The sequence below is a fragment of the Carassius carassius genome, chromosome 34 (assembly GCF_963082965.1).
Source record: "Carassius carassius chromosome 34, fCarCar2.1, whole genome shotgun sequence".
NCBI classification, from domain to species: domain Eukaryota; kingdom Metazoa; phylum Chordata; class Actinopteri; order Cypriniformes; family Cyprinidae; genus Carassius; species Carassius carassius.
The window spans coordinates 25,618,208-25,762,386 of record NC_081788.1 but is presented as its reverse complement, the minus strand read 5'-3'; the positions used below and the strand labels follow the sequence as shown (position 1 = coordinate 25,762,386).

Below are 144,179 nucleotides of genomic sequence, written 5' to 3'. Positions count from 1 at the left end.
CTAGCCATACAAGAAACTTCCAGGCAGGTGTGTTGAGGCAAGTTGGAGCTAAACTCTGCAGGACAATCGGCCCTCCAGGACTGAGTTTGGGCACCCCTGGTCTTAATATAGTGACTATGTTTATGCAACTGAACCAGACCTTAAGAAAGGTTTTTAGTAATTGATGATCTGCTAAATGCAAATCTGGCCTAAAAAGCTACATCAAAAATTGGATAGCAGTAAATTTAAGAAGTGCTAAGATGGTTCAAACACGTCACCATGAGTGCTTGAGAAATCATCTAGCAGCTTCTGTCTGTCGCCGCTCCACATTTGGAGCAAGACCCCAAATCCAGCACTCTCCCGGCTTCGATCATAATGACACAGTGTTTTGTTAAGAAGTCGACGGTCGACGCTCCTGCAGTGCAGACCGGCCCGAGATACAACGCATCCCTCCCCGCCTCGATCCGTGACAGCAGATTTACAGCAAACAGATTTAGCCATGATCAAATGAGGCTGAGGGCAGAGCCGTTCATAAATCAGCCTCCCGGCCATTTCACGCCCGTGTCCCACTCTTCTGCTGATTTACGCCACTAAATTAGCTCCAATTTCCAGCCCAATCACACTTGGATTTGAATAGAGCAAAAATTAGGCACAAAATGGTCAATGGAGTGGTCAGTTCTGACAGGTCTTTAAGGTTTGCTCCATTTTGGCTGCTTTCTGAAGCCTCCATCCTCTCAAGACAAAAATGCTAACATGGCGAAATATAAAAGCTGGGGGAAAAAAGGCAGGTGATGATGAAGAAGAAATTAAAATACTTGCAGCTCATGCATGATTATGAGGATTAGAGTGACTCAGTTGATGGTGCTCACACGAAAAATGCCGTTATTATGTGAGCCGCGCGGCACACGGTTGCGGTGAAGCACAGGGATTTGACGCTTTTTAAAAGGCATTAATCAATTTGAACACTGCGACAGGGACACTAATCTGCCGTATTCAATATGTCTAAGACTGGGTGTAGAATGAGAATTTTCACCCTGGCGTATTTATCTTTATAAAACATAAACATGATCACACCATATCATAGGTGGCATGTGTAATAGGATACGTTTCTTCATTTAAAAACTGCACAATTGCATTTGCAATAGAGCATACTACTATTAATATAATATATCCCATACATGCATATGGGATGTTTCTGTATGCATTGAAAACCAGGATGACCTGCTACATTTGCAAAAATGTGCAGTGCGGAAAATACTGCAATGCGCTTGACCTGACCTTCTATTTCAAGTGATGACAACCCTGGTGTCATGTAAGATCCTAACCAAACACAATCCCATTTGCTTTACTAACAAAACTTTTATAGCTACTCTATATTCAGTGTCTGATTGGAAATCACTGAAAAATTACATATCACATTTTAGTAGTGATGCATAAATTGGTGCAATTGATCATGTTCCTTTGTCCTTTCAGTTAGCAAGTTAACAGCTTAAAGTGCTAGCTGGTTGGGAAACTGACAGAATCCTCTAAAAATATAATAATAATTAATATCAACCAATGATTTGAGTGAATTATTCAGTAATTCCAGGGAAGACTTTTAACATGCATTTTCCAGGTATAAATGTGATTTTTATCTGGTTTTGTGCATGTTTTCTTATCAAATGAAAAAATATATAATTTGATGAAATGTGGTGCGTTTGTGAAATTGTAAAGGTTTTTTTCTTAATTTGCAATAGAAATGCACGGATGGAAACCCAGCTCATGTGGGATACATAGCATGGTCTGAAATGTTTGCAGAACAATAATGCCTTCGGTTTTCACTTGTTTTTGATAAACAGCAGGTAGTATTCAGTATAAATAGAGCTAGTATTGCATTCCAAACACAGCCAATGACTTCCTCTTTTTGTGAATACAGGAAACACAAGGTCGGGAGGATGAGAGGTCAGCACAGGATGGGCCATATTGATGATATACTACAGCTACCTTGAGATCCTTTTAGCCGCTAAATAGACCGTACAATAAACCAACATAAAAGCACCTGATTAAGGATTCAATGGCAGACTCGTACATCTATTTGTGCACGTAACACAATGATATACATGCACACGTTCGCCCACATTGCCGGCAAAATGTGTTCCATAAAAAAAATATATATATATATATCCCTGACAACCTTGGGTTTATTTCCCAGCGGTCAGATTATCTCCTGGCCGTTTCTGCTAAGGTTGAGACTGCAGAATCCTCCGGCAGCCCCGCGGCTCTGTGAACAGCACAGGTGCAGGGGAAAATATCTGGCTGTATTTATTTTCATTTGCCTTTGCACTTGCTGCTAAATATCTAAGCCGACCGGAATTGGTGCCAGGCTACTGGTTTAAACGTTCGCTTGTAAAAGTACATCAGGAGGGAGAGAATTCCTGCTACACCAGACATGGATTACTGAAATCGAAGCCACAGGCACAAATACTGCATGGTGTTTTGCACAAACGGGATGTAAAACTAGATCTTTACATTTTAAGGAAAAACATGATTGCTTGTGTGTAAGACTTGCTGCCATGATACTAGACAGTTATAACTATGGTTAGAAATTAAGAGATGCCCAGAGGCAAAAATAACACAGAAAGTCACCATTAAAATTAACAACTGCCAATGAATTACACAAAAGAATTTATATAAAAAAAGTAGAAAAATGCCCTTGCATAAGTTCCTGTTTTTTAATTATTAAATGTAACTGGTAATAGCAACAACGCGAGAATGTGTGTTAATAAAGTGATTATAATGAAATATTTTACATAAAATGGATACAATATGGTTAAATAAATAAATACCCCTTAAATTAAAAAAATTGGGGCAGGGGAAATACAAAAACAAAAAAATAAAAATAGCTAAAAATATTATAAAAAATACATAAAAATAGATGTTACTGTATATATTTATATTGTTAGAAAATCAATGCATACATGACCCTAATTTATTTAAGACAAATAAATGCCCCTAAATAAGTGTCAGTATTTTTAAAATGATTAAATATTACTGGTAACTGATACAGTGTATATATCTATTCCATCAGGTGAAAACACTTAGAAAATATGAAGCTAACTCGCCTCAGAAAGACAAACAATCTGAGGTATAATTCATGTCTGTAGCACAAACAGAGGCACTTTAAGAGACAAAATTTAGCATTACTAAGCATTAGCAAATCAAATAGGCAATTAAAGCTATGGTAAAAAAAAAAGCTCTTCTTTTACAAGCAGAATGATTCAGTGAAACTAGAATGTAACAAAACTCCAGAATTTTGACTCCAGGAGTCCAAACGACTGACTCGACTTGCAGCCAACTAGGGACAGGATACACTAAAGACTCATGGGTGATTTCCATACAGCTTGAGAAAAGCGGTTTGCCGTCTCTTTTCTCCTGCCAAAACAAACAAGCCATTGGGAGGGGAGATATGGAGCAATTACCCAGCCTCCTCCTGTATTCTCTACACCACATTACAGCAGGTAGACCAACACTCTGAAAACCACCAAAACAGGCCTTTCAGAGACCATTTACAGAGAGCTAACCCTAACCTGAATATTTAATAATAGAAAGACTTATTACTTCGACACCAATTCAGCATATTAGAATGATTTCTGAAGGATCGTGGAGACTGTGGTAACGATACTGAAAATTCAGCTTTGCATCACAAGAATAAATGATATTTTAAAACATATTTAAATACTAAAAAGTTAAATTATAATAATATTTCACAATATTACTGAGTAAAGTGTTAACTTATAAAATCCTACCAACCCTAAATATTTGAGTGCACTAGTTAATAGCTTTCAAACACACACACACACACACACACACACACACACACAAAACATTTAAATAAATAAATAATTACTACTCTAAAATCCAGAGAATATTATATATTTTATAAATACAAAACTATATTTGATATATTACTAATTAATAAAAGTACATGTTAAATTCTAAGTCTTGTTTTGATGTCAGTTATCAAGTTTTTGCTCTACATTTTTGGTCAGGGTTAAAAATGTAATTGGTTGAGCAGCATGTTTTAAAACTAATACTTTTAATTCCTTATATGAAATCTATTCACTTGATTAAATGATGCAAACTGTAATCCAGACAGATCTTAAACTTCCGGCTGTGTTTGGCTGTCTAACTCTGATGAGGAAATTTCATTTTTCCCTGGAACATGAGCTAAAGTCATTCACGCTTCCTCCAAATCTCCTGTTTATGCAGGAACAAACAGTACATATATGAAACCATAACAGCCTTCTGTCAGAGTCTCTGTCTAATGCCGACTAGATTCGAACACAACCCATTTAGCATTTCATCCTGACACAATGTTTGCGAGAAAACAAACATTAGGATTTCCCCACATCTCTGTTTATTGTGATCTTTGGTCAATATGAAGGCATACGGATGAGGGAGTGTTTCTGTAACATCGTATAATCTCCAACAACAAACAGAGCTGCTTATTATCAGCACGACCACAAGCGCCGTATTCTGTTTATTAACAGCAGACAATCGTAAGATTATCAGCCAAGAACTTGAATTCAATCTCCGGAGGTATCCCTGTTTCCAAACAGTTTGATCTGGAGCGGGGCTTTGAGAGGTATATCAGGATATGTTTAGACACGAACTCCCGTAAACAATTCAAAACAGGACAGCTCCCACAGGGCTGACCCCTGCTCCCTCATTCCGATAGGAGAATGGATGCAATCGCGTTCATATTCTCCAGCTGGGTGCTGGAACGGCGAACGCACACAAAACTGTAGCATATTTTCCTCCCCATCTACCTCATTTTAATTATGATGTCTGCTGAGAAAGAGCCAAGTCAGCTTCTCAGAGCGATTTCATCGGCCTCACGTCTAATGTAATTCCTTTAATTCTCTCAATGAACAGTGACTTAAAACCGTCATCAATAAAAGTTCCCCACGATGACCTAATACAGGGCACATATCTCGCTCTCTCTTTTCATACACAGCTTGAACTATTTACAACCGGCTGAAAAATGACTCCACCCTTTCACTTTGGCTCCCTTGAGAATCAATGTTCATATATGGGCCGAAATGCTAGCTATGAAAGAGTCAAGCTGTTGAGAAAAAAAAAACTAAGTAACTTCTGTGCAGAACCATCATAAACTCACCAGTGGGCATATTATTCTTTAAACATCCCCAGCTGTCGCCTGTTCCGGTCTGGATGGTGACAAGGTGGTGCTTTTATTAGGGCTTTGGTGGTGGTTTGTGTATGTGTTGGAATAAAGGGGAAATGCCCTTTCGTTAGGCTGCAGTGCATATGCAAAACATCATACTTTTGAGATCCAGTTAAACAGCTAATTGGTTAATTCAAGATAATATATTTAGGCTCACTACAGGTTCATCGGACCCCATTCAGACTTGTATTAAGAAATACTGGGTTCAAAAACAGCCAGTAGAAGCGCAACAGTCTGTAGCAGAATGCAGGGGTCTAGAGATGGGAGTTAAAAATGTATTATTAACTTAACACGCAGCCTAAAAAACATAACGCTCATGGCGGGACACTTTTAAAAAACAACTGTGAGAGTCAACACAGGAGTCAAAGACGTCAGTCTGAATATGAAGGGCTGTAAAACCAAACTCAATCTCAGCATCTTAATTAGATTAAAACTATAAACCAAAATGTGTGTTTGTGTGTGTGTGTGTTAGGCTTGCTGCAATAGTCAGTGTTACCGGTGTTAAAAAAAATCTAAACGCAACACCGGTTACTTCACTTGCCCCACCCACTTTTTTAATAGGGATGTAACAATGCACCGTGAGTCTGTTGAAAATCAATACAAATATGCTGTGATGATACAAGTCGGTTGAGATATTAAATGAATAGCGATACATTTGTGGGTAGGAGTTTTTAGAAAAGTTTAGATGACATTTTCTTTTCATCTTACCACTGTACAATGCATATTAAAGCAGAAAAGAAATGCTGTATCGCTGCTGTTCCATAAGCGCCACCTGCTGTCAGAGAGTGATTTTGCGTCCTCATTCAGCCCATCTGCTGTTTTTGTCTAGTTCAGATGTTTTATGTAGCATAATTTCACAAAGTTTTAAATTATACAATTTAATTTAGATTAGAAACTGCTCATGCTGCATGTATGCAGGATCTTTGTTTAGCCTCTAACTGAATGGAAAGAGTACAAGCAAAGCCTTAGTTTGTTTAAATATGAAGAGATTTTTTTCATTTGGATTATTTATTTATTTGATTTGGGTCATATTTCAATGTCACAGAAATCTTCAGCATTTTGTCCAAGCAATCATTGATAACAAGAATCTGATCAAGAATTTGATAACAGATTAGTCAGTCAGTGTACCTCAATTATAAACAAACTCACTTGTCAACATCATCAACATATCACTATGACTTCCCAATCAACCAACATCAAGAACAAACCAAAAGTCCAGCCAGTGACAAGATCTCCATAAAAGTCAGCGGTGGAAATACACACACAGATTGGTTAGTTCTTACCTTTTTCAGGTGGCCACTGCGAGTCCCCACGAACACCACTGAATGACCTCCGTAAGTGTACGCGGCCACGGACGCCATACCGTCAGTCCGGTCATCAAACAGAGGAGTGCCTTCAATGACCCTCAGTCCTCCGAGAGGCTGGTTCAGAACAAGGCCACAGAAATCATCGCCAATCTGCTTGGGCTATAGGATGAAACGAGAAACAATGAAGCAAGTCAAGTAACCTTTACTTATATAGTGCTTTATATAATACAGATTGTGTCAGAGCAGCTTTACAGTGTTAAAAAGGAAAACAGTGTGTCAATAATGCAAGAGGACAATAACAAATAGTCAACCCTGTTGAAAAAACCAGCATATGCTGGTTAGGTATGTTTTAAAGCTGGGATGCTGGTTTGAGCTGGTTTAAGCTGGTCCTTTGTTGGTTTAAGCTGGTCCTTTGCTGGTTTAAGATGGTCCTTTGCTGGTTTAAGATGGTCCTTTGCTGGTTTAAGATGGTCCTTTGCTGGTTTATGCTGGTCCTTTGCTGGTTTAAGCTGGTCCTTTGCTGGTTTAAGCTGGTCCTTTGCTGGTTTAAGCTGGTCCTTTGCTGGTTTAAGCTGGTCCTTTGCTGGTCCAAACAAATACCCTGAAGACCTAACAATAGCTTTCTCCAGCTGTTGTCAATTCACAGCATCTCAGACAGGAAGTTCCAGCTAATAGATCAGACAGGGAAGAACCACCCAAACAGAGACTGCGAAAGTGAGCCCATGGGGATCATACCAGAAGCCAATGCGCACCGACCGGTGAGACATGACATCATCCTGCAATCTACCTCACTGTCAGTGCTTTATCTCTTTAGATGTGCTCTCTCTCTAAAGAGGCACCATTTACCCTCTGAGCGTCTCTGAAAAGCATTATTTCAGCCGATTTTAATAGCTGTCCACTGACACAAAGGAGGAAAAAAATACAAGAAAATCATGTCATTTCTCCTCAAGGAAATGTCCGAAGAGTTATTCAAAAATCAATTGCGCTAACTAACATCTGCAACATATCAACCGGCCGAGTGATGATGTCATCGAGTACCAAACCTAGTCCCCCAGGTTCATCCTGGAGGTGAACTATTGACTCATTACCAAGTTCTCGGAGCTCGACAGAAACCACAAAGCTATTTAATCTCACTTGGATGAATGAAATCAGCTCAAACATCAAGACGTTTCACGGTGGTAATGACGAACATGAAGGTGCAACAGCAACAGCTGACTTTTTTGGCACCTTCCACCCAAATTCTTCGAGGCAATGGGCGTCTTGAGAGTGTGCCACTGAATGATGATTGAGATGGTGATGTTGGCTGGTGGAACGGCTTGTTTTTGTACATGCATATGAAGACTAAATGTATTAAACGAAGCACGAGCACGCAGCAGACATGCATTATAAAGACGGAGGGACGTTGCTGTGCATGAGAAAGAGCTAATAATATCCCACCAGCCACGGCGCTGGAATCAGGAGCAGATTTGCATCAGTCATGGGGAACCCTGTTGTTGCTCATAAAAACAACCACAGCCACTCCCCCCAAAGGAACGAGGTCATCGGCACTCTACATCTTCACCCCATCTGCTCTAGTTGGGCCGCGAGGTGTTGTGCTATTGTTCCCAGCACAATTACAGCCACGGACACAAATTGTCCTCTCGTCTGGTTGTTCTCCAGGCAAGTAAGAAGGAAAAACAAACACTCCTGGTTTGCTAATACTTTGTTATTTTTTGAGGGAGAAAATTGAGGGGGAAAACATTGCTACTGTAGCATGATGTGAGCTTAAGTTTACAAGCACAGAGTCATTAAATAACTACCAGACAACTAGCATATCAAACGACATGCAGCAAAATGATTCAATATGTATGCTAGGGTTGGTTCTAAACCAAAATTTTGGCTTCAGTACCTCAGTATAAGCTGTTGAATATGCATGAAACAACAACAGCATTCATAAAACAATTACTTAATAATTAAAATACATTCACATTAAATATGTCATGTTATGCAGATAACATATGTGACCCTGGACCACAAAACCAGTCTTAAATCGCTGGGGAATATTTGTTGCAATATCCAAAAATACAATGTATGGGGCAGAATAACAAATTTTTTTTTTATGCCAAAAATTATTAGGATATTAACTAAAGATCATGTTCCATGAAGATATTTAGTAAATTTCCTACTTTAAATATATTAAAACTTAATTTTCAATTAGTAATGTGCATTGCTAAGAACTTCATTTGGACAAGTTTAAAGGTGATTTTCTCAGTATTTAGATTTTTTGCACCCTCATATTCCAGATTTTCAAATAGTCAAATACTATCCTAACAAACCATACATCAATGGAAACATATTTATTCAGCTTTCGGATGACGTATAAATCAAAATTTTGATAAATTGACCTTTATGACTGGTTTTGTGGTCCAGGGTCCCATATATTTAAATGATCAACTAGCTACCTATAAATGCCTTAGAGAACTTAAGTCTTTTCCAATAGATTAAAAATAATTTCTTTAAATATTACAGTGCATAAGCATTATACATTATAATTTAGCAAGAAAATATCAACAATTAACTTGATTTGCTCAAATAGGCTAACCCGAACATGAATAATGACACTAAACCCCAAATTTATAAACATTATAAACTTTCTTAAATGCCCCCATTTTCCTCCGTCATGCATGCTCAGCATGTGCATCTGTGTTGACCTTTGTAACACACTGAATATTTATAGAAATAATAATCTATTAAAATTCATAATCAAAATTGCATTCTCATTTTACATTCCTAATTTTTTGTTTCTACGTAAATATACTGTTTTTGTACAATGGTACTTTTTGTCAAACTCTACTGTATGCTAATTAGCTACACAATTAAAGCTTACTTAACCCCTAAGAAATGAATAATACCTAACCCTTGGACAGAGTTGATGTTAACACACTTTTTAAAGTTTTTGCAAATTTGCAAGCCTATAACTAGCTTCAAGGCAGATAAATAACATAAAATCATGAGTGTGATTTGTCACTGCACACTAAATTACAGGAGACAAATATTAAAGATTCATAAATAAAGCATCAAGGGTTTCCAGAGGCAGACCAAGTATAGTACACTTGACTGGTTCAGAGGCGTATTGATTTTGATGTCTAGCCATCACCTTCTTCATCTCTCACATAATAAGCTATTGCTTCCCACCCTGTCTGGTTTGAATAGATTTTTCATCAAAGATACATTACATCAGATTAAGATGTGTAATCATGTTAGACAGTTTCCCCTACACAGGCATTCCTGAAGTCTGCAACATGTCACAATTAGGTCAATGGGAATCATGTACAGTATAGCATCCACAAATTAGTTTTTCAGAAACAACAACAAAAAAAACAGAAAGCAGACTGATTTAAAAAAGGAGGACATGTTCCTGGATAAACATCACAATCAACCAATAAGATGAAGTTAAGAGCTTTAAAAGCTCTTGGATAGGTTTAAGCTCATAGGTAGAGTGTAGAGATGCACAAATGTTAGAAATCAGACAAGATAATTAAGTTGAATATTATTTTAATGTTATGACTGATAACCAATAAATGGCCAATATTGTGAATCTATACTTCTTTGTCAGGGAAAAAAGAAAATAATTTTTTAAAAGTAAAGAATGACTTCATATTCTATTTTATATGCAAAAATATTTCAGCTGAAAATCCACTATAAAAAAAGCATACTGTTTAAATTAGACACCGACATGAACTCAAGAGATGGTGCACTCAAAAGTAAAATCTTTTCCATTATCTATCGATGTTCCTTTAAAGGGGTCATGAACTGCCTTTTTTATTATTTTGCAGTTTTCTGATGTCCACTTATAATAATCATCATATAATGTTTGGTTTCTGCGTAGAGCAGTATTTGCATCACTCGTTATTTACACTTAACACGGAATCGTTGGGCGGGGCTAAAGCTTAAGCAGTGATATAGAAGCAGGTGTTGATATTCTTCTGCAGAGGCGGTATTTAGCCACTCTATTACATCCTAAAGAGGCACATTCCACAACCTTCCGTTTCAACAGATTGGCTTCAATATAGGCCTTTTTTTTAGTACAAAGACCTCTTATACTTCAAAAGATCAAGGGAAATTTGAATTCTCAGTACATGACATGACATCCTTTTCCAAGTTGATCCTATTTCAAGATAAACTTAATTTGTTGATGCTGAAATAACATTAATGTCAAGTAAACATAGCCCTACTAACATACCCCTAACTCAACCCCAAAAACCAGAGGGAAATAATAAGTTAAATGAGAATAATAACTGCTGTGGTTTATGCCAACCCCAACACAAACCTTAACGCAACCCTGAGCCTACACCTAAAATGTGGTTGGTAGATCAAGGATTTTAACCTACTTGACAAAATCATGATCACAAATGCTTGAAATAAAACAGATTCAGAGTGCAAATTTATTCAAAGACTCACCGTATTAATACATCGCAGTTCCTTGTTGAGCAACCATGGCAGAGACAGCTTTCCTTCCCCACGGTAACACGACTTGATCCTCTCTCTCATGGCCAGGTTGATTTGGTGCAGCGTGAAGAGGCACAGCACTGTTTCTCTCGGTGGGTTAGCCCTGTTCTTCTGACCCTGGGAAAATATCACAAACAGGACATCCTCATCCTCAGAAAGGCCAAGAGCCTGGGCCAGAATCTTCCCAGGACGGTGCTTGTAGGCAGCTTGGACAAGTCGGTATTCCACTCCATTCTTGGTGCACCCAAGTGGGAACTCAACGTAGGAGTAGAACTCGGTGTCGTTGGAGCACATGCGGACGATTTTTGAAGTGAAGAACTTTTCACCCGTCGCATCCACCTGGGTGAGCTGGGTATCCAGTTGCAAAGTGAGAAAATAGATGTACGTGCGGCTGGAGAACCCGTAAACGTAGTAGATGTCAAATGCGGGATATTGAGACAGGGTGTCTGAAGGTATCTTGATTTGAGAGGACACAAACTCATCTTGGTAAACCAAGCTGAACATTTCCATTTTCTCCTCATCGGCCACCAGTTTACGGCTGGAAAGGGTTGGGAAATACTCGGATTTGCCATCAATGGCTGCACCGATGAAAAGGCGGCTGTCACCTTTCTTTTTCTTCAAGTCTCCTTCATCATCGCCCACCACAACTCCAGCCATTCCATCTGGCTCTTTGGCTCCCGAGAGGTAGTGTTCTTTACGGTGATGTGGCTCACCCAGCTTGAAGAGATCTTCCAGCCGCAGGAACTGGCACACACCCTGCCAGATGCTTCCACAAGCCACCAGACGATTGCCAGCATAATCAACCAGCAGCAATTTGTTGACGTTGTCTATGGATTCCAGTTTCTGTGTGCATGGTCGTACACTGGGTGGTGGGTAGCACTTGGCGTTGTCCTCCACGGGACCCGTCTGGTGCGAGCGCAGTTCGGTCAGATTGGTGGAGAGCTTGTAGACTCGGTTTATTGCACCGACAAACACCTCGCCAGTCTTGCGGTGCACAGTGAGGTGTGTGAGGCTCGTGTCTTTAACCCTGAAGCTACCAGAGACTTCAGGGGGTTCAGTAGGTGTCATAGGAAATGCCATGTTGGTCCCGGTCAAAACAGAGACGGAAAATACCAGCAGCCACAGGGACCTCATGATTCCAGACCTTCTAAATTGGATGGGGAATGAGACGATGCTCTTCCCTAAAGCGTATTCCAGGCTTTTTCTTCTTTTGCGGTCTCAGTGGTTCATGTCTACAATGAAAGAGAGAGAAAAAAGGAAAAAATTAGTTCATCTGAAAATGGATTATGCAAGCAAAGTAATGTATTATCTTTAAAAGTTTAATTGCATTAAATGGGTCATTATACCTATACCTACTATACTTTTCAACGCTCCCTCCATCCAAAGCAATGCATTTTGCGAAGAAAAACAGTCATAATTTAGTTTCTTGGCCCACACACCATTATAATCCAACAGCCCATTTCTTGCCAGTTTGTAATATAGTTTTCACTGCCTCATCCTTCAATAACAAACTCTTTCTAATTCTGCAATACTTATCAGAATCACAAACCCATCAAGAAACTGTTGATCATGCATCTAGTAGCAATACTACTTGTTTGCAATGCTGAGATTCTTAAGAAAGATATGCTAAGCAGCGAGTGCCATATAAAGCCACGGACAAGTTTTACTGAGGATCCCTGAAGCTCAAACAATAAAGGGCCAACAGTGCCAAGATCATGGTTTTGATTCCCTGGGAATGCATAAACTTAAAAATCTTAAAATAAAATAAAACGCATACCTTATCTGTCATAAAATACCTCCAGCTTCCTCTGTATTACCTTAATGTGATTAATCAAGCCAAGATTCTGAACACTGAACGAACGTTGTTGGTGTGTAAATGTTGATAGCTAAGTGTTGCATGTATTTATCCGTCTTGTACACATGCACAAAAGGAACTTTTGCAGATTCTTATCGGAATTGAAGCTTTGAGTTATGGTACAATGAACTTTGACGATAAGAGAGTTTAAAACCCAACAATCAGAATTTCAGCACTTCTGCCTGAGACTCAATCCATCCCTGCCTGCTCTCCATTTGGAGGCATTAGTGACTCAGAGTGGACTGTGAGCCAGTGCGTGACAGCTGGGTGAGGGGATTTTGGGGGTATGTATTGATCGAGTGGCTTCTGCTGGTGCCAAGCCTTGTCACTCCCACTCCTTTCACTCAATGGATTGCTATTAAACCTTTATGGTCATTGCAAGCACTAATCCCAAGCACACTTGTTAATTAGGAAGCAGCCCTTAACCAGACAGCAAGAACAGGGATGGGAATCGTAAGGAATTTAACGATACTGATTCAAGTGATTCTGTATTTTTTAACAATTCTTTGTGATTTGGAGAAGACAAGGACAGACAATAGAAACTATTCCACTGCCCTCAAAGGCCTGTTTTCTAATGATGATTATTTTATATTACTAAACAATAATGCAGGGTTCCCAAACTTTGTGACAAATATTTCCATGACCTTTTCGTGAACTTTCCAAATAATATTCTGATTACGGAATAAGAATATATAAAACCTATTCAAAGTCAGATCAATTCAATTTGGGAACAGGTTTAACCAATTAATTGAATCAAACCAAATTTTGTGGTTAAGATGAGACTGTGGCTTGAAAGTCAATTTTCCGCAATTAATAATATATATTAGAACATAACTAGAACAACTTTCAATCATTTTAGAAACTCCATAACTTTTCCAGGCCGCCAAAAATGGAAGTTGAAATTTCCTGATATAACCAGGTTTTCCTTGAATAACAGCAAAGAAAAAATAAATGGCATACAAGTACTTAATAAATGCATTCAAAGAAATGTTATAAATTTTAAAAAATCTAAATAAATAAAAACACATCATGAAATGGTGCACTTTTCCAGACTGCAAGAAATTCTTAATCTCTCACACTCCTTCCAGAGCTTTTAACCGAAATGCCACGAAAATCAATCATAAGAACCTCTCTCAATCTTTAAACCAGAGCAAGATGCAAGATCACAGAGTGAAGACAGAAAAGAACACAAAAAATGCAGCGAGAGGTTATAGCACCATTTCATTCGCTCTTGGAAAATTTAACACAAGCGGTTTGCAGATCAAACACATCAGTCGTTTGTTCAATCACTGCTTCCCCCCACTGGGCACAACAGCAGGAATGAAAGAGGTCTGCATGGCTCCTGTAGGCTGTCTCCCTTTCTTTCTGTCTTTCTCTCTTTCCAAAGAGAAGGGAAGGGAAGGGTCGGGAAGGGCCACATTAAGCACACACGGGCGGAATAAGGCTTCACTTAAACCACAACCTAAGCACTACAGTTTTTCTGCATCTAGAAGGACTAAGGAGTCGTGCTTCAATTTGTCTCTGGAAACAAATGTGCCCAAACTACTGACACAACATTTGTATTCAATAATACATCACAATATTCAATTAACTCTGTGCTGTACAGCTACTTTAGATATTTGTATCAGTACTTTGACTATATCTGTGTGTTCAGTTAATGAAAAAGCAGGTTTTAAATAACATCCTTCACAAATTTAAATCACATAAATGATATATTTTTAAACAAAAACAATGTGTCGGCAGGCTTCAAACCTAAAAACTAATTTAAAAAGTGCACACAAATCACATTTTCAGGAACGTAATTAAATAGTGCACATGAAAACGAAGTATTTACAACACAACCACTCATTAATTCATCCGAAATCTACATGAAAAAAGAAGAGAAGAAAAAAAGATGTAATTTACTCAGAAGCACACCTCTGACAGATTCCTGTAATTAAACGTTGCGAACAACCTGGAAAAAAAAAATCACTGCAGACTTCAGGTTCCTAATATCTGAAATCCTTCCTGATTGTATTATAATACCGTATCGTAATACATTCCCTGATTTGCAGGAGAATCTATTGAACAGCAATCACAGTAATTTCATTAGCACAGTAGAAGCCGGCTGGTCCCAGTGAAAAAGCTGAATGCATAAGCAGAACGTTTTAACCCAGGAAAGACAGAAAGAGATGGTCACACAAGCGTCAGGGGGAATCTGTTCAGATCTAAGCATTACTGTACTTGTCAATAGCAAATTAGGCTGATCTGACCGTTTTTATAGTGTTTCCATAATGTTTTCCAAAATAATAGTGTTTCTAGCTGTTTTCATAATGGTAAACACACGATGGGTGGCCACGGAGCTCTGCAAACGCTAAATAATATGCAGAAATTAAATAATTTGCATAAGCGGAGATAAAGCATACACATACAAGTCGACAAAAGCATTAGCATCCATCGGTACACTAAAGTGTCTATGTGCTGGCATAATTGGCAAATCTGCAACAACCCAAAACAAATATTCATTCGAGAAGGTGACAGACAGTTTGGGCATTGTGAAATTTTTCAAGCTCATCGATATTTCTGACAAATGCCCCCTGTGACCTTTCTGCCAATCCTCAACTGTAAACAAGAAGCTGAGTTGAATCCTGATGAGACAAGTAGTGCTGAGCCCATAAAACCAACCACATCACATTCCAGTACGTTTGTGTGCATGTGTGTGTGTGTTTTAAAGCATCTAGGTGAAATGGACTCATCTATTAGCCTTGTTTTTCAACTAAATTTAGCTCACTGCTGCCTCTCTTCATCACTGGTGAATTAACACATCAATCAGTTTGGTCACTTGCTGGAAAAATAATGTACAGTTTCAGATTGAGCCCTCGAGTCCAACGGCATGGTTAAAACTCACGAGGTCACGATGGTTTTGTGCGATATGAGAGCTCGTGGTTTGTGGTTCAGGAAAAAGTGAATGACACAATCATCTGACACGCTACAGTCGGGGTGAATCAAGTGCCGTGAACTATCAATAACACAGAAAAGGTTCATTTACTTCCCTTCGCTGGGGAAAAAACTGAAACAAAATAAGCTCTGAACTGAAGCCTGTCTTCTGTGCTTTGACACATTCGCTAAATGATTTTAAACGACACAGGCAGGTAATAACCCATACAAATATTTACCATGGAAATCTCAGTCTCTGTCAAAACAACTTAAAAAATTACCAACGGACAGAAAATATATTCATGCAAGAATCTAAAGCTTTTTTTAAACACAATAAGAGTCACGGGACCCCAGAAAGATGCTGGGGGTCTGTGAAAAAAACTATTAAAAATAAATAATAATAATAATAAAAGCATAGCAAAAAAAGGACATATATATACATATATACATACACACACACACATAGGCCGATAGACGATGCCATTGTCCATCGTCGATGGCTGATAGTGACCCCACACCTTTTTAAATGCACGATCACTTTTTAGTTTCACTATCACTTTCGAGATTCGCGATCACACATACTCAATTTATACTATGGAGCGGCAGTACTTACCACACATTTTACAAGATTATATGTTTGTCAGTGGTATAGGATCTGCAACTTTGCACCATTGCACCATTGTCCTATCAGTCATCTCTCCTTACAGATTGTCTACACTGGATGTGACAGTTGTCATGTGGCACTGCACCGTATCAGCTAAAGACTTCTACACTGGACATAGTCTTAGCCTCAAACGTCACGCCCACGGAGCATTGGCTAAACATCTGATGCAAATGGGACACAAAAGTGGAAACACTTCAGGAGTGTCGAAGTCGTCATGGGACTGGTTGAATTCTACAGGATTTCCGGGAGACGTTTGTGTTGCGTTCTTTAACGTTCCTTCTGGAAACAAAGATACCATGGCACCAAAACCCTTCATGAAAGAAGAAAGCGGTAGTGTTTACAATTGTGACGACAATCGCTTATTAGGATCAACTAAACGCTGGAGTTTCAAAACTATGTGAAATATTTAAAGTTCGCGGCACAGAATCTTTCGAATACGTCCGACAGTTTTACTCACCGGTCTGTTATTGTGGCAACATTTCCACGCCCGGAATGTGATGCTGAACGAAACAAACTGTGATTGGTTTTTTGACATGTCAGTCAAACGGCCCTGGCCAATGAAAGCTGCCATGAATTCCAGATCTCAGCCATCAGTCTATGCGAGACTACACTGGACATGACAAAGCGACAATTGAAAATTATTTGAAATTTGTGTCAGCACGTCAGAAATAGAACGCGGCAGCCGTTTACTGTCAGGAATTTGTGGGGTCACGCATCCAGTATAGACAGTATCACTGATTATACTGAGTTCTATTAACTGATCTATATATAATGAATCTCTATTACAGACCAGTAGTTCTATAGTATTTTGTCGCTTCACACTGTGCCACGACCACTCGCATCCAGAATAGACACGTTGTTAGGAATCGTTAGCTGTTTTACCTTTTAAGAATTCATGCTTCGGGCACACCCCCTAACTCCACCCCCACAAAAAAAACACAACCCCCTCCGCTCGCCCCCACCGCCTCTGATCTCATTGTCCATCCCGATGTTTCACTGTAGACTTCATCTGAAGCCAAATTTGTAGATATCGCCCAACCCTATTATAGCTGTTGTTTTTACTACGCTTTTACAGTAGCAGCAATTGACTATGCTACTTTAGTGGAAAACATGTTCACCATGGTAAATCTTTGTATGGGAGAAAATGGACAAACTTACCAAAAATGATTAAACACAGAGAGAGAGAAATAAATCACGAGTCCATCTAATCAAGGACTCACAACAGCATCCTCTTCTCACTCCTGTAATGAGGGTCAACAGCTCTTGATTAGAATGAAGACGATGGGCTGGAGGGGGGGGGGGTTGTCAAAATTGCTCTTTTCACACGATTGGACTCATGATATCACACATGGATGAATCCACACTGAGACCCATCAGGCCGACAGGATGCGTAAATACCTCAAATAAACTTCATAATGCTGCTGCCTCATCCGATTTAATCATCGTGACTGTGGTAATCAGGGGTGTCTGCTGGATCATAAACGCATAAACAAATCTGTTATTCTTCCATCTCCATTTTCCATGAAAAAGAACACGCCGAGAACAACCCAGTGATTTAAACATAGGATGCGCACGAGAAAATGCACATGTATACCACGATCTGTAAACCTATACATTAAACAATAATTAATTTAAGTTTAAGTAATAATACATTTTATTTTAATAAACTCAACTGCAAAACAAAACACTGTGGACTCTATATAAGATTTATATGCAATGATATAGAAATAATGAATATATTAATTTCTAAATCCACTTTTTGCTTTCATCTGCCAAAGCAACAATGTCTTTGAATGATCTTCATTTAGAGGGCTTTTCTCAGCAAATATTGATAAATGTGATTAATCGTGATTTAATTTGACAAATTAACTGGCTTATCGTGTAATTCGCTCAATTAGGGTTTTTAATTGATTGAAAACCCAAATATAAAACAAAACCATTGTCAGAAATGGTTTCATACTGATGCAAACTGTTTAAACATTCTTCCCATGCCTCTTTTTCTCTACAAAAAATATTGTTTCAAATGAAAAAAGAGGGAAGTAAAATAAAACCCAAAAGTCATTTGAAATAACTGACAGAGGCAAATATCATCTTCTGTATCTCTTGGCAAGACGCTGCTTTGGCCATAAGTGGCTCTGTCCTCGAGTGACCACAATATTGAGTCAACAAAGGGCCGAACCCTCCATACATTCAATCCCCAAAATAATTCAGCATCACATATATAGTGCGCTTCTCTTCCGAGGGTCATGACCCTGAGCTTTATGAGCTCTCAGGGTAACAAAAAGTGGCTGAGGAACCTCTGCATGGCCTCAGATTCTTTCCTCTTTTTGTTGTTTTAGTTTTGAGTCTCTTCCCCTCTCTTTCACTCCTAAATGATTGCAGGAAGAAAAAAGAATAGCAAACACATAATGAAATAAATTTGATGTAGAATATTTCACAAATAATTACAAAGAAATTAGTCTGACAATCTCTGCAACAATCTCTAAAACATTTTTACAGTGTGTTTGTAGCACTAATGATATGGTGAAAGTGCAATAGTAACTAGAACTAAAAAGATTTACTGACTTACTAACCAAAGTCAAACCGCTCAACCTCAAATTTCTATGATATTATGGTCCCTAAATATGACTCGGGTCACTCATTTGACTGCCAGGCACAAAACATAGATACAAAAAGTTATAGACATGATCAAGTGTAGGAAATAGTACATTTTGAATGAAAAAAAGGCTGTGATAGACAGGATGTTCAATAGTCTTTGCCATATGTAATAATTTAAGACATTTTTTTACAAATTTTGTGTCACTAGGAAAGTCACATTTAAAAATAAAAAACAACAACAACAACATTCAGGTACACAACAATAAAACCCATTTAAACAAGTCTCAGCCTCATTTTCCTTTACAAAATATTACATATGGCATCTAGTATGACTAAGCAGACTGTAAAAAATGTGCACCTAATTGAACTTAAAATCTTAAATTTGTAAGTATAATAAAACAGGTTGGTCAACTTCAGTTATATCAAACCGACTTTAAAAAAAATTAGTAGGCATTGGTTAAATTTGATGAGCTGAAGTAACTGAAACCCCTGCTTCCATGACTTATTGACTAAATAATTTTTACACTAACAAAACTTGAACCGCTGACTAGTCACCCAACACAAAAACATTTTGAATCTGACATAAATTATTCATATTTAGAAGTAAATTGCTACTCACATCAACCGTACAATCAAAAATCCATATTAAACAATAATTTAGTTCTTCCTGTGGTCACCACAAGCTAATACGATCTCTACACCACTACTTATCAAAGACCAGAACGTTTACACTGTCTTTAGCATTTTGAATTAGACATTTAAACCTTAATCCAATATTACAAGACAAATCCACCAGCCTAAACCACTGGGAAGGTAGCAGGCAGAGAGGCAGAGAGAGAGAGAGAGAGAGAGAGAGGGTTTGGGAACAGACAGTAGCTATTGTTCAGTGATTAGCACCAGCCCTGACTCCACATGGCAGTTGTACTCATGGCTTACTCACAGGATAAGAGCACAACGCTGCCGTTTTATTCCACACTCAAGGATATACGAAGCCGTTCGTTGACATCACAAGGCCAGAGTACGCAGGACAGTAACCTTGCTCTGAGGCGAGCGAATCACAGTGCAAATTTACAGTTGAGATTTATCCTCAGGTGCTCGGCCGGCGGTAATCTAACAGACAACTAAATAGCATGTGCCCTGATGAAAGGGGTCAGGGGGCGACGGCGGCTGAATTGATATAGAGATGATCACAGCCGGCACAAGGTCAGCAGAACTGTGCTTCAATTGATGAGAACGGGTTATTCATAAACCAGCCCTGATCTCATCAACACAACATCGTCTAATGATGCAGCAAGAAAAAAAGACTAGTAGGCTGAAACACATTCAGTAGACTTGCTTTGTATTCAATGGGCATTCGTTTCAGTCCAGAGGGGTGAAACATGTGACCTATAATTCATCTACACATCTACGTGACCAGAAAAGCCAGGTAACTTGTGATGCCTCTCGGTTCTACATACTAGAGCCATAAAAGCAGACAGTTGACTCTGTGCTTCCAAACTATTTCCCTTTTTTACATCAGTGGCCAATTTGTCGGTTAAAGCACTGATCAAATTTATTTATGGAGGTATTTCCAGACCAAATCAATCCATCCAGGTTCGCTACACTGCAGTTACATGTGTCCTAAAGAAAATTTCATTTCACATAGGAGCCAATCGAACCAAACACACAGAATCTATATGGAATCTCTATTATTGTTCAGTTTCCAAACAATCAGATTACAAAATAAAATACAAAACTACTGGAAATACATAAATATTGACTGATTATGTGTATATCTATCTATATAATACTGTATAAATAGAGAGAGAGTCATAAATGTATACATAAAAATTATATATTTGTACATATAAACTATATCTATCTATCTATATACACACACAAATATGTTATATATAAATAGATGAAAATATTGATATATATTAATTATATATACTAATTATATATATATATATATACGCATTATAAAATAAATTTCATAATATACATTTTTTTATACGAAAATATAATAATAAATTAATAATAAATATAATAATAATGCATGTGTGTAATATTATTTACAATTTTACATCTTAAATTCCATATTAAAATTATGTTTTATGTTTAGCATTGGATGCAATTATATGCATTTTATTTTCCCATTAAGATTATAATTTCCCCCAAAGCATATACTGAGATATATATAGAGAGTTAGAGAGAGATGGAGAGAGATTGGAGATTTAGAGATTTGTTTTCGGTTTTAGGTATAAAAAGCGTTTTGCTCGGTTCCCTCCTTCACGGCACCGAACATCTTCCAGCGGAGCTCGGACTAATCTCAGACCGGGTGAGAGCATCCCTGAACCGGCTTCTGCAGGCAGCCACAGCCCCTCTTCTCTCCACCCAGACACGGATCAAACTGGCACCCAAGGATTTGAATTATCAGATCTTGTCCAAACAAACCTATCAACTGCATCTTATCGCGGGGATCTCAAGGCATCAATTACGCATACAAGGAAATAAACGAAATCAATGAGCAAATTAAGCAATACATTTCATTTTAGTTTATGCTTTAATGGGTGGAACAACATTTGGGTAATTTGGGAAACAATATTTTTTAGTCATGTGACTTACAGATGTGACAGACAAACAGATTGATTGCCTGATTTCACATTTTTCCATGTATCTACTCAATCGGCTTGTCTTAATGAACTAAAACAATGCTAATTTCTTGAATTATGATCCCTGATTGTAGTCTGTGCTGTTTATCCAAAGCAACTTTTTATCTGAAATGTCAATATGCATGTGTTAGATCCATGCACAACCACCAACAGTAAAGACCGGAATAATTATCCATTGTGTATGGACTGCTAAAAACAGTCAAGTCATTTCAATGCATTTTTTAAAGCACAACACCAAAGCACGGATATTTTACACCCTTTTCGCTAAACACAGATTTTAATGCCCCCTTTGTTCTTGCTGGCTTTATTGACCACATCCATCAAGATCATTTACACACAGCAGTTTAACCATCTATCCTCTCATCTACGAGATCGTGTAGTTTTTATTTATTTATTTTTTGTAAAAGAAGCATGCGTTACATCTCCAGATCATGCATTCACGTATTTCGCTACAATAAAGCCATGCATCAGAATGAATCATTCGCGCGAGTATTTGTGTATCACTCGTACCTGTGTTCGAGGTGCAACAGTTACATCCACAGTTGGATTTTGTAGAGTCTCTCGGTGCTTATGGCGGACGGATTCGGGGTTATCGCTTTATTTTCCTGTGCAAAACGCCCGTATGAAGCCGTAAATGCTCTCAACGCGTCGATGGCATGGTATTCTCCAGTCCGTACCTCAAGAAAGCGTTGCGCTTTACTATAGAAGCGTGGACTCACAGCTATCGCTTTAAAATGGAGCGTACCATTCTGTACCACTGTAGGGGAGCGGCGAGAAGAGAATGTAACGCGTATGTGTTTTGAAGGGACTTAGTATAACTCAGTCACACAATGATTGAGTTTAATATTTATTTTCATCTTATGATAGAGCGGAATATCTTATTATATTTTAAGAACCTAGCAAAAGTTTTTACAATGTTGTTGTCAATCATCCAAGTCAAATTGAATGGCATTCTCCCGCCCTTCATCTAGGATTCTCTAGCAACCCAGATGTTGAGTAGACTGTAAAAACAGACGGATGTGTCTTGATTACAACAATTAAGGTCATAATTCTGGGAGATGAGAAATTGGTTGCATCTTTTTGCTAATAAATACAGACTAATCATTTAATCTTCCAGTCAGCAAAAATGAATACATCACCCAAAAAAGGAAGATACCACCGTGAAAAGATTCATTCAGTTCCCTCTTCTGTTCTCATGAAATCGAATTTGTGCTTTTGTGGTTTTATTCAATGTTTATTCGTTTGAGGGTCATCTATATGCTAGTGTTCTCCTAAGTTGACCAAATATTTTATGTGTTTGTGCACATTCTTTCTCTTATGGGAAAATGAACCGAAACTATTGATTATTGAATGTGGCCATAAGACAACTATTTTGTTTCTGTCTAAAATATGCTAAATACATGTTGTAAGCAGTGAAGCTAAAGTAATGCATTTTTCAAATGAACCTTCATATCGTAAAATATATACAGTATAATGTCAAAATACATTTGTAAAAAATATACAAAACAAATGGCCAAAATATATTGTTAAAAAATAAACGAATTTATGAACATATATTTTTGCCTTTTCTTTCAATTTAATAAAAAAAATTCTTTTATTTATTTATTTATTTATTTATTAAGTTTTTATATATTTTGGAAGGAAATGTGAAACTCTACAGTTTCAAAAGAGTTTAATAATTTCTCAAACTTTGCTCAGATTTGCCAGTCCGTGATAAGAAGTTCTACAATGAATAATATGATCCTATAAAGCCAAATGATCATAGTTGTGTGACAATGTGTTTTTTAAGACTTGCATCTGAGACAAATTCGATAACTCAACGGAGATCTCCAACAAGCCTTCTGAGCTATAAAAAAGCATCATCTGACTTTTAAAACATTCTTCTGGGTGCTCCTCACTAGGTCAAAAGTGTTCAAGCATCAGATTTGCTCTTTGATCTTCTACAACACTTTGATTTTGCAAGTAAAATGTTTCAAAGAAATCACACGGCAGAGGTAAGACTATATTTACACTAAGCAAATGCAATCTTGATGCCTTATGATGTTGATGTTATGATGTTATTTTTTATTTATTTGTGCAGGGGATGCTACCAGGCAGCAGATCTGTCCTTTGCTATTTGCTTTTGATGAAGTTTGATGTAATCTTCGAGCAAATAGCCACGCAATCCTGTTATTCAAATCATGTGGCCCAGTAAATGGCTGTTTAGGGAAAATGACACTCCACAGTAAACAAACACCAAAATTGCCTCATGTAAACACAGCAAATCTACAAATCCTTGCCTATGGCATTTCAATCATAAGAGCTAATAATCTTCAGAATGACTTCACTAATATGCGTTTTACAACCTCTGACTCTGGAAGGGAAATTTCAAGTAGTTTCCAGAAAAATAAGTCTTATATCTCAGATGCGAAGACAAGTTTAAATCTAATCCTAACTAATAAGTAAAGTCCAGTTAGTATATAAACTCTGAAACTACAGAGATCCCGAAATAACCTGATGGTGGTTGGGTTGGATGGTAACGTTTGACTTTCCTGCTCTTCCCCTCCTTCTACTCCTGTGATCCAGGCAGTGTTTGTTCTTGGCACGTTCTGCCCAACCCTGTTCTTTTCCTCTGTAATTGTGAGCATCTGTAATTGAAGCCAGTTGAGCCCAGCAGGCCGTAGTCATCCGTTCCTCAACCGCATCGGGATTTTGGAGGATGGTGCTGCTCGGTGCCACCGTGCACAACAAGACAGATTGGAAAATGCAGGAAAAAGGAGAAATATGTGGGAGGAAACTTCCAGGGCTGATGAAAGAGTGTGGTTTGTCCTTGCAAACATAAACCTAAACAGCATGACATTGCATGGGTGCGTCAAGCGTTGGCTTCATTGTGAAATCAGATTTATAAACAAGTTTTTATCTAGTGTCACTCATGTGATTCAGGTTCCCAAGTTCAATCATGTTGTGACTGGTCTTCCTTGGAAAAAAGAACCGTTTTTCATGGAAAAGTACACAAGATATGCTTAAAATCAAACTCTGAAATGAATTAATCATGTGATTCAGGTTCCCAAGTTCAATGATGTTGAGTTATGACTGGTTTTGCTTAGAAAAAAAGAGTGTGTGAAAAACAAAAGTTCCCAAAATCTGCCTGAAATCAAACTCTGAAGTCCATTAACGTGTCACAGAATCTGTATATGCTGGCATTTGCTTATTTTGACTTGCAACTAACAAATGACAAACATAGCACAGCAAAGTTTGATTTGACACAGAGATTGTGACATAGACAACAAGAAAAAGCAAGTTAAAAAGGTTAAAGGAATAGTTCAACCAAAAAAGACATTTTGCTGAAAAATTACACACTCTCTGGCCATTCAAGAAAAAAAATAAAACATCACAATAATCCACAAGTAATCCACACTACACCAGTCCATCAATTTATGTGTTGTGAAGTGAAAAGTTGCTTGTTTTCAAGAAACAAAATCATCATCAAGATGTTTTTATCATCAAACTATTGTTTCAGGCTAAAATGCAAGTCCTCTATCCATAATATTGCTTTTTCCAGGGAACAAGTCATCTCGTCTGAATCAGGAGAGAAATATGCACAGATTATGCACTGTTTACAAGAAAAACAGTGCAAAACAGTTCTAATGCGTCAGTGGATATTGGAGGACAACAAAATACTTTTTTGCACTGGAGGAAGCGTTATGGATTATGGAGTTTTGTGGATTACTTGTGGATTATTGTAATGTTTTTATCATCTTTTGGACTCTCATTCTGATGGCACCCATTCACCGCAGAGGATCCATTGGGTGAGCATGTTATATAATGTTGAAATTCTCCAAATCTCTTCTAAAGAAGAAACAAACTCAATCTTGGAAGGCCTGAGGATGAGTACAATTTCATTTTGGGATGAACTATTCCTTTAATAATCCTGCTTATTTTGCCATCCTGACTACTTATGATTTCACAGTTATATTTTATTACTTGCATTTATTTATTTAGCACAACCACCTACTGTTCTGAAAGATACTGATCATCATTTATGCACTTAGCAGACACTTTTACCCAAAGTGATCAAATCAAATCATCAAAGTGACCACATCAAGTGAATGCATTTTATGCACTTAAACACCTTCTAATGATGCTTTAGTAAATGCAACTATTTAGTCACCTTAAAGATGGCTGCGTAGCTTAGCATACACCTTTCCAAAAAACATTAAAGCATTTCAATTATTTCAAACCTTTCACCATATAAATGCAATATAAATACCACGTGAATAACCATATAAAAATGACTAAGTTCTTATGAAGATCTTAATACTTTTTGACAGAGCAACTTTTGTGATGGTTACTATATAAATGAATATTAACTGAGAACTGGATATGGTAATTATCATGGTACAGTACATGCTTGTCTGTCTGTTTATTAGTATAGACAAATTAAGATTAAAAAATCGCAAAAGTGCATAATTGCAATGTAGACATGTGAAAACCATACAGCTGAAACACAGACAGGCTCATCTGATTGCTATGAGAATGTAAATTTAAACATAGACCACAAAGAAAGTTGAATCAACGATGCATCAGAGAGAGAGTCATGCAACACTTTGTTTCTTTTATCTCTTAAATGAATGTTGTGGTTTCAGTTCCATAAACAGCATATGTGGCATAAAGTCAATTATTGTCTCGACCCACAGTCTTCTTAATCAAAAATTGTGAGAAAAAGTAAATGGGTCCAGGCAATCAAGCATATAAAAGCACAAATCTGAAGCTCATATTTTGATCAAAGCACTTCTATTAGTTTTTACAAGACTACACGCATTTCAGTATGGCATGCAAACAAACAAACAAACAAAGTTTAGCAATAGAGTTTTATAACTAGTCTCTTTGTATTCTGCATGTAATGTCTTGCTTTTCCTCTGAAATGGCTTTTAATTTCAGCTAAAATCACTTGGATAATACTAGCTAGTTAGGCTTTGTTAGGCTGCATTCTGGTAACACTCAGTCTTACATGATTCAGTCAACTAAAATCAAGTCTTTACTGCATTTTTTCCCCATGTTGAATACAGGGTTATTGTAGTTAACAATACAAATAAAAAAAAAAAAGGAAAAAAAAAAAAAAAATTGTTACTCCAAAATAAATAGTTGCCAAAGCAAAGTTTGTGCCAAAATAACAAACTTAAACCGAAAAAAAAATGTAAATAAAAAGAAAAAATGAAAACAAAAACAACATTACTAAAACAAAATTAAAATGAAAATGGAAAAAATTTATTTTGTTATTTAAAAAAAAAACTATAAAATATAACTATATATAATAATATCTTAATGATACTAATATACATAAAAACATTCTCTCCTTCTCTTTCTCAGTGAGACTTAATTAATATAGTCTAACTGCTATAATACATATTTAGCCCATTTTTAGATGGTTTATTTTTGGTTAAAATTTAGATTTCATGTTTAAACACCATCCCCTTCTACTTATATTCTGTTGTCTACTTTAAAAAGATACTCTTGTTTAAGTTCTTTCCATTTGTACCACTTAAGCAGATTCACTGAACTGCTGAAAAACTCAGCAGCAGAAGGTTTCGCTGGAGCTCATAAAGCAAGTGTAAATGGCACAAAGTTTTTGGAACACACACCCGTCCGTGGCGAAGCCCCATGTGAAAATTGATGCCTACATCCTTGTAATTTGCAGAAGTCACCATAAAAAGCGAGCAGCATGCATGACAATGGCTCTCTCTCATTTTACTGCTGGGCACTCAGGCCCCTGACAGGGTCTGCCTTTCACACCGCTCCGTTCGGCTTTTCTCCCCTCTCTTACACATCTGGCCTCTATAAGCCACTGCAGCTGTTAGTCAAATTACGTGTGCACTTTGGAGGGTCTGAACCACAGAAGCCCCCCTCCCCGAGAGGCTGGGAAGGAACTGTCTGGATTCTGATGAGGGATCTTATTAAAGTGCCACCAGTAGTCCTTCATTTGCCCCTGTCAGTTTATTTCACCCTTTTCATCTAGCGCTGCACACTCACTTGAAAGTTATTTTCTTGTGCCATATGTGTAAACAGAAGACAACCTGCCACAGATAATTAAAGAGAGAATTCTATAGTGCAAATGAGATTTTTACATGAAATAAAAATGAACCGTGTTTGTTTGAATAGAAATGCTTGAGTGTTGTTGTTAGTTGAACGTTGTGATTGTGAATGGGTCAAAAAAGGCAACTTCCATCTTAAATTCTAGTTTTGGATATGATTTTGTTCCTATTTTATCATCCACCAGATGAAAATCGTCATTTTGATTCTGAATGTTACAAGTTACACTATTAAATAGAATATTTAAGAGTTTGGGGTTTGTTAGCTTATAATAATAATAATGTATAAGATATGCAGAAGAGTTTTTTTTGTTCATTATTATTTGTTAAATTAGATTTTAAATATATTTTTGTCGCATTAGATTTTATTTTTAGATTTCCTGTTTTTACGTTTAACGTTTTAGTAATTTGGTGTGCATTTTTGTTATTTTTATTATTAGTTTAAATTTAATATTTTATTTCTTTTACTACTAATATAAACTAAAAGAAGGTAAGAAAAGTTACATAAAGAAATGTTAAATAAAATAAATAGCTAAAGTTTTAGTAATTTTGTTGTGCATTTTTGTTATTGTTTTATTTTTCTAAATATGTCCATTTACCATTTATCATTTTTTAGTCATTAGTTTTTATATGATTATTGAGTTTTTATCTATCTATCTATCTATCTATCTATCTATCTATCTATCTATCTATCTATCTATCTATCTATCTATCTATCTATCTATCTATATATATATATATATATATATATATATATATATATATATATATATATGTATGCATGTATGTGTATTATTATAGTTTTGGATTATATATGGATTATTTTTATTTATTAGTTTTAGTTATTTTAGTAGTACTTCTTTTTGGTTAAGTTAAGATAACAACCCAGATGCAGTCAGACATTTTGTTGGACGGCATGTTTTTGCTATTTTATGATGCTGTAGTTTTCATGTGGCATTTCATGGCTTTTTGCCATCCTGCGGAAAACATTTGTAAAACTTCAAAGTGGAGCTCAAACAGTTGCCAAGCAACAATTCTTTTTGTACAGTACCCCAACAGCAGGTTGCACAGCATTGTTGTCAGTGGGGTAGTCCTGTGGGAATTACTGGAGCTCAGTATTCAACAGAATATTGGGAAGAGAAAATCTCAAATCCATGTTTCAATAGTGATCATGATCATTGGGCTCCACATTGAAGTATTTAATGCATTACACATGGTAATGTGTGGTTTACACATTAATATATGTTTTTTTACACTACTATGGTGTCAATATCCTTTAAAGCCTGTTGGAGTCTTATTTAATAACACAGGAATCTGTATACCACGGTACACTATGAAAATATTTTTTCAATTTGAAGAAAGAATAAAATAAATTATGCAGCACATTTGACAAAAGAATAATATTTCAGTGTGTTACATGCACTTTCTTTTTAATTTGTGAAATTTACTAGCAATTTCTGTGAAATTTGTTTCAAAGTAAAATAAAAAATGTAAATGATTGTTTACAGTGTAATCCAAAATGTCATGTTGAATTCAATGTAACTTGCAGTTTCTTTATACTTTACTGAAATTGTTTCTACACCAAATTCTGTTCAGTATTTATGGATAGCTATCAAAAAACATGTTTTCCATGATCAATTATTATTAATTCATTTAAATAAATATATTAAATTAATTCCATGTGTTTTATTTGTTTATTTATTTATTTATTTTTGACGATTTTCATTATCAAAGAATTTAGTTTAAAACTCATACAAGAAAGTGTGTATTCATGGTGCTTTCTTTTCACCATTATAATCACCTTTTTGCTTTTTTGTGGTTCGCTCAAATAGCCTGCGGTGTGACAAATGAATTTTTTAAAAGAACTTTTATTCCATGTGGTCTTTTAGTTAATTAACATGAGCTCCTAAAACCTGCAGGCAGAAATAATTGCAGACAAATTATAAAAATGTTATAGATGGAGTTTGAAATGTCATGTCATGTATAAAAGCATCATAATATTACTATATTTACAATCAGCACATTTTTGAGTGATTTTGCCTAGTAAACTAGAACTCTGCGCTCCTTGAATTCAGCTCACGTCACACATCTTTTCAATAACTTGTCCACCTGCAATGTGACAGATATTAGCAGAAAGAAGACTCATAATATCCTTCCTGTCACATATTTGGAACAACTGTTTTATGTGGGCTTTCCTGTGCCCTTGTTAATTAAAACACATGCTGAAAATGATCTGTCACCTAGCAACGACGTGGAAGTCTATATTCAACAGAGTGAAAATGAATAATCACACAGTTAAGAGGGTCGTCATGGCGGAGTATGGGAAATCAACCCATGTGACATGGAGAGAAATGATACATCAGCCACCTTCACTAAATCAGTGTCACAGGTGATGTGTGTGCAACAGCAAGAGTGCCAAAATAAGTATTGGCAAGTGCAGCACATCGAAAATCAGTGGAACACGCTGCACAGTGTACACAGTGTCAGCAGAACAAAGTCCAGCTATTGATTCCAACACTTACAGTGAAATAACAACAGACACATCTACAGTATCTATCTATCTATCTATCTATCTATCTATCTATCTATCTATCTATCTATCTATCTATCTATCTATCTATCTATCTATCTATCTATCTATCTATCTATCTATCTATCTATCTACACCTTATCTATCTATCTATCTATCTATCTATCTATCTATCTATCTATCTATCTATCTATCTATCTATCTATCTATCTATCTATCTATCTATCTATCTATCTATCTATCTACACCTTATCTATCTATCTATCTATCTATCTATCTATCTATCTATCTATCTATCTATCTATCTATCTATCTATCTATCTGTCTGTCTGTCTGTCTGTCTGTCTGTCTGTCTGTCTGTCTGTCTGTCTGTCTATCTATCTATCTATCTATCTATCTATCTATCTATCTATCTATCTATCTATCTATCTATCTATCTACACCTTATCTATCTATCTATCTATCTATCTATCTATCTATCTATCTATCTATCTATCTATCTATCTATCTATCTATCTATCTATCTATCTATCTATCTACACCCTATCTATCTATCTATCTATCTATCTATCTATCTATCTATCTATCTATCTATCTATCTATCTATCTATCTATCTATCTATCTATCTATCTATCTATCTATCTATCTATCTATCTATCTACACCTTATCTATCTATCTATCTATCTATCTATCTATCTATCTATCTATCTATCTATCTATCTATCTATCTATCTATCTATCTATCTATCTATCTATCTATCTATCTATCTATTTATCTATCTATCTTATATTTAGAAATAAAATATCAACTTGACAGTTATATAATTGCAACATTTATATGTTACTATTATATGTCATTATATATTGGGTCATGTCCTCATAAGTCACTCTCTCCTTGTAATACCTGTGTCATACCCATGTCATTATACACAGTTGTGTCCTGATATGTCACAAAAACAAGAAGACACACACACACACACACGTTTGTTTTTGTGAAAAGTGGGGACATCCCATAGGCGTTATGGTTTTTATACTGTACAAACTGTATATTCTATGGCCCTACACCAACCCTACACCTTACAGGAAACTTTGTGCATTTTTACTTTCTCAGAAAAACTCATTCTGTATGGTTTATAAGCGTTTTGAAAAATGGGGACATGGGTTATGTCCTCATAAGTCACCCTCTCCTTGTAATACCTGTCTCATACCCATGTCATTATACAGAGTTGTGTCCTGATATGTCACTAAAACAAGAACACACACACACACACACACACACACACACACACACACACATACACACACACACATTTACTACTTGAATTAATGTAATTATTATATGATATACTTTACATGCATGTATATTTAATATGTATGTATGTATATATGTAAAACACATTGTGTCTATATAATGTGTCTTGTGTATGTATAAAAGCAACAAAATGCACACACAATTATATAATGTCAACACTGCTTTATATATGTGCACACACACACACACATTTATAGAAAATTTATATTTGCATCCAAGTAAAATCATTTTCAGAGAAGGCCACGGCTTTAATGAGATGTATTTGTTCTTCTTGTTTTAAAGGGGTCATCAGATGCCCATTTTCACCAAGTTGATATGATTCTTTAGGGCCTTAATGAAAAGTCTGTAACATAGTTTGGTTAAAATGTCTCAGTGGTAGTGTAAAAAACACATATTTTTTACCCAGTCAAAAATAGCTCTTTTCGGAGCAAGCCTTTTTGTAGCATTTTCCTTTAAATGTTAATGAGCTTTGCTGACCCCGCCCCTCTCTTCCAAACCACTCTCTGGATGCGAAAACTCTAAAATGCTGCCTTTGGAAGACACATTCCAAGGCGGGAAGGCACACTTCCTGTCTCCGGAGGTACCTTCTTCTAATCAAATTTCGAAGGCAGCATACATGTATCCTTCGCTGCCTTTGATATCCCACAATCCTGTGCATTCCATTCCGTGATGGTTGAGCTAAAAAAAAAATGGCGTCTGAAAGTTGCGTTTGGTGGTCAGTTTGTATAAATGTATATTTCTGACTAACTTTTTGTACATTTGATGTTAGTTCTAGCAAGAAATCAGTATTATAATAATTAAATATTTGTTTAGTTATCACAAAAACTTGTTCTAATTTGTTAGATCATTAAACCATTACACTGCCTCAGAAGTCTGTCCGAAATCAGTTTCATGAGGTGCCTTTGTGCTAAAATGCTGCCTGTAAAGTCATTGCCTCATACGGCAGCGAGGTAGCAACTCAGCTGTCTAAGTTTTCGGATGCAGCCTCTGAGGGACTGTTTACTTTAGCCACATTCATTGTGAAACTTGCTAATTAGCAGATTATTAGGAAAGGCGATTTGCAAATATTTATTTAAAAAACGTACACTCACTTCTTCTGTAGTTCTGTAAAAAACAAATGCAATCCACTGCGTCTTCAGCGGCTCAGATGTCAGGAGTAAATGATGACTGCTATGTTCATTATTACATCCAACAGCAGAAACTGGAAATGGTGGACTGATGACAGCTCACTCAGGGCGGGTCTAAGGTTAGACGCCAGTCCAGTCTGTGCTGAAACCCTACTGTCAATCAAACTATCTTGGGAGGGGACTGTCTGTGTGACATCACACTTCAAAAAATGGATATCTGAAATGCACCTGAGATCGGATGGATTTGAGAAAGGGGTAAAGATTTTAGCAGATTAATAAAAAAAAAAAACAATGGGTGGATTTTTATCATTATAGGGTGGTTGCCAAGCACACATTTCATTTAACAAAAAACATGTAAAAGTTGACCCCTTTAAACTCAACTTTTCTTTCCTTCAGATCAGCCTGTTCCAGTCACATGTTGTCACTTAAGCAGGAGACTGTGTGAGTGTGAACATGGAATACAAAAATCATTTGCACGTTTATCAGTGTGGATGAGTACAGATGCCCTTCCCTGGAGACATGGACATCTGTACCGGAGAGAGTGAGAGCTGGCAGTGCCAGGGCCTGGCATCCCTTCCCTCAAGTCTGGATTGAAATGAGCTGCTGCTGGAGCTGACTGAAGGACTGCTTAAAGATAATTAAAAACTTTTTATTAGAAGTTGTTGCTAAAGAAAGCATTACTATTACTATCACTCATAATTAATTTATATAAACTAATCCTGAACTAAACTTCAGCTTGTAACTCATCCTGCATTATTTGTGCTCCAGACATGAATGAAACCTCAAATCATGCTGCTTATTGAGAGGAGATTAATTTTGTAAGCAATATTACACAGACTTACACTGAAGAAGATAGCCGAGCCGTATCTACAGAGACCAGAATATAATACATGACTGTTTTCAGGTAAAACACTGAAATGTCCTTAAATCAAGATGCATTTACCTTAAGAGATATTAAGGCTTGTTTTAAGTGAACATTATCTTGCATAAAGTTTCTTTTCTTGTGTGGCAATTGAAGATTCTTATCATAAAAGTGAAACACGAATGAAAAACTCTGCCACTGCAAGATATATCTTCTGAAGACAAACCATATCAATTCACACAGTTTTGTTTACCAGGTCAATTTATACTGTTTAAAAAGATGGTTAGATATTTTACCTGAAATGTGTACAAGAGTGTGCCATTTTGACTCGGGCAATAAGCAATGCCCTAGCAACTACCTAGCAATAGTCTAGCAACCCCCAGAATACCCTAGCAACTACCTGGCTACCACTCAGAACACCTTAGTAACTACCTTGAAATAGCCTAGAAATCACCCAGAACATCCTGTAACCACCTAGCATTGCTCTTGCAACCACCCAGAACGCCCTATGAGCCAATCACAGCACATTGTGGCAGTGACTTCATGTAACAGGTATGGAAATTAATGTTCATTTCATATATAGAATTACACAAAAACTGTTCAAGATGTATACCTGAATATGTCTGTCTGTGTGTGCACTTCCCCCTTTAAATTTCTGACGGCAGAATTGATTTTAATTTCCTGTCTTTGCGCCTCCCCTTCCCTTTCTGCGCTGTCTGTGCATGGGAGAGGTGGGTTTCTAATTGGCTCTGATAAATCCAATTTCATCTTTGCTTTAAAAATCACTTTTATACTTTTATACTCTATTTATATCATAGATTATATTATTTTACACGCATATTTGATTATTTCTGTATTTTCACTTAGTTTTCTGTGGATCGATGCACTTGAAGCATGTGCTAATTGTGTTGCACTTGACATCCATTTAACAGAAAAGACAGGGGCGAAAACACACTGTAAAAGACTGTGTTATGTTTTATCAGTAAATGAAGAACCGTCAACTGATGTCCGTCTGGTTACTAACGAAAAAAAACACAACGCAGATTACACCGGTCACATTCAGAAAAAAAAAATTGTAAATTTAGACCTATTATCGACTGTTACTGAGAAGTTCACGCTAGGTTAGTCTCTCAGACTACATTTGTCACACAGACCAAAACAAAAACAGACATTCAGACACGGAACCCACTAAGTAGAATATGAGTCATTTTCATAACTGGCTGTACCCCCTTCACCCACTCCAAATTTTTTTTTACAATAATCGTGTGGTGTGCTTACAGTACACACATACCTTTCTAGTGACGACATGCACTGTATGCAGTCCCTCACGTTCATGTAAAAACCAAAGTATACTTTGGGCTTTAATACAGTCAGCACCTTTAAACAATCGGCCAATTGCCAATTGTGCAAATAATTGCTATTATCAGCCAATACTGTATATCAGCTGGCACATCGATGCAACCCTAATTGTGATAGGAGAAAGCGTTTGAACATTAAAAATGACCACCTTTCAGCTCATTTCATGCTACATCACAGAATCCGTGCTCAGACACAGGGGTAATGATATTGACGGTTGACAGTATATGATTATTTCGAGTGTGTTGCCAGTATACATCACACAGCTTTCCCCCGGGCCCCGAACAGTAAGACAAGAACCGAATGAGTTTAGAGATCTCTGCATCAACACCAGCTGCTGTTCCCAGAAACACACACACACACACACACACACACACACACACTCACACTCTCATGCCTGTGGTCTCTCTTCCATCCATTCAGCCAACCCCCAGAGCTCAGCCCACGCCACGCCGCGCTCAAGCTCGCGCTCAAGCTCACGCTCACCACCGGCCGGCCGCCCTCCCTCTGCGCGCCAGAGAGACAGACGGGTAAGTTGGCTGCACAGTATGCAGCTCACGGTCCCAGGGGGAGTATAATCTGTAGTTAACCACAGGTCTGAATATTCTCCCTGCAGCCCCTAAAAAAAGAAGACACACACTTCAAGCCCTGCATGAGGAACCAGCGTGAGAGATGCATTCCATTTTAAACGTTAAAACTTTGACACTTTAATAAATTATTCTTAGCACAGTTCCATTCATGTGTATTAGAAAAACAAACATGCAGAACGCTTCCCAAAGGAAAAGGTTATTGCTCAGAGGTTGTGCATTCTTACCTAAGGACACTTAAGGGAGTTCTCAGTTATGTCTCTTTTAAGTATTTTGTCTCATGTGGCTCTCCTCAAATTCCTTGGGAGAAATAAAAATAGATATAATCAAGACAAATATTGACATGCACCTCTATATTTAAGCGATATCACATGGGCAAGAAATTACATTATTTGTTTATTTTGCATGCTTTATAAAATATTAAATAAAGATTTCATTTTAGTTTGTGTGTGTATTACTTTTTAAATGTATATTAGTAATATTAAGACAAAATACATATAAAGATTGTAGCAATATCACATGGACAGAACAATTTATTTATAATAAATACAACAAATTATTTATAATAAATAAAAATTAATTACATATTTATTTATTGGATGTATTAGAAAATATTAAAATTAATATTGACAAATATTGACAAACAGAACTATTTTACTAACTATATTGCATTTATTATAAAATATTAAATAGTTTATTTATTTTTTTATTTTGTATGCACACACTCACACACACACACACACACACACACACACACACACACACACACACACACACACACACACACACACACATATATATATATATATATATATATATATAATAAAAATACATGGTATACATGTCATTTCATATTTTATATATGAAATACATGGTCATTTCATATTTCCTCATTACTAACATATAGAGCACATACTGTATATGCGTGTGTGACAAAAATATATTTAATCATATAGACAGAATTTTTTATTTTGTAAATAAGTCATTTATAATGAATTGTATTGAATGTTGTCTTTATTCCATTAAATATTCCATAATGATTGTATTGTATTTCAAATTAAATTATACATATTATAAAAACATTCAACTAGTATTGAATCTCTGAGACACATGGAGATCACTGGTGTCTATTGCAGGAGAAAAATCATGACACATCAGAAGCCTCAACTTTCCCAATTTATCTAATTGCCAACTAGGAAAAACAATAGAGATATTAAAGAAACATGCTCAGCCACTTGATCTTACCTGATGAAGGGAAGTGTAGACAGGAGTTTCTAATGACAAGTTTCTACTTTTATGCACTATAAGCGTTCATGAATGATATGAATGGACGTTATGCAGTCCATTTGGAGGATCAAATTAGATCAGTGATTCATTACAGAACAGTTTCGTGCACCAAACAGTACAAAAGGATATGAACACTAATGAATATGTAGACAGCAAAACACATCCCGACCTGTGGTAAATGAAGCAATATTCTGGCCCAAGCGAACGGAAATTTGAGTGAGTCAGACACAAAAGCGAATGATGTCAGAAAAATCCGACAGGGCAATTAAGACAAAGGCAGCCATAATAGGAAGTGCTTGCACGGGATTCTCCTGTGCTGCTGTAAAGCCTCCTTTTTAGTCCTGGAATACATCTGCAATCTTAAAAAGCCTGAAAAAGCCACATGGTGCATATATGTTGAGCGATGAGATTGTCATGTGTAGCTTTGCAGCGCTGGAGCTTTATGACAGATGCCTGCGAGTCCATTCATTATCTGGGTTTCATTACAGTTATTGAACTTTCGCTTCCATGTGTCAGAGCTGAACTACTGGGCCTTAAATCCTGCGAGGTTCTTAATCAAAACCAGCCTGAACCTCCTCTCTGCCTGTCTTACAGCAAAAATGTCATCTCCTCTCCAAACTTGCACCCTTCATCTACATCTCCCTCTCCCCCTCGCTTCGGTTCTGCTCCTTTCTCTCCAATGTGCCTCCTCTTTCAGTCTTGGCCCTCGAACTTCTGGAAAAATGCACCCCCCTGAAGCGGAGCTCTCTAATCTGAGTCCAAAAGAAGTCATCAAAAAACCCGCAGTTGACTCGTTTCCCTCCCTCTCCCCAAACTCTCCAGGACCTCGGTGAGCACAGTCACCAGGAATGAAGCGAATGGACACAGTATGTGCACAATATAGAGGAGAATTAGATTTATATAGTGTTACGGGGAGGTTAAACGAGACTTTCTCAACTCCATTTATCAATATTTACTGAAGGGGGCATATAATAGGAAACATGATTCTCATTGCTGTGGTGAAATAAAGGCCATATTACACAGTACATGGAAGCTTTGCTCAGCAAGTGCAATGTCGCCTGCTACTGCTTCAGCTCAGTCATTAATGCAAATATTTTAATGCATGTAATTTTCACTTCATACAGTAGCTAAAGAAATGAAGTATTTATTTCTTTATAAAATTCATGGGTTTCTATTTAAAAAACAAGTAAAATAGGTCAATGACAAGTAGCACTTAAACTTGATATATATAGTGTGACTCTACAATTTTCATAGTCATGAAAATAAAGAAAACTCTTTGAATGAGAAGGTGTGTTTAAACTTTTGGTCTGTACTGTGTATATATATATTTTCTTTGTTTGTTTTTTTTCTCCCCTGCAAACAATATTTAAATTTTGAGATTTCTTTCTATGTAGTATATTTAGAAATGAAGGCTATGTGATAAATTCATATTCGTATACATACAGAGAGAGAGAGTGCGAGAGCACAATTACAAAATCCCATGTTGTGTGTCTTTTCCTGTTCATGTTTTAATAATGAGCTGATTTTTGTTCACTTGTATGTTTCTGGTAAACACATATTCTCGTACTACTCCTCACATGAAGTCACTTTGATAAAAGCATTTCTAAATGTATGCGACCATGGATTAATCAATAAAAGTCAAAGTTAAAAACCGGATTGACAATCACAAAATGTCCACCAAGAAAAAAAGAAGTTGTCTGATACTGTAATTCAGTGGGATAAATGGATTAGTCTCCATGGAGACGGCAGGCGGGAGTTGTAGCATGGAGGTATCGCAGTCTTCACCCAAACAGATGGGCGGTGAGACGGCAGGGAGCAGATCAATATCCATGTGCTCTAGTGAACACAGGCCTCCCTTGTCTGCTGGAGCCAAACCAGCCTGAGGGATGCCATGGCCTCTCTTCTCTCTCTCGCTCACTCTCTGTCTTCCCTCAGAACTGACCGCTTTCTCACTGCGGACACTTACTGAAAGAGATACTTATGACTGGAGGACACCAAACGCTTTCTAATAATTCATAATCTAACAGATGACTGTGAAGCCATCTTGAAACAACAATGAAAGAACCTCACAGAGTGTTAACTGACTTGCCTTCATGGGAGCTGGTGAATGTACCAACTGTTCTGGATGCGCCAAGCATCGACATGGACTGTGACAGTAGGGTAAAATTACAATAATAAACAGTTAAAGGAATATTCTGACAGTTTAATGCATTTACATGTACAACAAACAGAAAACATGTAGATTAAAACGGGGTTAAAGGGCAAAAATCTACATATTTATACTAGATAAAATATAGTATTGCACTGGAATGAACATTAAAACACACACTACTGTATACTACACAGTATACAACTACTATAATATGCAATGCTATATACACTTTATAACTAAATAAATCAAAATATAAAAGTAACTTCTAAATAAATAACTAATAATTAGGCTATTTAATAAATGTATACAAATGAATGCATATATGATAAAAGAATATTGTTTTTAAACAATGTACATGCCTATATATATATATTTTATATATATATATAAAATAATATTAAATTCTGTTATTTAGAACTATTCATTAAAGAATCCTGAAAAAAAGATATCATGGTTTGCAGAAAAATATTTAGCAACTGTTTTCAACATTGGTCATAATACATGTTTATTGAGCAGCAAATCAGTATATTAGAATGATTTCAAAAGGATCATGTGACACCGAAGACTGGAGTATTGATTATGAAAATTCAGCTTTGACGTCACAGGAATAAATTATATTTTCAAAGTATACTAAAATATTTATTATATATTTTATTATACTTAAGAAAATCTTACCAACCCCAACTTCTGAATACTAATGTATATACAGCATAATGTGGCTTTAAAAAAGTTGGATCTAAAAGTATGCACTGCTCCTCATCTTGCACACTAGGTTCAGATTCAGACAGGTTCTGCTGGCATGACTGTTGTACACTATATAGAACTGATACTATGCAAATTGGGACGCTGCCAGAAACTGTGACTGTACTGTAGAATTACAATAATAATTCACTCCAACCATAACGTCTGAACCGTTCTGCAGCGATGGTGTGGATAAGGGAGATTTTATGGTAAGATGGTTTGTTCACTGGGATGCTTGTGTTCTACTGTGGGGGCGTTCTTGGAGAGAGCATCTACGAGATGTTGCTGTGAGATTGCTCCAGGCCTGGGTTGAAAAGCCATGGCAGAAGGTCATTAGAATCTGGTTTCACATTAGCATGTGCTGAATGGGATTACCCAGCCAGAGGAGCTCAGAGGAGACCAACACACACACACATGCATGCATACTTACCCTACAGGCTTTACTGCTAACAGAGCAGCCATTAGCTGAACACTAGCAAACAGCCTCTCCTCTCTGTCTGTCTGTTGCCGTTTCATTGTTATTTTTTTCCTACAAGTTTCCAAACGTCTGTATGTTCTCTAATTCTTCTATCAGGCTCTTTCTCTGTCTCATCACACTCATAAACATACACACGCTCACTCGCAAACACACACACACACACACACACACCACAGACAGACAGACAGACAGACAGACAGACAGAGAGAAAGAGTTGGAGCAAGGCTGGAGTCAAAATATTCATGACTACAAATGGAGTCTCTGTTGACTGCAACACCTTCGGAGAAAAACTCCCTCAGGCTAAAAACACATCTACAGGGATTTTTATTTTTTTTATAATAATCATGTTTTTGTTGTGGACAGTTCTTGTACAACCTCAGCGATGACCAAAGGCCTATTAAATAATTCATTATAATGTGATGGTTAAAAAAGAAAAGAATTTCCCCGTATTTTTTCTTTTTACATATATATATATATATATATATATATATATATATTTTTTTTACATATTAACACGTGTTTTTGTATGCATGCATGTGAAAATGTATATAACAAAAATACATATCACAAATATATATATATATATATATATATATATATATATATATTTGTGTGTGCGCACATATATGTGTGGTTGTTTGTATGTATTAAATAAAAAAATAATATGTATATTAAATAAAATAATATAGGATTTATAATAGTAACATTATTATTATTAATAATAATACTATTATGACATATAATACCATATTAATATAGTGAAGAAAAAAATAGCGACAAATGACAAAATAATTACATACACATAAAATTCATGCTTATAATCAGAATTATTGTGGGGGAAAAAGACTTTATAGCATCTTCTTCCCATAAAACCCTTCAAGATTGTTACAAATTCCATTCAAAATTAACCTATATCACGTATTTTAGCACAGCTGGAATGCTATACTGACTAATCAGCATCCAGGACCAGAACTATCAGAACCTCAGTCGTCATGTGACTTTAAGTCTTTATGCCTCAGCCACATTAAACCAGACAATGCATGTTTGATATGGTGTAAAGAGCAGCAGAGAGCATCTCACAGCATTTCTGCATGATATTGCTGTTACCATCCTGCAAGAATGATTCATCATCAAAAAACACGCATCCAGGAACGCTGCCAACAGACCGAGCATCTGGGAAAACGTGCTCCCTGCTTTAAGCACAACTTAAATTTCCATTGATTTTCATGAGAGAAATAAAATCGCACTGGAGTTTAGAGGGCAAGCTTTACGGTCTTATCACCGGAATGAGTGATTGGACGGATAGGATTTAGAACACTTACAGCACAAAAAGTCATCTAATAAAATGTTCTTATGGCTGAATTCCTAAATGACATGTATCATCAGTAATTACACATATGTTATATTGTCTGTAAATGACTTTATTTTATAATCTGAGTGATCTGTGTTTCTGGGGAGTAACATGAAAAGAAAAAAACACCTCAACACTGCCCTCTACTGACAAACACATCACATCAGAACAACCACACACCAGCTTTTCAGTTAAAGAGGTGGGGGGAGAGGGTCGTATAGTGAGAAATCACATTTTCCCTGATGGTTTAAAAACAACACAGAAATGTCCAAAATTAACATTTACTGAAACTGAATGGCAACTTACTGATGTCAAATGAAGATATTAGAACAGATCACAACTCACATTTACATTGTAAACATCTATTAGGTGAAATTGGTGTATAAAAATTTGAATAACGTGGGTTACAATGATTACAAAAACATTAAATGACCCCTTTAAATCACATGCAGTGAACTTTTTCAATATTGCATTTTATATTGAAATTATTTGCCACACAAATACATCAATAAACTACATTACTGTACATAATCATAAACTGCTTAAGTAATAAAAACAGTAAAACAAACAAAACTACCAGTGGAACCTCTTGAAGGAAATAAATAATGCTCTATTATAACCCAGTGAACAAAACTACTGGAACAGGCTATAGTAGGTTGGGTTCTTTTTTTTTTTTTTTTGCAGTTTCATCTTTCTGCACGACTCCATTCGGCCGGCGGATCTCGAGGGCCTTTTGGTTTCTTTATGCGACAGTTGAAACCTGAAGACAAACACAATTATTCTGCAATTATTAACTCATGATCCTCCCATGGTTCAAAACCTGCAAGACTTTCTTTCTTCTATGGAACAAAGATTTAGATATTTGGACGATTTATATATTTTTCAAAATTGCATAATAATTGTTCCACAGAACAAAGAAAGTCATACGGGTTTGAAAAGACATTGTTGGGTGAACAAATGCTTGACTACTGAAGATTAGAGGTCTGTTTAAACCTCTAAACCTAAATATGAGCAATAGTAGAAGTGATGTTTGCATTTGCCGGATATGGGCAACGCTGAGGTGAAGAAACCACACTTGACATTTTTTCTTTGTGGTTGTAAGTCTGTGTGGTCCAAATTATTCTATTGCAAGACAGCAGTTTATTTTGATTTACTAAATTACAATTTATTACAATGTGCACAATAAGATTGATTTAGGCAGCCGTTCAACTTTTAGACAAACCAAAGACCCATCCAAAAGCTAAATGTTTATCTGCCCAGTACTCTTGTTGTGTACAGAATTAAGATTTAGTGTGCATATGGCGTTACTCACCCAGGCCACCCGGGGCAAATGGGCTGCTGGTGTCCTTGACGATGCTAGACACATATTCATAATCATCATCTGTAGAAGATTGGCTCTCAGCTGCGAAAACATGTTTAACAACTTAAAAACTCAGAGGAAGAGAGTGAAACCAGCACTGATCTAACACTGCTTCCTGTTTACTGCTAGATCGGTTTTCACACATATTTGGTTGATAAGGAGTCTCCGGGGAAACTGAAGAGACTCCTGCATCACTAACAACACACAGGTTACAGGTTTATGGACTGTATTTGAGTGCACTCATAGGTAGGTTATGGACATAATATAAAGTCATCAAACATCAGCATTGTGGGTTAAAAATTGCATACAGGTATACCTATAAGGCAGATGCTTTCAACCTTTAGGAGTCGAGGTCAGATTTCTGTATGCATTATAGTTTTTAATTAATTAATAAATTATTATTATTATTACTTTTTTTTTAGCACTATTATAAAACTGCAGGTTAGACTTTCATATTTAATGCAGCTTGCTTTGCATTAAAAATATTAACACAACCCGGCACATTAAAAATAACCCATTTTATGGCATGAGATTGCAGAAAATAAATAAATAAATAACTTACAATAAAATACACAATAAATAAAAAATATAATTTGTTAATAAATGAAATGAGCTAAATAGTTACATGCATTTTTATTTTTATTGATTTTAAAACTTTTCATTATGTGCTTTTTGCATTCACTAATGTATTTTAAAATGCCTGTGATGTGACCAATACATTTTAAAAGTACAAATAATCCATATAGACGCTCAGTTAATAGTCCATAAGTCACATGTCATAACTAGTGCTGTCAAATGATTAACCACATCCAAAATAAAAGTTTTTGTTTACATAATATATGCATGTGAACTGTGTTTATTTATTGTGTATATGTAGATACACACACACACAAACACACACACACACATACACATACACATACACACATACATACTTATATATATATATGAGGGGCCGTACAAGCCATAACTCTTTTTGGCACTCTCACACACTTACATTCTCCTTTCACATATATATATTTTTGTTTTCACACATTTACATGCTACTTATACATTTTTACTGTTTCACACACATACATTCTCCTTTCACCTACGTATATTTTTGCTTTCACAAACATACATTCTACTTTCACACACACACACACACACACACACACACACACACACACACACACACACACACACACACACACTTATATATAGAATGTATGTATTTCAGTAATTCAGCAAGCTTTGTGGGTTTAAAAAAATAATGAAATAAATGAATAAATAAATATTATCATCGTGAAAAGGTTACATGGCCTCGTCTCTTGATGGAGTTGTGACTGAGTTTGCTGGCTCAGCCTCAATCGTGTTGCCAGATATTATAAGTGCCAATGGATATATATATATTTTTTTTTAACTTAATTTAGAAAATGAATAGTGGAAGATTGCAAGTTAGGGACAGCGATATCTTTAAATCATATAACTCAATATTTGGATTTATTGCGGTTTATTTATTTATTTGTAGATTGTTTTGTTTGTTTTCAATACCTGGCAACGCCAGCAGTAATCAAAAACGACCAGGTTAAAAACAGCGCGGGCAGGTTGTACCTGACAGTATGCAATTTGGTAACACAAACATAGTAATCATCATGATATATCATCTTTAAGACAGAAGAACTGAAGACGGACACAAAGAGGATAGTATATGTAGCTGAAAGGAGAATGTAAGGGTGTGAAAGCCAAAATACATGTAGGTGAAAGGAGAATGTAAGTCAAAATGAATTATGACTTGTACGGCCCCTCATATATATATATATATATATATATATATATATATATATATATATATATATATAAATGTATATGTTTAAATTATTTATATGTATATACATTAATATATTTATATTATTATATTATATATAAACATTTAATATATAAACATAACATATTTTTTCTTAAATATATACATGCATGTATCTATATACACATAGTAAATATACACAGTACACACATATATTATGTACAATATATGTTAATTTAATTTTGGATGGGATTAACTGTGATTAATTGTTTGACAACACTAGTCATAACTATAGAAAAATAAGGATACTTTCTTATGTTAATCCCCCATTATAATCATTTAAATGATGTGTAAATTCACACAGAAAAATCCTTTTCCAGATCAGCTTGCATAGGAAATAAAACACATAACCGCACACTTACTTGTACTTGGAGATCGTGAAAGCAGACTGTTTGGCTGAGGAAGACACATTTAATTTTATTTAGTTTAATGATCATCAGGGTTAAAAAGACTGCGATCGTTAGTCAATACAATACAATCTATCAGGTTATTTTTACTAAATGCACTGCCTGTGAGTGTGTGCTAAAGCTTGTTATCTTGTGAGTGTGATCTCAGCTAGAAGCCTCATATCACAGGAAGGGGCTGAATGTTATGTGAAACAAACAAGAAAGTAATATGACACATCTACAAGTGAGCAGACAGGAATTACAGGACAATAACTGCATATAAGTGCATCATATAAGATTGATATGTACAGTACTTAGCACGAAAAGCAAACAAACCCATATGTCAAGCAAAAACGACTGCAAACATCTTATTAGCAAGAGATCACTTACATGCGAATCTCTATTCATGGACCTCAACTCCCCTAGGAAGAAAATAAATCAAAACAAAGCATTAAAAAAAAGATTATTAAAATTGTGTAATATTTATAAAATTGTATGTTGTTTTTTTACATTTTGTTCCAGTTACATCTAAGTATAGAAAATGACATATTCTTTTTTTTCCTCTAAAACAAAATACTTTTTTTTAATGAAGTATGCATTCAGATTTTTTATCCAAATTTAAATATTAAAATGCATATATAAAGCCATTCATTGGTGTGTAAACAATATTGTGCTGTATAAAATGGCTGAACAACTGGCATTAGGGCTGTGAATCTTTGGGTAGGCAGCGATTCGATTCTATTCACGATTCATAGGTTTTCGATTCGATTCAAGAACAATTTTTGCAAATTTAGAACGATTCAATTCGATTCGATTCACAATTAAATTCAATTCGACTCGATTATAACGATTCGGTTCTGCGTTCTTTAAGTGCATTAACAGGATTATTTCAATGCTTCCCCTAAATTCTTTAAATGCTTAGTCAGGGGGCAAATTACACAGCAGCCTTAAAAAAAGATGAAGAAAAAAAACTTTTGTCCATTGTTAAATGCTAGTTTAATGGTGCTATGGCATGACATGGCATAAGTAAAAATGTATGTAAGCCAAGATTTAAAAAAAGAGCTTTAAAAGTATTATGTATCAACTAACATTTTGTCACACCAGGGGCGTAGCCATAATTTCTGAAGTGAAAAAAGTCAAATAAAATCATTTTATGTATGTAGCCTATGTATTTTCATAATTTTATTTTTTTTAAATGAATTCTCTTCTTTTTTATTACTTTTAATTTGCTGTAAGAAATCAAATACACTGCTCGACAATAATACTTTGTAATCGATAATTTTTTCCTAATTGCTATTTTATGATTGTTTTATATAGGCTACTACATTTATCTATTATTTTAATTTTCTGCACAGAAAATATACTTTATAGTTTCTGTACTGTAATAAATGATATGTCAATTAGCACTGCATCATTCATAAATTGTATTAATTGTGTTTTTTTTTCTTAATGTTTCATCAGTTCATTCTGCTTTTATTCAGTTTAGCTCTAGATATAGCCTGGCACGTCTATGAGAGCGAGATAACTTCTCTTTCAGTGTGTAAACTTCTTTATCTCATTTATACAGAATAAAATGGTATAGTAGCTGTTGTAACTTTTCCTCTCCATCATCGAATGATTCTGAGAGAAAACGAGCTCGATGTCTGTTTCTATAGCAACAAACGCTACTTTCATGCATCTGATTATCAGATAAACCTTGCGCTCTTGTTAATGATGTGGTTATTTTAAGTGTTTCCCTCATATTTTCGGTTCATCAGCATTGTTAAAACACATTTATCATTCACAGGAACTGTGCATATGATTTTCACACTTTCTGCTCCGTCCATGCAATAAATACGCAGCTTTCGACTGCTCAGGTAATGTCGTCAGTATGCAGAGAGCCATTAACAAACTGCAGAAAAGTAAAACTACTTCACTTTAGTATTACGCTCCATGAGTTCTATAGATCGCAGGTGTGCTGCTGCGCAGGAACGGAGCGCGAGCACAATCCTGTGAAAATCACAGGTGCTAAACAGTGGAGCGTGTGAAGGACAGATTAGAGGCACGATTCACAAACACTCTTCAAGGTCTCCATTCATTTTGCGTGTAGTAATTTAATGTGTATATATTTTGAAAGCACTGAATCACTATAGAAATCGCAATTCATTCGATTCTTAGTGTTTTAAATTGATTACTGTCCGAGATCGGCGATTCACGATTCAAAAATCATGTTTCAAGATCGATGCATATGAATCGTCAGGGTTTGTAATCGATGCATCGAGAAAACGAGTGAATCGTTACACCCCTAACTGGCATGCATTTGGAGGTGGGACTATCTGTTGGTTGACCAATAGCAGATGGGGAAAGTTTATGATACCAGCTTGAAAACACTGGCTATGTTTGAAAAGGAAAACTAGTTCACTATTCAGTATGCACTGTATGGTGCCAACTATTTCCTTTTGGTGGCACCCCAGTGGCATAAAAATAACGAACTTCACCTGTTTGGACTCTGCCCACACTTATAAAGCTCAACAGTGGATAAAACAAAAAGGTAATTTCAGTTCCCTGAGAGATATGGAAACACGAGATTCAAATAACTGAACCTTTAACAGATAAACACCAGACGAGAGGGTCTGAAAACCCTGGTGGTCACATGAAAGAGAAGAACAGTCATGAGAGGACAGTGAAAGCAGCAAGCAGAAGTTTCCTAAAACGAGCAAGTTCCCATTCACTAAAATGATCTTCCTTTTAATGCAACACTAAAGTCATGATTTTGCATTTTGTGTCTACTTTTATTTTCAGTACAGCAGACTTTAGCCTAGCAGGCTTCAGTTAGCCAAGAGCTATTCAGTCTTATTTTTGGGTTCAAATTAGACCAATCTATGTTTTTTTTTTATCTACCTGACTTAAAGAAATGTTATGACCAGTCTACAAATTAATTAGACTACTAAGACTAAGTGTAAGCAGTTTATGCAACCAGCAGTTATCTATTGTTATCTAAGGCTAATACTATTAAAAAGTGTTTGTTAATTTAAATAACACTAAAATTAAATATATAAATAGAGGAAAAGTAAATTTAAAAACTTGGAAAATTAGAAATGTTGCCTTGGCAAACAAGCTGAAATCATATAAGTACTCAGGCTTAGATTGAGCCAGGATTAGGCCGTAGTTTAATTAGGACATTTAAGAAGCTTTTACAGAAGAAACAAAAGTACTGTGTGCATCATGAGACTAATCACTGTCAATGCAAGTTTCAGTTTTAGTCTGGGACTAGGCTTAAGCCTTGTCTATGAAACCAGGGTAAAAGTACTAAATTTGTTTAAATATGTTGAAAATGCAAAAATAAATTAAAGCTAAATAAAATAAAAATAAATGTATATATTTTTTTTATATTACTAAAATTTTAAGGGTTACTCCACCCCAAAATGAAACTTTTGTCATTCATACCCTTATTGTCGTTCCAAACCCGTAAAAGCTTTGTTCATCTACGGAACACAATTTAATATATTTTGGATGAAAACCGGGAGGAGATGAATTTTGAATAAAGGTGTTATTTTTGTTTTCTTTGTGTACAAACAGTATTCTCGTCGCTTCATAATGTTACAGTTGAACAACTGATGGCAGATAAACTATTCTGACAATGTCTTTCATACTTTTCTGGACTTTGACAGTGTATTACTTGGCAGTCTATGGGACAGTCACAAGCCTCCCGGTTTTCATCCAAAATATCTTAAATTGTGTTCTGAAGACGAATGAAGCTTTTACGGGATTGGAACAACATTGGGGTAAGTGACCAATGACAACCTTTTCATTTTGGGGTGAAGTATCCCTTTAAAACAAAACTTAAAATAAAAAATAAAACGATTAAAATACAAGCGTATTCAAAATATTTATAAGTACTACAATAGTAAATAAATAATACTAAAACATTGGATAAGGGTGGTTGCTATGTGGTTATTTACTGGCTACTGAATTTTTAACTCATTGTATCATTCGCCATTTAAAAAAATTGAATTTTCAAAAATAGGAGCCAATGAAAATGTCATTTACCTGGCAATAGCTCATAACCCTCATGATCTGTCTTTTTGGGTGCCAGTCCTCCTCTCTGATTGGCTGTTGTTGATCTGTCATAACCCGGTGAGGTGGGAGAAGGCAGGGCTGACGTGGGCCTGTTTTTAGGTTTGACTGCACTGTAGACTGCATTGTTATTGCTTTTCTCTAAATCAGCGTTGTCATAGTGATGGACAGTGATTGAATGAGGGCTAGAAGCAGGAGGCTTTAATTTGGGCTTGTTGACGACTGCATAAGTGTCGTTCATCCTGGTCTGAGGAAGAGGATGGGAAAACTTGGGCTTAAGAGGTGGATTTCTGAAACCAAATACAGACAAATACATATTTAAGTTATTTTTATTTTATGTTTTATTTTAGAAAATTATTTGACATATTGTCTCCAGCATTAAATATAATTTGAAGATTTTAAATAAAGGCACCTGGGACTTTTTGTACTTGGACCAGTAAGAAAGCACCCTAGCAACACACAGGAGAGCTGTGTGCAAACAAGCACAAGCACCCACCCACAGAAAACACATAAAATAATCCACATTATTATCGACATTGGTGCATGGTACAAAAACGAGTATATGATCAAGACAGGAGATCACAAGCTTGTCAATTGCATTGCTAGTTTAGAAGACAAACAGCCAAAGGGTATTTGTGACAATGTTGACGTAAGACCTCACAGTAGCTCATTCACAGAAAATGGAAAGTTTATCTTCCAAATTTTGCTCTGGGTGGCATGACTGGATTGGTGCTTTGTGAGACCACATCTACAGCAACGTCTAATGACTGTGTGTCACATTTGCATTCAGTGTTTCTTATGAAAAATGCTACTGACCCAAGGGGAACTGCAAAGGCAGAACACGGCGACTTATAAATGATTAAATTGCTTGTTTGTTCTGTATAATTTGAGCATTAGCGGAAACCGCATTCGTCTTTAGATCAATCATCATTAAAAAAATCATATTCATCTGTATGCAAAGCAGAAATGTAAGCATGAACGAGTGCCTGTGCAGAGAAATACGTATCCAGCTATACGTCGACGTCTCACAAGATCAGCTTATATTAACCCTGGTTACATGTGAGAGGAGAAAAGTTCAAATAGCTCCCTGTGGTGTACGCTACAGAATTGACAATAACAGCTTGTAAGCGTCTTGGCTGATTCCACCTGGGTGACCCACAGTGCCGCAGTTAGCAGATTTACACAGTTGTTGATCTCAAATTGGCCTCTGGTTGTGTTGCCACCGCTGGTTTTAATCACAGACATTCCCAAACTGGGTAAGAATTGTAGAAATGAGGGCTTTGTGGTCTTACCGTGTTCTAGGGGGTACGCTGATGCTGCCTAATGATCCTGTTTTTAGCGACGTCTTCGGTGGAACCGAATTGATGTACAGAGAGGCTGAAGTCTTGAGTTTCCAATACAAAAAGACAAACAAACTATGAAATGTGTACAAAGTGTACGAGAGTAGCTACACAGAGAGTCTGTGTTCAACTGTGGAGAATGCCTGAACATTTGCATAGAGGAAGCACACAGTGTGTGTGTTTCCTGCTAAACTGCTTTTTTAAAGCTTAGAGTTCAATGTCTTGAGGAAGTAACACATGATGCGATGTAAAAAACAAGAGATGTTGTGGCAGAGTAAATGTATCTTAAACAAAACATTCAGATTAAAATTATAGATTGTTTCTTCCTAAGATGTTAACAAATGAAAATTGTTCTTTTGTCACAAAGAACATCCCCCATCTAAACATCAGTCACTGTACAAACAAGCACTGAAATATTAGTACGTCATCCAGCACAAGAACATTAGGTAATAGTTGGGGGTGCAATAGCAAAATTGTATCAATACTCTGTTATGTGACTGTTGCATAGGCAGAAGCTGTCGAGGCCCTTAAAGGGCAAAAAACTCCACCAAGGCACCATAAAAAAGTACTGTAGTTCAACAAATCATGGGCTGTATACCAAGTCTATGATAGCTCAATAGGAGTGGTTTTACATCACTCAAGTGCCGTATTTGAATGTCTTTGAATGCAAATTTCAGGACTATGTCAGAGAGGAAGGTTATCAATGAATAGCAACTTAAATTTCAGTGTGGTCCTCACTAAAAGCTGACAGATGGATTTAAAAATCGAGCACAAGTCATATGGACTACTTTTTTCACAGTCTGGAGCATGACAGCGTTACTTTTGGTATGGAAATGTTCAGACAATTACACGGGTTTGGACTGACTTGAGCGTAAGTAAATGATGACAATATTTTTATTCAGTTACACTATTATTCAGAAGTTTGGGTTCTGTACGAGTTTTTTAAAAGTCTCTTATGCACAGCAAAACTGCTTCTTTTTTTCAGGAGTGTATGTCTTACCTCTGTCTTCTTGTTTTTCATCTCCAAAAACTTTTGAAACATCTGAGCAACCGTATAAAAGACAAATGCATACTGCTCCTGAGAAGATTCACAAAAACATAACTCTTGACATCAGGAATTCACATGATTTTGTGAAATATGACAGACAGGGCTAAATGGGCCTATATCCATGTGATAAAAACATACAGGCTTTTATGATTTACTTTATAGAGAAGAGGGTTCCAAAAAAGTCAAAAAATCCATTCTGTAGATAATTTCCATTATATGTGCCATGCAAGAAATCATGTTCTGATGTTACCTTGGTCTGCACAGCCGAAGGTCTCTGTCTTCTGAGCTCTAACACCAGGTCCAAGATATTAAAATCCTCCTGTATTTGCTAAGAATAAAAAACTGTGATAACTGTGTGTTATATCAGTATATATGATACATTATGTTGCCTAATTCAACGTCAAAAAAAATCACATGCTTCACCCTCAAGCACTGTGCGTATAATTTAGTGTTGTTATGAAAATACCTCCGTCAGCAGTAGATCATTGACATAATCAACAGCACAGATGACCCCCGTTCTACCGCAGCCGGCACTGTAAAGAGAAAGAAACTGTCACATTTCCATATCATGATATGATCCATTCCCTCCTGAGTCACGGGGGGAATTATGGGCCATATTGGCAGACAGAGCCTCTCTCATGTATATTAAGAAAGGGTAATGAGTGAATCTGTGCTGAAGTCTGGAAGTTAACTGGCTTTTCCAGTGCCACATCAGGTGCTGAATATTTAACATGTCTCGCTTCATTTAAATGGTGGCATTAAAATGCATGGAACCAGAGGAACACAGGCCGGCCCCTGCTGCACCCTAACAACACGGACCGACTCGACCTGATGAATTTTCATGGGCAGATGGGTCATTTGTCAGAGGCACAGAAAAACACAGAGACAGCTGTGTGTGTGATACAGACCTGCAGTGGATGACTACAGGGTCCGTCTGGTTGCCCTGTTTTTGGCGAGCCAGCTCCATCATACCCAGAATGCCATCCGGCATGTCTGGAATTCCGTGGTCCGGCCAGGCAGTATACTGGAAATGAGACACTTCACGAGTTTCCTGTGTGGAAAGATGGCAAGTGTTGACCTCTCAATGGATTACTATTTCTTCACCAAATTACAACGCTTAAAATGAACTAAAATGGGAAACATCACACACTGAAATGGTTATGGTGGTTATTTGTTTGGAACCGTGTCAGAGTTAACAGAGTTTTTTTACAAGATGCTCAAAATGAAGAACACTGCAATGTGTGTGTGTGTGTGTGTGTGTGTGTGTGTGTGTGTAGTTATATATAAATTAATGTATGTGTTTGTCTTTATATATAAATACACACACAAAAAAATATTTTGTTTTGAATAAATTAATACTTTTATTACTCAAGTATGGATTAAACTGAACAAAAGTGCCAGTCAACACTTTGCTACAAATTTATTTTTTTCTCGAATAAACTGTTCTTTTCATAGAACTCAACAATGAATTCTATCCAATTCTGTCTAAATGTATCATGGTTTACACAAAAACATTAAGCAGCACAATTATTTTCAACACACATACTAACACATGTAATGGAAGTAATGGCTGTTGAAAATGTAGCTTTGCCATCAGACGAATAAATTACATTTTAAAATATATATATTCATATAAGAAAACTGATTTATTATTGTCTCAAGGCTTTTACCGGTCCATTTCTGAAGGATCATGTGACACTGGAGACTGGAGTAAAAACTGCTTAATTGTTTTTTATATTTGCCATTAACTATTTCACAATATTACTGCATTTATGATCAAATAAATGCATCTTTGGTGAGCATAAGAAATAATTATTTATTTATATGATTTGTATATATATATATATATATATATATATATATATATATATATATATATATATATATATATATATATATATATATATATTCAGAACAAACAAACGTTATTACATCCAGTTTATATAATATTCTACAAATGACACACTAGAGACACCACTTACATCACAATATTTTACCACCAACGTCCGAACAATGACTTCCTCATTTGGTCGTGCCTCCTCAAACTAAAGAAAAAAATGACAGTAATCAGGAGAACTTCCTCTTTTGGGGACTTCCAACTGCACAAACTACACTTTGCATCAAACTGCTGAAAAAACTGACAAAACCTTCATGAGGCGTGGTGATAACATCAAAAGGAACTGTTTTGTAAGATTAATATCCTGTACCTTAGAACGAACTGCTGAATTATAAATGTTCATTGCTGAGGAGCACAGAAACACTTACAGTTGAGATGGTAAAGGGACCAAAAATCGATGCATCTGTGATCGACGCCCAGTAGACTTCACATTTTTTCTAAAGAACAGAGAGGTTGTTAAAAAAGTAAGTGGCAAGAAAAATGACAGGAATATGCAACAAAGGAAATATGAAGATTACCTTTCCCATCTCAACCTCTCTACAAGCCATGATTATGACCTAAACAAAAACAACAACCCAAAAACCGAATAGATTCTAAACAGATAATAGATCATTCAATGAAGAGATACTGCATAATTATAAAAAAATAAACAGTGTTTAAGCAGCTCACCTTAACATTGTGTTGCCAAATCATGCGCCAGAAATCAACCACAGTACTGCCTAAAGGGCCTTGGGTGGCGATATATCTTCTGTTCAGTCCCTAGAGAGAAAAAACATTTTAAAAAATGTTATTATTTTACACATCTACTATGCTTCAAAAAAATCTGGAAAAAACTGCACAACTTATTTCTAGAGTTCTACAATTTTTGGTCACATATTATCTTGCCTGTCATTATGATCTTGATAAGAAGTTAAAACGCTACAGTACCTTGATGAAGTTGGCATTAATATAATCAGACTCATATTCAGATGTGGTTGGAGCTAGACAGACTCTGGTCTGATCATCTAGAACACATAAAAAAGAAAAATACCAAGGGATCTGAATATTTTTTCCTCTTATCGGTGTGAGTAACCCATTTATCAGGCAACACATTGCGGAGAGACTCGATTATGAAATATAATGACTTGTTATTGCCACTGCAATACTAAAGAACTTTGTATTGTAACTATAGGAGGCATGTTTTGACAGATGTGACAGTAACGTGAAAATGATGTGACAGAGAATCATGTAAAATAACTTCTGTGCACTATTCTGTGTCATACGGAGAGATGCATTTTTCATGCATTTTCTTGCAAAATTATGTTTGCTTCTTTTTTGACTACATATCAATATCAACATATTAACTAGATTAAATATATCAAACTATATTTAATATACCGTAATTCCTCAAATAAAAGCCTTTATTTACCTGAACTGCAGAAGGTAACATGCTTTTATTTGAATCAGACTTTTATTAGAGGGAGGCCTTTATTTCTAATTCCATCTGTTTGATAAGTAATTGTTTTAAATAACCCATTTTAAATTAAAAGCGATAGCGTTCCAGTGGAGATCATAACATTAGCACAGAATCAGTTCAGAATCAATCACCAAAAGAATCAGTTCGGTTCAGACGCGCTCTGTGTCAGTCTGCTTCACGCTGAATCACACATGCGCAGTATCATCAGCTCCTCGGTTCTCGAATCGGACGCGTCCGACAGAAACGCTTCTCGGTTCAGTGTACTGATGATCCGAAAACCGATGCAACAGGTACCTGACTAGAGAACGAGAAACGCTCCGCAGTGGGCGTGTACTTTCGTTATTTGGCTCTGCTGCACAATTTTTCCCCCGGCCTTTATTTAAGACTGGCCTTTATTTGTCCGTGTTGACCACGCCCCCGGCCACTATCAGAGGCCCGGCCTCTATTTGAATACCTGTTTTTATTTAGGAATTACGGTATGTCACTGCAGGACTGTTTAAATTGCAATGAATTGTAAATATTAACCTAAAATGTTGAAACAATAAAGGTAATGATCATGTTATTTGTTAACATATATTTCTTAAAACAACTGTATGAAGAGAATAGCATTCTATTCAGTTAGAGAACAACAGATAAGGCTACGTACAGGGCAGAATGTCCCTATAGCGGTTTTTCTTCACATTTTCTTTGATTTCTCCTGCGGCAGTGGATAGGCTATGGTCCTCTTTGAGTGATGCACTTTTCTGCCGTATCAACTGAAAAAGGAAAGAGGTAACAGATTTATTATTTTATTTATTTTTTCAAACACATGACCAAATTCCTCTCATTTTAGTAGAATGTTAATTGATTGCACCATCTGTCCACAAGGTGGTGTCCCTTCGCTTTTTTGCATTGCTGTACCGCATTTCTAGGATCCTAAAGTTTTTTTAAGTACAGATACAGTTTATACTCTTTTATAACACTAGTTTTTGAATTGTTTATTTTTATTATTATTTTTAAGTAATTATTTAGTTGTTTAATTGTATATATTTAATTATAGCCATCACCAAACCCTAACCATCCGGGTAACACACTTGAAATATTAATCTAACCTTATTTTCTATATGTATTCTTGTAAAGAACGACTTGTGTCTGTCTGATGTGTGACCAACTTTACGAAGTGCAGTAAACTGTAAAACACAGGTGCAATACAAATGAGTGTTTCTTAGTATGTTAATGAATTTGAAAATAATTTGAAAACAAATACCAGTTTATAACGTCCAGCAGCACAAATAACATTTTTTTTTTTTGCATAGCTAATAAATGGAGATTGCTGCACTGCCTCACACACTCAAGTTCACATTAGGTTGTATAGGTTTAAAGCTGTTTTATACAGTCTATAGTTTAAAGCAATAAGACGGAAAGATAAAAAAAAAATACATAAATAGGGGATCTAGTCTTTGCATCTGTTGGTTTGATATTTATATCTCCTCTCTTGGAACAGAATTGGCTAAGGTGACGCTGTCACAAAAAAAAAAAAAAAAAAAATAGGGGCCTTGAAATGCTGTCCTAAAACTGCAGCCTCCAGTATTGCAGGAATGTAGTATTGTGCATAAAATAAAAGGGTCTTTGTAATTTGAGGGAGGATGTGGTTTATGAAACATTCACAATCAAACCTCAATAGATACAAATTTTTCAACCATGATCAGAAAACTGAAATTTTACTACATTTAGATGTTTTTCTTTTGCATAAGTGATTTGCATTGCTTTCAAGGTATATTTTGACTCATTAATGGGAATCAACCTATGCAATCTTCGCATCATGCTGTACTGTAACAGGAAAGCAATTATTCTCAGACAAACAAACAGGTTATTCATATCTGTAAATAGAAACAGCCACATTTTCATGACTGCTCTCTGTTTTACTTCCATTCTCTAAAAGCACAAGAGATCACCACACATGCGCTATTTTCAACGATAAGGCCTCCGCCAATGAAGCCACAGCGCATCACAACCCATTTCTGCCCCTTTCACCACATGCACTACAGTCTCAAGTGTTTCCTTCCACAGAGGCTTCAACGTCTGTCTCAGAATGCTGCCCGCAGTTAATAACTGAGAAGCTAAATGAGGAACTGTAGATCATGCTGGTAATAAATGCCCTCTTACTTTTACTAATGTAGCCAAATAAGTAAAACAAAAAAGGCAACAGATACTTCTGCAAAACCTTGGTCTTACTGCATATATGATGCTGTGGCTCTGATCCCCCCAGTTTACAAAAATATATCCTTTCAAAATGTGTTCTTAAAAAAAATAATAATTAAGTTATGAAAACATTATTTCTGTGTTGGATGTAATGCTTTACTAAGTAATTAATAACTGTAATTTAATTACTTTTCCCTTGAGAAAGTGAAGTAAGGGAATACTTTTCTTTGTAATTGAATTACAGTTACTACGGATGTAATATAATTGCATTAAATACCGTACAGACTATAGAACAATCATATAAAAACAATAGTGATTTAACATCAAAATTCAACAACTTATGTTAAAATATATGTTTGTAATGCAACCTTGTCCCTTTACATACTTTGGTCAGTTCAAGAATAATTTATGCAATTTTATAATATTTATTTAAAAGAATAAACCGTTTCATGTTGTTTAACTGGTCGCGGTTGATATGGGATTTACAAAAGTAATTAATAAGTAATATAATACTTTAAGAGAAATCTAATTACACTGTTGAATTAGTAGCTAATAACTTACTTTTCTAGAGTAACTCAACCAAGACTGTTTCTGATGTGAAAGTTTAAAACACAGTTTTTTTTTAAATATATTTGTAAAACATTTTATTTCTTTGTGTGAACGTTCATGAAAACATTAAGGGGTTGTTACTTTTGAATGATCTCTGAACGTTGTGAAACAAATGGAAGACGGTCCAACTAAAATATTTCAGAAAAAGACATTCCATGGATGATGTAGAAATATAAGTTCTTGTGCTATTGTTTTGAGAACATCATGAAAGACCACATCACTTTGAATGTGCAGTCTATTAACATTACTGGAAGAACACTTGCTCATCAGTTTGAGAAACACTTGTCAGAACATTTCGGAGAATGTTCCCTGTTTAAGTGTCAGAAATGAAAACGCTTGAATGGAATCAGCAGTGAGATCTTTCACCTCTATTTACAGTTACCAATGCAATTGTTGTGTGACATTTTTAAAACTAGCCAGCAGGAACAACTCATTTGCAAACACACATGCATAATTGGCAGTTTGCTGAAAACACATTTGAATAATTCTCACTATAAATGAATTAGCAACAATAAGATTAAAATATGCACATTCGTGTAGTCATATATTTTCAAATACACAACAACAAACAGTGATAGTACCATGATATTGGGCTACTGGTGATACAGTATATGATGGTAATTCCAAGGATTCACTTACAAAGTACCCAAAAGTACCACAGTAATATAATATTTTTGACATGTGCAATTTAAAAATCATATGGAAGTAATTGAGATATATATATATATATATATATATATATATATATATATATATATATATATATATATATATATATATATAATAGACTATGGTATTATCATCAGTGTAGCATGGTATCACCACATTATTTTCTGTAAGGGTTCAAAAAACATCAATGTCCTTTCCAAAAAACATAGCATTACAACGGGACCTATAAGATAGCACAAATCACATTTTTCAAACTAAATATTTCATAAAGAGAAGGCTGTTGAGTGTGGCTTTTCGGAACTTTCAGCAATATAATGGCTATCCAAAAACATGGTAATACCATAATATTGTGCGTCGTCTTATTTAAACTGATATGACCTGTTAAATAACATAAAGATGTGTCATTTGTACATATTTAGCTAAAAAGAAGGTGTAACTGTTTAGGACTTACGTTGAACTCGGTGGAGATGAGCTGGTCTCCACTGCTGTCACGGTTGGACAGACAACGGACCTGCTCCACGAACTTCAACAGGTGCGCTTCCATCACCATACAATCACGCTCTCCGGCATCTTACTCCGTACCCTTTTTTTTCTTCTTTTTTTTTTGATACACGAATCCTTACAATCTTATCTATTAATATACAATCGTTGGCGGCAGAACAGCTCTGTTTCCGTGTTTGTAAGGTTATCCAGACAGCAAAACTGAGACAGGGAAGTTTCACCCGCTGATATTTTTTTTTTGTTCACCTTCATGTACGGCGGTCTGTCAATCATCAGCCGTCGCCACGCCTATTTTATCATTCTAGCCAATCCGCTGTCAGAAGTTCTCAGAACCTTACCTGTGGCTGTAGGGAGAAACTACACTCTCATTCAGCGCAGGCTAGTCTTTTGATTAACTACATTTCCCATCAGCCTTTGTGGCAGCTACAATAAAAACAGATAAATCATCGATTACAGTCACACAATTCACATCATTTGCGCTTTATTATGTTGCATTAGTGCTAAATAATTATTGTATTTATAGGAAAGGGGAAAAGAAAGAGAAATAGCCTATGTCCAACGACCACAACAACTTGAACGCACCTCATGTCACAATTTACTATTTCCAAACTCGTAAGAACCAAGAAGGAACTTCCCACATAGTGAAAAAATTGCACTTAACCCAGTAGGCTACTGATCCGCTTTCTGTTGTAGATCGCTAATTATATTTTAGACTGAAACTTGCCCTGCAACAAGTCAACCACATTTTCTGCCACAAAAATTTTATATATATATATATATATATATATATATATATATATATATATATATATATATATATATATATATATATATATATATATAAATAAATAAAACACATACATTTTGAGATTTAGTAAAATATATTTTTTAGCAGTTTGATTGTATTTCACTTCAGCTAAAGAATGTCACAGCAGAAATGGTATTCTGACATTGTGTTTAGGCTACTATGGTAAATATGTAATATAGGCTATGCAAGTATATGGGAGTTTATGTGTATCATTCAGCTTTTTTGCACTATGGACCATTAAATGATTTCAAATCATTCTTTCTTTCTATTTTTATTTTTTAGACTTTGCACACTATTTTGACACCACTTTAGCATTCAATCAGTACCATGTCCCACTTTAACCTCCTCTAACTCAGCACTGCCAAAGACCAGTTAGAAAAAAAAAAATTCAGCAGGAGATGATGCATCATATTTATCCTATTACATGGTTTTAACTGCTCTCTGATCCCTAGGCATCATGTTATAACCTTCCAGACTGAGTAACGGAGAGCCACATAGGTGTTTGACATCAATATAATGAGTGTTTTCACCCTTAAAACTAAAAATAATAATAATAATAATAATAATAAAAATAAAAAATAAGATTCTCACTTCTGAGGGAAATGAGAAATAGACAACTTGCAAAAGAGTGACAATAGCTGGGAGTTTCAACCTGAGGATACCTTAATAGAGGAGACTGGCATCAAGCTTGGTCCAGGCAAACCTCAGTGGACAGAAAAAGGACCCCTTGGCAGGTTGTGCTGTGGATGTCCCAGATCTGACTTAGAGGAATGGAAATATAATCTCAGAGAGTTAAGAGGCAACACAGGAAGCATGTGTTTGTGCTGAGTGAGGCAGGTAACTCACCAACATGATTCAATATATTTTTTTTTTCAGGTGAGATCCATCATCCTCATGTAGGGTTTTTAAACTGTCTGATATCTGTCTTTAAATAAAGGCTCTTTGCAGTAACTTAGTTTAATAACAACAACAAAATGAAATGATTGAAGAACAAAATAACTTAAAAAAAAAGGTTTAGGTTGTGAATTTCTTTGAAACTTTCTTTGAAAGTAATAAAGGATGGCTTTTGCTTCTTTGAATATGGTTAATGTTAAAGTTCATATGTGAATTGAAGTTTAGTGTATAAACAAGTTCACAAGAGTTATATTTCACATATTTGAAATTTAAAGTATTTTTTCTGTTTTGGACAACATAAAATATTGTATTTAATCTTATATAAATTATATAACATTTAAGCGATTAAGACATTTAATCTCTTAAATACTGTATACTATGGGATGCATGCAATTAATCAAAAATGATAGTAAACATTTTGTTTTGCAAATTAATTGTGTTCTTTTGAACTTTCTCATCATCAAAGATTCCTGACAAAAATGCATCACAGCTTCAGGGATTCAGCAGATATGGGGATTGTTAGGAGCCATGATGGTCAGAGGCCAATGGGTGAATATGGCCAGAATGCTGAGGTCACACCTATACTCTTTTCCAAAGACATCCTGGGATTTTTAATGACCGCAGAGTCAGGACCTCGGTTTAACGTCTCATCCGAAGGTGTTGAAGTTGAAGCAACTGTCTTCAACACTGATAATACATTTTTCTTGAGCACCAGATCAGCATACTAGAATGATTTCTAACGAATCTTGTGATACACAGTAAACTAATGGCTGCTGAAAATTCACAGAAAATTACATTTTAAAATATACAAATATTCCATTATATATAAACTTAGGGGAAGTCATGGCCTAATGGATAGAGAGTTGGGCTTGCAATCGAAAGGTTGTGAGTTTGAGTCTTGGGCCGGCAGCAATTGTGGGTGGGGGGAGTGCATGTACAGTGCTCTCTCCACCCTCAATACCACTACTGAGGTGCCCTTAGCAAGGCATTGAACCCCCAACTGCTCCCCGTGTGTTCACAGTGTGTGTGTGTTCACTGCTCTGTGTGTGTGCACTTTGGATGGGTTAAATGCAGAGCACGAATTCTGAGTATGGGTCACCATACTTGGCTGAATGTCACGTCACTTTATGTAAAATACTATTGTCAACACAGAAAAGATTACATGGGATCTTTACATTCTGCGTGTAATTATGGTCTATTCATATATAAATAGTTTTTGACCAGTTTTAAATTTTTACAATTTTTTATAATAAGCATTTTTACATATTTAATAATGTCAGACAACAGCTAATATTCCTCTGTTCTTTCCCTCTGTTTCCCTCAGATGAGCATACGGTGATCTTTTTGTGGAGGGGGCCACAGGTGTTTGTATCTGTTTCTGCCACTCGCCAAGCGTGCTCCTCCATGTTTATCATCACATAGTCAGCATGCTCATGCAGGCCAGAAAACCACCTCTTTAAGCGCCAGAAGAAGTTTGACCTGCAACGTCTGCTGTTTGGCTCAGAGATGGTTCTGGACAGCCTTCTCTATGTCATTGATTCTGATCCTGGCTTCATGCTGTCAGTCCTCCAATGCCTGCCTCTGCCATCCTTTTCCAGAGATGCTCTCAGTCACATCCTACAGGAAGCCATCGCCCACATATTTATTTGATCAAATATAAAGTTAAAAGTAATATTGTGAAATACTATTACTATAATAAATAACTATTTTCTATATATATTTTAAGATGTAGTTTTTTCCAGTAAATTTTCAGCATCATTGCTGCAGTCTTCAGTTCATGATCCTTCAGAAATTATTCTAACATGCAGATTTTTATTTTATTTTTTGGTAATCATTTATCAATAACTGGAACAGTTTTTGCTGCTTAACATTTCCTGGAAACATTTGTATGATTCTTTGATGAACAGAAAGTTCATAAGAACATAATTTATTTGAAAAGAAATATTTTTTGCAACATTATATATGTTTTACTTCTATCAGTATAATGCCTGTATGCTGGCTGTATGTATAATGGCTGTATGCTGTAATGCCTGTATGAAAACAACAGTCATTTCTATTTAATAACATACACACACACACACACACACACACATCAAACATCTGAATGGTTATCTATCATGGTTTCTGAATATATTAAAGAGTATTACTGTTTTTCAGTATTGATAATAATCAGAAATATTTCTTTCAGCAAATCAGCAAATCAGCATATCAGAATGATTTTTGAAGGATCATGTGACAATGAAAACTGGAGTAATGATGCTTATTTTATTTTATTCAAGCTATATGAATGTCACACTATATAATTGATTATTGATATTATTGAGTTCCTGATAATGTTACAATAGGTCTAATTGACTGTATAAAAATATGGAAGTAGTGCCCGTGACGTCTCCCATTGGTTTCTGAAGATCGTTTTTGATGCCAAAAGTGGGCGGAGGCGGCTGTCGCCATCTTGGCAGCGCGTCACCGAGCGTAACTCCCGGATAATCGAAAATGAGCAAAACGGCGGGAGCTGTTGAAACAGCAGCGGCAATCCACCTGTCACTCAAGTGGCTGAGCCCTTAATTGTGCAGAACTTTAAGGCTTAATATAATTTAAACGGATGAGTTCTAAAAAAATCAGCCCCCTCACAGTTATCATGAAGGGCATTATTAGCTATATAGACCAAAATATATATGTATTTTTTTGTACCAGGCTGTAAACGTTTTTTTCTGCTGTAAAGTTGGGCATTTTAACATGAGGAGTCTATGCAGCGCCGCCGCTCCCACCACGCGCATCACGCACTGTGCGTAGGGCACCAAGTGCTGAGGGGGCACCAAAAATAGCCTAATTAATTTTTTTTTTAAATGCCGGTATTATTTCACTAGCCTATAGAAATATTTGGCACATTTTAGCCATGTATATGTAACAAAAAAGGGGGAACAAGAAAACTATTTAATAATTGCTCTAGTCTAGTCTAGGAAGTACCTAGGAAGTACCCCCAATATATATATAAAATGTCATTATGACTGATATAAAGCAAACATTACTGTTGATTTGTGTGCATTATTGCACCTCATTCTATTATTTTTTATATTAGATTAGATTTACATTTACATATATTTATTCATTTAGCAGATGCTTTTATCTAAAGCGACTTACAAATGAGAACAATAAAAGCAGTTATACTAACAGTAGGACAATTATTTTTTTATTTTTAATAATAGATAAATAAGGAATAAAGGGGGAGAACTCCTTGGCTGCCATGCTTTCAATTATAAATGTTTATAATATTTTTCTGGTATAAGATTCTTTATTTGAATATTTTGTCTCTTTCTATACTGATCCTTTTTCTTCGTATTTCTAAATTATTGCAGGGGCAATGCTGAGATACGTACGAGGAGGAGCACAAGGCCAAGAGAAGGATACAGATGACGAGCAGGAGGAGCAGCCATCTATAAGCAGTTCAGGCACACATCAACCCCAGCCGGACAGCAGGTCTGTAGACTCCACGATAGGACCAAGCCCTGATCAACCACCCTCATCCAGCAGTTTAGGGACAGATACACAACAGATAACCACCACCTCTGAAAGCACAAGTCCTGTCATTGAGAGTCCATCAGCAGGTGACAATGTAGAGACCTGTGTGCCCCCTCAAACTGATCCTGCTTTTTGGCCGTCAAAGGTTTTAGACGCAGATCGTGTTGAAATAGTACAAAGAGGCCCATTTAAAGTCCCATCAGATTTTAATTTTCCAAAGGGACTAGATGGCAGGGCGTTTCATAGTAGCCTACAATTCATAATCTAAGTGATTCATAATCATAATCGTCTAAGTGGTCTTGCTGTCATCAGCATCAGTGGTGAAGTGGCTCAGAAGCTGTCATATGATGACCTAATTAGTGATTTTGCAGCGAGGAAATGCAGACGTTCGGTTCTATAGAGCCTCCCAAAACTTTACTTGAATGTGTGTTTTTAGCTGTTCTACATAGCCTACTGTGTTTACAAAGTAAGTAAAGTTGTGACTTTTAGTCCTCCAAATCTTTGTTTTATTTAAGAAGACTGACTATTCTTGTTTGTACTTATTGATGGTTATTTAATTTAATTTATTCAAAGTGACATTGAATTTGCAACAAAAAAAAAGTCTGGATTATTTGGATAATTATTTTATTTTGCTATTCTGTTTAATGTTTACAAAGTCAGCAAAGCATTGAAGATTTTACTTTATCTTTTTAGTGTTCTTAAGTTTTATACTGTGATGCTGCTATTGTGTGTTATTGGTATTGAGTTATGTTTGGTTATAAAAAGTTAAACTGGCAAAAACAAACGTTTTTTTTTTTCTCGGGGTCAGGGTGGGGGGCATCATAAAGGAATTATGCTTTGGGCACCAAAATGGCTAGCAGCGGCACTGAGTCTATGGGATTGATTTCAATGAATTGCCGTTTAAGTCACTTGCGTGTTGGTTTCAAGAGACGGAGCAGAAGGTTGCCGCTTGGTTACAACTAGTGCTGTTCAAAACATATTGTTGGTCAGGTCCGATTTTGGCTTGCACACTCATCACCCTGAAAAATATACCTATTATGAGTCATAGTCCTATAGCAATGCTATAATAAGTCTATGTGTCATTTTGGCACAAACTATTTTTCATCTCAAGTTGGTGATTAAAGGAAGTGTGTGTGGCACTGATGTCACATGCACTAATTTCCACAGTAGAGCATGTTAATAAACTGAGACTCTCATGTGTAAGGCTTAAACATTGCCTTCCTTGATTTTAATACTAAATTAAACAAATGCATTAATAACATATCTGTGTAATATGCAATTAGTTGTGAATTTTTTATATATATAAAACAGGTGGCACCTTTCCCCTTACTTTTCTTCTCTGTTATATCAGTGATTATACTTCACTCCTATGTACAGTATAGGCAGAATAAACATTATGTTCGTTACACACAAAGAAGGAAATTACTAGATTACAAAAAAATCAAACATGCTAACCATGTATAACATTTTATGAAGCATATACAGTGTGTGTATAATTATTAGGTGAATCAACATTCTGATCATAATTTTTAAAGCACGATTACTAATTCCAAACCACATCAATCACTATTAATTTAGTTTACAATTATACAGAATATCTTATAATTAAATATTTAATATGTACTGGAGGTGAAAAAACACTGTTGCTCCAAAAGGAAACACAATGCACTAAAAGGGTGAAAACTTTTGATGTAAACATTTTTATCTTTTATCTTATTTTGCCTAAATATATTTTTTTCATTTAGTACTGCCCTTCAGAAGCTACAAAAGATAATGGCATGTTTCAAAATAAGTACAATTCGCACTGATTTTCAAATTCAAAAGGTTTTCACCCCCTTAATGGAGTGTGTTTCCTTCTGGAGCAACAGTGAATGTTTGAACCTTCCATAATAGTTGCATATGAGCCCCTCAGTTGTCCTCAATTTGAAAAGATGGAACTCAAAATCATACAGTCATTGTTGGAGAGAGTTCAAATACACAGAAATGCTGAAAAACCACAGAATTTGCAGGACCTAAGGGATTTTTCTGAAGAACAGCAGGCAGGTCACTAAATAAGAAAAACAAAACAAAAACAACTGTGGATCATTCAGCTAACAACACAGTCTACGTAAACTATTATTTTTATAAAATCAACTATTATTTTCTCTTGTGGACAATATCTTTTATGTGAAATATCTGATTCAGGCCAGTACTTAATAAAATATAAGATGCATTTTGTATGATCCCTCTTTTGTTCAAATTTGTAACATTTTGTAGATTCTGCAAGGTGTAGTTATGTGTGTGAATATACAGAATGTGTGTGTGTACAGTATGTATGCACCCATGTGTATATATGGCAATAACATTTTGTCCACATTTAATGTTTTTATTTTCGTTTTTAGAGACAATGAAAAGGAGAGAACTTTAAGGCATTAACGGCATTGCAGAGGACTCTATTACAACTAGAAGTAACTCAAGCACACAATGGTGACACACATTTATAAGAACTTATCCTGTGATATAAACATTTCCCTGTGGTAATTATTCAGATTATTCACATTCTCATTGTGTAGCACTGGTTAAAAGGAATAGTTGACCCAAAAATGAAAATTCTGTCATTAATTACTCACTCTCATTTCGTTCTAAACCTGTAAGACCTCTGTTCATCTTCGGAACACAAATTAAGATATTTTTGAAGAATTTTGAGACCTCTCTGACCCTCTCTGATCTGCGTGACACAGCTGACACAGAATAGCACACGCTGTTTACGTTCAGTGCATGGATATTCTATAAAATGGCACCAGGGTAAAATCAAAGAGACAAATTGTTTAATAAAGTCATTATTTTTGTTTTCTTTGCATACAGAAAGTATTCTCGTAGCGTCGTAAAATTATTGTTGAACCCCTGATGTCACATGGATTATTTTACAGATCTCCCTACCACGTTTCTGGACCTTGATCATGATAATTACATTGCTGTCATATGCGAGGGTCAGAGAGGTCTCAGAATTCATCAAAAATATCTTAATTTGTGCAAAAGGAAAATTGAAGAAGCTTTTGCATTCCAGAATGCCTTGCACTGTGTTGCAAACAGTTGTTCAATGCTAATGATATCGGTGTAGCTCATCTGAAGCACTTCCTGTATAAACCCTCAAAAGTGCTAGACCACCATCTCAAGCTCCCTCAGTTCACATTGTGAGTAGCTTACAGAGTTTTATTCAGTGTCAATATAAAACCAAAATAGACCATTTACTTTCTTAATACATGTTCATGGATTTATTGAGCACAATTCATAATCGAAATTCAAAATTTTTTTACCTTCATTGACTTCCGTGAAAATGTAATAACTTGGTTTGCCTTTTGAAATCACTTTCCTCTTCGATTGATGTCGTCTAGACCTCATGGACATAAAATATTAAGTTAACAATAGCAAAATTAACTAATTTAATTATATTTATATTTATTATATAATTATATATTTATTTATCAAAGGCTATGACAATAATAAAAAATAAGAGTAGTTTCCTGGTCAAAAAGTATTCAGACCTGACTTTTGTTTTTTATGTGTAAAACATCCACTTTTCATCATCTAGTCAAGTCCCGTCCTACATTTTCCCTCATTGAATATTCTATTTCTATTTTAATTACTTACACTAAAAAATTGGTATAGAAACAATTTCATTCAGAAATTTCCAGTAAATTTCATAATTAGTTGAAATGCCAAGTAACATTAAATTAAATGTGTAATATTTACATTTTCTTAAAATAATAATCAGTAATAATAATTAAAAAAAAAATAATAATCAATGATTTCATTTTATTTACAACTTAAAAAATATTTTCTACAGTATAATGGGTTGGGAGTACAGTTTAATATTGACTTTAAGCTGAAAAGAATCACTAAAAAGCATTAAACCACAAGCAAAAATGGGAAAATCATTAGTGCTTTGACTCATTTATGCGAATCAGTGTTTTTTTTTGCAATCGGAAACACCAGATGGCTCTCAAGTCCTGATAAATGATAGCCTATAAGCCAGGATTTCCACATTCTGTGAAAGATTAGACCACTTTGCCACGAATTCTGAAACTGTAAGCACTTGATTCGTCCAATCAAGTGGCTGAAATGTTTGATGTGAGGTGCCTTTTATGCAAAAATGCAAGCAAATCATTTTGAAACATCAAAGACCACATGATGTCTGTAGTTTAAACTGTGTCTATCTCACAGTTTTTACTGTATTTTTGCAGCCTTGGTGTACAGCCTTGGATTCTTCTTTCAAAAACATCTTACCACCCCCAAACTTTAAAATGGTAGTATACAGATTATATAATATTTACATTATATACTGTATGTTTTTTTCTCAACTGTTCCTTTTGTTCTACTGGCCACTGGCAAGTTTGAGATGTACGCCTGCTTTACTCAACTCGTCACTAATCAGCTATCAGTGAACTCACTAAACTGCTGCGATGTATCGAAAAGGAAGAAGAGTATCTCTTTATTAGTCACTTCACAAAATACTGTATGTCTTCTTTGTTTGAGGCCTTGGCATGTTTCCTTAATGCAGTTAAAGTCCTCAAATTCATGATAATCTTTCAGTTCAACTTTTCATGCATTGAAAAATGACACATAGGCCTACTACTGTTCAAAAGTTTGGCAGCAATTGATTTTTGATGTTTTGGAAGAAGTCTCTTCTGCTCACCAAAACTGCATTTATTTGCTCAATAATACAATACAAACTTTAATATTGTGAAATATTATTACAATTTAAAATAACTGTTTTCTATGTTTTTTTAAATATATATTTGAATATTTAATTTATACCTTTGATGTCAAAGCTGAGCCATTACTCGTTTTCACTGTCACATGATTCTTCAGAAATTCTTCTGATGCTGATTTGCTGTTCAACAAACATTTCTTATTATCAATGTTAAAAACAGATATTATTGCTTTTTTGTGGAAAGCATTTATTTGAAATTGAAATTTAAAACATAAAACATGAAATTATTGTTGTTACTTTTTATGTGTTGTTTGTTTTGCTTCGATACTTAACAACTATTAAAAAAATGATGTTCATGCAAATTTCATGCATGCCACTTTAAATCATATCACAGAAGTGTAAAAATTGTAAAAATTGCTAACTCATGTGACACTCTTGAGTTACTGATGTTTATTCTACAGACACAGTAAAGTTTATTGACTTATTAACCGTATCAGTATCATGTGTTGTTCTTTTATCTGTTCCTACAACGTCATTCATGCTTTTATGGTCCCAACCATAAAAATGCCAACCTGTCACACAAAATGTTAGGAAGTAATCAGGATTTTAGATAACATAACTAGGTCACATTAGAACACTAGAAAAATGTCTATTGCTTTTAATACATAAGCCATGCAATATGAATGGATATTTTGTCACAATTGATTGTCTGTGCTGATAAAAGAGCATAAAATAATTACTGCAGTCTCAATTCCCACATCTAAGGCTACATTCACACTGCGATCTTTGGTGCTCAATTCTGATTTTTTGTCTTAGATCCGATTATTTTTTATTTTTTTGTATAGCTGTTCACACTGTTGTTTTAAATGCGGCCAAAATCAGATTCAGGGGCGCCCCCATGGTGTTCTTTCACTATAAATTTTGAATTATCAAATTTTTAAAGATATGGGACAGAAATGTATAGATCTATATAATTTCATATAGTATCACACAAAGAGTGACGTTTTTCTCCAAATGTCAGCATAATTACAAATGTGATATTGATTTTATACAAAGAAGTTAATAAACAAGAGACTTACGTTTTAGACAACATAATCCCTTTTTTAATCCATTTCTAAAACAAAAATCATTCCACACACAGCCACTGTTTTGCGTCTCTGAGCAACATGATAAGAGTTTCGTTCCTGAATGAATCAACCGTTTAATTGATTCTGTTCAATCGCAGTGACTCGCTTATTAACAGTGACTCGCTGTCACCTACTGGCGGTTTTAATTTCACATTTAAGGTACCTTTTCATTTTTTATTTTTTATTAAAAACATCAATTTTCAATTTTTTATGTTGAAAATATCAAAACATTATTTATTCATGTGTAAGTGCATGGTTAATGTATTCCATGTCCCACAGAGCTGCATTAAACAGTGTGTAAACACATTAATTAGAAATAAGATATGAGCATAATAACATACTCAGCAAAATAAATAAAATCCCCAGAAATCAGAGAGATATCTTTTTTTTCAATATTGCAACCCCCCCCTATTTTTCATTATTTTTTTGTGCCACCCCAAGATTTACTGTGGCCTCATCTGGCCACCCCATTACAATTTTCTGGGGGCACCATTGATTCAATTTCCAGTGTGAACAGATCACCATAGTGAATGCTCGATCTGTAGCTTTAACTCGTTTTTGACCAATCAACATAGGGGCCCACAGGTGTCGACTAGGCAGTCAGCTCACTAGTCAGGTTTACAGACGCCATTGGGTTTTTGAGCCACAGCCCATGTTATCAGTCACAACCTAGTGTTAGTGCGCCATCTACAGGACAGGTGCAGACATCACTTACGGTGGGGGTTCTGTCAGCAAGCCAAAAAAAGCGTTTAGATGGGCTACATCGGAAAGCTGCAACTTTAACCTTTATCTCATCAGAATGACAGTTAATTTGCTAAAACAAGGCTGACAGCAAACACAGTAATAGCAGATAGAGAGAGTTTGTACTCTGTTAGCAGTGTTTTGCTGTAGTGAAGATGGCGCAGGCACTGTCAGAAGAGGAGTTCCACCGTATGCAGGTACAAATCTCTTTATTTGCGCTAAGTTACATCTGATACAGCATGTGATGCACATACAAGATCGTTAACGTGATTAGACGTTATATCGGTTGAGAATATGTGCAAACGGGTTTGTTTTATTGGTGAAGGTGAAGCGGATTGGGACTCTGTTAGCTGTAGCCTTTAGCCTGCAAGCTAACTGTTATGAGGCCGAACATTTATTTTAATGGACGATTACGATATTTTTATTTAGTGTATGGAATCGTTAAGTTAACAAACTTACTATTCGTCGAAATTACATTGAATATAGTCCCTATTTGACGCGTTTGTGACATAATAAATATTTGTTTAGCCTGTTAGCACGCTTACCTGTAATTACCGTTAGTTTCTACACAATTAAAGGGTTTGCAACTTAGGTTATATGTGTACTTCAGACATATTTTGCGTGAAAGTTAGGCTATTAAATATCACATCGCTCTTGTTTTGCTAGACCAAATTCCAGAAGGATCTAATATTCAGTTTCATAGCAACCAGACTATTTAATTAAGCGTTTCCATTACGTAAACAAACTCTTTAATACATTGTAAACCACGGTTTTAAAATTATTCATAGCATAAAAAAACTGTATGATGCTTTTATGATGACTTGTTGTCTAGGTGGTCGTTATTCCTGATTTACATGAATCAATAATGTATGAAATACTTCCTTACCACAAATACAACTCATATAATATGTTTTGCTTTATGAGTTTCTCTTTTAATGTGTGTGTCGACAGGCTCAGCTTTTGGAGCTGAGAACACAGAACTACCAACTATCTGATGATCTGCGGAAAAATACAGCAGGTGAGTGGAGAATGTAAACATAAACCTTTACTTATTCAAAACACTGGCCAACGTGTTTGTGACATTAATGCAGCAGATTGTAATTTGTTGTTGTTTAAAGTCAGATGTCTTGTTGAACCTATTTCAACCTTTGTCACATTTTTTTTTTTTGGATATAGTATCTGTTGAATTATTTAGATTTAATTCTGTCAAAAAGTTGTGGGAGTAACTCTTATTGGTAGCTGAGAGCATGATCAAATTTATTCAATGATTTAATAATTGAACACGTGTTGGGGGAAGATCTATAAAGATAGATGTTCTAATTCTGGTGTTTGAGGGTCTGGGGCCGGTTGCACCAGTTGTGTGTAATCAGAACTTAGTCTAGTTCAAACATCAATGTATGAACTTATAAATATTGATCTTGGTGTGAGAATGTGGCTTAATTTATTAAAGTAAATATTTGCAGAAGCTTAGAATACATCAAGGAGTTCATGTTTTGCTCATACACCTCAATCCTATAGAGTTTAAAATTTAAACGAATACAATTTGTTTAAAACAAAACTCTACATTGTATAATTTGAAATAAAAAATAAAATATTTAAAGGCATGTCATGTGATCAGTGAACCGTGAACATGCTAATGGGTTGTTCTATTATTGACATAATAACTTAAAATTAAATCTTTTAGTTTAAAGGGCTTGGGAATCCCTACTTTAGATATTTTATCTTCAGAAATAATCATTGAAATGTGATTATTTATTTATTAATATTTTGTCCCTAAATAATTTTATCTGGTGCTCCTGGAAACATACTAAGTGAAATTATTGAATAAAAATATTGCAGAATTCCATAATTATGGAATAAACATTGACAGTTATAAAATGCAAAAACAAGACAGCAACTTTAAAGTGTATGGAAACTACTCATTTACAGTTTTGAAATCTCCTTATTGGTCAGTAAAGGTAGATGTTATTTTAAACAACACAGCATCTTATGAAATTATGAATAACTTGGCAGTTTTCAGTAAACTTTAAGAGAAAACTCTAATTTCAAGTATGCAGGCTATTATGTTGACTTTTATTAGTTTATATAGTCCTGCTTATTATTAAGAAAATGCATTCGCAGTTTCTGCTTGTGCAGCTGTCTGTCAAAAGTGATAAATGCACATATTTGTGTTTCATTGCGTGAAGTGAGTTTAGTACCTAGTTATGTTGTAACTTTATTTATTCTGTGTTACAGAGCTCAACAGTGTCCGTCAGAAGACCTCGAACCTGGAGAAAGACTATGTCAAAGCACAGAAGGTAGTGGCTTTCCTTGGTTTTTCATAAGGCCATTGCCATGAGATAGAGGTCTAGCTTTATTGCAGGCCTTGTGAATTTGCTTTGTGTGCTATTTTCTTGCCTTCTCTTTTAATCGGCTGGGAGTAAATGACTGTTCTGCCCTGTTCCCGTGTTCTTTTTTTTTTCATCTTTTTCTTACTTTCCTACAGTGAACTAGACAGTTCACTCACTTGTCTTGTCATGTTGTTAGTGTTGTAAATGTAAGGATCAAAATGTAAGACAATACATTGTGTCCATGACTCAGCATTGCCAGATCACTCATAAATCTGTATGAATAGGCACAATGAAGCAGTTTGCTAAAAGAAATTGCTAAAAAAAAGCAATTGCTAAAAAAAAATGTTTTTGTTTGGTTGTGCTAGTTTTGCACAGTTCATCTTTAAAGGAATAGTTAAATCTATTCACCCTCAGGGCATCTAAGGTGTAGATGAGTTTTTTCATCTTAACAGATTTGGAGAGATTTATCTTTATATCACTTGCTCACTAATGGATCCTCTGCAGTGAATGGGTGCTGTCAGAAAGAGTCCAAACAGCTGATAAAAACATCACAGTAATACACACAAGTCCAGTCCATCAATTAATTTCTTGTGAAGTGACAAGCTGTGTGTTTGTAAGAAACAAATCCATAATAAAGATGTTTTAAGTTTAAACTGTTGCTAATATAGATGTCCTCATCCATAATACTGCTCTCTCCAGTAAAAATGTCATCTTGTCTGAATCAGGAGAGAAATATTCGCAGACCAAGCACAGTTTACAAGCAAAATCAATCCAAAACCGTACTAACCAATATGTCGATGGATTTTGATGTGAGATGGGATTGGAGCGGTATGGATTACATGTGGATTATTGTGATTGTTTTTATCAGCTGTTTGGACTCTTATTCTGATGGCACCCATTCGGTCCATTGGCGAGCAAGTGATGCAATGCTAAATTATTTAAAACCCATTCTGTTGAAGAAACAAAATATCTTGGTGGCATTCTAGGATTAATTCTATTTTAGTTATTAATTTTGTTTAGATAATGTTTTCTTTTTCTTTTTCACCCTCAGGCTTTAAATAAGAGCAAGAAAGCACAGGTGAGATTCCTTCTTATATCAGAGTTATATTTATTATATTTGATTTTTGACATTATTTGAACAGGAATAAAACAAAATGATACCCTGAGTGGTTTGGGAAAGCTTTTTGTCTTCTAACCATGCTGTTTTATTGTCTTATTTTCAGGAGGTAGATGCCTTACTCAATGAGAATAAAATGCTTCAGGGCAAGTTACACAGTCAGGAAGATGACTTCAGACTGCAGAACAGCACACTCATGCAAGAGCTGTCCAAGGTGCTGAGCCCACACACAATATTTAACCCCTGTCATGACCATGAGCATTTATGCACAACTATACTAGAAACCAATTGCTCACAATCACAGGAACTACATCAGTAATTTATAGCTAGAACCAAAATTGTCTTACACAGTAGTCACATTGCTACAATGTAGACAATAGGGGGAAGTCGTGGCCTAATGGTTAGAGAGTCGGACTCCCAATCGAAAGGTTGTGAGTTCGAGTCCCGGGCCGGCAGGAATTGTGGGTGGGGGGAGTGCATGTACAGTTCTCTCTCCACCCTCAATACCACGACTTAGGTGCCCTTGAGCAAGGCATCGAACCCCCAACTGCTCCCCGGGCGCCGCAGCATAAATGGCTGCCCACTGCTCCGGGTGTGTGCTCACAGTGTGTGTGTGTGTGTTCACTGCTCTGTGTGTGTGCATTTCGGATGGGTTAAATGCAGAGCACAAATTCTGAGTATGGGTCACCATACTTGGCTGAATGTCACTTCACACTTCACTTCACAATATTACATCCCAAATGGTAGACAGTATCCATGGAAGAATCAATATACATTGCTCCAGTAATCAGTGTCACGTTTCTTCAGAAATCATTTAATTTTTCTGATTTGGTGCTTAAGGAACATTTATTATCAATGCTGAAAACAGTTGTGTTACCTAATATTTTTTGAGGTTTTTAAATAGATGAATAGAAAGTTTATAAGAACAGCTTTTGTTTGAAATAGAAATCTTTTGTAACATTACAAATGTCTTTACTGTCGCTTCTGATCAAGTTAATGCATCCTTGCTTAATAAAAATGTTTTAATTTCAAACCAAAATGATAAAATCTTACTGATCTCAAACTTTTGAGCAGTAGTGTTTATATTTGATCAAAAGTGGCACATCACAGAGATGACAGTCCCCACCTTTGTACACATTAAGTGTTGAGGTTTTACATAAGTTTTCTGATGGGTTGGTGCAGTTATGTTCTCAGATCGAGCAGTTAGAATTAGAGAATCGGAGACTGAGGGAGGGTCAAGGGCTGGAAGAACCCGCCTCTAGCCACACCTCCGGTCCGGTGGATGCTGAGCTCCTGCGTCTACAGGCTGAAAACTCCGCCCTGCAGAAGAAATTAAAAGGTGAAATAAACTCATGCATAAAGTCCTCATCTGTTTTTCCTCACAAAAAATTTAGGATAAGATTTAAGAAGTGGGCTTAATTATAGTATTCATAATACATCTGTGCAGCACTTCAAGAGCATGCAGATGTTAATGATGGAAAAGCAGCACTCATAGATGGATCGGCTGGGACTAATGGGGTCCAACCAGATGCTAGCGGTCACAGTGACGACCCTTCAGCCCCAGGAAATGATCAGATTGATCAGGTAACAGATCATGGGTTTTAGTCTCACAAGGGTTGGGATGCTGTACCATACAGAGGAGGTTTGGAGTGAAAGAACCAATACAATGAAATGTCTACTAGGACAATAATTACGCCATGTGCAGGAAAACCAGAACTCTCAAGATGACAATCGATGAAGCTATCTATACCACAAACGAATTTGACGTTCATGCATCCTCTGGTGTACTGCAGATGAATAGTTTGGAACAGCTAGGTATTCTTATGTGACTCTCTAAAAATCCAGGAACATTTATTAAAGACTTAAATGGGGTTGATTGTTTCCATATGCATAAAGTCAGCTTTCATAAAGTGCTTTCCATTCAGCATCCACTGATTTCTATGTTTAATGGGGTTTTATTTGTAGAGCTGCTTTGTAGAAACTAAACCCTGTGATAAAGAGTTCATTTCTATATATTTATGGCCTACTTCTGTGCTCTCTAGGCCGAAGTGCAAAGCATCAAACTAGAACTGCGAGATAATGAGCTGAGCGGTGAGTACTTTTTGACAACTTCCTTTTAAAGTTGTGACCTTCTCAAACATACTGAGGAGTTAACTGAGTAGAACAAGGGAAGGTTGTGTTCTGGATCTTCATATAGCAGCACAATGGTCTGACATTGCATCAGTTCTTCACACTTCTCAAAGTCAAGATATTTTAGGGGTCGTGTGCATTAATATCTGTTAACGCTGGGTTTCAGAAGTGGCATTAAAGCTTCAAACGGAAATGGAGGAGAAATGCTTACTGAGGGAACAACTCCAGACACTAGAGGTAAAAACATCAGTTTTGCCCTCTAAATACACAGAACAGCAGGAAACAGACAAAAAGACAAAATGCTAGGATTCATGGGTGTGTATTTTTACCCTCGCCGTGGGTGCTAATTTTAGACGCCTTCACTCTCACTTTGCTCCAGAGAATGCTTTCATGTCTATGATAAAACTTGCATATTGCAGGTTTAAATATTCGAAATGTCTTCTAGAATGAATAGATAATTTTAGAATAAAACATTTGAAAAAGTCTCTTATTAAAAATAACTTTTAAATTTATGACCAATTTTTTGTAATCTCAGTCACTACTTTTAATATAGTATTTTCAGTTAATTTATTTATTTCATTTTGGATTCGGATTGATTCACTTTTTCAACTATCAGATTAAATATTCTGTTTATATTATTATGTTTATCCATATTTTAGTCCCCATACAAAATACTATTTTGTTGTAATGTATTTCTTGTCATTTGAAGATGTCCAAGCAGGCAGAAATCACAAAACTTCAAGAAGAAAATGCTAAAGTAAGTGTAATTTGTCTGTTATATTTAGCATTTGTGCTCAGTGATAAAAATGTCAGTGATTGCCTTTTTTTTTTTAGTTCTCCAATAAGTTGAAGAAAAAACAAGAAAGGTAAGTTGCTTTTTTTTCCAGATTATATGTTCAGCACTTTCGTATTACAGTGATGGTTATCTTAAAAATGAAAGTTAAATAATTATTTACTCACCCTGGTGGTCAGTGTTCCATTTGAACACATTATCTGCTCAAGCACAAGATAAATGACTTTCAGTCCTCCATTTAACTTGAGTCCTCTTTCTCTGTACAGTGGCTCTTAGCCAGTCAGAATTCTCCGTGTGATTACATCACCTTTTAGTGTTCCATTCTGGATGCCATGATAACTTGGCTGTGGCCTAGCGACAGTCTCTGTGTCAGTGTAATGAGTCTGAATGTGAACTTGTTGTGCTGGCACTGGCTGTATAGACTGCTGTATCAGCACGACTGCCTCCGATCCGCATCCCTCTGGTCAACACGGGCCTGTTTTCCCTGATCAGGAGATGTTGCCTGTTATTTATCACTGCTGTGTGTGATTTTTTTAAGGGCCAATGAGGATTCAAGTCTCTTTATGCTTCTTTTACAGCTTCCAGCGGCTACAAGTTGAGAAAGAAGCTCTTTACAATGACAGCAGGTAAGAAAGACAAACTCAGCAGAGCAGTTACTTTGCGATAAAGCTCAAAAGGGACTTTTTAGGAGCCTGGGTTCTAGAAATGCATTTCCCATTTATTTTCTGAATGAAGTGTTACAGAATAAGGCTTGAACCTAATGATAAATTGCAGTGATTGAATGTTTCATTTGAAATGAAAAACAAAGCAAAGTTAACACACTCTGTTGGTAATGCAAGAACAAAATACACCCATGAATCTGATACCTATGAATGTTGTACATTTTAAACTGATCTGCTTTGGATAAAAGCATTTGCAAAATAAATGTTATTCTGACCCTAGTTCTCTGTTACTCCGGATCATGCATATTTGTATCCGTTAAAGGGGTAGTCCACCCAAAAATACCTCAGCTCACCCTCACCTTCACCCTTTAGTCATCCAAAATGTAGATGAGTTTGGTTTTTCATTGGTGAGATTTGAAGAAATGTAGCATTACATCACTTGCTCACCAGTGGATCCTTTGCAGTGAATGGGTGCCGTCAGAATGAGAGTCCAAACAGCTGATAAAAACACCACAATAATCCACACCGCTCCAATCCATCACTTAATGTCTTGTGAAATGAAAATCGTGTTATAGTGTTTATAAGTAACAGCTATAGCATTTTTACTTCTGGAACCCAACTCTTTATAAAATCTTTTGTAATGGTTACCCCGCTGAATTTGCTGTTTTATTTTGGTATTCTTTTTGTGATGCCTGGGAATAGACCCTAGCACACATTAGTCACACCAAACCCCTCATAGCACATGATGCATTTGTTTTCACAGGACTAAAATTGATGAGATCCAACAGAGGAAGGAGGAGGAGCTCAAATCCATAAATCTTCGTGTGCAGAAATTGCAGACCGATTTAATGTCCGCCAACCAGGTGAGATCCGCTCAGCCCCACCGTGCCAAACTCCCTAATATTAAAGCCCATTTGTTGCACATCTCAGAGGGCGATCGATGGATGGCAACAAAGGGAGTATGATGATAAACATTTGCAAACCCTTGAGAGTGGGCTAAATACTGCAGTCAGTGCTTCAGGATCAGACTCTGGCACTGAGGCACATCTGCAGAGATTAATGGACCAAAGACACACTGCTGCACCCATCACTGTCATACTAAAAATGCATTGAATCTTCCTGCCTGTTGGTTTGTGTGTGTGATTTCAGAACGTCGCTGAACTGAAGGAGCAGCTGCAGAGTAAACAGCAAGAACATGAGATGGCCATCCATGCGCTTAAAGATCAGGTAGTGCACAAGATTGGCTAAAAATGTGAAATATTAATTTCTTAGATGACTGCTGGATACCAGTCACTAAATTAAACAAATTAGTGCAGTGTGGTCATGCAACCACATTTGAAATGTTTTAATCTTGCATACTGCATAGTATACAGTACATACCGCAGATTATGCTAGTGTTCCATTGCAAACATCGTCAGAGGCACTAAAAGGAAGAATACAGAAGATAAATAGTTGGTTAAAATGTTCATTTAGCATTTATTTTTAATGTTTATTCTGCCACAGATGGTCGTTAGTGCATCTCCAGAGAATTAATCTGCAATCTCCACATCTGCTGGTCCGCTGTTTACTAACAGGTTTATAAATGAAAGAAAGCAGGCAATTAATCTACATAAATTGAGTGTGATTTTAATGATAATAGGTCCTACAGATTCAATTAAATAAACCATAAAAGGCTCATGTGGGTGTTGTTGTTAGCGTGGAACACAATTACGTTTTTATTGTTCCACTTAAAAAAATCTAATAATGAAAATTAGACTTTTTTTTTTTTAAATGGCAAGATGCAGTTTTACGAAGTTTTGCTTAGAAAGCCTTTCACAGTCGTAAAGGTACTTATTCAGTTCAACCAGATTCTCATTTACTTACCATCACTTTATTCCAAACATGACTTTGTCTCGACGCAGTGAAAGTGAGTGTGGACCAATGTTATTGAGCTCCAAAAAATCGAGTTCATAGGACTTTTGCACTGTATTCCAAAACTTTTTGAGAAAAACCAACTCAATTTCATGTGGTCAAATTGTTATTAATTGATAATCTTCCCCTCAGGTGTAGCTTTCAAACGTCACACATGGATTTTTGTTTTGAACTACTTTAATCTTGCAGTGCACTGCATTTTAATATTCATGAACGGCAATACATTTTTTTGGCAGCCTTGTTTTTAACAAAACATGACTTGGTGATCAATTATGAACATATATGCATTTTCTTGGGAGCGTCACTTTCATTGTACTGGAGCATAAACATTCTTCAAAGTGTTTTTTGATTCTAAGCAACATTAGGGTGAGCAAATAGTGACCGAATATTCATTTTTGGCTTAACTACCCTTTAATATGAACCGGAAGACACAGCAGTCTTTCTGCTGATAGTAAACTCTTTGAGCTTAAGGAGAAGTTCGTGAAGTTTAGAATTACCCAAAGAGCAGCCTGTTTAATTGAGCGTTTATGGATGATGGTGCTCAGGATCAGCTGAGTAATTAAGGATTAGTGGGGCTCACTGCAGGTGGCTCAGGGGCACACGCGCTCCGCCGGGGCCCCTGGGGAAGGGCTGCTCTTGTACTGCCGTCGGCCCTACTGCAGGTCCTGCCACCACAAATGTCTTTCACTTCCACCGTGAGGTGATAAATCTCAATTAAGCAGCTGTCTCTAATGAGCAGCAAGCAGATAAGGATGAAGAACTTCCCTGTTCTGTTTTTCTATTCAGAATTGCTTGACTGGGTCTCTTCTGTTTTATGTGGTTTTTCTAACTTGGCCTGTTTTCTCTCTCTTCTTTTCACTTGTTTTGGGCGTTCTTTCTTTATGATCTCTTGCTCTTGATCATCCCTTGGGCTTTGTTCTTCTTGTGTTCATCTTCTCCAACACTCCCCCTACAATCCCACGTCGCCACTGGACATGTCTTTATTCATCAATCACGTCTCCTCCTTTCTCTGTACATATTACCTTCCCTATATCCTTTTTGCTCATCTGTATTTTGTTTCATATTAAATTATTTTTTTCTTCAAAATGTTAATATTTTTTTTATATATATATATATTTTTTCATTCAATTTTTTTGCTTTTCTTCCTCATTTGTTCTTTATTTTCATGCTTTTGTTCTCTTTGCTTTTTTCTGTTCTGTATTTTTTCCTTTCATATTGTTTTTATACATTTATTCCCTTAAATGTTTATTTTTCATGTTTTTCTGTTTTTTGTCTAATTTCTATACACTCAAACACATTCAACATTTTCATATTTTTAATATTTAATTTTTCATTTCATTAATTAATCATTTATTTTTTACTTTTGGTTCATTTCTTCCATTCACTTATTGTTCTTTATTCTTTCATTCCTTCATTTGGCGTTGCTTTTTTCGTTTTTGTCCTACTTTCTCTCTCTGTCTCCTGGTCTTGTGGGGTGGGTTTTTTTTGGGCGGAGCTGCAGGTAGCGTGTCAGAGCGCGGTCAGTCAGGAGCAGGTGGAGGGCATGCTGAGTGAAAACGATGCTCTCAGGACAAACCTAGCAGCCCTAGAACAGGTACTAGAACATGATACAGCATCATGACCTTTATCAACCTCAGTTCCGGCATCATCTTCACTCGAGTGACTGTCTGGTCTAACACACATGATCTTTGTACCATTAACTGTTAATACACTCATACTAATGTCACTTTTATCTCTCAGTTCACACCAATTTGTTTGATGCCATATACTTTCTTATTTGAAAAAATTTCAATATCTAGAAGGACTTGTATGGAGGTTCCTAACATTAGGAACCTCCTGGTTTTAAAATCTATTTTTGTGATTTTCTAATCGCATAGTGATTGTTGTCTTTAATGCAAGTATGGCTGTGTGATATGTATATGTTTGTATTAAATAAGAGACCAAACCCTATTTTAATAACACTCCAAGGCTGCATAAGTTTCATTTGCTACAGCACATTAACCCTGACTTAAGTTTAAAAAAAATAAGTTTTTTAAATATATTTATGCAATATTTTTTTGTATGTATGTTCACACATAAAAATGTGTTGCATCATGCTTGAAAGTTTATATTTAGCTTAAAAGCACTCATGGATACATATATGTTGATATTTTATTGAGCACTGTGCTGAATTGCATTTCTCAGCTTCTTTTGTCTTCTTTTGGCATTTTCATGCATGTGCAGTACACCGAATTCAGACTGAATAAGACTTAATTCAGTTGTCTGGGATTCTTTGGGGTTTATCTGAAACTCAGTGTTTGTTTTTTGCAGATCCAAACAGTGAAGACTCAGGAACTGAATTTGCTGAGAGAGCAAAATCTGACGCTAAACGCAGAGCTTCAGCAGAAACGTACTGAACAGGAGAGCTTTCTGGCTCAGAGAGATGATCTCAACTCACAGCTACAGGTATTTTCGAACCTGTTAACAAAAATGAAAAGCATATGGAACATATTAAACCTTTTTTTTTTTTTTCTAAATAAAATGGACATAGGAATCATATACTATACTATTATTTGTCAGTATAATTTTTTTTATGCCAAGAGCAGAGAAGTCTGATTGTTTTTGAGAAAATCCTTTGTTTTTGGTTTTAAAGCCTTTTTTTTTTAAATCAAAAACATAATTCAATACTTTTATTACTTCAGCAATTACTAATATTTGTAATGTTCTAATGTAGCTAAGTAATACAAATTTTAGAATTAGTATTCAGATCAATTATAAAAATGATTTGACAAACTTCTTGCTGATCAGGAGTCAAACCGAGCAAATAGTCGACTACTGGAGCAGCTCACTGAGCTGGGTCTGGAGAAGGACAAGCTACAGCAGGAGTTAGAGGAGGCCAGAAAGGTGACGACACACACAAACCCTCTTTTTACCTTCTGATCCTTTCACAATTCAGCAGGTGAAAGTAGTTTGAAGTTTGGTTCACTCACTATCTCTGTCTTGATTTAAGCTGCTTTAGTGAGTCTCATTCTTCCATCAGTTAATGCTCTGATCTTTTGACCATCATAAGGACTTTATTAATGTAAAAGCCGCAATCGGATTTAGACACAAATGAGTGCTGTAAGATTCATATTTGGAGTTCTTTTGTACAAGTCTTATTATTTTAGTGATGCTAGTCAATGTTTCTTGCACCAAAAACAATTTTTAAAGTTTTAAAGTGCCCCATTATGGATTTTTGAAAGTTACCTTTCATGCAGTGTGTAAGGGAATGAAATCTGAAATAAAGTAAATCTGAAAGTGCACCGTGTATAAAGTTATTGTCTCGCAAAAGAAAGAAGTGACTCTGAATCATTGAAACAGGTCATTTTAAAAACAAATTGTAAGCCGTTTCTTGTTGATGTCAGCATGAAACATTAGCATATTGCCTGCCCACTTGTTGGTCTTCGCGTTAGTCTGAATGAAAATGCAGATTAATTCTTTGCAACTAGGTCTAGGTGCTGCTTTTGGAGCGGTAAAAATAGCAGTTTCCCTGGTAATGCTGTACACAAAGCAGCACGGCGTTTACAAACGCTGCTTTATAAGGTATGATGAAATGAAAATCAGACCAATCACCACAGATCAGCATCATGTAAAGGAGGGGTTTGGAAAAGTGAATCGTTGAGGAAGATGGTGAGCAAGTAAGGTAAAAATAAATTCATATTAGACAATGAAATTGTTTTTTGACCTTGCATGCATGTCGACCTGTTGTTGGGGACTCCCAAAACCAAAATATGAACCTTTCATAACCCATAAAAGGGGCACTTTAAATGATCATTTTCCACGTTCCATGATCATTTTCATCGTTGTGAACCTTTGAATTAAACCGGAGGTTTTCATTAAAGTTTGTCTATGGCGTTCTTTGCTATATAAATTCAATTATGGAGAATTCTATTCATCTAAATACCTGTAATTTAAATAACAGTTGTTTAAAAGAAGAAAAAAATATGTGTGAAAAATGTGTGTGTGGTACAGTCTTGACAATGACTGGAGCTTTGATATTGCCGCATTTTATTTAAAACTAAATACCACACAGATAAGAAAAAAGAAAGTGAACACTACCTTTAATTCTTTATTTTATATCTCAGACTGCAGATAAGCGTAAGGTCATGCTGGATGAACTGGCCATTGAGACAGCGCAGGAAAAGTCTCGGCACAAAGAGGAACTCGGGGATGTGCGATTGCAGCATGAGAAGGAAGTGCTGAGCATCAGAGCCCGCTATGAGAAGGAGCTCCGCGGCCTCCATGAGGAGAAGAACCGCACGGAAGAGGAGATCCGCTCACAGCTACGAGATGAGAGAGTAAGGAGCCACGAACATTCAATAAAGCACTTATCCTCAGGTTTCTCCAGGTGGATTGTGTCTGTACAAAGTGTACTCTGGGCAAAAGCGATCTGCTAAATTTCTGTTTACAATTGTGTTTCTTCTTTTTTTTTTTTTTTTCAGGCTCGTACCAAAGAGCTGGAGGGTCTTCAGCCGTATGTGGAGGAGTTGAAAGCTCAGGTTCAGTCTATGGAGGGAACAAAGGGCTGGTTTGAGCGCAGGCTCAAGGAAGCAGAGGTGCCGTGTGTTCACAAACATCTCTCACTGCAAAGCACTGGCAGAGATGGAAACTGTCTTTTGTTGTTTGCGTCTGGCTACATCAGTATCATTCTGACCACATGATGTCAGTGTTGTTTTTGCCATTACTGTGTTGCAGACTTTAAAATGCCAAATGGTGAAGAGCATTTATAGCGGATTTATTGTTAAATTTCAATTTCTTATCAAAGTAAAATATAAAAAAGAAATTGAACCATTAACGTAAATCCACTAAAATACTTTTCTTTTCACCATTTTACAGTTTTATAGTCTGTAGCTTTAAAGTTTGAAATATAAAATTTAATTAAAATACAAATTCCAAACTTCGAAGTTATAGACTTTTTTTTTTTTTAAATTGTCAAATGGTAAAAATAATTGTAGTGGGTTCACTTTTATATTTCAAGCTAATAAATACTGCATTCATCTTAAAAATGTCACTCTTGGATGTCTGGGTGATTTATACTTGATATTGGTGTCATTTGTTTGTGTTGTGAGCAGGAGACCATGGAAAAGAACAAACTGGACTACACAGAAGAGATCCGGCGGGTACAGAAAGATCACACACTTCAGCTGGAGGTAAACTTCTGGATGTGATCATAAAAACACATTTCTTCAGCTAAAGCAGATGAAGTAATGAGCGGTAAAGCTGTATTTAGCAGAACTTGTCTTTATGAAATTTGTTGTCTTCATAAATATTCAAGTCTCAGAAACGCATCAGAATTGGATGGATGATGGATGATGGCTTGACATAGAATTTAACTTAATGAGCTTAAAAGACAGTTTGAAATGCATGAAAAATGTCTGTAGGTGCTCAAAAGTTAAGAATTTCTCATTTAATTGTGTTTTCAATAATGTGGCTGGAATCCATTTGATTGCATTTAATTTGAGATTCTACTGACCTGAAACACCAATGAAGTCCTATGACCAGTTTATCTCTGGCACTGATTTGATTAGATCATACCTTTTAATATTATTTTTTACCATGCCTGCACAGCCTTGGTTATGTCAGCACAAAAGAAAATTTATTTAAGAAGCAGAGATAGTCTTTTTTTTTTAATATAAAATCAATACTTTTATTCAGCAAGGATGTGTTAAATTGATAAAAATTGATAGTAAAGAAAATATATTATTAGAATATATATTATTAGAATTTAATTTTTATTTTGAATAAATTCAGTTCTTTTTAACCTTTTATTCATCAAATATATTAGACAGCAGAACTGTTTCCAACACTCATAATAAATCAGAATATTAGAATGATTTCTAAATGATCATGTGATAGGCTGGATGTTACATGTGACACTGAAGGCTGGAGTAATAATGCTGTATATAAGTATATTCAAATAGAAAACTATTATTTTAAGTTTTAATAATATTTCACAATATTAAATTTTTTTTTCTGTATTTTTGATCAAATAAATGCAGGCTTGATGAGCAGAAGAAACTTCTTTCAAAAACATAAAAAATAGTAATGTTTCCAAACTTTTGGTCTGTACTGTATATATGTATACACACACACACGCACACACGCTTACTTAGCTATTTAAGTGGGGACATTATGACTTCTATTGTTTTTATATACAGATAGTTATACACTTTTTAACCCCCCTACCCCTCACAGAAAATGTTCTGCATTTTTACATTTAAAATTTTTTAAAAAATTTTACTTTATTTTTATTCCAGTATAAATATTTGTATACCCCAAATGGAGATTTGTGGCGATTATTTTTTTGGCAAGTTTTGCTCACTTTTGGGTGCAAATTTGTTCCAAAATTTGGTTGAGTGGTTACACACACACACACACACACACACACACACACACACACACACACACACACACACACGCAAATGAAAATATTTCAACATACTCATTACTTGCTTATTTTACTTTATTTTAACCTGTTCTTTGTAATTTAATCAAATATCATATCCTACTTTTTAAGTCTGACAAATCTGTATATTAAACAAATGAATAAATAATTAGTTCTGTCCAGAACTTATCCATTTTGAGTGTATGAACACACATTCCTGCTGTTTCTTAGGCTAAAGCTGCAGAGGTGGAGGCAGTCAAACAGCAAGTGGTGGAGATGCAGAAAGAGAGAGAAGAACTCAACAACACAATCAGCAAACTCAGACAGGTGTGTGAACAGAATGTATTCATTGGTAGTGCTCTGCTGGAGCCTTTGTCCTGCTGCGTGACGAGAACTATGTGTTTTTAAGATGCTAAATAAGGCACAATTCAGATGGAGGATATTATGGGGGTGTGCTCACTGGAGCTCACCAGTAATTTCAAATGTGACTCAAGAACGATGCATGACTCAACAGTAGGATGACATTGTTCTTTGTGTGAGCATCTGCTGCCAACAGCTCCTGGGGGATGTTCAGTTTTCAGAGCTGCAAAATGGGTGTTTCCTGGTATGATCTTAGAATGCTTTATTAGGACATACCTTTGTTCTGATGTTTCTTGAGTCATGGTTCTTATTGTATACTAATACTAAGGTTTAAAGCATCATACACAACTCCTTTTTGTGGGCCAGTTGGGTTCATTTATTTATTTATTTTTTAGATATTACTCCTTTTGTTCAGCAAGTATGCATTCAGTTGATTTATGTTACAGAATAAATGTCTATTTCAAATAGATGCTTTTCTTTTTAAATTTCAATTCATCAAATACTCTTGGGAAAAAATGTTTCATGGTTTCCACAGAAATACTAAGCAGCACGACTATTTTCAATAATAGGAAATGTTTCTTGAGTAACAAATCAGCATATTATAATGATTTCTGAAGGATCACGGGACACTGAAGACTGGAGTAATGGTGCTGAAAATTGAGCTTTGCATCACTGGAATGAAATAAATTTTAATATATATTAAAATGGGAAATAGATATATAAAGTTTTAAAAGGTTTCACAATATTACTGTTTTTAATGTATTTTTGAAATAAATGTAGTCTTAAGACTCAAAAACATAAAAAAAAATCTTACTGATCCTAAACTGTTTGAGTGGTAGTTTATATTCATAAATAATAAATATGAGCTAAAATAGTTAAAATAATAATAAAATAAATATGAAATATTGAAAACATGAATTGCATAATGTTATTTCTGCCATAGAAATTCCACTGTAAATGTTTTTAAATGCCCTTTTTTGTTTTATATGCTGCTTCAGTTGTGCTGTCTTTTTATTGTCTAAAATACATAAAAATGTTGAAAAGTTATTTCAAAACAATATTTTGACAGTAGTTTTAAAATAAAGATGGATTTGATCAACTCTTATGATCTTCGTGTGTGTATTTCAGGAGATTAAAGATACAGTGGATGGACAGAAAATCTTGGAGAAAAAAGGTAGTTCAGCGGTAAGTAGGCAATCCAGCCAGGAGAAAGGGATGAGTCAGGGCTTTCCCTCTCTCCATTTCCCAGAAAGTGAATTAAAATAGTCCCAGGCGATGGGCAGGACACCTCTCTGCCCTACAGACCTGAAACCAGACCTCCCATTGACGAGGGTCGATCAGCTTTCATTAACGCTGTAGCCGTTTCATCAATAGAATCTCGTTTGGCAGTTCATTGATTGTCTCTGTGTGTGTCTTCCAGCTCCAGAAGCTGTCCATACTTTTAGCTCAATAAAGTTTTGGTTATAGTTTTTCTTTGGCATTGTTAATTATGCACACTGTTTATTAGGTTACAAATGCAGTCCCTCTGGGAAGTTCCTTCCTACTTGAAGCGATTTTGGCCACAAAATGGATGAAATTTCATATATAATTATCTTCCCCTTTTTCTCCTTCCAACAAAAACAAAATGATTTTGTAGTGCTACTGCGGCAAAATTGTAGAACAGGATTTTTAGTTGATAGTGTCTGTGTGTGTGTATTTATTTGTTTTGGGTTTGTGATTTTATGTAATGATATTTAGACATTTATTTTTTAAAGGGATAGTTCACCCAAAAATAAACTTCTGCCATTTATATACTCACCCTCCAGGTGTTTTGTTGAACATGAAAGAAAATATTTAGAGGAATATGGGTAACCAAACACTTGATGGTCCCCATAGACTTCCATAGTCGTTTTTTTTTTTTTTCCATACAATGGAAGTCAGTAGGGACCATAAACTGTTTAGTTACGTATTTTCTTTAAAATATTTTCTGTTTAGCAGAAAAAAGAAATTCGTACAGGTTTGAAACAACTAGGGCTGTGACGGTTGCCGTGACAACCGCGTCACCGCGGTGGTCGGTTGCTATCGCGGTTGTCTACTGCCACCGGCGGTAGTGCACGTGACGTCACAAACATAATACAAAGTTTTGTATATAAGTGTAATAACTGTAATAGTTGCAAATTCTAAGTCTATGGTAATTAACAAATTACCTCAAACACAGCGTTTCCTTTATATTGGCAGATTTGAGTGCAGGAAAATACAGTTTATACATTCAGCAAATTAATTTAGTGTTGGGGGTGATGGATCTTGTTGGGAAAGCAAATACCACATCACCGATCTGGAGTCATCTGCATTCATGTCACCCATCAGCGTTTGCACAAGTTCTTGTGATCGCAAATGCTGGCTGGTCAGGTTTGGTGAGGCTTTCTCCAAACTGGCCAAATACAAACGAGGCGATAAATAAAAGATGGTAACAAGAAATATGGCAACGATTCCCATTTCAAAGAGAGCGCGGACAGATGAGGAGTTAGCTACTGAGCTTGCTTGGTGGTGGAAAAGTAAACCAGACGCAATAACCGCGTTGCAACAGGTTTAGTCTGTCTAGTGTCTATACAGGACATTTGAACTCTGTGTCAGTAGCCTACCTCACAGACCAGACGGGGGATTTATCATGTCGTGTTGTGCTGCATCCAGTGTAGCATCACTGATTATAATGAGTATTTTGTCGCGCTGCTTTGCTCGCGTCTACTTTCTTGTAGCCTAAATAAGCATTATTTCTTTGATATTTATTTTAGTGTTTTGCAGGCAGCGTTCACTGACAGAAGTGCTCAAATAAACACGAACTGACAAGTTAAATAGGATGTGTTAGATGAGTGATACAGTGCTGGGCTGATTTCTAGACGTGCATATAAATATATCCTGTATATATTATATATAAAATATATTACATGCATGCACAGTTTAAGTCAGCTTTAATCACCTTGTTTGGTAATTCCATTAATTAACTGACCACGACACTGCATAAAGTTTATTTCGCAGTTTGATATGAAAGGATACGCACAAAGGAAGCGTGCACTGCCTTTGAGCACAGGACCGTCCGCGCTCGCTTAACTTGCACCTGATAATAAAGTGAAGTGGAACGCGTGTCTGACACGTTTCTTGTTCAGTCATTCTGCGAGTCTGTGACTGAATAAATTCACTTCTTGTCATGAGAAAAAGTGACAGAAGCAGCAGTTGTGAGTGGGTGGCCATCCCCGCCCCTACGTAAAATAATTTGAATACGTTAAACTGGAAAAAAATTATCGCCTTGGTTAACGAGCAAATTTTGACACACACATATATATATATATATATATATATACATATATATAATTTTTTTTTTTTTTTTTCAAACACCGCGCCACCGGCCGTTGTTGGTACATGACTACCGCGGTGGTAAAAATCAGCCACCGTCACAGCCCTAGAAACAACTTGAGGGGAGTAAATGATGACTTTTCATTTTTGGGTGAACTGTCCCTTTAAGTGTGTTTATGTGTCCAAATACCTTTGGGGCCACTGTATATACTGGTTTATAGCCTGCTAAATGTCCTTTAAACTAAATGTCCATCAGATGTCCAAATAATGGCTGTCATGTTATATCTGCAGCTGAAAGATTTGAAGAGGCAGCTCCATCTGGAGAGAAAAAGAGCCGATAAACTCCAGGAGCGGCTGCAGGAAATCCTAACCAACACTAAGACCCGCACAGGTGAACACTCTCTCCCTTACCTGTTATACTTAACATTTTAAGACACACCCCTCCATCATTATATAAAGCATTTGTCAGTACATGGAATAGGGCTTTTTAGAGCTGTCAGTGCCCTCTCAGGTGATTTAAATTGCAATTGGCTATGCGTTCGCTATTTCATCATACTTGTGCGGCATGAATGAAAAATTTAAAGCAGGTGAGTAAATATGTGGCACTGCGCATAAGTAAGGCAGCAGATGAAGACTGCTCCGCCCCCACTGCAAACTGCTACAAATGAGACAAATCCCGAAGCGTGTTCTTACCACCTGAAGAGAATTCCTAACAGCCCATGAGCTTTGTTCTTGCATCAGGTTCCTGTGGGGTGTTAAGCAGTTCACTTTCCAGCATCGGCTCATTGGATATAAATAGTTTTTCCAATAAGGGAAATTACATTAATGTAGTTGTTCTTTCATATTACTGTGGTGTTATTTCATATTGTCGAGGTTTTTGGCTCACTTTTCACAATCCGATAAACTACTTTCTCTCGCCCCATTTCTTTTCTTCAATGAACATGTTATTTGAAATACAGTAAATAAAGGTTGTGAACACATTTTTATGATTTTAGCTGCCCTTTGACTGTTTATATGATGTCAAATCAATTTTATTTGTATAGTGATTTACACAATAGACATTGAAATCACAGAAAACGTCTTTCTAAAAAAACTAAAACGTACTGCTTTGAAACTTGTAATTTTCACAGGTCATGAATGCAAGACGATGGTGTTTATAATCAAATTTTAACATTTGGACCACATAGGCAAAATCAATAAATAGTGTCTCAACTTAATAGAAACTTTTTGGGTGCATTCATGTGTTTGTTCCTTTAAAAACTCCTGTGTGGACAGACCCCACACACAACAAGGAGGGAGTGGCGGGTGCTGTAAATATTTGATGGAGCCCCTCTAAAAATGTGCTGCAGATCCATGCATATGTGCATTTGTGCTCTGTAAATTGTTGGCAGTGCCAGGGCACTCCTCTTTTGAGCCATTTATTATTTAAAGTATACTAAATATTTAATGGTTGCTCTACAGAAAGTTTAGAATCAGATATTTTAAAGTAGGGAGATTTATCTTTGTCAAAAGTCCAGGAGGGTCCAGAAGTCCACACACACACACACACACACACACACACAGATTTTGGCATGTTTTGGTTCTCTGGCTTGACATGTGTACAACTTTCCAGTATACATGTACATTGAGAGTTCATTGTTGTGTTCTATTTATAATTTTTCTTTTTTAAAAAAAGCTCTGTTCCAATGCCTAGTGAGTTTGCTTCTAAGGTGGAATCATCTCAGTGGAAATGGAAAAGAGACTCGGCTCTCAGTTGATTCCATTGGAGGTTGATTTAGCATGCTGCTAACAATGTCATACTCTGAGAACATATAGCACACAAATAATGGGTAATATAGCCAGCTTTATGCATACTTTTTGGTATTGAATAGTATAACAGCAAATTTATTTATTACATATTACATATTTTTTTTTCCAGTATAAACCAAGGTATCTCAGAATTTTCCATTTGAAACAGTCTTTATGTTAATACAACATTGACATCTTAAAATGCTGTCTATGTAGGCAGCTTAGTAGTTTTTGGAACAGAGCTTATAAATATGCTCAACCATTTAAATGTTTGGGGTCAGTAAGATTTTTTTAAAATATTTTGAAAAGAAGTCTCTTCTGCTCACCAAGTCTGCATAAAATACAGTCAAAACAGGAATAATGTGAAATGTTATTTCAATTTAAATATTTTCTCTTGTAATATATTTAAAAAATGTGTTTTATTCCTGTGATGGTAAAGCTTTTTATTTATTTATTTTTACACTTTTAAGCATCATTATTTCAGTCACATGATTCTTTGGAAATCATTATAATATGCTGATTTGTTACTCAAGAAAAAGAAAAAAAAAATTAAAAAGAACAGCATTTATTTGAAATAAAAATATTTAAATTTGTAACATTATGAATGAAAGAAGTTATTCTAATATACTGATTCGCTGCTTAACAAACGTTAATTTTTATTATCAGTGTTGAAAGTAGTGCTGCTTAATATTTTTGTGGAAACTAATACTTTTTTTTTGATTGTAAAGTCAAAATCAGCATTTATTTTAAATTATTTTTTATATAGGAAAGTCAGAGTCAGACTCGCAATAGAAGGGTTGTGAGTTCGAGTCTCGGGCCGGCAGGAATTGTAGGTGGGGGGAGTGCATGTACAGTGCTCTCTCCACCTTCAATACCACGACTTAGGTGCCCTTGAGCAAGGCACTGAACCCCCAACAGGTCCCCAGGCGCCGCAGTATAAATGGCTGCCCACTGCTCCTGGTGTGTGTTCACAGTGTGTGTGTGTTCACTGCTTTGTGTGTGTGCACTTTGGATGGGTTAAGAGCAGAGCACGAATTCTGAGTAAGGGTCACCATATGTGGCTGTATGTCACTTCATAATTATAAATGTCTTTGCTGTCACTTTTGATCCGTTTAATTTGTTCTTGCGGAATAAAATTATTAATCTTACTCAACCCAAACTTTTGAATATATAGTGTATTCCATACAATTAAATGTTCATTAAAATGGGTGGTGTCTAACTTTTGTGAATTGTTTACTTTGTAGATTCTCTGTCTGTGAGTGCAGGTATAAATGGATGATGTTTTGTTAAGTAGCCTGTATGTTAGCATTAGGCTTGAGTATCGAGTATCGATTGGAACCGGGACTAGCTTTGCGATTTTCCCAGAATCGTTCAAAAGTTGAGTGAGTCGAACATGGATAGCGTGCGTTGGCGGTCCTAAGTGCGGTTTCACTTTCCTAAACAGAATGAAATCTCGGCAAAATGCAACATTTGCATTAAGATTGTTTCGTGCATAGGAGGGTGCACGTCAAACATGATAATGCACCTCCGAGTTCATGTAGTAGAAATAAATATGTGCCCCGTCTTTGACGTATCACGAAATACTGAAGCAAAAAATTATCCTTAATTTTGTATTTTTGTAAAGCGCATTTGCAGCAGTACACAGCAATAGGCGAGACGGCTCGTTCGCTCCTTGGCTTGTTCTGCGGCAACTTCACAGCCTATCGAGCGCAGGCTGATGCAACACTGCCGTTCCTGCTGCGCTGTACGGCGCCTATATCCTTTGTATCCTTATATCATTATATCCTGTGTGTGTTCGCCCTGCGACGCACACTCACAAAAGAGCTGCGTCTTTTTAAAGATGCCCTCGTGCGGCTCGTGCAGAGCCCCGCTCAGCGAAGGAGATCGTCACGTCATCTGAAGAAGTGAAGTGAAGTGAAGTGAAGTGACATTCAGCCAAGTATGGTGACCCATACTCAGAATTTGTGCTCTGCATTTAACCCATCCGAAATGTACACACACAGAGCAGTGAACACACACACACACACTGTGAGCACACACCCGGAGCAGTGGGCAGCCATTTATGCTGCGGCGCCCGGGGAGCAGTTGGGGGTTCGATGCCTTGCTCAAGGGCACCTAAGTCGTGGTATTGAAGGTGGAGAGAGAACTGTACATGCACTCCCCCCACCCACAATTCCTGCCGGCCCGGGACTCGAACTCACAACCTTTCGATTGGGAGTCCGACTCTCTAACCATTAGGCCACGACTTCCCTAAAGTCTCTAACCATTAGGTTAGAGACTAAAAGTCTCCCTAAAGTCCCCTAAAGTCCCCTAAAGTTCCCTAAAGTCTCTAACCATTAGGCCACGACTTCCCCAGGCGTCTCCTGCCTGGGTGAGGACCATGCAGCGCTCGCGCTCGCTGACGGCGGCTGCCCTCATTGCGAGCTAATGCCTATGGTGACTCTGAGGACTCGCCGGGCGTTCTTCTCGAAGCCTGCATCATCCGCTGCGCCGCAGCGCCGTATGAAGCGCCGCTCACAGCGTCTACCAGAACCGCCATCTGAGGAAGTGGATCTCAGGCCCGCGTCGGAGGAAGAGGACACGTGCTCTCTGCTTGCTTCGGGCAGTGAGGGTTGGGCGAGCTCCGTGGATCTCGCGCCCTCTGCTCAGAGGCCCAGCAGACGGGCGGATATCGATAAGGAGCTGATGCGAGTGCTCGCGCTGAGTGGTCTGCACCAGCGCCCCCTTCTCGTTCCCGGCTGGATGGTAGCTTTCTCCCGGATGAGCGTTTTTCTCCAAGCTCAAAGCACGCCCCCTTTCTTCCTGAGCTTCACGAAGAAGTGGCGAAGGCTTGGAACGCTCCATTTTCGGTGAGAGTCCGTTCATCTGTTTCACCAGCATTCTCCACACTGGACGGTGCTAAAAACAGAGGCTACCTGTCACTTCCGCCGGTGGAACAGGCTATAGCAGCGCACCTTTGCCCGCCCTCTGCTGGATGGCGGACTAAGGCCGCGTTGCCATCCAAAGCCTGCCGCATGACGTCATCGCTGCTCGCACGGATCTTCTCTGCTGCTGGGCAGGCTGCGTCTGCGCTGCACACCATGGCCACGCTGCAGATTTTCCAGGGCGATCTCCTCCGCAAGCTGGATGAGATGGGACCTGAAGCAATCTGTCTCGCGGATCTGAGGAGTGCTTCGGATCTCTCCCTCCGCGCTGCTAAGTCCGCTGCACAGGCCATGGGACGGTTATGGCTTCCGGTACGGTGGCTGAGAGGCATTTGTGGCTGACGCTTTCTGACATCAAGGAGTCTGAGCGCGCTGCGTTCCTCGACGCGCCTCTGACTCCTGCTGGCCTCTTCGGATCATCTGTCAACGAGTTTTCGGAGAGATTCGCCGAGGACCAGAAAGCATTCGCAGGCGTTCAAGCACTTCTTGCCGAAGCGCTCCGGTTCTGCAACTAGCCGCTCTAGACCGGCCCCACAGAGCTCTCAGTCATGCCCACCGCCTCCAGCTGCGTCATCGCGACAGCGTCAGCAACGCAGCTCGGGACCCCGTTCTCGCGGGAGCCGCGGCAGAGGATTGCAGTGGAGCCAGAAGCCCCGAAAACGTACTAGCACTGCTAGGAAAGCGCCGGTGTACGAGTTCCGCTGCGGCCGAGCTCTCACCCAAGCGCGCTGCTGTTGCAGTTCCAAGAATTGTGACTGCCTCAGCGTCTTCTGCAATGCGCAAGCCTGCACGAGTGCCCGCTTGCCTGCACACAAAAGCCGTTATCACGGCTACCCAGATGTTTCACGAAAAGAGTGTTATTTCTGGTGTTCCGGCCACGGCCGATGGTGCTATAAATGTAGTGACGATGCCCACTCCTCAGTGCCCATCTCCACATGTAAGCACAGCCCTGCACACAGGGCCCGCGCCCATAAAAGCGACTCAGGTCGATCGCGCGCACTGCATAGTAAACGTGCCCACCCCTCAGTGCCCACAATTACTATGTCACACGCGTCATGTGGTTTCTGTAAAAACGAAACCCGTGCACGTTCGTCCGGCCACGGCCGATGGTGCTATAAATGTAGTGACGATGCCCACTCCTCAGTGCCCATCTCCACATGTAAGCACAGCCCTGCACACAGGGCTCGCGCACATAAGATCGACACAGATCGGTCGAGCACGCCGCATAGTAAACGTGCCCACTCCCCAGTGCCCACATACACTATGTCACATACGGCACGTGGCTTCTGTAAAAACGAGGCCCGTGCACGTATGCTCTGCACAGGCAGACAGCGAGTTGAAAGTGGTAAATGTGCACACATGCAGCCCACAGTTACTCGCAGACATCACGAGTCCCACGGGACCCGCTCAGCCCTCCCCCAGTCGGTTAAGCGCCGGGACTGGGTCGAGGAGGAGCGATCTGCCCGCTGTGATCAGCGCGCTCCCCGCCTCAGATGCGCAGCACACTCGAGCGCCGCCGTTGCCCAGTCAACAGAGCGCGCTTTGCATCCAGCCCTTAGCCATTCATGCAGATACATAGTCAGCGCTTCCAGGGTTTTCGGATTGGGTGCTAGGCATTATAAAGAGAGGCTACTCGCTACAGTTTTGTCGACGCCCTCCGCGCTTTTTAGCGCGCGTCGAAACTACGGTCAAAGCAGAAGTAGCACACATATCAAATATCAAAACTGTTGAGCAAAGGGGCTGTAGAGCCTGTGTCTCGAGCTCAAAGTGAGGGGGGGCTGTACAGCAGATACTTTCTGGTGCCCAAGAGAGACGGGGGTCTCAGGCCCATACTGGATCTAAGACAGCTGAACAAGGCATTGATGAAACGCAGTTTCAAAATGCTTACGACCAGGAAGCTCCTCACGCAGGTTCGCAGAGGAGACTGGTTCATGTCAATAGATCTGAAGGACGCGTATTTTCAAATACAGATAGCGTCAAATCACAGGCGATATTTGAGATTCGCCTTCGAGGGCCAGGCATACCAGTTTACAGTCCTGCCGTTCGGCTTGTCCGTGGCTCCTCGTGCTGAATTATTTGGACGACTGGCTGGTTCTGGCTCGAGCACATGGCCGTTTTACTCGATCACCTCGAGAAGCTTGGTCTCAGTGTCAATTGGGCGAAGAGTTCGCTGAACCCCAGTCAGACGATTCTGTTTTTGGGTATTGTTCTGAACTCGTGTTCCATGACGGCGCGGCTGTCTCCACAGTGCGCGTTGGGCATTCAGCGCGCAGCGAGTTCTTTCCGCTGCGGCGCGACCGTGTCGCTCAAGCACTGTCAGAGGATGTTGGGCCTCATGGCCTCAGCATCTCCGGCTCTGCAGCTGGGCCTGCTCCGCATGCGCCCCCTGCAGCTCTGGCTGAAGGCGCGGGTGCCGCGCAGAGCGTGGGTGTCTGGCCGGCTGCGTCTCAAGGTCAATCAGAGCTGTGTCACAGCCCTGACATCCTGGACAGCAAACGGCTGGTACCGATCAGGTGTAAGCCTGGGGACTTCCCCGAATGTGAAGATGGTGTCGACGGACGCCTCCACTTCGGGATGGGGAGCGCTGCTCGAGGGCAGACCGTCCTTTGGCCTGTGGTCAGAACGGGAAAAGCTCCATCATATCAACTGTCTGGAAATGCTGGCAGTGGAGAACGCGCTGATGCGCTTTTGTCCCCAAATCAAGGACCACCACGTCTTGGTCCGTTCGGACAACATGTATGTGGTGTCGTACATAAATCGCCAGGGCGGTCTAGGGTCCCGAAACCTGTACAGGCTGGCGGAACGCCTCCTGGTTTGGGCTCAGCGCAACGTGCGTTCGCTGAGGGCAGTGCATGTGCCTGGGCTACAGAATCTGGGTCCAGACAGGCTGTCCAGAGCCAATGTTCCTACGGGCGAATGGTCTCTACACCCGCAAACAGTCCGGCTGTTGTGGGAGAGATTTGGCAGGGCGGAGGTGGACCTCTTCGCGTCCCACGAAAACGCTCACTGCCCCGCGTTCTTTTCCAAGAACGAAAGCGCGCTGTCACGGAAATGGCTGTGCTGCCCGCTTTATGCTTTCCCTCCCGTCTCCCTCCATCCACAGGTGATAGAATGGGTGAGAGAAACGAGATGTTCAATACTGCTTGTAGCACCTCTTTGGAAGAACCAACCATGGTTCCCAGATTTGATGCAGTTAGCAGATGTTGCCCCGTGGCCAGTGCCGTTGAGGAGGGACCTCCTCTCGCAGGCCAGGGGTTCGATTTGGCACCCTCAACCGGAGTTGTGGTCCCTCCATGTGTGGGCTCTCAACGGTTACCCGCTGATCTCGCAGTGGGAGTGCTAATTACCATCACTCAGGCTAGAGCTCCGTCGATACGACGTTCGTTATGCCTCGAAGTGGTCGGTGTTCTCCAGCTGGTGCACAGCTCGAGGATGTTCACCCCATAGTTGCGAGGTGACGGAGGTTCTCTCCTTCCTAGAGGAGCTGTTGGATAAGGGCAGAGCCCCATCCACGCTCAAAGTTTATGTGGCGGCCATCGCAGCGTTTTTCTGAAACCGCGCTCGGTCAGTCAATAGGAAGGAATGATTTGGTCATCCGCTTCCTTAGAGGAGCTAGGAGGCTGAATCCTCCCAGACCTCCGTCAGTCCCTATGTGGGACCTCACGGCGGTTTTGGAGGCCATGAAGGGTCCCCCTTTTGAGCCTATCCAATCAGTTAGCCTTCAGCATCTGTCGTTCAAGACAGTATTCTTGTTGGCTCTCGCTTCAGTGAAGCGTGTGGGTGATCTGCACGCGCTCTCGGTGAGCCAGTCGTGCTTGGAGTTTGACCCTAATTACTCAAAGGTCATTCTCAAACCTAGGCATGGTTATGTGCCGAAATCCCTCAACACGCCGTTTCGGGCTCAGGTTATTGCCCTGTCTGCCCTGCCGGTGTCAGGAGAGGATAGAGACTCGAGTCTTCTTTGCCCTGTCAGGGTTTTAAGAGCTTATGTGTCTCTCTCTGCTGCCTTTCGGCAGACGGAGCAGCTGTTTGTCTCGTTCGGTGGACGTTCCAAGGGAATGGCTGTTTCGAGACAAACTCTATCCAGATGGATAGTTGACGGCATAGCGTTAGCTTACGCTTCCAGGGGCCTTCAGTGCCCGTTGGGCGTCAGAGCACACTCCACAAGAGGCGTCGCCTCGTCGTGGGCGTTGTCTACTGGGATCTCCTTGCAGGATATATGTATGGCGGCGGATGTTGCTAGATATGGGACGGAGGGCTTCCCCCATTCCTTTCCTGGACTCTCTGTGAGTCCCTCAGGTGACTGTGCACTGTAAATCCTGGGCGTTGCTTCAGGTTTATTGTTGTGTGATCCCTGCGCACACGGCGTTTTACATTGGGTTCCCGTAGCGTCTTAGCTAAGACGCTGTACGAGAGAGCTCTTGTAAGAGAACGTAATCGGTTACAAAACGTAACCTCGGTTCTCTCTAGAAGAGCGAACGAGTACTGCGTTCTCTGCCGTGCGTACGATTCACTCTGGTTCGCTTCGGCGATGAAGTAAATCAGGTGAGTCAGCCTTTTCGAGCTCCTTTTATAGGTTGGGCCACACCCGTTTCGGCGGGAAGTGGCAAGAAGAGCGCGAAGCGCCCTTATTGGTCTGATGTTGCATCAGCCTGCGCTCGATAGGCTGAGTAGTTGCCGCAGAACAAGCCAATGAGCGAACGAGCCGCCTCGCCTATGGCTGTGTACTACTGCAAATGCGCTTTACAAAAATACAAAATTAAGGATATTTTTTGCTTCAGTATTTCGTGAAAAGAGACTTTTCCCGTAGCATCTTAGCTAAGACGCAGTACGAGAGAGCTCTCGTAAGAGAACCATAATTACACTGCACTCTTAAAGGCTCACAGCACTGAGCTAAAGTTTTACAAGAGGGTGTAAATTCATTGAGAGAACCGAGGTTACGTTTAGTAACCGAGTACGTTTTACAAGTTGTTTCTTATTGTAGGACCCTATGATTTCCTCAATGCAGGAAACGCGGACGGAATCGTGGAATCCAGTCATAAAAACGGAATTTACAGTTTAACGCGGAATGTCACAGAATTTGCCAAATTTTGAATGAATTAATAAAAAGTTGGTCATTGCACTTACATCAAATAGCGATATGGACTAGTATATGTAAATATTAAGCCAGAAAAGTCTCTTTAAATATGAATCCTGCGTGTTCTGCGTGTTCTGTTAATAATAAGTGCTTCAAAATAACTCCTTAACATATACTGTAGTTTTAAGCAACTTGCCAAACTTTCATATGCATGTCCTGTTTAGTGAATTTGTGACCAGTTTTTTTCAATGCATAACTTATTTCTTATGGTTTTATACTTGCCGGCATATGTTAGAAATTGGTGCATGTAATTCCATTTTGCATAAAGGCCCATCTTTACAGCTAGCTAGTATGCTTAAACATACTGAGTTGAGTTGTGATAACCCATTGCCATTTTCTAGCTCACCTACAGCGCTTGGTGATTTATGCTTTTAAAATATTCCTCTTTTTGATTCATGTATATATTTGCAGGTCTTGAGGAGCTGGTGTTGTCTGATATCAGTTCGCCGAGCCGTACGCAGCAGACGGGTGACAGCAGTAGCATCTCCTCCTTCAGCTACAGAGAGATCATGAAAGACGGGGCTTCGGCTCCCAGCACCAATAAGGTAGACCCGCCCACTGGGGGCCAACGACCCTTGCAAATACTGTCGCCACAGTTGACGCTTCCTTTTCTCTGGCTCCCAGGAGCATTTACGAACCTCCGGAAGCTTTTAATAAATTCCCAAACAGTGTAAATTCCATAAATATACTGTGCCTGTGAAGAAATGGGGGAGAAAATAATGGTTGTCGTGACATGCTGGACTATCGTGAGGGACATGAGTGTGGTTTGGTTTAGAAAAACACAAACCTTGAGGTACATTTGACTAATAATTGCCGTTTCCTAAGGCTAGGAAGCTTTAAACTTCACCATGCAACTAGGCATGGGCTGGTATGAGGCTGGTATTTGAGGCTGGTATTTGATATTTTATTTAATTTCAGCTTTATTTCAATTATCCAAAATTATTTGAATAGTTTTAGCTTACAGTAACAACCCTCATGACTTTCTGTCTATTTAACCTCATTGCTAAAACATTCATACTGGTATAAGCTGGTCTTGTCAGCATATCTTTAAGTAAAAAAGATGTTTCAGTGAAGTTTTGTTTCTCTTTCTACAGTCCAACACCAGCAGCCCTCAGTCCCAGCGTCCTGCTGACCTTTCGGACGACGAGGTCAGTGAGCTCTTCCAGAGGCTCGCTGAGGTTCAGCAGGAGAAGTGGATGTTGGAGGAGAAGGTATGACGTTTTAACCTTCATTGTAGTCTCATGTTACTAGGAGAAGTTGAACTCTCGTGGAACAGCCCTGGTTTGCAGTACTGCACCAAACCTTCACCCAGGCAGTTATGCTGTGTGCTCCATAGGGGGCTGGAAGTGCTGAACTGTGTCTTTGGATCATGAAATATGCATGCAGATATTGATGTTTCCACATTTTAATCGATTGGTCTTGGTTAGGAACTATTGGAATGGAAATGTGTAGTTAGGGCTTTGACAAGTTATATCACTCTTTCTGCTTAATAGAGACGTAATACTTTAAACGCAAATATGTCAGTGCCACTCAAATGCTGTTTCTTAAATCATCTAGGTTTCACAAAATGTCTTTTAGGAAGGTTTTTTTTCAGTTTTGAATTTAAGATAGTTTAAATTGATGTTTGATGCATTTTAAAATGAAATCAATTTAAATTATAAATGTTTAGATATATATGAGTAAAAGTGACAGTAAAAACTTTTAGAAAAAAAATCCAATAAATGCTGTTCTTTTGAAATGTCTATTAAAAAAAAACTGTTTTCACCATTGATAAAAAAAAAATGTTTTTTATTTTTTTTTTTATAACCGTTTCTAAAGATAAAACCAATCACATTGGCAGTGATCACAGTGTCCACACCTGTGTGCTTCCGTATCAGTTTATCACACTTTTGTGTGCTTGTTGCGTGTGACAGTTTATTGCAGATCTTATCTTTGTGCTCTCTGTTCAGGTGAAACATTTGGAGGTCAGCTGCTCCTCAATGGCCGATGACATCTGTAAAAAGAGTGCTATTATTGAGACGTACGTCATGGACAGCCGAAGAGGTGAGTGGCTTTCTCTCTCTCCCTCATTGTCATTCTTCACAGCCTCAAACGTGCTTGTTTTCTGAAAGCACCTGATGTGTAGGTTTACAGATGAGGTCAGGTGATAGGTGATACTGATTGTGCTTTTATTCGAAGGAGTATCAAACATGTGGTTGTCTGTGCGGAAAAAGACCCTAAACTATTTAATAGTACAGGTTTGTTTAAAATAAAGACCGCTTAGACTGATGCAGAAAAATGTCATCACTTTCTTCTTTTATTGTACAGTGTGTATTTATTTATTGTTCTATTTTTACGTATGCACTCATACTTACATAATCTCCCGGTAAATGTTTTATTGGTCCTATTTATAACGCTACTATTTTGGTGCCACTGTCTGTACAGGTCTTATGTAGTCTTTGAAAAATCACTTTGCAGCTGAAAATAATAATACACTTTTTATGTTTTATTTCTGTGTTGCTTTTGATGGATTTGAATCGAACAATGTCTGTCTATACTTTAAGTGAATATTGGCACCAAGAAAAAGAGTGCACATGCTTGTGTGCATGAAAACAGTCAAACTCAATAATATTGGCAGGGATTCTCTCATAGAAGTTTCTGCTAAAGCACTGGAATTCAGCACTCAAACTCGCACAGATATTGTAAAAACAAATATATATACATATATATTAGGGGTGTAACGGTACGTGTATTCGTACCGGACCGTTTCGGTACAGGGCTTTCGGTACGGTGCACGTGTGTACCGAATGACCGAATGCAATCTTTTGTTTGCGGAACATATACATTTTCGTGTTTCCAAACGAACATATTAAGTGGCGAATGTCTCCGCGTTCAGCGCAAATCCCGCCCTGCAGCTGATTCTAAGGCCGGTGACACACTGGCTGCGTGGCGTGAGCGTGGCGTTTCCGCTGCGTGTCAGTTGCGTGATGGCTGCTTCGCGTTTTCTGTGTCTTTACACACCAGAATCGTGCCTGATGCGGCGCTGGTGCGCTGCTGCTACTGTAGGTGACATAGAGGGAGGCCGCCGACAGACCAGGAACTTGTCTTCACGACAACAATATCTATACTTCATGTTGAGCATAAATATAAAGCCTACTGATAAAGGACACCGTCAACAGTATTGACTGTGTTTGACAGGTTAAATATGCCAGTGTGTCACCGGCCTAAGGTTTTCAAAAGGCATCACTACAACTAGGTAAAAAACGATTGTAATCCAAAAGCAGCTCCCATCGGCATTTAAACAGACCTTTGCTCTTAATTCCGATCGGTCCAACGCAATAATGAAATCTGAGCAGGTCTAAAAACTGAAACTGTTGATGCTGCACTTTACACTTTGGAAAAGTTATATTTTTAAAATATGAGCAGGCCTACAAGCTGGGATTGGTAATGCTGCACTGTAAACATAGTTATTTATTTATATTTTTAATTATATTTTATTATATGATATTGGTCTGAGACTGAGAGCATTTTATTTAGTGGAGAACTTTGCAGCAGTATTTTATTTCCTATTCTTTTTTATTTTATATATATATTATTAAAAAGTATTTTATAAAAGTGTAAACAAATTGTTAAAAAAGTTTATAGTAATAAACAACCTGCAGTTTAATGTTTGCATTTCTTTCCCTTACTGTACCGAAAATGAACCGAACCGTGACTTTAAAACCGAGGTACATACCGACCCGTGATTTTTGTGTACCGTTACACCCCTAATATATATAATTCCCTCTGAAAATAGCACAGAGACTATAGATTTATGTAAAAGTTATACTTTTTTATAGTTGTTTTATATTTGTATATGTGAGGTGTAGTTGTGAAATACTTTTAAAATGTTTTTCTTTGTAACACTTAATAAGTTTCAGTTTGTTAACTATGCATTAGGTATCATGCGCTAACAATGAATATCTTAATGTTATTTTTTTTATATACACTAAAACATTTTTAACATTTTGTATAAATTCGCATTAGCCAGTGTATTATGAACAAACACGAATTTGCAATAAATATAATGTTTATAAATTAACATTGAGCTTTTTGTAAAGTGTTACCTGTAAATTAAATCTGATTGAATGACTTTAGTTCATGTTTTTCAGCAGCATGAGCATAGTACATAGCTGAATACTAAATAAGTGTAAATGTAGGTGGGTCATATGTTAATGAGCTCAAGGTTTTGACATGAAGCCATGAAGATTTCTGAACTAAACAGGCAGAATCTTAATTAAGCTACTGTTCCATCTCTGTTTCTAAATAGATAAATACATAAGATTGGTGTACATAAAGACTGCATTTGCTCATCAGTATCCTGCAACAACATAAAGAGACTATGAGACTTCTTTTTTTTTGCCTCATTTAAAGCAAGGCTTCTCTTCTGTTTTACTTTTAACAGAGTGGAGGTGGTAATGTTGCATCTTCCTGCCCCCCCCCCCCATGTGTTTTCCTGTTTTAATTTCATGAATGACTGATTTAACATTTAATGGCAGACTCGATTGCATTAAGGCTGGTGTTGTCTAATTGTAAATATTGTGCTATAAAAGTTTAAGATCTCTGCTCCTTTGGGCTGTTGGGATAGCTCACAAAACGGGTGTGTTCATGTAAAGACCCTTTTTTTGCATAATTACAAGATATCCGTAGAAAGGTGTTTGGTAACAATGTTTTGTTAGTATTAAAATCAATACAAACTTTGAAAGAATACTATGTAGGCTATGTGCCCATATTCCATTTATACTCTTCATCTCAGCCCAATGTGATCTTTAATGTGGCGGCAATTCTTCTGTTTTATCTGTTTCCATCTGGTTCACGTCTGACCAGGATAGTCGTTCTGAATAGCATTGGAAACTAACCATTTTCTCCTACAATAATTGAGTATAGTCCCAGGGAGATGTAAAAATTAGGAGTTGGAGACTCCATAGAAAAAATTAAGAAAGGATACAGAAGGTAGCAGCATTAGATGAGAGATGACATTAGCAGGATGGAAATGATTCAGAATGCCGACATGCCTCAGTGAACCCAACACTTATCCTCAATAATGCAGCAGAAAGACTGAGCACCCCTCTTGTCTCCTCTCCTCCATCCTCTCTCCTGCTTTATACTTACCCAAGTGCGGCTTGCCGTAAATTCATGCCAGTGATATAACAAATGAAACAGTGCAACATTTTATCTCAGTAGCGGTTTCCGTTGTCACCAAAAATGGCAAGTCAGGAAGCACCTCAGATAAGCCAGATGCATTCCACCTTGGGGGTATTGTTCACCCTTCACTTGCCAGAATTTTCTGCAGTATTCTTCCTTTCAATGTGGGGACTATATAGAAGATGCTGCGGATTAACATTTGGCACGCGCAACACATTGTGTAAAGTAGTCCCACAAACATGGAAAGGCTTCTGCCGTCTTTCAAGGCACATGTTCCCATGTTGGGGGTATTGTTGAACCTTCACGTCCCAAAATATTCTGCCACATTCTCCCCTTCAATGATAGGAGAAACTGTGGATTGTAAAAGGCACAACAGTTTCTGGCATTTTGCAGATCAACGGTGAAAATGCCTTTATTCAGGCACATATTCCCAGCAATGCAACCCCAGGATCATCCAGTATTAGTTAGGACAAATGCTGAAAATGTCAGCCGTTAAGCAGCGGTAGGCAATTATAAATGAATGTTACTCTGTAGAGCTTGGCATGTGTGTGATGTAAGACAGCTGTAGGATGGTTTATTTGCGCAGCCTCCACTAATCAGCCATTCAGCAACATGCCGCAGTCGCGTGTGCACAGACTTCGCTCCACCTAAGTGCTGCTGGAAGAAGTCAGCTGGGGTGAGACACTGCTGTAGTCTGGAAACCCTTTGCCTACCTACTTGTAACCTGTTTTAGCTCTTTACTGAAGCGTGAAGTAAGCTAACCTTTCAGTGTACTGCATCATTTAAGCAAGAAACTACCCATATCTTGTGCCCTATAGCTCCATAACCCACTGAGATAATGGGAATGGATGTGAGTCACAGCAGAATTATTTTTCTTCCCTCTACAAGTAAATTTGTTTTAGAGTGAATTACACCACCGGAAGTGGGTGCTAATGGACACTCTACTTGCCGAGGTTGCAATAACAAATATGAGAAGAACAGATCATCGATATCCACATAGATCCCTCGAAAGAAGGAGGGACATCTGTAACTAGGAATAACACATGGCTGCAAACCGGAAGAATTCTTGCTGCAGAGATGAAATTGCTTGTTTGCCCCCTGGCAGAGGTTTCAGTTAAGTGCCGTGTCTCCAGTGAGAGTTGGCTGAAAGGTAGCAGCCACCGTACAGGATCTGCCAGTTTGATTGATTCAGGACTGCTGACTACTACACCAACCTGAGGAGATTCCCAATGAGGCTTGCTAAAAAGTGCCCAGTGTTTCTGTGGGGTTCACATGGCAATTGTATGCTTGTTGTTATCTTGAAACTTGCATTTGTGCTTCAAAGCTTGAAGAGGACATTTTTCAAGGCCAAGCTCTTTCTGGCGTGATATTCCACTGTAACATCACTATCTTCAATTATTTTTTTATTCTCACTTGCAATAGAGCAAATTTTTGCTCTTAATCCACCATTCAGTACCACAGTTTAGCAGAATTCAGAGTTGACTAATTGACTTCCTTCAAGTTCATCTGGTATATTTTCAATTAAATTACCTTTGCCCATACCCAAAGGAAGTTGCAGTTCAAATCAGTTCTATCTATTGATCTATCAGCCTGTCTGTCTGTTCTGTTTATCAGTGTGTCTATCAGTCTGTCTGTTGGTCTATCTGTCGTTTAGTCTAGTCTGTCGGTCTCTGTGTATCTATCCACCATTTTAATGTCATTTTATTTTAGCTATCGTTCTGTCTGTCTGTCTGCCTATCTATATATCATTCTATAATTGTATCTGTCTATGTTATCTATTAGTAAGGCCCCTTTAATTTAAAGACTTTTAAAGCTTTTTTTAAATGATTTTAACATTTAAACATGTCTTGTCCAATTCTTTTCAGTTTTGACTACAGTTTCCTTTGAATTTCAGGTCATTTTCATTCTACCTCCCATCTTTAAAAGTTGCAATTCAGCATCCTGATTGGTACCTAAATTTAAATTCATAGTCCGAAACTGAATTGGAATTTAAAAGGCTTTTTCAATTCAGTTCTTATTGGTGCAAACCCTGTCAAGTCCTGTAGGTTGTGACCTCAGTACTCTGACGTAGTTCAGCTGAGCGTGCGATCAGGGATCCCCCGAGTCGTGAGTCAGGGACATCTCTGTGCCTTCAGTGTACTTTCCATTCTGCTTATTCATTTGCTTCCGTGACTTGGCTTCTTAGGTTTACATCCCCCTCTGGTCCTGCAGGAGAACTCTGTCTGCGAGAGCGCCTGGCGCCATTCCACACCTTTGAAAGCCATTGGCCCAGCATTTTCCAGCCATTAGAGCAGGGAGTCCTCTTCGTAAATCTCTTTTATCAAAGTGTCTCCATAGAATGCTTTCCCTGATGCTCCAGCAAATTAGAATTAATGACAATGATCAATATGGAAGAAATACTGGTTACAGTCAGGTGTGCATTTTTTTTTTGTGCATTTGCAATGTCATTAGCACAAACATTGATGTAGTCATCTTAGTATTTGCTGGTCTTGTTCCCTAAATAGTCAGATGCATTAACTTTGGCGTGAGTTATTCGTACTTGGAGGGAATTATGCCATGGTAAAAGGAGACACTGCAACATCACAAGATGAAGCCTGTGATTTCCCTACTGTAAATGTTAATAGAATTCTGATGAAGCAATACATTGGTTGTAATGGGCAATTTGGCTGCTATGCTAAACACTGGATATTGGAAAACAACACAAGTAAAAAAAAAAAGAAATAAAATAGGTTCAGCAGTATTACATTCGATTGCAAATTTTATGCAATCTTCTTTCCATTATAGTCGCATCAGAGTATTTATAGTATTATAATTTTTTTTTTTTTGGTTTAGTAATTTGTCCTCTCAATTTAGTGTAGTTTTTATTTTATCATTGTTTGTTTTTAATTGTCTAGTTTGTTTATTTAGTTTTTGTTGTAGAATGTTAAATTGTATGCAGGCGGGTTGTAACGGTCTTTAGTTATAAAAGGAACCATATATAAAACACTAAAATTAATTTGTTGGTTTCAGAATCATGAAAATATCTATCTTTAAGTTAATTTCAGTTTTTCCTATTTATATTATATTTTAATTTTAATTTTATTATTTTTATTCAAAGATTTTAAGTTATATGTTTTCATTAACCATAACACACAGCAATACTGTATCCATTTGAAGTTTTAAAGCTGCAAATATTCACTTGCCAGTGTTCATTCTATGCTTCTGTGGTAAGTTGACAAGGTTAACTATCTTATAGACCATATAAAGAGCAAAGACTGCATTTTTCACCTTGTAGTGTTTACGGTCAGGCTTCAGGGGCGAGACAAATGTCATTCATGGCCTCCAACGCTTAACGCCATGCATTCAAAGGTTAAACAGGCCTCGGGGGCGGGAGTTAACATCTCAGTTAGCAACAGTGCATCACGTTCTACTTCATTTTCGTAGCTCTGGGCTATGGCATCGGCTCACTGCGACCAGCAATGCTTGTGTGCTGCGCTAATGTTGAACACGTGTCAGGCTCTTCTGTTAGCCACACATACACACTATTCTTGCGCCAGTCTAATGAGGTTAAAGAGGCATGAGATTGCTAGTGTTTAGATTGATATACTGTGATGTAACAATGCAAGTTCTTCAGCTAACTGTAACATGGTATGGTCACAGTCACTTAAGCAACTTAATGTTTTAAAAATCCAGGTTTCTGTGCATCACTTGATGAAACGTGTATACAATCTGTTCTTTTTCATTACTTAAGTGATTCTTTTCTATTTCCCACTGTAGTTTCTACTGTAGTTGCAGTCCGAACTGCTTACTACAGCATAAATAATTATTTTATTTTATTTTGTATTATCTCATACATTTTTATTTTATTCATACAGCATACAGCATCGATTTAAAATTATTGTATTTTTTTATTCATACATCATACCGCATCAATTTAAAATTATTTTTAATTTTATTTTTACTTTTTATTATGATTATTTTTTTCTGATACATTTTTTTTTATTATTTTTTTTTTATAGACTTAATATTTCTTTTGAAATTTAAGGTTAAAGTTTAAAACTACTTTTTTGTACCTACTTAATATTTGTACTTTTGGTATTTGTACTGGTTTGAAAATTAAATGATGATCTTTTTAAGTTGATTTAGTTTTAGTATTTGTTTTAATTTTAGTAAGTTAGTGTGTTAACTGATGTCAATTATATAGGTGTGTTAAATATCTTTACAATATATTCTATCATACCCCAAAATTATTATTTTTTATTTTAATTTTATGTTAGTTTTGGAGTTATACAATTTATTTTATTTTCAGTTTTTCAGTTTTTTATTTTAGTAATAATATTAATAAAAAAATTGTAATTCAACTTTTTATTCTTCGGTTTATATAGTACTTTGTTTAAATTGGTTTTATTTTTAAGATAACAAACATGTGTTCATTTATTAACACTGGCTATAGCCAAATGCCTTTTTTTTTTCTATACATAATAAAATATGTATTTGCCTTCACAGAGCTTTTATTGGAAACTGCATTTAAACACTTGCAGCAAGTGGCACATTTACCATATGTTCCATCATCAGACCACAGGTGTAAGAGGTTATTTGAAAGCAGCGTTTAGGAACACACTGTTGAGCTGACCTTGAATGTCTCCACTCACACAGATAAAGTGAAAACTGAAAAAGAAGCTTCCCGATCGAACTTATTGCTTTTGCCCTTGACACGCAGAGGCTGGCCAGCTCGATTCCCTGTCCTCCCCTTAGAGGAAAAACTCCACTAAACTATCTGACAGTTCACAAGGAACCTGACAACATCTTTGTAGCCTGGCCTTAGGTAGGCAACCCAGTATCTCAGCACTTCTGCTCTCTGGCCTCTATTAATCATCAGTTAAGCAACATCTTTCATTTTTTAACACAAGACCATGTCTAATTACAACCCAACACCGATGTCCCCTGCTTACGGTCACTTCCGTGGTTGCGTGTTACTGTCATGAACCCTGTCGACAGACTTTGTTATGCTGCCTTTAATTTGACTCCATCCTTACTGTCAGTCTCTCTACCTTAACCAGGGTTTGAATTTCCTTCAAGCTAGAATGAATTCTCGGCAGCTCTTGTGAATGTGCAGCGTTGTTTATTTGCCAGCTTCAAGTCGTGCACAGCTTTTCGTCAAAACTGCGGATGATTGCACTCGAGGTGCTCGTAAATGTTGTGGCTTGCGAGGCGAGAGCCGTTCGAAATGCTTTCCTCCAAACGCAAGCACTCTGTATTCACTCAGCAGACACTAATGTTCCCCTGATAGAGATCATCTTTATTCATGGATGTTGAAGCATAACTGGAGAAAACATGGTTAAAAAGCACAGGCCGGAGTAATAGAATATTTGCCATTTCTAAAATTACACCTATTCTCTCTCTCGTTCTCTCAGATGTATCCGGAGGAGGTCTGGTGGCCCATGGTGCTCAGGTTGAACGTGGAGGTTTGAGTTCTGTGCTGAGGGACTTGGTAAAACCTGGAGACGAGAACCTGCGGGAGATGAACAAAAAGCTGCAGAACATGCTGGAAGAGCAACTGACAAAGAACATGCACCTACAGAAGGTAAAGAGAGGGAAGGCCAGCCATTTGGGGTGGGAAAGACAAGCTTTTATGGTCAAGGTCAGTTAAGGTTAGCAATAAAACCTTCTTTTGAAAGACAGTTATAAACCCACATGGAATACATCCCTATAGAGCTTTAAGAAAGCTTAGGAGAAATCAGAATTTGAACATCACAAAAAAAAAAGAAAAAAAAAAGTCTGAACCATTTAACATACAGCATCAATTTAAATTTTTTATGTGAATACATTTTTTTTATTTTTTATTAATATAGTCTGATATGCTCACCAAGGCTGCATTTATTTGATCAGAAATACAGTAATGTAATGTTGTGAAATGTTATTGCAATTTAAACACTTTTTTTTTTTTCAAAATTGTACAATTTAATTCCTCTCATTTTTTCTTTTTCTTTTTTCTTTATTTATTTTTATTAAATTAAATTTTGTCTTAATTGATTTTGTTTTTGTTTCACAAAATTAATATTTCTTTAAAAATGTAAGGTTAAAGTGTAAAAATATTTGTATTTTTGTGCCTGCTTGCTGTTCATACCATCTTGGTAAGCAAACGTTAAAGAAAAAAATATAATTTAAATATTTTATTGCAATACTCCATTTTAATGCTCAGCAGAATTTTACCAATTGTACAACTCAGTGAAAGTGCAAAACACACTGCAGATTTCAAGTGGGTCTTGTTAGCAATAGCCAAGTTCCTTGGCATAACTTTGATTTGAAAAAAAGTGAGACTTGCATTTGATGCTTCATGGAGAATAAAGAGCTGAACCGTGTTGAGCAATGAGTCATTCAGGTGAGTAAAGGTGAAGTGACCATGAGTTTTCAACTTGCTAAAGGAACAGGTGACTGCAGTCGCTTTGACAGTGTGATCGGCAGACTGTGTGATCACGCATTTGTGATGTGTGTATTTGTGTGTGTAGGTAGGTTGCTGTCATACGGTCCTGAGACTCCACTGAGAGGTCTTATTCATCTGCAACCAGAGGGTGGGCGTGTTGTTAATGCTAAAACATTTCTAGGAGCAGGAATAGAAAGTGCATGTCAGGCAGCCTGCAGGGTGATGTGTTTGAAGGGATTACACTATCACACAGATTGACTAATGACAATTAACCTCTCGCACCCCTCTTGATATTTCCAGAGCCGCACATCGTTAATGGGAGATTTGTTCCTGTAGTGAAGCCATGTGTTAGGTTTGAATTATATATAAAAAAAACTATAATTATGTGCTATAATTTTTATTCTTTTATACTCACCAAGCTGCATTTATTTGATTTAAAAAAGAGGTAAAAACAGTAATATTGTGAAATATTATTACAACTTAAAGAACTGTTTTCTATTTGAATATTCTATTTGCCGGCAGCCATATCACCCTGGAGCCCAAGACCGGTTTCCCACTGAAGCTAAGCAGGGCTAAGACTGGTCAGTACCTGGGGGAGACCTCATGAGAAAACTAGGTTGCTGCTGGAAGAGGTGCTAGTGAGGCCAGTAGGGGGTGCTCACCCTGTGGTCTGTGTGGGTCCTAGCGCTCCAGTGTAGTGATGTGGACACTATACTGTCAACAAGCACCGTCCTTCGGATGAGATGTTAAACCGAGGTCCTGACTCTGTGGTCAGTAAAAATCCCAGGAAGTCTTTCGAAAAGAGTAGAGGTGTGACCTCGGCATCCTGGCTAAATTTGCCCATTGGCCTCTGACCATCATGGCCTCCTAACAATCCCCATATCTGCTGATTGGCTTCATCACTCTGTCTCCTCTCCACCAGTAAGCTGGTGTGTGGTGGGCGTTCTGGCGCACTATGGCTGCCGTCGCATCATCCAGGTGGATGCTGCACACTGGTGGTGGATGAGGAGATACCCCCTGACAATGTAAGCGCTTTGAGTGCCTAGAAAAGCACTATATAAATGTAATGAATTAATTATTATTATTATAATATATTTAAGAACGTAATTTGTTGCTGTGATGCAAAGCTGAATTTTTTACAGCTATTACTTCAGTCTTCGTGTCACAGTACTTCAGAAATCATTCAAATATGACCATTTGCTGCTCCGTTATGATCAGTTATCATTGTTTATATGGAACTGGATGGATACAAACCAGAAGCATTCATATCAAATTAATAAGTCTGGAATCAGTGCAAAAACAACAGCTTCGTATTGTATGTCTTGAGTTAAAAACAAAAGATTCGCAATAGTAATACATTATACATTTGATTGAATGAGTCTCGTTCAGAGATGTTATATGCACATCTGCAACTTCACATTCGTTACATTCTTTGTTAAAGCACCAATGTGTGATGCATGGTGCCCTGTTTTGTAAATGCGAATAAAATCCTAACTGAGGGGCTGTTTGAGCCGATATGAGGCCCAGAGACAGTCTGGTGTTGGTGGAGTGCATCTTGCGTGTGTGCTGGTGCCCAGGGGGAGTTGTAGGTTGCAAAGACAAACGATGCAAACGAAGACCAAGATGGGTTGACAATCCCTCTGCAAATCTTGTCCATAACTAAGAACAGAAAGTTCCCTGCAACACAAACCTTTTTAAATTGATTCACAAATTTCTTGAGAAGTGTATGAAGGATTAAAGGGTTAGTTCACCCGAGAATGAAAATTCGTCCATTTTCTACACACCCTCGAAGCATCCTAGGTAGGGCTGGGACAACGCCTCGAGGTCATCGATGACGTCGACGCTAAAAATACGTAGACTCAAAATATGCGCATCGATTCGTCGACCTGTTTTTATTTCTCTAAAAAACGTTTGCAAAACGTTTACCTTATGTGCGCTGAATATACGCGATGGCCGGATCAACATTCTGTCCAACGTTATATAACCAATCCAGGGGTTTTTCTGCATTGATCTTTTTTTTGGCGGCTTATCAAAGCCTTATTTGATCGGTGAGTGATGTAGAATAGAATGACTGTGCTGCGCCTGACAGGGTGCGTACGAGAGAGAGCCCCGGCTGCGCGCGCGCAGTCTTCAAACAACACGAGCGCTTCTTGCTCTCTCTCTCCCTCGTGCATATTAATCAAAATCATTAAACACGATAGAAAAACTCCAAAGTTTCACGCGCGCTCGCGCACTCACAGTCTTCAAACTACACGAGCGCTGTCTTGCTCTCTCTCTCTCCCTCCCTCCCTCCCTCGTGCATATTAACCAAAATCATTAGACACGATAGAAAAAGGGCGGAACGCCAAAGTTTCACATGGAGCATTCTGAGATTTTTTTTCTCCATGACAGGCTGCTGGCTCCCACTGTTAATTTTTTTTTTTATTTTTTTTTTTTTTGGAAAAGCACTCTGTATTAGCTTAAAGCCCTCAAGTTTACATTGGTTACTGTATTCTTTCAATTGCTCTAAACAAGTATTTTGGGTGACCTTTTTTATTGAATGCTAGACATCAAGTTGTTGTTATTTTCATCTGAAAGAAGAACTTTTTTTCAATAAGCTAGGCCCTATGTGTTCAGTAAGCTTGTTTCAGTAAGCTATGTGTTTTCAAGTTTTCAAGGTTTTATTGAATGCTATCTCTATACAAGTGCAAAGTAATGCATTCTTAGTCAGTCTTTTATTTTGTAATTTTAAGAGCAATAAACTATATTGCAATGTTAAGGAATTCATGTTTTTTTCATTCAGATATGTAAATCAACATGTATAGATTGTTAGTAGTCAATTAATGGGGAGATAATCGAAATCGAATCGGTCTGGGAAAAATTAATCGTTAGATTAATCGATGTATCTGAAAAATAATCGCTAGATTAATCGTTTAAAAAAATAATATTTTTATTAATTTTATCTATATTTATTTTAATTTATCCCAGCCCTAATCCTAGGTGTATGTGACTTTCCTCTTTCAGAATATTCCAATCGAAGTTATATTAAAAATTGTCCTTGGTCTTCCAAGCCTTTCAATGGGGTAAGTGGGTGTTTGTTGTCAACTGTTCAGAAGATGTGAAATAAAGTGCACGCATCGGGAATAAAGTCCCCCTATAACATGGGGGCAGAAGATGGAAGATGACTCGCCTCTGGGAAATGTAGGCGCAAAGGAAACAAAGTTTCCTTACTTAAGCCTTCTCTTGGCTTATTTCAAAATCATCCGATGTTTTTATTAGCTAATCCTCATTTTGTGTTTCTAATTCATGATAAGCATTTTGTTTTGTTCTCTCTCTGCACTCGTTAATAACCACGCAACGTTGATGAACTACAACATCAACAAGTCTTGCAAGTCTTCCGGTTCTCCACAGTCTGCAGAAGTGAGGGAGAAAAAGTGTTTATTATGTTTGAAATCTGGATATTTATCTTACAAAAATGCACAAAAATAGTCACATACTGTACACCTAGGATGCTTCGAATGGTGAGTAGAAGATGGACAAATTTTCTTTCTCGGGTGAACTAACCCTTTAAGTCTGGTCAACTTTAGCACTGGTCATGTTTGCAGTTTAAAGATATTTCCAACTTTTAAATCTGTTTGATTGGGTTACTTTTTTAAGCTGTAATATGCACCTGTAAACACACTCGGCTTTAATTGGAAGAGGAATAGTTTTATTTGATTATTATCATTACTAAATGTAGTTATTTGTAGTGGTGCTTCATAGCTAAAAGCCTTAACAATGTATATATCATTACGTTAATTACATTTTTAGTCATCCTCATGCTTTGGATTACATGCACTTAAACGTGTTGAATGCTGCAGCTTGTGTTGTTGTGAATGGTGTTCAGTACAGTTACATGGTGGAAAACAATCCTGCAGGCTGCTACAGCAGTGAGCGCCCATGATGTGTCTAGATCGTTAACAGCCGATTAAGCCTTCATTTTTCCTGCAGGTGAGAAGAGAAAAATCTGGATCTACAGCAGTTCAAGACATGCTCGGAAACTTCCTGTTTTTCTCTCTTTGAATGTCCATCTCTCTGTCTCTCATGGTGATAATTGAAAATGGGCAAAGAGGCAGGACATAGCTGGGATTGACTCCCTTTTGGAGTGGCCAGTCGATGAATTGCAGTTTAAGTTGCTTCTGTGTTGGTTTCAAGAGAGAGACCGGAAGGTTTTTATAACACTGCATTTTTCCATAATTAATTACATTTACGTGTTAAATCCACGACCCAAATTTTTATATATTTATATAAGTGCTGGGAAATTGCGATTAATTGCATCTAGAATAAAAGTTTTTGTTTACATAATGTATGTGTGTACTGTGTATATTTATGTATATATAAAAACACACACATGCACGTTTATATTTAAGAAAAATATATAATGATTATATAATATATATAATATAAATTATGTAAATAAAAATATATACATGTAATTAAATATTTTCAAAATATATACTGTGTGTGTGTGTGTAAACATTATAAATATACACAGTACACACACATATATTATGTAAACAAAAACTTTTATTTTGGATTCAATTAATTGCAATTAATCGTTGCCCAGCACTAATTTATATATATTTAATTATAGTTTTAATGTAATGTTTCTGGACATTTTGGGGTGAATTTGTTAGTTAGGGGGTGTTCACACTTGCCGTCTTTTTGGACGAGAAAAGTTGAGCGTTTTTTTTAGTAAAATAAAAAGCTTGCAGCATTTTGGTCACAAATAGCAGCCGAAGGCATCTTTTGTTGCTATGATAACAGCTGCAACAATGGCCTAGTGCTGTGTGCTGCATTAATGTCGGTTTTTGACGTTAGCAGGGAGGGTAATGTCTTTCACAACAACGTTTGTGGGAGCGCAACCAACATTATATGGGGAAGGAAACTGTAAGGTGCTTCCAACAATTTAGTCCAGGAGCTCTGGTTGAATGATGCACGGTTTGCAGCCCTTTTTTATTTTTTAAGACTAGATAGAGTTGTGTGCTCATATCATACAACTCCAAAACTAGTATGATCTGCCTACTGGCTATCTTCTCCTTTTTTTCCTCATGGTTTTTGTTGTTATGGAAATGACTAGTCATTCGCTTGTCATTGGTTAGCTGTCAAAAAGGCGCTTGACACAGGGCATTTAAAAAAAAAAAAGTTCTAAATGCTCTGAGCTGAAGCCGTAACTACACACCAAAATGGCCGCCATCTACTGTTGTGGACTTTCGACGTCTCTGTCTAATCCAGCGAGCAACTACCTCATGAATATTTACTGCCAGTTGGGGCCACCAGCCCAAATCAAACAGCCCACTTAATATTTGATGGCTTTTTTGCTTTAGAGTTGAGTAAACCGTGCATGCAACGCTGCCTCTGCTGTTGTGTGTGTGAGTGTGTGTTTGTGAGTGAATGAGAGTAAAATACCATGTGAGATTGGAGCTGATCACAGGCCTGACTGCCTAATGGGTCCTTTGTACCTTTCTTCTTTTTAAAATCCACAAAGCTTATCAGGAGGGCGGGACTGTAAATAAACACAGTATGCATCTGCCCCACATTTTCAATAGTAAAACTGAACTTTATAAGAATCACATTTCAATTCTCGCTTTGTCTTGCAGGATCTGGAAGTTTTGTCTCAGGAGATTGTGCGTATGAGTAAAGACGCCACTCCTGCAGTAAACTCCAAAGCCACAGGATAAAACTGGACACCGTCCACCCGATGATTCAGTACCCTTCTCTTTCTCTTTCCCTCATCTCTTCACGGCTACCAGGAGGAAACTACATTCATCTTGTATAAAGACCTCCAGGAATCTCAGATGTACCAGGAGCACAGATGGTCAAAAAAGATCAAGTCCATCTGTGATTTGCATACTACTGAAAGTAACGTAACACTTTAAATGTTTGTGTGTCTGTGATGGGAAAGTACAGTTAGAAAAGGGTCCGTTGAGCAAACCCTGGCTGCTTGACATCAGTGAACTGAGTGCACAAGACGATGGCTTGTCCTCGGTGGTCCAAACAGGACCGTTCTACCTACCACTAATTCCCCCGTTCAGGAAAGCGTATGTCTAATGTTGGCGTCCTAAAACTGCTATCACTGTTGTATTGCCTGTTTTGTATATATTTGATTCGCTAAAGACACTTAATGTGTGTGTGAATGTGTGTCTGTGAGGCGTAGAATGGGGTGTATTTATTCATGCCAGAAAATCCAAAAATCATCTATATATCTTTACAGAATGCTGCTTGTATCTGAAAGAAAATGGCAAAAATCTCAAGTTCTGCAGTTCATTATATCAAATAATTCAGGAAGTTTTCCAGCGAGAGAGGGAAGAGCATGCATCTAATTGCTGTGGTAATTATCGGAGCAGTTTTGTGGGGCTCTCGAAATGTTCCCGTGAAGGAAAGCGGCTCCCTGGACTCCCCTCGTTAAGCAGCAATCTCTCCGCAGCTTAACGACTCAGTTTGACACCTCTCTGTCTGTCTCAGAACTGACGGCGCTGTTGGGGAACGAACCTATTTCTCACAGCACGCACTTAACTCCCATGAGAAGCTAGCCGCCTGTTTTAGTGTCTAACACCAGTTTGTTTTGTGCACGTTGATGCCCTGACATTTTCTGTTAATGTTGCAACACAATTCCGCTTTTATGCATTCAGCTTTTGTGAACATTTTAAACAGGTAATTTTTTCTGTGTAATAGCTTGCACTGAGGCCAAGCACCATCCATTGTGTCTTGATTTTTTCAGTCATTTACCATCAAACTACAGCTCTTATTCAGAGAAGACACCATATTTCATTTAACACAAATGAAAAGTCGTCGAGTTGGCGAAATACCGGCATAATTTTCATTAATTTCAAATTAAATATGACATATGCTTCATTGATCATTTTAGATGCAATGAATATTGACCAATTATTTGTTTAGATCCTTCTGATTGCACAGCAGGACATAGTAGATTGAACAATTTAGTCACATGAGATAATGGATTAATTATCAACGGTTCTGTAATAAGTTAGAGAAACATATGTATATTTACTTTGGCAAAATTGTTTTATGATTCTGAGTTGTGAACGATTAGCATTCTGTTTCAAATCTTTAAGCTTTATTACGACAGTGGTTTTGTTCCCATGTTCTTGGGATATGAGCGTGACGTTCGTGCATGGTTTTGCCTGTCAAATACCTGTTTCTGGCAAATGCTTTTCCATATTCCTTTCGTTTGTACTATACAGAAGTAGTAAAACGATATTATTTTATTTTCCCCATTGAGGAAACTGACATATTAAGATACACTTGGACGATTGCACCCAAAAGAATCAAGGATGGGTTTTTTTGCCTTTTACTCTTATAATATCTGCCAAGCAAGCTCTTCTTTAAATAAGATCATGTTTTAATCATCACTAATTACATGTAAGCAGATTCTGTTATTAACATCCAATCTCCCACTACATGTCTGTGGCTTATATTTATTTATGTGCATTTCATTGTCATTTTCAGACTCCCATAACTTGCAGTGATAATAAAGAATGGCTTGAAAAACAATGTCTGCGTGCCAGACTTTTTATGCTTTGTTTACAATGTACATTTTATGCATTTGACAGATGCTTTTTATTGTATACTACAATTTTTTTCAGCACAGATGTGGGCTGAGAATAAATACAACAACCAACTAAGCTAGAGGAACCACAAATCGTACATCGCAAAGGTTTTTCTTTCTTGAAATGTAGTGGTTTTGTTTAAGAGAAGTGCATTACATTTGACTGATAAACTCTAAAAAGTAAAGGTTCCAAAAAGGGGTTTCCACCGTTATGCCATAGAAGATCGTTTGAGTGACCAATTGTTAAAAGAACCATTGTTTTCTTAGTGTCAAGAACATTAATGTAAAGATCATTTTTTCAATATAATGAACCTTTTCTGCAATCAAAATGTTCATTGGATGTTAAAGGGTTCTTTGTGGAACCATTGATGCTACTAAAGAACCTTTATTTTTAAAAAGCATAATTAACAAAAAAACTGTTATTGTTTACTCACTGTCATGTTGTTCCAAACCAGTGTGACTTATTTTCTTCTGTGGAACACAGACAAAGATTTGTCTTTGGATCCCACTGACTTTCATTGTATGGAAAAAGAAAACATTTTATTTAATCTTTCCACAAAAAGTCATACATGTTTGGAACTATGAATGCTGGTTCCTCCCCAGGTCTGTGGGCTAAACACACAAGCATCTATTGCTATCTATTCTTTGTCTAATAGATTTGTTAATTTGTCCTCTGAGCACAAAAGGTGTTTATTGCACTCAATGATGCCTGCAAGAACCGTGTAAACAAATGACATGAATCATTGAGCCGTGTTTAATTGAAGCCATTCAAATACTGCTGTCATCTTTGTTTTCATTACTATTCAGTAAGTGTGATCTCTAATAAATACTACAAATTAAGGAGCTCCACTGCTTTGCATTGAGTTTCAATCTTAAAATTACCAAATTAAATAGACAATCCAAGAAGACTTGAAAGGTTTTAAGGTCCAACAGTCCAAAGCATATTAGCTGGTCACTGGGGTTCCTCAGGGATCAGTTCTTGGACCCCTCCTCTTCTCCATATACACTACATCACTGGGACACATCATACAGGCACATGGTTTCTCCTACCATTGCTTTGCTGATGACACAGAATTTTCTTTCTCTCAGATGATCCAACAGTAGCTGCACAGATCTCATGCTGCCTGGCAGATATCTTGGCATGGATAAAATAATGTCACCTACAGCTCAACCGGGCAAAGACTGAGCTTCTTGTTTTCTCTGCAACTCCGACTCTACAGTATGATTTAACCATCCAGCTACATGAATCAACAATTACCACATCAAGTTCAGTCAGAAATCTTGGTGTAATCTGTGAAGACCAGCTGACTTTCAAAGACCACATTGCATAAACGGCAGAAAGAAAGATCAGGCCCTTCCTTAACGGAGCATGGTGCACAACTTATTGTTGAGACCCTTGTCATTTCTAGGCTGGACTACTGCAATGCTCTTCTGGACTTCCATCATGTTTAATCAAACCTCTACAAATGACTCAGAATGCAGCATCACAACTCATCTTCTACGAGCATCTTCTTACACCTCTCTTTATCTTCTTGCACTAGCTACCAGTTCCAGCTCACATCAAGTTCAAGACATTGATGCTTGCGTATAGAACAGCCACAGGCTCAGCACCCTCCTACTTCCACTCACTCTTAATAAATCTACATCCCCTCCATGTCTGGCTGCTGGAATGATCTAATGATTTTTTTTTTTTGTAACAATTATGAAGGGTTTCATTTTATTTAATAGCTCAAAATGTCATGTCATGGAAACTCAGATTTCAGTTTAACACTCATGTTCTAAACAGGGCATTAGTTGAATGATTGATATTAAATCAATACCTAATAAAGAAAGGAATTATTCGGGGCATAAAAATATAGGACTGAATAATTTCAGTGGTTGCTCATTAGTTGCAGATTTAATGTGTCCGAGGGGCTCTTCAGCGTCTTAAGTGAAATGATTAAAGCATTGATTTGTAATCAACACACCTACACCTCAGAATATAACACTATATCATGATTAAAGCTCTCCTGTGAGCTCCAGCTTCTTGTGTAGGTCTACATTTTGACTGGTTTATCATTACAGGTGACTAGGGATATTCTGCATCGATTGGAGCTGCTTTTAGGTAATTGTCTTTGTTTCTGGTTATTGTTTGTAACTATGGAGGGTCGGGCAGCTGTATATTGGAAGCCTTAGAAAGATCGAAATCAATGTTGTAACTGCAGTCTGCTTTTGTCTCTTTTGCTGCAATAATTTAGCCGTGGACCTTTGTATTGACATCGGAATTGTAGAAATTGAATGCAGGGACTGTCAAGATGGAAAAGGTTTGAGAATTACTTTCAAGGGTGTTGGAAATAACACCCATTCTGATGCTCCCATGATGCATTTGGTAAGTGATTTTCAAAGTCAACGAAACGCTTCTCTCTTCCTTATCACTTCTGCTAAGGGTCAGTTTGATTTTTAAATGACTTGAAAGCAGTGTTGGGGGTAACACACATGTAATGCGAGTTATGTAATCAGATTACTTTTTAATGGTAACTAGTAAAGTAATGCATTATTCACAAGAAAATATCAGAGTTACTTTTTAGAATATGTAATGCCAGTTACTGTTTTCCAATTTACAGACTGACAGCTCTCCTGTTCCCACGTTAATAGAAATCCGTAGTAAGTGTAAAGGCATTGTGTGCCGCTGTGTAAACATGACGGTTACTATAGTTCTAGACTAAATGTGAATGTTCATTTACTCATCTCACTTACAAAACGTATTTCTCAAAATGAATAAAAACACTGATATGCAAACTCTGAATATGACGCAAACCTGCGATAATTAAAAGTTAAATAACACAAATATCCTTTGTGGATTTAGTCAGATTTTAGTAACAAATTTATTTGCTGCTGACCTTTGATGATCCAATTCATCCATACTAATATGCAAAAATGACTTTACATGAACATATCATTAGTGTTTATTTCTTTGAATTTTATTCTTCATGCAATCCAGAATTGCTGAGGCTTATTAATTTAACTTTTGGTGTGAAAGATCTTTTACATTTGACGAAAAATAAAAGCCCAGCCCAGATTAGAAAAAGTAACACGAAAGTAACGTAACAGATTACTTTCCATAAAAAGTAACTAAGTTACTTTTTTATAGTGACATTGTAATGCAATACTTTCAATAGTAACTTTCCACAACACTGCTTGAAACACTGGTTAGATATTTATATATTCTTAAAAAATTTTTTGCATTGCTTAATCTAGGGTTAAAAAATAAATAAATAACGTAACCTAGAGTTAATAAAGACATACACCCAAGGTGAGCATTTCAAATATGAAATGAGGCTCACAGAAATCTTCTTGCTTTGCTTGCAAGCTTTTGTTTCCATATTTGCATTTGAGGATATTGATCAGAGCATTCAATCGGTCCAGTAAAAATATTTTGCCTGCTCATTTCCATAGAAAGCAAATAGATCTCATTGACTCTGTTCTCTGGAAAGGTTCTAGGTGTCGTATCGCTCGAATGTATTTAAAACCCAGATGATATGACCCTGGATTGTGACCCTGCATTGGGACTCAAGTTGATATCCTTGACAGATACACAGAGAAAATTTACTCAGACTGAAATAGGACAGACCATCAAAGATAAACTCACGGTGAGGTGTATGAAATATTGAATATGAGCACCAAACGGGCTAGTTAAACGCGTTATGTAAATATTGTGAAACGCTGCAGATTCCAGATGTGTTGTAAGGGAACAGTTGGCTAGGACTGTGTCAAAAATTGCAGGACTCTTTTCACATATATGCACACTTCACTGACCCATGTTTGGTTTTTTGTGTGTGTTTTTTTAAGCTTTAGAGGTTCAAATTCAGTGTTTTTTTTCGTAATGACTATTAGATATATTATGAACTATTATCATGTAGCATAAAATTAATCTAGCATGAAAATTAGCTAGTTTGAAACAGATCAAATGCATCTTTAAACTCATCCCATGATAATCTGTTGAATTGACATATGTTTGTTTGGTGCAAAACGTAAAATCACAGGTTTATTATAGTTATCTAAAAATAAAATGAATACATTTTCATTGCATGAAATGAATGTTAACTTTTTTCAGATAGTTGCTAAAGTAACATTTCACATTTTAATTCAATTTAACTTGACTAGAATTAACTGAAATAAAATTAATTAAAATATGTAAAATACAAAAAATTAAATACACCAAAATGACTAAAACTTTAGATAAGATAAAATAAAATAAATAAAAACGATAACATAAAATTAAAACAGTTCTCTGTTGTTAAAATAACACTGATTTAGACCATTTTCAGTGTTGCAAACCTCATATAATATGAATAGAAAATAAAACCACTCATGCAAAATTTTATTGTACCTCCCAGAGTTGAAGTTTTAGCACTTCCTTTTATCAACCCATTGTTAAGAGTTTCAGGAGCAATTTTAAACTTTTATGGAAAGTACAGTCAATTTTTTGTGCTCTTTTGAATATGAACAACATCATTTATAAATTATTGTCCCTCAAGAAAATAATCATTGTGATTGTGATAGGAATAACACATCAGTTTTCCCTAGTGTTCAAAAGACCTCTAGTGGACTCATTAAATTACTTTTTCTAATGATAAGGTTATGAATATGATGTAAACATAATTAGTGTAATCTGGTAATGAAAAATGGACTTTTTTAAAGACGAGTTCTTACATCTATTTGTTGTGTGTGTGTTTTCCCTCTTTCCTTTTTTCCACCCCTGAGGATGAAAGTGTCTTAAGGTGAACTCAAGTTTCAACAGAGTTCAGCTGGTGAAAGAAATCGACAAATTCAGATGTTAAGGCTAATTGAACTGACACTCCAGCAACCTTTGAAATCTGTTTTTAATTAAAGGCAGCATGCTGAGGTGCCTGCTCTTAAACTTTCATAATTAAACTGCCGCAGACATCGTCTCCATGTAAGATTTAGATAGTGACCTTCAATGCACCATCAGCTAACTGCATCTCATTTCTCAGTCCTTCACTGCTGCTTCACTCAGTCAAAAACTGAGTAAATATTGATATTACTTGTTTTGATATGCTAACTGCTAATGCTAATAAATATTTTTTCTTTTTTTTCTGAAGGCCACTTATAATCTCAGTCAAGGTTTTTGCAACTCTGACCCTTAAAGTCAGCTTTCACAACTACATTTAACTTGCATAATCTGATGTATTTCTGAACTGGATATCCAATGAAGCAGAATTTTTTTTTTTTTACTAGTGGTTTGTTTGTATTGATTCATGATATATAATGTAAAATAACAGTATTAACATTGTATTTATATAAAAAAAAACATTATCAAAACAATATATATATTAATTAGTTTTTGCATTAACAACAAGAATTTATTTTTAAAACGTAAATATGGCTCATTTGATTTAATATTGCCTTTTAAAATTAAACAGGCAGTTATTGCTACTATAACTTTAATAATAAATAAATAAATAAATAAATATACTTTAAATTCTTTACACTTTTACACATTATCATAGATTATTCACCCTATAGTTTAGAAAATGATAATAATAAAATATGACAAGAACTGAGAGTTAAACTGTCTGATAAAGTCAGATAACACTTAAGCAAAACTTGGTCAGGTCAAAGTGTTTAATTAATTTTTGGTCCCAAATTTGTATCAGTTTTACTGGTAGTGCACTGTATAAAGAATTTTTTGAGTTTAATATGTCACAGTTTACTTTATTTTGCTATCCTCACTTACATATAGTGTCCTGCACCTACTAGTAAAAAAAAAAATATATATATATATATATATATTTATCTTGTGTCTGATTAATTCTTGTTTTGACTATATATATTGTCTTTTAATTCTGATTGGACCAAACCTTCATGATATGGGTGGTGTTGGTGCAGTGGATAAGACACATGCCATTGGTGTGAGAGACTCGGGTTCGAATCCACTGTCTGACACCAGTGTGTCCCTGAGCAAGACACTTAACCCCTAGTTGCTCCAGAGGCGTGCGACCTCTGACATATAAAGCAATTGTAAGTTGCTTTGGATAAAAGGTTCAGATAAATGTAAATGTATATGTACCTTTAAAATAACCTGCGACTGTGTACCTGCCTTAAAAAGAGCAGACTGACATATGGAATCACTTTCCGACTAACACAGGTTTCAAAAAAGCCCTTTTCATCCATATTTGATGACAAGCAGCAGCAGAGAACTGTAGTGTAGTGCTGGGAGTTTGGAGAGAATGAATAAGATGGCCTGCAGCGTATGTGATTCCCCTCGTGTCATGCAGGACTGATGTGCTTCAGATTGTGCTGCATAAGCTCAAATGTCCCTGACCATCTCGCCCTCACACATGCTGTGCTGTTGCCCATGTGGCCACTCTAGGGTTAATATTTCATGACTGAGAGATTATTTTTAGATTTCTGCTGTTGAGTACATTTCAGCATATTAGCTACATTGATTACAGTTTTGACCGACATATTATGTAATTTAATGTTGATGCTGATTGGAAAGTGTTACGTCTGTGCTATATTGTCAATTTAGTCATAAAAATGCATTTGTGTTGCTTATTATTTCATTTTAATCTATTACAGTCTGATAATGCATAGCATGCAATAATTTAAACGTGCAAAATAAGTTTATTGAATCCATTTCTACATTAATAATTGTAATTGTATTCAATGTATTTACAAAAAATACAGATCCAGAGTGACTCAAACTTATTGGAAATTGATGCAAGTACCATATTTATTTTATAGTATAGTAGCATATAGTATTTTAGAAATTTTTATTCTGGATGTACTGGACCACTGGACTGGATATTATTATTATTATTATTATTATTATTATTATTATTATTATAAATCAATAAATCTTTGTTGTTGTTGTTGTTTTCCTATGTTATGTTAAGTTTTGGTTTTGGTATATATATATATATATATATATATATACGGTATTAATCGATTTAATTGAATTGATGAAGAAAAATGGTGACAATCATTCACTTGTCCTTAGCCTGTCAAAACTAAATATAACTCAATTATTTCTTGTCAACAGATGAGAAATGTTAAACGTGACATCAGAGTGGAACGGAGCCCGACTTACACACTGAATGCTGGTGCGTGGACAGATCTGTCACAAGCTATTGCTGAAGAATGTGGCAGCAGAACGGCCGAATATGACAAAATGTCACTTGATTCAGCAGTTGTTTCTGGCATCTACCTCATGATGGTAATGTTACACAGCCTGGTGATTTCTGATTTCTAATTCCCCTCATTGAGCACTTGTAGTTAGTTATTGAGTAACTACCTGTTTTTTTACAGTCTATGGTAACTACATATGTAACTACACTGTAACATGAAGACTGTAATGCTATTGTGACCTAATATACTTCACCTAATACTGAGCTTGTACAGGACTTGATTTTCTTAAAAGGACAGTTCACGCCAAATATAAATTCCTGTCGTTTCAAACATCTTTTTTTTTTTTCAGTGAAATTATGTTTATGCTACACTACCGTTCGATAATTTGGGGTTGGTATGATTTTTTTTTGTTTTTGACTAAATTATGCATGTCAAGGTTGCATTTTTCTGATCGAAAATACAATAAAAACAATATATTATGAAATATTATTACAAGTTAAAATACTGTTTTTCTATTTGAATATATTTTTAAATGCAATTTATTCCTGTGATGCAAAGCAGCATTTTCAGTATCATAGACCATTTCTGTCAAGCTCAAAAAAACAAAACAATTCTAAACAAAAGAAAGAAAAAATAATCTGCTTTTTTGTTCTAGTTAAAAAAAAAAATAATTTTTAAAAAATAACTATTTTAAAACATGTCTGATTCAAAGCTTTGAACAGACACAACAGAGATGGGAGAGGAAGAGCAGAGGCAAAGCAAGGTGACAGAGCCTGAGAGATTGGAGTCTATAGTCACTAGTTTTAAAACTATACTAGTTTCTGGATTCCTTTTTGCTGCTGTCTATAAAAAGCCTTTTCTCTCAGCTTAACAAAGAAAGCTAACAACATAGGACATCTGGACCATGTCTGTATCTCATCTCTGCACTCCTATTAAACTACAGTATTTTCCCGGATGAACTGAGATCAGCTCCCTTCCAGACGTTTATTATCTACTGTAGTTCATTTCCCTCTTTGAGTTGTGCTAAACATGTTAATTTAAACATTTTAATTAAATTACATTTTTATGCTTTGAATTTCAGTTTAACGTAATACATTTTTTATGCTATGATTTCAGGTTTTTATTGTTTTAGAAATCTTGAAATATAGTGCCTGAGTCCTACAGACTTTAAGCATGGTGCTTTTTTATCGACTAGTCCCCATTTACTTTGACTGTATGAGTAGCAACATGAATTAAAATGCTTTTTTTGTGTTTCACATAAGAAAATAAGGTGTGCATGTTTGAAGCAATGTTAGGATAAGTAAATGATGAAATCAAATAAAAAGTGTAAAAGAATAATATTTTTTTTTGGGTGAACTCTGCATACATTTCAGTGTAAACCTCCACAAGCGATGTCCTACAAATGAGTTCTGGTTTTGTTTGCTGTGCTCTCCTCCTTCGTCTTTGTGCTCTAGCAGGTGTAGTGTAAAGCTGTAAAAGGATGTATTGATTGTCCTCATCTGGACGTCAGTGTGTAAGAAGATCTGCCGGATGGAACACACAGCGTGTCATTGCAGCAGTGGGATAGGACACAGGAAAAGGAAGATCCTCTTAATTGAGATTGGATGAATCAAGGTACTGTAGGTTTAAATCTGTTCCTGGAGAACCGTGTATCTGAGTCTAAATTGAGAAAGAAGACAAAATCTATCCTGAAACAGCCCCATTTTTGTGCAACTGATCCTATACGTCAGTCCAGAAGAGATAGCGGGAGGCTTTTTCTCTGAGTTTTGATATGAAGACGGTCTTTACAGTCACACATAGACAGTGGGAATGAATGAAACCTTTGGTTGTGCATAAAAGCCAATAAGATAAGAGTTCAAAGTTTATTTCATATAATTCAAAGGCACATTATCTCATATTGCTTTCCATTCAAAGCCAGATGTGGGATTTTCCTACTTGACTTCCAACCACATGGGTAAATCCAGGGGGGCAGGGTTTCATATTTTATTGAAGCATCGCTGTGCACCGCCATTGGCTAGCGGACCCCCACCTGCTGTTAGCATTCCATTGACTCCCATTCATTTTGGCGTCACTTTGACAGCGAATAACTTTACATCTGAGGTGTTTAAAGACTCCATTTGTCCATTCATTATTTCTAAAGAAACATGAAAATATATAAAAGGCCCCATTACCTTGTATCTTAAGTTATGGGCCCGTAGAAGCAGTTTTTGTAAAAATAGGCTAACGATTGCGTCATAATCTATGACTCTCTGTCGCACAGTAGAGAAACTACCATATGGACAGGAGGAGAAGCTCGCAGACAATCTTTTACCATCTATGAGACAATCGGGGGGACGTGGAGGCATGAAGTCAAAGGGAGAAGCCCATAGAGAGTGCATAAAAGCAATGGGACAAAATTATTCAACAGCGTCTGCAAGATTCGATGGGTGATTCAGATTTCTCTTGTCACAGCGATTAGAAGACTTACAGGTTGCTCACGTGACATCTACGTCATCAAGCTCAGTTTAAGTCTGCACAGTACACCCGACCCCCAGGAAGTGCGTGCTTCTAATTGACTTCACTTGTCTCCATTGAATCCAATGGGGTCGCTGTGTCCATTTCTTTTACTGTCTATGGGTAAATCTCATAAACTCTGAGTCATATTTCAGCAAAATCATTATATGTATATATTGTATTACACTGCATTATATTTCACCACCCCCCATAAATAAATTCCAGGTTATTGATTATGAAACTAACCATTTAAATATCATCTTATTAAGATATATTATTGGGAGCTATAGAGTGACGATTGATATTTATATGCATTTGATATTAGTTTGCTACTGTTTTAAAGATCTCATTGATTTATATCGAATTGAATTTCATCTCTTTTTGTTTATATAAAAACCAGCATCTGCGTCAAATTGCATATTTCTGGGACTCTGAATACATTTTATTCCATATTCTCCTGGATCATCTTATATGTGCTTTAAAAGCTTGATGTATCAAATATGATTCAATTGGTTCATAAAATGTTCTTTTTTTAAACATTAGGTTTTTCTGACTATTATGTGTCAGGCTTTACAGTGTCAAAACATTGCTTTGACTACAGCTTTAAAATAATGTTTATATAACGTTATATAAAAACATCTCTCACAGCCTATTCAGTTGACATACAATACATTTTCCTGTTTCCTCCATGATCCAGATGTTGTTTTGTGTGTGGCTGTTGTGTGACTTTTAAAACTGCAGCCTGTCAGTTTGAACCAGGCCGGGGAGACAAAAGGCTGCCCGCACACTCATCATCCAAAATGAATACATACAATCTGATTCGGCTTAATCTCCGAAGCCCAAACCTACACACTCCATCAGCAGCTCTGGAGGTGTCAGTCTTTGCAACATCTCCTAATCCTTGCTTTTTTGCACCAGAATCAAAGCTGCCTGCGGTTAGCTGGCTTGTAGATGCCACTGTAAGGATGCAGCTGAATGTATTTCTTTCTCTTTCCAGTCTTTTGTGAAGGAAGGAGGGCCTCATCGCGGGATGGAATTTCAGCTCTTGGCTCATCATCTCTGAAGTGGTCAGAGATTATCTGTTTGTTTAGGGTATGGATCCGTCACTTGAGCCTGCTTGTTGGAACCGTATACACGTTCAGAAGGGACTTTCACCGGGGTTAAATTCCGATCTCGGAGGCCCTGCGGCTTAGCGACAGCATTTATAACTTAATGACAAGTGTCTTAGAGTCCATATGGGATGACTAATTCAACTCTATGGTCAATTTTAACTCACAGAAGTGCCCTCTTCACTTCCCTTCTCCATGTGAGTTGTTCACCGTGTCCAATTCATTAGCCACTCTGGGTTCTCGTAAAACCGTGACCCATGATGCACTGATGCACTGGTGCAGAGCTTCTATTGATGGTGACACTCCATTAAATTCTCCATCAAGAGCCAGTTCGATGCCCAGAAGTCGTCAGTTAAACATAGCACCGTCAGGCCAGAGCAACAGGCTCTGTTTACCTTTAAACCAAACAGTGTTTTGTTAGGGTGCAGAGCGATACTGTGCATTAACTCAAGTCAAGTCACCTTTATTTATATAGCGCTTTAAACAAAATACATTGCGTCAAAGCAACTGAACAACATTCATTAGGAAAACAGTGTGTCAATAATGCAAAATGACAGTTAAAGGCAGTTCATCATTGGATTCAGTTATATCATCTCTGTTCAGTTTAAATAGTGTCTGTGCATTTATTTGCAATCAAGTCAACGATATCGCTGTAGATGAAGTGTCCCCAACTAAGCAAGCCAGAGGCGACAGCGGCAAGGAACCGAAACTCCATCGGTGACAGAATGGAGAAAAAAACCTTGGGAGAAACCAGTCTCAGTTGGGGGGCCAGTTCTCCTCTGACCAGACGAAACCAGTAGTTCAATTCCAGGCTGCAGCAAAGTCAGATTGTGCAGAAGAATCATCTGTTTCCTGTGGTCTTGTCCTGGTGCTCCTCTGAGACAAGGTCTTTACAGGGGATCTGTATCTGGGGCTCTAGTTGTCCTGGTCTCCGCTGTCTTTCAGGGATGTAGAGGTCCTTTCTAGGTGCTGATCCACCATCTGGTCTGGATACGTACTGGATCCGGGTGACTGCAGTGACCCTCTGATCTGGATACAGACTGGATCTGGTGGCAACAGTGACCTCGGAATAAGAGAGAAACAGACAAATATTTGCGTAGATGCCATTCTTCTAATGATGTAGCAAGTACATAGGTTGTTATGGGAAGTGTTTCCGGTTCCGGTTTACCTAATTAATGCAGCCTAAAAATCCTTTAACGGATTTGGATATTAAAAGCATATTAGTATGGTATGTGTAAGCCTGGTTAAAGAGATGGGTCTTTAATCTAGATTTAAACTTCAAGAGTGTGTCTGCCTCCCGAACAATGTTAGGTAGGTTATTCCAGAGTTTAGGCGCCAAATAGGAAAAGGATCTGCCGCCTGCAGTTGATTTTGATATTCTAGCTATTATCAAAGAGTTTTGAGAACATAGCGGACGTAGAGGATTATAATGTAAAAGGAGCTCATTCAAATAATGGGGTGCTAAACCATTCAGGGCTTTATAAGTAATAAGCAATATTTTTTAATCTATACAATGTTTGATAGAGAGCCAGTTCCTGGTTCTAGTAAGAACTCTTGATGCTGCATTTTGGACTAGCTGTAGTTTGTTTACTAAGCGTGCAGAACAACCACCCAATAAAGCATTACAATAATCTAACCTTGAGGTCATAAATGCATGGATTAACACTCCTGCATTTGACATTGAGAGCATAGGCCGTAATTTAGATATATTTTTGAGATGGAAAAATGCAGTTTTACAAATGCTAGAAACGTGGCTAGAAACGTAACTGTAACTATTTCACAAATGACAGTTGCATTGCAAACTTAGCTTCTTAATACGTTTTCAATTAGGCTTTTTTTAACTTTCTAGTTTAAATAACTAAAATATCGTTGTCACAAGAAACATACGATTTGTTTTTAGAGAATGTTAATGCGAGTTTATTTTGTCTTATTGCACTGGCAGACTTTTTATTTTTGGGTGAACTAACGCTTTAAGCTATTGCTTCTCAAAAATGTTATTGTAGTATTATATATATACTATTATCATATTTATTTATGTCTTGAATGAGCTCTTATGTTTATTCTTTCAGTTTTTATTTTAATTTAAAGTAATTAAAAAAATTAAGATTTAATTTCCAAGGCAACATTTATATATATTTTTAAGTTTTATAAAATAAAATAAAAAAAATATTATGTTATTACAGCCTTTTCTGCTATTTCACTGAACAAAAATGTTTTTAATAGTTTCAGCTGGAGTTTTAGTTAACATTATTGTTATTATTGTTCACTTAAACTAAAACTAAAACCATAAAAAAATAACTTGAAATAAATAATATAATATAAATAATATTTAATCTATATATGTTTTTTAATATTTTAACTGGAAAATAGGACAAAATGCCCTTTAAGAGTGGGATTTTTTAAATGTAGCTTCTTCGTAGACTTGTTGCTAGTATTGTAGTACAAGACCTAATCTGTAGGCCTAGTCAGATTCCTATTTGGAAGCAAAAAGTGAATTAACACTTCGTTTTTATTAGTTTTTTCTGTACCCAAGTTACATGTTCAAATAAGTAGCAATTTACTTTTCTCATTATTTAATATAAAGGGTTAGTTCACTTCAAAATGCTAATTCTATCATTATTTACTCACTGTCATGCTGTTCTAAATTGGTTTGCCATACGTATCCATTGCTCTTGCCATGTAGTCAGTTTATCGTGACTGTGGCTTCAAAAAATTAAAATTAAAAATAACACTATAAAAGTGGTCGATATGACATGTTCCAAGTCTCTGTAGTCATAAAATGGCTTTTGTTACTTGTATTAGGAATACTGCATGTCTTTTCTCTTCTCTCCTCTTTGGGCTCACACTGATTCGACAAAACCTAAATGCTTTTTGCATCAAGCAGCAGCATTGGGAAATTAAATTGTGTTGTGGCATTGGTGGCAAACTCAGTCCATGGCTCGATCCATTATCTATCATCTACTTGAAGCTTAAGAAAGGCTGACATACCACAGCCAGACATGATAATGAAAGTGATACAGGATCAGTGCTGACAAGGTGAACTGTGAACTGAATGGGGTTCATATTGATTTCACAACCAGATCTGCCATTTCATGCTACATCGTGCTGTCCTGATAAAGTTAATGCTGCATTTAGACAAAATGTCCAGTGTAAACAAATAAAGCTCACGATTCCAATTTCAGTCAGATGGATGGATGGATCAGGTCATGCCACTGATGCGAAATTGCATGCTACAACCCCACTGACATTCATATAATAGGCATGTCTAAGACATTATTCCAAAACAAATCATGGCTTGACCAGAAACCGCTCTCAGATTACTAAGCCGTTTATACAATCAAAGAAGCTGATATGTGAGCCACTATAATACTTGACCCAGTTTCCAATGGCAGTATGAATACGTGCACAGATTTTTCTGCATGCATTGTTGTGTCTAATTGCGTCAATTAAAGGTTCTGCATGATCCAAAAAGACTGTGACCTGTTTAAAGAAATGACATCTTTTTAAGCATGTTTAAAGAAGAGTTTATCAAGAGCTTTTGGTAAACATTTGTCAGGAACAATCAAGTAATTGGCCCTGAAACTTCCTGACTGGCTGATGTCATGGGGTTGAATTAGCTTTATCGTCTGAGGGGCCCTTAGAGTGGTTCATCTTGCAGATAGAAGTGGCTGTTTTTATCTACTGCCCACTAACAGCCTAAAAAGCTGGCTTTCTCAAACAGAAGGTTTTTCTGTAGATTTCAAAATGATTATTTTTCAATTAATGACTTTAGAATGTGGCTACATTCTTACTCAGTTTTGCAAGGCCTTGTTTAACTCTTTGTGGTTTGATGTTTCCATGTGTTTTCATTCTCTCTCTCACACACACACACACACACACACACACACACACACACACACACACACACACACAGACATTCTTTCTGCATCACTGATATATTCAATTTTTTTCACAGAGCAACTGCTTAAATTTTTTAATTGGGAAAATATGAATGTTTTAAAACTGCAGTAATGCATTTCTTGTTTGTAATTTTTTATAGACATTGACATTGATTATATTACTGCAGTATTTATCTGGAACTGCTTATAAAATGATTGTATTTATGCACAAATGATTTCTGATTTATGTTTCATGTCATTAGAAAAGGCCAGACAAGTTGCACAATGGATTTGAACAATGTGGATGAGTCAGACTTTTAAGACCATTAATTAAAGATAATTGATAATGATTAACTCAGTTTTAGTTTGTAGGAGTTCCGAACTCCAAGAGTTTTAAATATGTTAGTTGATAAACAAGTGTGAATTTACATGAGAGGAGAAAATATTACAACCCGAATTCCAGAAAAGTTGGGACGTTTTTTAAATTTTAATAAAATGAAAACTAAAGGAATTTCAAATCACATGAGCCAATATTTTATTCACAATAGAACATAGATAACGTAGCAAATGTTTAAACTCAGAAATTTTACACTTTTATCCACTTAATTAGCTCATTTAAAATTTAATGCCTGCTACAGGTCTCAAAAAAGTTGGCACAGGGGCAACAAATGGCTAAAAAAGCAAGCAGTTTTGAAAAGATTCAGCTGGGAGAACATCTAGTGATTAATTAAGTTAATTGATATCAGGTCTGTAACATGATTAGCTATAAAAGCTTTGTCTTAGAGAAGCAGAGTCTCTCAGAAGTAAAGATGGGCAGAGGCTCTCCAATCTGTGAAAGACTGTGTAAAAAAATTGTGGAAAACTTTAAAAACAATGTTCCTCAACGTCAAATTGCAAAGGCTTTGCAAATCTCATCATCTACAGTGCATAACATCATCAAAAGATTCAGAGAAACTGGAGAAATCTCTGTGCGTAAGGGACAAGGCCGGAGACCTTTATTGGATGCCCGTGGTCTTCGGGCTCTCAGACGACACTGCATCACTCATCGGCATGATTGTGTCAATGACATTACTAAATGGGCCCAGGAATACTTTCAGAAACCACTGTCGGTAAACACAATCCGCCGTGCCATCAGCAGATGCCAACTAAAGCTCTATCATGCAAAAAGGAAGCCATATGTGAACATGGTCCAGAAGCGCCGTCGTGTCCTGTGGGCCAAGGCTCATTTAAAATGGACTATTTCAAAGTGGAATAGTGTTTTATGGTCAGACGAGTCCAAATTTGACATTCTTGTTGGAAATCACGGACGCCGTGTCCTCCGGGCTAAAGAGGAGGGAGACCTTCCAGCATGTTATCAGCGTTCAGTTCAAAAGCCAGCATCTCTGATGGTATGGGGGTGCATAAGTGCATACGGTATGGGCAGCTTGCATGTTTTGGAAGGCTCTGTGAATGCTGAAAGGTATATAAAGGTTTTAGAGCAACATATGCTTCCCTCCAAACAACGTCTATTTCAGGGAAGGCCTTGTTTATTTCAGCAGGACAATGCAAAACCACATACTGCAGCTATAACAACAGCATGGCTTCGTCGTAGAAGAGTCCGGGTGCTAACCTGGCCTGCCTGCAGTCCAGATCTTTCACCTATAGAGAACATTTGGCGCATCATTAAACGAAAAATACGTCAAAGACGACCACGAACTCTTCAGCAGCTGGAAATCTATATAAGGCAAGAATGGGACCAAATTCCAACAGCAAAACTCCAGCAACTCATAGCCTCAATGCCCAGACGTCTTCAAACTGTTTTGAAAAGAAAAGGAGATGCTACACCATGGTAAACATGCCCCGTCCCAACTATTTTGAGACCTGTAGCAGAAATCAAAATTGAAATGAGCTCATTTTGTGCATAAAATTTTAAACTTTCTCAGTTTAAACATTTGCTATGTTATCTATGTTCTATTGTGAATAAAATATTGGCTCATGTGATTTGAAAGTCTTTTAGTTTTCATTTTATTAAAACGTCCCAACTTTTCCGGAATTCGGGTTGTACTTTTGAAGAAAAACATTATATTTTGTTGCTGTTGCATAAGATCTATCAATCTGTCTGTCTTCTTGGTTACTTTACATCCCACTTTCTGTCTAATTGGGCGTGTCATGGCCAGAATAAGTGGCAAAATGTATATATAATCTCATGTTATGATACTAGTCCTCAAACAGCACTGCACTCTCAAACTCTACCACTACCCGCTGGTGCCGCACTGATGTTTTGCTTTAGTGAATAAAAATGACGGAGGAGAATTATAGAGAGTAACCGAGAGTGGCCATTAAAAGAAGGAAGTCTATGGGGTAATAGGAATCATTATAGAGTCATCATGAATAAATAATATTTCCTGTTTCTTTCCTTTATATTCAGCTATCTTTGTCTCTCTCTATCTCTCAGTCGATAATCGAGTCAGCGGGGTGTTTTCTCGCTAGCTTTCGGTCCATCCTGGAAAGGGGGGCAAGGGTGGTGTAATTGAAATCCAATCAAGTTGATGAGTCAAGAGAGGACTGCATGAGGGAAACACTCCTTTGCATGAGAAACAGATGGGGTTGATGGGAAAGCGGAGTGATTTTCCACTGGAGTCAGTATAGAGGAGTGTGTGTGTGTGTGTGTGTGTGTGTGTGTGTTTGTGTGTGCGTTTTGAACCAGCTAATGTATATCATTATAAAACATCTGAATCACTGGAGAAGAAATAACCCTTGTTATCTTAGAAAGATCTGAACCATGGCAACTAGAACCAACATCTTAAGCAACTTAGTCTGTATACTAAGAATAAATGTGAAGGACGGTAATGTCTTCTTTTTCTGCATTCTCTCTGAAGATAATGTGTACATTTAGGTGAAGGAATGGAGCTAAAGTTTATAGAGTTTTACTTTCCTAAGTTTTGTTTAAATTCTCTCTGGTTCTTGTTTTTTTTTTCAATCATCTTGTTGAGTTGCACTCAAAGCACTTTCCATTGCTTTATCATTAACAACAGAAATATTGCCATCAAATGTTATTAGGCAGGGAGCTTATATTTTTGTCATATTATGAGGTATTGTACAAAAATCACTATTGGTTTTTGCCAGCATATAAGTTAATGATAGCCATTTTGTTTAGATCCTCTGATCATACAAAGTTCAGAACTGAATTTTGCATGCATTGCATCACACCTTTTGATTCAAAGTTTGGATAATAAAGATTTGTTTAATGTTTTTGAAAGACATCTCTTATACTCACCAAGGCTGCATTTATTTGATCCAAAACATAGTAAAACAGTAACATTGTGAACATTTGTTACAACAAATTGACAGTTTTCTAATCAAATATATTTGAAAATTTCATTTATTTCTGTGATGCAAAGCGACATTTTTAGCATCATTATTCCAGTCTTCTGTGTCACGTGATCCTTCAGAAATCATGCATACATGAAAACCCCACCTCAAATTATGCATCTTGTAAATATTTATATTTTAAATTATTAACTGTTGGATTGCAGATGATAAAATCTGATTTCAATCTGAAGGACATGAAGACCAGAAAAAGTAGCAATTTGGAGATTTGCCTTTTGACGTGAATATGAAAATAACTGCATGGCAACTTGCTAAAAACCACTTAGAACACATTAGCTGCCACATGGCAACCACAAAGAACATGCTAGCATTGTGGTGAATTTTGGACAGGCAAACACAATGAATCACATTTTCCACTAACAGAAAATCTAGTTCAAATCCAGTAAAATTAGTATTAGCTGTTTATGTCATCAAACTGTAAAATAAAATTATAGAAAAAATTGTGAAGGAATTAAGAGGCACATAATATTTATTATGCTGTGAAGTACATTTACTGTATTTACATTTATACATTTAGCAGATATAGAAGTAGTAAGGGAATGTTTTTTTCAATAATTTACTATAATTTAAAAAGTGTATCTAAAAATAAAATAACGATTACTGGTATTATTAATAAATATTATTATCAACAACAACAACACTATTAATGTATTACTAAAAATTAGATGAGATAAATGATAAATATACATTATAAAATACATTTTTAATAATTAAATAATTCTAAAAAAAAAAGTAAATTATAATTTTATAGAGAGGGAGATTCTGAAAGCTTCTGTATATGCTTTATTGATGATTGTTTTATGGAATCTGTGGTTGCAATGTTAGATTTTGAAGGGGTTAATATATAATGAAAAAGGTGAAGTGAAAGTGTATATTAATGTATTATAATGATAAAATGCATTTTATACAAAGTAAATTGTATATATGTGTGTGTATGCTAATTTATGTATGTATATATATATATATATATATATATATATATATATATATATATATATATATATATATATATATATATATATATTCACATAGATTCTGAAAGCTTCAATATGTCATTATTTTTATGGAAACTGGTTATCATGGTAAATCTTTTTCTGTTAATATATAATAATGGTCTGTGCTTTAGCAAGGCTTCCTGTGACGAGCAAACAGTGCTTGTGTAAAGAGCCGGCCCTTGAATGAAGAGTCCCTTCAGGGAGGTAAAAATGTGACATGCAAGCAAAAGTTTATGTGTTCCCCTGTTCCCAGAGTCCTCCATTCCGCCCATCGCTCATTCACAGCACACGATAACAGTCCCTGTAATAACCTCAGCAGCAGGCCTGGTGCTTTTTATCTGCATAAAAGTGTGGACTACACACATCCATCAATTAGAGGGCAGAGAGAAACTCTCCAGCAGCATTGCAGCAGAGATTAAACTTTTATTCAAGATGCACATTCTTTATATTTGTGTCTAAATTTACACTGCTGGTCAAACTCAGATCTGTATCTCTGTTTTAGTGTATAGACCATTATTACTAATTCTATTTAGCTAATATTGTATGTGGTATAATAGTTCTAGCTGTGTGTTTAGAGTTAGTTTAGTTCTAAATCATATAATGCAACAGCTTTCTAATGTCACATCTGATGATACAAAAGAAATTCAATTGATTTAAGCAGTAACCAAGCAGGTATTTAATGACTTATAACTTAGAAGAGTTTTAAGTTAAAAGCAAATTACATTTAAACATATGTTTACTGCTTTTAACCACTCTATCACATTTATTCTTTTAGTCTAAATAATTGTAAAAAATAAATAACGAAAACATTGTATCATAATAAAATATTATAAATGTTTATCATACTGAACCATCTAAGATATATGTTTATATGCTATAAATATATTAGATATTTTTGATGAGTCATAAGTTGAAAACGTATATTTATACAAAGGTTTACTGCTTTCAACTGCTCAATCACCTGCCATTTTGTCACATTTTAATTAATTTTAATTAGTTTATATAAATTTAATTAATAATTATCATAAATATCACACACACAAAAAGATATAAATGTTTGTCTCATTGACTTATCTACAATATTTCTAGGCTATAAATATATTAAATATTTTTGAGACATACATTGAAAACAATTGACATTTATAAGTTTACTGATTTTATTCGCTGCATCACATGCCATTTTATACAGTCACATTTTTTTTTTACTCTTATATAAATAGTTGTAATAAATACGGCCATATACTGTAAAAGAGATTTAATTTGAATACTTAAAAAGGTCAGTTAATATGAGAATATTCCGCTGACTTTTTATCAAAGTTGAAAATTAATTTTTGCTGTGGGATTCTTGGTAATATACAAGCAGCACCAGTTGAGAATGACATATATATATATATATATATATATATATATATATATATATATATATATATACTGTATATATAGTCAAGTACGACTGTACCTTGTTTTAAAACACATTCCACTAACCTACACACTTCACTGGCATTCTTTAAGCTGTGTTTTATACTGGCGTTCTTCTTGTCTCTGTTACTAATATTTATCTTGGCGACGGTGAGGACAGTCTGACTTTATAGGGTGAGTGTTGAATGTGTATTAGTGTTTGACTTCTGCAGTTGTCGCATAAATGGACCCAGTGTTGTGCTGGTTGTCTTCCCAGAGGACTAGTAGATTTAGAAGGCAGTGCTCTGAATTTTAAGCGTGCTGTCAAATGCTATCTTGACCACATTCCCACCCCATATTCAGGGCTTTTAACTGGTAAGTTGGCAGAATTTTTACCCTTTCTGAGTTGCGAGCTTTCACATTTCATTTCCCAATAGTATCTGCACTGATGCTCTGACCGCCACACAAATATATTCTGGACAGTAATCTGGATTGGAGAAATGGAGCAGAGTATTTGCTTCCCAAAGTGCAATATAGCTCAACCCTATAAACTTACCTGTGTAATATGTCAAACTCGTGCACATCCATTAGTGATATGGATGATATCTAAATTCTAATGTCCCTAAGCTATTCCTGCACTTCAGTGACATCCTATAAGGTATATAAAAAAATGCACATTTACATCAAAGTAGCACCAGACCTCTATAAAATCTTTCCATGTTCATTTCAGAGCAGCCTGTATCTGCTATGATACATTTTAGAGTGTGAGCTGCTGTTATATGTATAGTTTTAAAGCCATAGTTATTGAAAAATTTGTGTTACTTAATTGCTTTAAAAAGCATTTTGCTTTGCAGCGGGTCTCAGAGAGATGTATAAACATAGCTGTATACTCAGTCATATTTATAGGCTTGATTTCAGTGCATTCAGGTAAATTTAGAGCAAATTTTTTAGCATCTTACAGTATTTTGGCCTCCATTGTGGAGTGAGGTATTGCAGTAAAGTGCAGAGACCTGCAGGAAAGCTTTTCCCCATTTCCCCATCTTCTTCAATCATTCATAGAAAGACTCCAGAAGTATGACACAACGGCTCTCACTGTAATTCCAGCCTCTCCAACAATAATTCATTTCTCTATGTGTGGGGCAAGTAGCTCAGTGTTGTGTTTTTGTTGTTTCTCTTATAAAGAAGAGAATGATAAATGATTGTGGATTGAATTGATATATTTGATGGCTTTCTGTCTTCTGTGGAACATGTAAGAAGAAATTTCGAAGTAAGTTGCAGTGAACCCAGCCTGTCAAGCTTCAAGAAGGACTAAAAGTGCATTTACATTTAGTTTGTAATACATTTGAGACACATTTTCAATGAATAAAGACATAAATGTTGTTCTTATTTTCCCACAGAGCAATCAAATGAGTTCAGATAACTTGAACTTCAGTGCAAGAGTCAATTTGGACCACTTTTTGGTGTTGATGGAGTTTTGATAAACGTTTCTACCTGAAATGTTCTACCGGTAAGACAGAAAGTAGAAGATATTCTTTTTTGGGTAAACTATTCATCCAACAAACTGTGACTGAAAGTGCAGAAAAAATGGGTAATTAGACATGGAAAAATACACAAAACAAGCCCAGTCAATATAACATTGTCACTCATTAATATGACAGTGTGTTGAAGGCAGTAATACAGTGCAGTGAACGCATGAGCAGTCTGTTTCCATTAGCTAATGCAAACTTGTGACTGTTTCAGAGACGTACTATGAGACTGACAGGAATTGGAAACTTGAGGAATTGGAAAATTAAATCTACTCTTCAAAATACAAATGACCCTGAGGTCCTGTTCATTTTCTTTTCTTTATTTGTCCTTATATCCCTTAAATATTCTTTAAATAAGACTGCATGCAGCTAGATGCATGATAACACTAACACAGCTCTGTTCTCTTTATTTTTAAACTATCCTCTTCAATTCTTGACCTGTTTTGCTCTCAGGATTCCTTTGATGACTCCAGCTGTAACACATCCATTGATTTGAGCATCCGGGAATCAATTCCACCGTCATCTTGGCTTACTTCACTCTATTCCAGTTTGCTGGAGTTCCTCTTATGTGAGACTGCCTGAAATTGCAATATTTCCACAGAATCAATCGTCGTGCCCTGAGAACTCCTTTAGTTCAATCCTCATAACAAATGCTATCACTGGGAATTACAGTAGCAACTGTTTATTTGCTCAAGTAGGCCAAGAGAGTGTTTTAAAGTAAGGGAGTTGAAAGAGAGTTTTAAAGAGAGTTGTCATTTTAAAGTAAGGCTTGATCGAAAGGATTGACATGTCAGCGGAATCTGTAAATGCATCATGGAATCGAAGTGTGTGTAATTTTTGTGCGACTAGTGGCTACAAATGGAATTGCACATGCCGTCAATCTGCCCCTAACATGACAGTTTGCTGAGAAATGTAATGCCTGCTCTATAACTGAAACCAGACAATGTTTACGTGCATGTGTGAACAGTGTTCCATTACATTAAATGGTTAATTCCACAGGGTAAACAGATATAGATATAAATATAAATATAAAACGTAATCAAATCCCTCTATTTTAGGTAGAGCACAACAAGCCCTCAGAGACCCCAGTTGCATGTGTGTTGCATTCACAAGACAGCAGTGGAAAGCACAGTTGTTATAAATGCTACATGAATGAGTGTCAGGCTGCTGAATTCGGCCTTTGTCCTCATGAATAATACAATATGTAGACTAAAGAGCAGTTTGTGAATGTAAACTAGTGGTTGGCAGATATGGGTTTTCAATGGATTATGCCGATACTGATATCTAGTGATCAAGATGGCTGATGGGTGATTATATACTAACAACAATATAATCTAAAACAATATAATAATAAATATTTGGACACACCTACTCATTAGTTAATATTTCCAAATTGTTTACACAAATGGAAGAATTAGAATTATGTAATGACCTCCCCCCCCCAAAAAAAAAAAACCCCAAAAAACATTATACCACTAAAAACTTTTTTCTAACAATTTGAATATTAGTTTACAAAAAACAAAATTGTAAGGACAATTTATCTGCCATCACAAACAATTTTTAAGCATTTCAGAAGCTTTCAGATAAGTGGTTTTCAACCATTTTTGACAAGACGTTGCCACATTTTATTTTTATATATATATATATATATATATATATATATATATATATATATATATATATATATCGTTGCAGAGTGATTTAAGAGCTTGATTCATAGTTGTTTTAGCTTATTTTGAATTTTAATTCATCTTAAGGCCCCTTTGACGTTTATTGAAGCACCCTGGTGAGCCCGGGCCTCATAGTTGAGCACATAGTTGAGTTTTATTGTCTTCGAAAGATGTAACATGTGTGTCCAAACTTTTGACTCATAATCTACTGTATATAACACTATTTTATGAACCAAACAAGACATACACAATGTTGTGGAAATTAAATCGGACAATTTTGTGCTATATATCATTAATGTTAACCTCACAAAGCATCTCTCTTTCTTACCTTCTTCAATGATTTTAATAAATTCTCCACCAATTCTTTTTACAGACTGCTTTCAGAAGTGTAATGGCAGCAGTTGAGGAAACTGAAATAAAAATGAAGTTGTAGTGCTACTCCCACTGCCGAGAGAGGTGGAGCAACATGAAATGATCTGTTGAAAGAGGAGAGGATGCGATGTGTCTGAATGCAGTAAGCTGCAACAAAGGGCACAAGTAGATTGTGTGATCTAGTATTGTCAGGTTGTGTGAAACCTGAGCTATTGCCTCGTTCTCTATGACCCATTGTAGGGCAGGATGCATTTGCAAGAGGTATTAAGCTTTAAATGGATGTGTATAAGTGTAGAGAGAGAGGGTGAGAGAGAGAAATTGGGTGGGGAGGTTGAGCAAGCAAATGGGAGAGAGTGAAAGAGAGAGAGAGAGAGAGAGAGAGAGAGAGAGAGGCAGCGCACGAATGTAACAGAGCAGTGGAGGAGAGGAGAGAGAGGCAAGGAGGACTAGGCGTTACGGTCGCTCCTTCACCAGCTGCATGCGAGATGCCAGGACTTATGCAGAGAGATTGCCGTTTGTTTCCTTTTTCTTTCTTTGATCAGCTTTCTGTCACATTGAACTCTTCCTCCCCTCATCTGTCTCAGAGGTAACCAGTCTTTAAAGATAAATCATTACTTATCGTTACTGCTGCCAACTTACTTGACTTTTCTATGTCGTTTTATTTACAGCTGTCATTAATTTTGGAAGTCACTTTAGGGACATGCAAATTTAAGAGCACCTACATTTGTGTTTGCACCCCTGTCTGATGTGTTTGAGTAAAAAAAGAAAGAAAAAGTTGGTTAATGGGCTGTGATGTAGTCAGAGCTGCATTAGTACTAAAGTAAACCCATCATTTACTGTTCATCTTCTATATGCATGGTCTTACGCATGGTGCAGAAGGTGTAGAGTAATGCATTATTGATATTTGATGGTGGTAGCATGTTGTATGCATTATGGGACTGGGCTGGGTCACCAATCCTCCAACAAGACCCTTAAGGGCAGCTGTGTGGTTATGTGATGATACCTTAAAAAGTTTGTTTAGGTTTTAATTCTGATTCTGGATTAGGGAGGTTCTTCATACTGAGACATTTGGATGCAACAGGAAGTTGCATTAGCTTAGAGGTGGGGAAACACATTATTGATTGACTTTATGCATTGCATATTTATTGTTATTAACCTGAACACACATAGATATATATTTAGATGCAATTTATGAATGTATTTCTGTGTAGTATATTATACTGTTTTATATATTTAAAATGTTATGGCACATTTTCATTGTAGTGCAAAGTGTGGATGACTTTAGCGTGCGAGAGCTCTCATAAACAGACTGAGAAGCTTGTTTATTTTAACAGACTCTGACGTAAAACAAGCTGGTGAAAGTAGCTACTGTATCCCATGTTGCTTTCAGACGTCATCTAAGGATTTGTTGTGTTGTTTCATGACAGGTGGATGAAGGAATGTCCATACGTGGAGTCCAGGTGGCTGTGGTTTTGAGATCTCCATTTGAAAATCTTCTCAGCCTCTTGTGAGATTGAGTAGCCACTTGAA

The 144,179-nt window shown here is 36.8% G+C and overlaps 3 protein-coding genes across 7 annotated transcripts in view; 1 reads left to right on the top strand and 2 right to left on the bottom strand.

Annotated features, from left to right (window-relative positions):
- Nucleotides 1-22,409, bottom strand: part of LOC132114871 (plexin A3-like) — a 166,432-nt gene extending 144,023 nt beyond the window's left edge. Inside the window, exons 1-3 of the mRNA XM_059523243.1 lie at nt 22,196-22,409; nt 10,951-12,230; nt 6,487-6,669 (exon numbers count right to left, since the gene is read on the bottom strand). Coding sequence (XP_059379226.1) covers nt 6,487-6,669; nt 10,951-12,132 — 1,365 coding nt within the window. The 5' untranslated portion in view covers nt 12,133-12,230; nt 22,196-22,409. The remainder of the gene's footprint in view (nt 1-6,486; nt 6,670-10,950; nt 12,231-22,195) is intronic.
- A 19,500-nt stretch (nt 22,410-41,909) lies between these two features.
- Nucleotides 41,910-59,140, bottom strand: LOC132114870 (tyrosine-protein phosphatase non-receptor type 18-like). The gene is made up of 17 exons (XM_059523242.1): nt 58,838-59,140; nt 55,574-55,682; nt 54,399-54,475; nt 54,141-54,230; nt 53,990-54,028; nt 53,840-53,908; nt 53,557-53,619; nt 52,483-52,625; nt 52,041-52,107; nt 51,825-51,902; nt 51,527-51,604; nt 50,479-50,570; nt 49,160-49,476; nt 45,521-45,552; nt 45,107-45,140; nt 42,851-42,940; nt 41,910-42,298 (listed from the first exon to the last, which is right to left on the bottom strand). The coding sequence occupies exons 1-17, from the start codon at nt 58,934-58,936 to the stop codon at nt 42,225-42,227; spliced, it is 1,551 nt and encodes a 516-aa protein (XP_059379225.1). The 5' UTR covers nt 58,937-59,140; the 3' UTR covers nt 41,910-42,224.
- An 11,480-nt stretch (nt 59,141-70,620) lies between these two features.
- Nucleotides 70,621-117,803, top strand: LOC132114869 (GRIP1-associated protein 1-like). 5 transcript variants are annotated; one of them, XM_059523237.1, is made up of 29 exons: nt 70,621-70,866; nt 71,621-71,687; nt 72,905-72,966; nt 74,051-74,077; nt 74,223-74,330; nt 75,299-75,455; nt 75,564-75,700; nt 76,159-76,207; nt 76,413-76,483; nt 76,956-77,003; nt 77,081-77,112; nt 77,618-77,665; nt 78,465-78,564; nt 78,851-78,928; nt 81,114-81,206; nt 81,923-82,057; nt 82,400-82,495; nt 83,716-83,928; nt 84,073-84,186; nt 84,703-84,780; nt 86,247-86,342; nt 87,504-87,560; nt 89,997-90,096; nt 92,738-92,758; nt 99,966-100,099; nt 100,649-100,765; nt 101,504-101,597; nt 110,111-110,280; nt 116,739-117,803. In XM_059523237.1, the coding sequence occupies exons 1-29, from the start codon at nt 70,825-70,827 to the stop codon at nt 116,817-116,819; spliced, it is 2,625 nt and encodes an 874-aa protein (XP_059379220.1). In that variant the 5' UTR covers nt 70,621-70,824; the 3' UTR covers nt 116,820-117,803. The 5 variants fall into 5 exon arrangements, with proteins under 5 accessions (XP_059379220.1, XP_059379219.1, XP_059379223.1 ...); XM_059523236.1 differs by having other exon boundaries at nt 81,108-81,206; XM_059523240.1 differs by lacking the exon at nt 81,114-81,206.
- The last annotated feature ends 26,376 nt before the right edge of the window (nt 117,804-144,179 follow it).

Excerpts from the sequence above, each read along its gene's own strand:
- LOC132114870 (XM_059523242.1), bottom strand. The coding sequence starts at position 58,936 with ATGGTGATGGAAGCGCACCTGTTGAAGTTCGTGGAGCAGGTCCGTTGT. Across the intron at positions 54,476-55,573 it reads CTATAGGGACATTCTGCCCT|ATGATCAGACCAGAGTCTGT; the intron begins GTACGTAGCCTT and ends TATGTGTTCTAG. Across the intron at positions 51,605-51,824 it reads CTTCGGCTGTGCAGACCAAG|GAGCAGTATGCATTTGTCTT; the intron begins GTAACATCAGAA and ends GAATCTTCTCAG.
- LOC132114869 (XM_059523236.1), top strand. The coding sequence starts at position 70,825 with ATGGCGCAGGCACTGTCAGAAGAGGAGTTCCACCGTATGCAG. Across the intron at positions 75,701-76,158 it reads GAAATGATCAGATTGATCAG|GCCGAAGTGCAAAGCATCAA; the intron begins GTAACAGATCAT and ends TGTGCTCTCTAG. Across the intron at positions 84,187-84,702 it reads GCAGGCTCAAGGAAGCAGAG|GAGACCATGGAAAAGAACAA; the intron begins GTGCCGTGTGTT and ends TGTTGTGAGCAG.